Genomic DNA, 121,765 nt, shown 5'->3' on the forward strand with positions numbered 1-121,765 from the left:
CGTCCCTGGCCAACATGAGGCCCCACACAAAGTTATATTTTGCCACACTAATTGCGCATATTTTCGGCTCAGTTGAGGCACCCTCCACAAGATGAGGCCCCCTCCGCAAGGTGAGGCCCCTCGCAGTCTGCATGATCGGCCTGTAGGGAGGGATGGCCCTGGGTGTAAGCAGGGGTAAAGTGCTATTTAGTGGGGGGTGGACCCCTACTAATATTGAAGTTAAAAGCATCAATCTGGTGCACTTTGAGAGCAAAATTAAGAGATCTATGGATACATCTCTCAACACCCATATGAAACAGAACTGTAAACAGATTTACTTTTTCTTTATGGATATTTTACAAATCACTCTCCTTTTAAACTGTATTCCTGTTTTACTGTCATATAGTATTTCATAACTGTTTTTCATTTATTACTCTTATATTACTATCTGACATCACATACATCGTAGCCTTAAAGTTAACAGTTTATTTATAATTTAAAAAATAAAAATAATTATTTTTTAAATTGTTATAAATAAAATAAAACGTGTTTATTGGGGCAGGAATGTCTGGCCCTCCGTGGCCCTCCCACGGCGCTGGGTCTGGGTAAAAGCTGGAGCACACAAGTCAGATCATACGTTTCTGTTATGCAGATCTGCTTTTTATGAACAACTAGTTCATCTAATATTGAATGTTAGAATCTTTAAATATTGCGAGAACTGTTCAGTTGTTTACAGATTTTAGGACTTTTTTTGTTGTTTAATGAAGTGATTACAAAACAAGTGGAGACAAGTACAAGGGAACATAAACAGCCAAAATAACTTAAACAAAGCAAGACAAGGACAAATGACGAAAACAAAGATTCAACTAATCAAAAACTGAGAATTGCAACATTGGTTCAAATTTAGGCAAGGCAAGTTTATTTATATAGCACCTTTCAACACAAGGCAATTCAAAGTGCTTTACAAAAATGGAAGACATTATGAAAATGGCATTTAAAATCAGTCATTAAAAAGAAAAGATAATAAAATAAACATTAAAAGAAAAAATACATGGATAAAAGTTAAAAGTTACAGTGCAGTTTAAGATGTGAATAGTTCAATTAAAAGCAGCGGCAAAAAGAAAAGTCTTCAGCCTGGATTTAAAAGTAGTAAGAGTTGCAGCGGACCTGCAGGTTTCTGGGAGTTTGTTCCAGATATTTGGAGCATAATAACTGAATGCTGCTTTACCATGTTTAGTTCTGACTCTGGGGACAGAAAGCTGGCCAGTCCCTGAAGACCTGAGAGTTCTGGATGGTTCATAATTTAGCAGTAGGTCAGACATGTATTTTGCGCCTAAACCATTCAAAGCTTTATAAACCAGCAACAATATTTTGAAATCTATTCTTTGACACACCGGAAGCCAGTGTAAGGACTTCAGAACAGGAGTGATGTGATCCACTTTCTTAGTGTTAGTGAGGACTCGAGCAGCGGCGTTCTGAATTAGCTGCAGCTTTCTAATAGATTTTTTAGTGAGGCCTGTAAAGACACCATTGCAGTAGTCGAGTCTACTGAAGATAAAAGCATGGACAAGTTTTTCCAAATCCTGCTGTGACATTAGTCTTTTAATCCTAGATATGTTCTTTAGGTGATAGTAGGCTGATTTAGTAACTGTTTTAATGTGACTGTTGAAACTCAGGTCAGAGTCCATGACTACACCTAGATTTCTGGCTTTATCTGTTGTTTTGAACATTGCAGACTGAAGCTCAGCGCTAACATTTATACGTTCTGCCTTGGCTCCAAAAACCATTACCTCCGTTTTATCTTTGTTTAATTGGAGAAAGTTCTGACACATCCAGTCATTGATTTGTTCAATGCACTTACTCAGTGTTTGAATTGGAGCATAATCTCCTGGTGAAATTGTTACGTAAATTTGTGTGTCATCCGCATAGCGATGGTAACTTATTTTGTTGTTTTTCATTATCTGAGCCAGTGGTAGCATGTAGATGTTAAAGAGAAGAGGCCCCAAGATGGAGCCTTGAGGTACCCCACAACTCAGATGTGTATTTACCTATAGAAACAAAGTTTTTTCTGTCCTTTAAGTAGGACTCAAACCAATTTAGAACTGTTGCCGAAAGTCCCACCCAGTTTTCTAGTCGGTCTAGTAATATGTTGTGGTCAACAGTGTCAAACGCAGCACTGAGATCTAATAATACTAACACTGAAGTTCTGCCACTGTCTGTGTTTAAGTGGATGTCATTGAAGACCTTTACAAGAGCAGTCTCAGTGCTGTGGTTTGGACGAAATCCTGACTGGAACACATCCAAACAGTTATTTAAATGCAAGAAGTTACTCAACTGTTGAAATACAACTTTTTCAATGATTTTACCTAGAAATGGCAGGTTTGATATTGGCCTGTAATTGTTCATTACTGAAGCATCTAGATTATTCTTTTTTAAGAGCGGTTTAATGACTACAGTTTTCAGGGCCTCTGGGAAAATACCTGAGTGAAGAGATGTGTTTACTATATGAAGTAGATCTGAGGCCATGCAAGGAAAAACATCTTTGAAAAATCCTGTTGGAATAATATCAAGGCAGCAGGAGGAGGATTTCAGAAGTTGAATAATGTCCTCTAAGTTTTTACCATTAATCTGATGGAATTGTGTCATGGTGTTTGAATTTATATTAGGTGGACATAGGGACAACACATTTGCTGTACCTGATGCAGAGGCACTGACTGCTTGTCTAATTTTCTGAATTTTGTCAGTGAAGAAGGAGGCAAAATCATTGCACGCCCTGGTGGATAGAAATTCAGAGGCTACTGACACTGGGGGGTTTGTTAGTCTGTCAACGGTAGCAAACAAGGCACGTGCGTTGTTTTTGTTTTTGGTAATGATGTCAGAGAAGAAAGACTGTCGTGCGTTTTTCAATTCCAAATTATAAAGGCCAAGTCTCTCTTTATAGATTTCAAAGTGAACCTGGAGATTTGTTTTTCGCCACCTACGTTCAGCTTTTCAACACTCTCTTTTTTTTGTTCTCACGGTCATGGCCTTTCTCCATGGAGATATTTTCTTGCCAATCACTTCCTTTACCTTAGTTGGAGCAATGGTATCTATAACATTTTTAATTTTTGAATTAAAATGATCTACTAGCTCATTTACTGAGATGTTAGCAGGGGCAAGTGTGGATGAAAAATTATGAGTAAACATTTCCCTAGTATTTTCAGTTAAATATCGCTTTGTGGTTACCTCTTTCTGAACATTTTTGTGAACAGAAATAGAGCTCTCAAAGAAAACACAGGAATGATCAGAGAGTGCAACATCAGTCACCACAACCTTTGAGATATTCAGACCCTTTGAGATAATTAAGTCCAGAGTGTGCCCCTTATTGTGCGTGGGCTTCGCCACATGCTGAGTCAGTCCATAGTTATCAAGAACACAAAACAGTTCTTTAGCCCCTCTGTCCTGGGGGTTGTCAACATGGATGTTAAAATCACCAACAATGACTAGATGGTCAAAGTCAATACACACTATAGACAGCAGTTCAGTAAAATCATCAAAAAAGCTTGCACAGTATTTGGGTGGTCTATAGATATTTAGGAACAGAGCTCGAGAGGAGCATTTCAGCTGAAGGGCCACATATTCAAAAGAAGCAAAGTCCCCATAAGATGTCTTCCTGTATTGAATGGAATCATTGAACAAAATAGCAACTCCACCCCCTTTCTTATGCATTCTTTCCTGACTCATAAAACTAAAGTTGGGAGGGGTTGATTCGATAAGAACAGCTGCACTGTTATTTTGTTCAATCCAAGTTTCCGTTAAAAACATAAAATCGAGATTGTGCTCAGTGATAAAATCATTGATTAAAAATGTTTTTCCTGCCAAAGACCTGACATTTAATAAAGCTAGTTTAAGTTTGTTAAATACACTATCAGTAAAAAAAAATTGTGACAAGCTGTGGCTGACATGGAATCACTGCTAAATTTGATAACCTCACACAAACGTTTGATCACTTCCTGTTTCTAAGCTGATTTACCGCTCTTAATCTATTACCTATCAACACAGATATCGGCAAAGCTACTGGCAGGCAGGGCCCCGGCATGTGCTGGAAAGAGTTGAGAGTGCCATATGCCCTTGAGCCTGGACCCAGCACATATCAGTAAGAGTTTGTTGTGTTTTGTACACACACATCCTTATCAGGCTTCGGAGACTGCAGATGCTTTCTTGAAGGGAGGGGAGGTGGTTGACGTAGGCACGGTGATGAAGACGGAGGAGATGGTGCGCGTCTCTGCTTCGGTGATTTTGGTGGGCGTTGTGGAAGGGCGGGGGTAAAGGACATGCTGCCAGGGGGGGTAGGTGGTTGACGTAGGCTTGTCTTCGGTGATTTTGGTGGGCGTTGTTGAGGGGCGGGGGTAAAGGACATGCTGCCAACCCTGCATATCGCCTTCATGCGGTCATCGAACTCCAGGGGGGAGGGCGAGGGTGAAAGGGTGAGCGGAGAGTAGAGAGAGCTGGGGGATGAATGAAGAGTATCCTCAAAGGCGTTGACAGGGGGGGTGACGGGCAGTGGAGACTCCTCCATTTGTGTCATAGGTCTCCCATAATCAGAACATTCCTCAGGCGGGTGCAGTGATACTTCTTCAGGGTTTTCTGCGCGATGTGTTGTGTCTTTCTCCTGTTTTGATTCCTCTTGCCGCTTGTCCTTGGCAGAGGGAACAGATTGCTGACGCAGGCAGTTGAATATGTTAGAGATAAACAATTTCACTCCTGACTTGTTCAGGCAGACTCCATCTGCCTTAAAAAGATGTCTGCGATCCCAGAAAAAGTAAAAAGTGTCAATAAAATGGACAGAATGGTCAGTGCAGGCAGTTGAAAGCCACGTGTTCAATGCAAACAGTCAGAGGGCCACTGATGAACACCTCCGCATTTAGAGAGCTGACAGTTTCCAACAGACATTTAAAGTCTTCTTTCAGCGCTTCTGACTGTTGTTTCACAACATCATTTGTTCCAATATGTAGTACCACATTCTTCACAGTCGGATGTTCAGCCCCAATATGCAGGATCTTCTCAGCCAAGTCGGAGACCATATCCTTGGGAAAACAGAGTACTTTGGTGTTGTTCTTACTACACAGACCTTTTACATCTCTTACAGCAGAGTCACCCACAATCAGAGTTTCATGCCCAGTCGTTAGCTTTCCCTCTAGCCTTTTACTTTTGGAGTAGCTATTGGTCCTTACCCTGCTGTGTGAAGAGGACAGGTTATCCAGGTCATCAGAAAGAGATCTCCGGTTCTCGGTCAGCAGAGCGTATCTGTTCTGGATTGGCACACTTGGTGGTTTAGGAGGATTGTTTGTAGTTCTCCCTTTAGCAGCTGTCCACGGCTGTTTCCTAGTATGAATAGGGGTTGAAGAGGCACTCTTCCTGGGTGATAACAATGCAGGCCAGCCGGTCGCATCACAGATTTCAGAGCGCTGGGCTCTGCCTGTTATTCGTCCTCCCAAATCCCATGGAAATGATTTACTCTTAGGCTTTGCACCCAGAGAGTTCCAGGGAGGACTACCACTTGTAGATTTATTACCCAGTACACAGCCCTCCTGTTCCTTGGAAACCTTGTAGCTGCTAACTAGCTGTGAGTTAGCATACCCTTTTCCATTATTTTGCAACACTGGTAAAGTGGTGTTATTCCCACAACATAGTCCATTCACTTCCACGTTAACTTCCAACCGTTGCATTTTCATTTCCAACACAGCCATCTTATGTAGAAGTTTGTGGAAGTCATCTGTAGAGAACGGAGGCATTTTGCTACCAACTAGCTTAAGCTAAATAGCATGCAGTAGCCTACCAGGCTTTAGCTGTTGCTAGGCCACGCTACTGTAAGACTGAGGTCGTCGTAAAAATGTTGAAATATGGCTGAAACCCTCCGTCTATTTACGATGAATAACTGTCCCAGTGATAAGTTAATGTCCAGGAGCCGCTGCTCGAAGTTTTCAGAGAATAAGAATAGGAAAATCAGCATAAAAAGTAAGCAGAGGCAAGAGCAAGCGGAAAAGCGTCTGCACTGTAAGAAAGATAAGGGAGATTTACATGAATCATCCCCATAAATGATTTTTAGAATAGCATATTTTGATGTAAAGGGTTTGGGTCAAGTGATGTATCATTGTATTTAAAAATGTATGTTCATTTTTTTCTCTCATTTCTGTATGATGAATAAGAAGCCAGAAAGCTGCTAACTTAGCGAAGCGCAAAGACTGCTATCCAGGTTTAGTACAAATATTACACAATCCCCCTACCAGTACCACTAATTCCCACGTTGTAGGTGGTTTATTTAACATTTAAAAAAATAACTTTACGTTACTTTGGAGTTATCTACAGAACTAGTTTTTGAGAGTGTAATTAATCTTCTCAGCTTTCCCGCCCAAAAATGTCAACTATCAAAGATTCTTAATTCTTAATTTGTATTATATTTACTTTAGCATGATGAGCAGTTGAAAGTGCAAAAACTGCAAAACTGTACAAACAACATTTCTCATCACAACTCCAGACACCATTTGTTTCATATTTTCCTCCCTCAATCAGTGCCATATTGGCTTATAATGAAGTAACTCTGCTGCCTGGCCTGATGGTCTTATGGTCAGCTGATGGAAACGGGAAATAGCTAGGCATCTTTCAGTCCAAAAAAACCCACAAAACAATTTACTGGGCTACATTTATACGTTTTGTTGTTTGAAGTATCTTCAGCAGTGAAAACATTTCACTGATTAAACATTTATTGTAATATTTAAGTCACAAGCTGTTTGTGACTCAACTGTTTCCCATATGTCCTGACTCTGGGCGCTGCATACGGTGAATTGCATCAGTACTTATTACTGTCAGTAGCAGCCAGTCATCACACATTACATTCAGCTTCTGCTAAAGAGAAATTGACCCTTAGCTAGACTGGGAAATGTAGCAGCCAGGATTACAGATTGTTCCTGTGTGAGGTTTGTGCTGTGGTCGTTATGAGAAGGAGGTTGAGGAAGAGAGCGGTGACGTTGGCAGGAACTGGTGTGATGTATAGTACACAAGGGTCAGTGCTGATGGAGCTCCCACTTTGTATCCCTCTCGCTTTCTTTCTCTCTCTCCACCACACATGCGCACACGCACACACACACACACACACACACACACACACACACACACACACACACACACACACACACACACACACACACACACACACAGTGGGGCAAAGGAGAGCAGGGAGTGTTGTCCATTAGTGACCCACAGGAGACTGCCCTTGTGCTGAACACATAATGCTTCTGTGGTGAGGGAAAACTCTCTTTAGGATAGTTGGCTGAGAAATAATTCTCCTGCTCTTCACAGATCATTACGTCTCCATCCACGCTCACAGGGTTGCTTTCACTTATTATTTGGGGTTTTGTTGTTATGGTCAGTGGGCTTTTCCCTTTAGGACAGTCATCATCAAGAAGCACTCTCTGGCAGAACACAGTTTTGGAAAATGTTGATATTTGAAGCCCAGGGATGGTTATTGTTGCAAAACATTTAATGCCAGATTAAAGAATAATTCTGGTTAATTGCAGCTTGATTCACATTTTCAAAATGTTTATATAATTTCAAACTTTTCCAAATTTCAATTTCTCATACCTCTTTCTATTGGTTGAGTGCTTCCATTATTGTATATGAATACCTTCATTGTAAAATGAAAATATGTTTTCTTCTGTATCATCAAAATCCAAATGTACTACACTTGACACATACAGTAGGGCACACCTTTTTTTAAATAGGATTTTAGTGTTCTTTAGTTTTATATGAATACTGAAAACAATCGTTTCTTTAAAAAATTTGAAGTCAATTGGTCACATGACATGGAAGCTATTGACAAATAAAAACAAAATTATTTATTCAAATTAAAATATATTTGAAAATAAGTAATCGAAAGGTTGTGCCATTTAACACACATTAATACAAAAAAAATGTTAAGCATAATTTTCACTAAAATGGGCCAGTCAAGCACGGAGGTATTGAAAATAACATAATTCGGCACATGTGTCTAGGATTTGCAGGCTAATAATAATAGATAATTATTTAACAAAAGCCCCTTATATTTATGTATTGTGGATACTCCATCGCCTGCTATGGGCCCGCGCTCTAGATGACATCGTCATAAAGCCATACATTATTCAGAGTCTGTTGATCCACCAGACGAGATAATGTGCCAAGATGGACCCTTTCCACATGTGAATGAAATGGTGAAATGGCTCGGGCTCAGCCTTTCTCCATGGAAACTGTGTTCAATATTGTCATGACAACGCTCAACAGAGGAGGAAAAAAATAAAACAAGGATTGAGGGGAAACAATGAAAGGGAGTGATCACGGCTGATCCTTCTCTCTCTCTCTCTCTCTCTCTCTCTCTCTCTCTCTCTCTCTCTCTCTCTCTCTCTCTCTCTCTCTCTCTCTGCTATCTCTATCTCTCTCTCTTCTCTCTCCTATCTCTCTACCTCTTCTCTCTCTCTCTCTCTCTCTCTCTCTCTCTCTCTCTCTCTCTCTCTCTCTCTCTCTCTCATATATCTCTTTTCATGAATCACATCCTCACAAATCTGTCAATCATCTTTCCATCAGGCCCCCTGAGCACGAGATGCTGCTTCACTAATGGAGTTGTTCAGGTGTGGAAAACTATCAGTTAGGAGCATGATGGCTGCTTTGTGTTGATAGAGTCATCAACATATAGCATTCAACCAAATCAAAGGATCCAGATGGGCAATTATCACCTCTGAGCGGAGAGATGTGCACAAGTTTAAGAAGAGGATTGTTCAGGTGGTATTTCCCTCTGGAGATCACCTGTGTTGTATGATATCTTCAGTGTTGCTGTTGGTGAGGTGGCCTCAGTTCAAACCAGGGGATTGTGATAGTGATGTCTGAGCAGGGAATTCAAATAGCAATAAAACAGAAATGACTTGCATTAGAAAGCAGTTGTTTCGGTTGTAAATCACTTTTACCCTACTTCCACAAGATGGAAATTCAAACTGCAGTAAATATGCCAGTGTTAGTCAGCTGCATAATTAACAACAGCACTTTGGCAATTAGTTCTAACACCAATGAAGCGACAGGTAAAAATACAAGTACAAACATAAGACAATTTCAAAATGAGAGCAAAAGCAAAACACAGATGCAACAATTCAATCACAACATCCATATGTAGCCAAAAACATAAATATCAAAACTGAGAACTGTTTTCCTGCTTCTACCTTAGCAATCACATCTCCGTCAACATTCAGCTTTGGTAAAATACTGGCTCTGCATTTTATTTAAAACACATGGCGTCTGCTTTATATTCATTTACATCTTGCCCCCCTCACCCTGCAACGCCACAGTGCCCTGCACAACACTCTGAGCATCAAAACGTACCCCATGAGCAACAACAGTAATGATGATCATGCTGAGCTGAGCTGAGGTGTGTGTGTGTGTGTGTGTGTGTGTGTGTGTGTGTGTGTGTGTGTGTGTGTGTGTGTGTGTGTGTGTGTGTGTGTGTGTGTGTGTGTGTGTGTGTGTGTGTGTGTGTGTGTGTGTGTGTGTTTTTCTTTGCCTGTGAAAGAAAGGGGGAGGGGGAGATGGAGGCAGCCGAGCAGTAATTAGTGTTGCCTGTCATCCCAATCTCCATGGTGATGTGTTATGTATGCCATCTACACCTTCGGTACATAATCATGGAGGCACAGGAGAGCAGGAGGCATGGCGGTGGGTGTTTCTCAATGTCGAGGACGCTTGCTTGGTAGCACATGTCTTCCGAGTCACTTGCTTCAGAAGCGAGGCAAGAATCCTTCCTAGCCTCGGAAAACGAAGAATTGTGGAACAGGCTAACAGGTGTGCGTCATATGCGAGGCCCTGCCTTAAATGGAGTGCGATTTCCGCCAAAGATTTGGAAATTGGTCCGTGCGCAAAGCATTTTGGGGATTTTAAGACCGCGGAGTCTACACATGTGCAGCATCGAAATTTCCCGCAACGAAGTACGCCGGCCTCGGTAGCATTCCAAGCATCCTGGGGTCCTTCTCAGGTCGACTATTTTCATTTCCTCGGTCCTCTGTATCACCGGAAGTTGATTTGTCTGCGCCATCTTGAGTAGCGTCCCATGACTCTTATTTCTGCCGGAGGACCGAGGATCGAGGAGCGAGGAGCGATAATGGAGGAGCGATAACCGAGGAACCACCAGACCATCCTCCGGTGAAATCCTCAGATACTCTCCCCGCCCCCCTTACTGTGTATCGCTCACTGATTGGACGATGCAGCGCATGCACTGATCTGATGCTTCTTGACATGAGAGCAGTTTCCCAGCGGAGTGAAGAAAATACATGAAACTCACGCGACTCACTCCTCAGTTTATACTGTGTTTTGTTTCAATTAATGCATCATTCAGTTACAAATATGTGATATATCTGAACAACAAAGTGGTCAAAAATTATTTTATTCATTTATTGGAAAGATTTTCATGATCGCTTTTTTCGGTTTACATTTTCATTTATTGTCATTTCCATTCAGTCAGTCATTAAGTGCTATTTAACATGTTAATTTGCTACATATCCACACAAACAAAGTGTGCAATCCAATGCAATGAATGTTAATCTAACTGGGTTTTGATAGATAACATATCTCTTTTTCTTCTCTGAATTATTTTATTTCTATTGTGCACTCTAATCAATATTAATCCAACTATTGTTCGTTTATACATTTTAAGAATGGCGTTTATCTTTTTTGAGAATGAGTTCTTATTTTATTTAATGTATTTGGGTCTACAACAGATGATACAAATGTTTGTGTCAGTAAATGTGTACTAACAGAGGCGGGGGAAAATAACGGGGACAGAGCTGCTGTCAGACGAACAGCTGTGCGGAGTCATCACAAACGGACGTCGCTTCACGTGACGCTCCGGAGGAAAGGACGTCCCATTGCTCTTAAAACTAATTTCCCTGCTTCTCGTGGTTTCCTTGCGTCTCTCCATGCTTCCCTGGTGGGAGGCACTAAACGCAGGGAAACGACGCAAGTGAGGGACGCAAGGATTCCATTTAATCGACCTGAGAAGGACCCCTGGACATTGGAACAGTCCTTCGGCGGGACTCGATGACGTAGCATCCTTGAAATAGTGGCTCTGGAGCAGCTTTCCTCGACATTGAGAAACACCCAGAGACTGCCGTTACAGCACTTTGAGCAAGCACAAGATCAACCACCAGACACTTGTCACTTCTATAAATAGCCGTACAGTAGGTGACACAGCAGCAGCAGCAGAGGAGGCACTAACTGCAACTAAAAGAGAAAAAAAGAAAATGCCATAACGCAAGATGTGATATAATTTAAAATCGAATGTAAGAATAGACAAGAATTTATCCTCAACACTAGAAGGGGGAAAATACTTTATTTCTATTTCTGCATAGAAACATGCCTACATGATACAACATCACGCGCGCACACATAACAATGGACAGGCGGACTGGGTTAAAATCCATCACAATCATCTATACAATCCATGGGAAATATGAAACTGATGTGCTTCTCCATCACATTCGAATATATACAATAGGCAAATGAGGCTGAAAACATGAATTATGAAAATAAAAACATTTCATTATTGTTTAACAAACTTTAACAGATATTTAACAGTGCAAAATCAAGTAGGAGGAGAAAATAGTTAAAGAAATTATCCATAATGTGCTACATACTGTACGTACAACTGTACTTTTACATGATTACCAACCTCTGGGTCAGCGTTTAAACGGAGTCTAGTGAAGATGAAATTAACTTTCCCTTTGTTTGTTAAACATAAGGCCACTATGGTAGACCATAAGGAATATAAGTCACAAGTAAAAGAAAGCACACTCCTTCTCTCTGTGGAAACATGTAACAGAGACTCCACGGATCAGACAGACAGAAGCACACATTGAAGCTCTATTACTCAACATGAGGCACAGGTGGAACTGATGGCATTGCACTGTATGTACTTTGTGATGATGGTACAAAAAATTCTACATGTAATCTAATAGAGTCTATATTTGGTCCTGACTCAACCAGCACTGATGGATCTATTGTATGCAGCTAATGTGATTTGCAGACAATACTGCTCCATTGATTTTTGTTTCTTCTTTTGTTGAACTCTTTTATTGTACAAGGATTTACAAACAATGTGTTGCCTGAGCATCATTCATACCATGCTGTGTCTCGACAAAATATCTGCATGTTGTCCCTGTGGTCAGTGTTAAAAAGCAGTGGCACGACAGAAGGCAGAGACCGGATGATCGACAAAGAAATCCTCTAATCCCAGTTCACAGTAACAGTTTTGCTGTACAAACCCATATTCACAAGTGTTTGGGTGTTCTTACCATATACTGTGTATATATATATATATATATATAAAGGGTTCTTACTGGACAGTTAACAACTTTGATGGATTAAAGGCATTAATCCCAATGACAAAGTTAATTTTATTTAGTTCTAAAAAACTGATTGTACATATTACTTCAAGCAACCGCTTAGCAACATCTCTGTAGCAAAAATGTTGCCATATGGTTAAAACAGACTTTCTTCAGATTTAAACCCATGAAAGTCTTCCTCTGTAATATTACATATTTAAGTATCTTACTTATTAAGTAGCTGTCAATGTTGACCAATAACTAGTAATGACCAACTAAAGTTAGTATTACGACCCAAAACCTCAGCAGATCTGCTTCATCAAGACCCTGTGGTTTGATTTGACCATGTTGGATGACAATGCCCAAACTACCCAGTAACTAGCACTAGACTCAAATGCTCAATCCTGATTAGTTCATAGACATGACATCACACTATCCAACTGAGCCCCGCCCACTTCAGTCTATGTAAGAAAAGCGCAAAGAAATAAACACAGAAATCGGTGATATGAAATAACCAAAATGTTCGAACGATGGCAGTAAATGTTCATGTAGGACCATGTCTGTCATAACAAAAAGATAATTGAGAAAAAGATATGGCTGTGATCAGAATCATCGTTTTACTTTTAGTATGTACTGCAGCTGCCCATACAAATGACCTACAGTTGAATGCAGTTTGCATACAATTGGGACACGGTACTTCATATCATTACACCTTGAACTTCGACCCTTTTGCTCATATGCAGTATCCTGTGTAAAGGATTGTGGGTAAGAATAGCCAGAAAAGTATGCTGGCTTGCATACATTAAAATGTGACTTGATGGAGTATGATATCCATGTATTTTTGGCATAATACATCTGACATACCATATATTGGTACATACAAAATATTTTTTCCTGGCATACTTAATAGTATAGTTGTATAGGTATTTGTCTTCAGGTCCTTTAAGACATGTTCACTAAATGATTGGCATGTTAAAGGTAGTCTGTTTTTAAAGAATAGTTTACAATGGGAGGTCATGCGACACATGCTAAATGCTTTGAGACATGTTAATGAGTGTATGAGTGTAGTATGGTAAATATGCTATCCAACTGATTTTCTACCACAGGATTTAGGATTTATGACGCAGCAAAAATAAAATCGAAGAAATTCTGTTTTGAATCAAAATCCACCAGTTTTTTCATGCACTCTGCGCAGCATGTAGTCCGACGAGAGTTCCTGCTCTTTCTCCTTTTCGTAGTCAATCAGCATCAGGTCAGCGTTGTGACCTCCGGCTGAGCGTAGTTTCCTGTGGCAGCGAGGAGGTCTTTACAGCTCTCTGTAAGGAAACATAAAGGACAGAAAACAATCAAACAGTCACTTATGAGCATGAAAGACCTAGAAAGTGTTTTCTAGGAAGTGTATTTAAACATCACCGCTATATAACAGCTGTTCAGGCTGAACTCGTCTCTATAAACTAATCAATATTCTTATTCTTATTTTATTATATAACAATCCTACAAATGTAATTGTTTAATCTATGAAATGTCATACAATGAAAGTTTCTTTAACATTAGAATACAATTTACATTAATATAATCTTCTCAATTTAAGAAGCAGGAGCTAGCGAATTATCTTTATTTTCTGATAAATGATGTAATAATTGTTCTTTGTAATTTTCCATTTAAAGGTGGGGTAGGTAATTTTGGATAAACCAGCTCGAGTGCGCTAGAATTTGAAAATACACAGCTGGAAAATATCTGCCACTTCCTTACAGAGCCCCTCCTCCAACACACACGAACATGACCAATGAGGGCACGAGATAAGTTTGTGCACAGATGGAAGGCTGACAGGCAGGTAGGCCATCCAGTTATTTTAGCCGGGCCGGCTAGAATGATTGGTCATGCTTTTTACAGTACTACGGCTTCCACAGATGACATTTTTTTATGGATTTTTTGTCAAAGCACTTAAGATATTCATTGCTATCGGGATGTTAAGAGCATTCCATGGAATATAACAAAAAGTGTATCTCGAGCCGGTTTCTCAAACTTACCTACCCCACCTTTAAAGGTCTCCTATTATACTATTTTTAGGCATATATTATAGGTCTCAGATATATACAAATATATTAAAAACCTGTCAATGAATAGTTTTGCTCAAAATACCAAACAGATCACCCATTCTAGCCCTGCCTCATACCCCTCTATTTCAGCCCTGTTAGAGAAGTGCTGGTTCTGGGTCCGTAGCTTTAAAAAAAAAAAAAAAAGCTTATGCAGGAGAATTCTACCGGCAGATACTCAGCTAAATGCTGCCGTGATTAAACACCATATTATGTTCCACAACAAGGATTATTTCTATCAGACGTTTCTGATAGGACCGTTGGCGTAAAGCCAGCCCACATTTAAGATATTACGTCATATCGGCAGCAAATCTGGATCAGCTCCGTTGTACCCCCGTTTTTTTTAGATTTGGGTACGGAGGAAAAGAGAGAGGGTTTTATTTCCTGACACTGTGTGTATTTTGCATGATAGGGGACCTTTAAGGAGCAATTGATAAATTGACTTATATTTTACTTCGACAGAGAGATCCTACAGATCTGAAAGTCAGAGGACAGCAGGACGCTTTTGCTATGACCACCCATGTTGTTAATGGAAACCTATTAGTAGCAATCATCCAGACGAGTCACCTGGGAATATGAAGCCTCCTCCGAGCTAACAAGCCTTTTTTCTGCTTGTCAGAATTTCTGCCTGCCGCTTCCTCTTAGCAGCACACAACAGTTTGCCTCACCATTATGCTCTCATCAGGATAAGAGCTGGCGGTTGTCACATCTCTGAGGCAATGGGCTTTCCACCAGGACAGCGTTTTCATGTATAAATTGTGACAGCGAGTGTTAACACTGTCTGTGATTCCCTGTGACAGTCATAATCACTTCAAACCCACCAGCATTGTGTTCCCACTGCGGGGCGGGCGACCATTTCCTGTCACTGATAATCATCTTAGCATCTTCAGACCTGCTGCATCCATCTGTCCTTCTCTCTGCTTCCTGCCATACTGCTCTGGTGAAATATGATCCATACCTTATATCCTGTAACCCTGAAATTAACCTTACACCGTCCCCTATGGGCATGGCTTCGTAGAGCAGTGCCACTGAGTCATACTCTCTCTCCTGTGAGCAGCTCAAAATGGCTGCAATCACATGTTGCATGTTGTCAAGAAAATATGAGTTCTTGATTTTGAATCACAACTCAGCCACAGTCATTTTCCACACTGATAGCAAACAATGAAAGACCACTTGAGACATTTTTACAGGTAATGTCGACTAAAATGTGTTGTGAATGTGTGATTTTTTACCCTGTTATACAATAGGATATCATTATCCACATCCTCACCAGACACAGGGCTCGGGATTGAATTACCCCCTCCCCTCGCTCTCTCAAAGATTCGTTTTGAGCTGTTCTGGCTTTGCTCAGCCTCCCATTGCTTTTGTCTCTGCCATCAGAAAAAACGTCACTTGGCAATTGCATGAGCTGACCAGATAATTTAGCGTATTATTAGAGAAGTCAGCGTGAAAGGAGACTGGTGATGATTTCTTCGTGTTTGTGTTTTTCCCACTGTGACTGTGATGCTGTCAATTCTACATTGACGTATTATTTCCTACCCTGAGCATAGCAGGTCCACAAATATCCCTTCTCGTGTATCTGAAAGATATAACTGATTTTTCTTTATATGCATGTGACAACATGCTATTAACCGACACCAATCTACAACACTCAACCCATTCAGGGATTCACAAGGCTTTCAACAAACACGTTTAAATAAAATTTGCTTGTAATGGGCTGTCAAAAAAAGTGGGGGGAGTATATAGTCTCGTAGGAGCCAAGCTACAGTGAGTGCCCCCCATTTATGTGTTTTTTTTAGCCTCGACAGTGATGCGCTAATGAGCTTTGGTAGAAAAATGCATCCCGGTAAAGTGCAGTTTTGCAGGAAAACACCTTTAGTGTCGTTGGGCTGTTTGCAGATGAGTCAGGATGTTGACCGGGTGGGATGTGAGCTCAGGATGTCATGAATGAATCCACGACTGCCAAATATAGAGACTCTTTTCCCGAGGGGCTTTTAGGTACTTAGGGAATCTCAGATGTGTGATCCAGCAGCCATTCAAGCAGAGAGCGATAGCAGGCTGACAGCGGATATCAATAAAGAGACCTAAAAAGGGGCTTCTTTGTACCCATGCTACCAGTTTCACACAACTTATCAATAGTCAAATACAGAATATTGGTGTTGAAGGTCAGAAATCTATAAATAATCCCATAGACATAGCATCACAAATACCTACAGTTGAACCTGAGTATAGATAGACCCACACTTGGGTTAGAAAACACTATGCCATTTTTGCAATTTCTTGTTTGTACAAATTGAACAAACAATATATAACAGAAGTTGTAAATCTATATGCTGGTTGGCAATTTATTTTCTTTTTTTACCCTCAGACAAACCAGGCTAGCTGTTTCTTCCTGCTTCAAGTCCTGAGCAATCAGAGATGGGAGTGGTATCAATCTATCATCTCACTAGTACTAGGGCTGCACGATATATCGTGTCGTGACGATAATCGCGATATGCGCATGCACGATATTCACATCGCAGGACGTGCGATTTTTGCGATATTAAGTAGGCAAATTAACTCAAACACGTCATGTTACAATTCTTTTGCTGCTTGCTACAAAAGGAAAACTTGCGCTGCTCTCATGTCAGGGGTACTTGAGTGAGTGACATGCAGGCTCTGCATGCACAGCAAACCACCAATCACAATCAAATCTCCAAAGCAAACGGACCCGGTGATTAAAGGTCAAAACACTGAATAAAGTAGTTTCATGTGTTTCCAGGGCAGTTCGGCGCTGCTAACCGAGCTAGCTCAGCTTGTTGCTCTGATAACTTAAGATCCAGACGTCCGTGACTAAAATCCTTCATCCGGTTAAATAATGTTAAAAAAATACCAATTGTATAGCATTAAAGTTCAAGAAAGGATGGTTTGCGGAAAAAAAAACGGTCTTTTCTTCAATTCCTGTATGTTTTCATATCGCAATATATATCGCAGGGGGGGGAAAAATCGCAATGTCAGTTTTTTCCAATATCGTGCAGCCCTAACTAGTACCCAAAACATTAAAAGTGCCTTAGTACATGTTTTCCCAGAGTGTAGTGGAATTAAACCAGTGCTCAGATCAGATATGTGCTGTAACTTACCAGTATGGGCGTTGGAGTCACCAGCGGTCAGGAGGAAGCAGGTGGCCTCATTTTTAGTCTTATCTCGCCCTCTGGAGCACCGCAGGGTCCACTTTTCACTGGGGGACAGCGGCTGGGTCAGGCTGCAGCCTTCCTCCTCTGAAAGGGCCACATTTGCATCCCCGTTCTGCTTGGAGTCTGACAGGAGGACAAAAACACATAGTGATGTAAATGCCAAAGCTTTTACTGAGAGCCTGAGTGCCCACACAAAGCTAGAGGTTTGTGGCATAAAATCTGTATTTTCTGTGATGAAATTCAATTGTCTGAGATTTTGTAAGGAGTATTTTGATCGTGGTGTGTTAACTGTCTATGTGACAAATCATGGTTCCGCTGTCAGACAGTCTTAAAAGCATTTGGAAATATAAGCATACATAGTCTAATTATGTTACTGTATAACTCACATATTTATAATTGATTAAACAAACAGGAAGACAAAAATAATATTTTGAAATCAAAATCCTGATAAATTCAATAAATAACAACATTATTTTAAAAAGGTCACTTCAATTAAATTACAAATAAATAATGTTCTTACTTTCCTCTCATGATATCTAGCCATGCAGCCATTTGTTTTATTTGCCATTAAAATGTCTGCCAAAGAACAACTAAGGTGAATGCTATAGTGTTTGTGCTGCTAACACTGAAATATACATTTTAAATAATAGTTCAAACATTTCTTTCCAGCAACAATGTTCCCTTTACTCTAGATCCTCCACAGGAAACACAATATAATATGAAACAAAAATATTTATATGAGTGAAAGAACCTCCAATGAAGGCTGTCTGAGTAACCAAACACTGTTTCTATAAGAAGACATTACTGTTTACATTTAAAAAAGGTACATGTAAGCACCACACATTTCTCTAATTAAATCCTGAGCAAATAAAAACAGAACTCTCTGCTTGTCCAGATACCATCGAGAGCATGTTCCTGTCATTTGGGTGAACTGACCCTTTAATATTGTGTGCTGACCTGAGCGGTTCCTGCTGACGTTCTCCTCGGCGGCCAGCGGACACGTGTCGCTCTGAGTGCTGTCTCTGTGTGAGTTTGTTTCCGACTTCACAAACGAGGCAGAGTCAGTCGGAGCGTCTGGGTTCGGGTTGTGCTTCTTCTTCTTTTTCGGAAGCTTCTGTTTGGCCATAGCCAGCGAGTAGTACATCCCAAAGTTATTGACGATGACGGGCACCGGCATGGCGATGGTCAGGACCCCTGCGAGCGCACACAGAGCCCCCACCATCATGCCCAGCCAGGTCTGTGGGTACATGTCTCCGTAGCCCAGCGTTGTCATGGTGACCACCGCCCACCAGAAGCTGATGGGGATGTTCTTAAAGTGTGTGTGGTTGGAACCCGTGGGGTCGTCAGGCTGGGCCCCGATGCGCTCAGCGTAGTATATCATGGTGGCGAAGATAAGTACACCGAGTGCCAAGAAGATGATGAGAAGCAGGAACTCGTTGACGCTGGCCCTCAGCGTGTGGCCCAGCACTCGCAGGCCCACAAAGTGCCGCGTCAGCTTGAAGATACGGAGGATCCGAACAAAGCGCACCACGCGGAGGAAGCCCAGCACGTCATTGGCAGCTTTGGAGGACAGACCCTTCAGGCCCATCTCCAGGTAGAATGGCAGAATGGCCACAAAGTCAATGATGTTGAGTGTGTTCTTGATGAAGACCATCTTGTTTGGGCAGCAGACGATGCGCACCAGGAATTCAAAAGTGAACCAGACCACACAGATGCCCTCCACCACAGTGAGGATGGGCTTGGTCACCATCTCCGGCCTCTCCTCTTTCCGTGTGACGTTTCCCTCGACAATCTGCACCGTCCGGTTCTGCAGCTCGTTGAAGGCTTCATGGGTCTCCAGGCAGAAGGTGGTGATGGACACCAGGATGAAAAATAGAGAGGCAAACGCCACTCCCTAGACAGGACAGATAAAACACTTAGTTTAAGGTAACCTATTGTGAAAAATGCACTTTCTGATGTCTTTTATACATAAATATGTGTCCCCGGTGTGTAAGGAGACTCACAAAGTGTCCGAAAATACAACCCTCTCTCTTTTCTCCTTACCCACATCTCTTAAAACAGGTGTACAACGGAGCTGATCCAGATTTGCTGCGGTCATGACGACATTAGTCAAATGTGGGCTGGCTTTACGCCCACGGCCCTATCAGAAACGTTGCTGTATCAGAAACAATGTGTGACTTGTTTTGGAAGTAATATGGTTTGTGTTTACATTAGCAAGCATCGCTAACACTCAGAGCTAATGCTGTACTGGAGAGAGTATAAGAAAAGGTACTGTAAAAAGCATTTGAGCTCCATACTGTTTTAAAAATAATCCTCATGGTTTGGAACATAATATTGCGTTTAATCACAGCAGCATTCAGCTGAGAATCTGGGTAGAAACCTCTCTTCACAGAGGAGAGCTTATGCCTGCTCCAAAGGGGCGTGGCCAGCAGCAGCAACATTTAAAGCTACAGACCCAGAATCAGCACTTTAATAACAGGGCTGAAATAGAGGGGTATGAGGCATGGCTAGAATGGGTGATCTGTTTGGTATTTTGAGAAAAACATATATATATATATATATATATATATATATATATATATCTGAGACCTATAATATATGCCTAAAAATAGTATAACTCTGCTGCATGGTCCCCTCGTCCCTTGGAAGAGGCGGAGAGGTGGGTGTTTTTCATCTGCTGGTGGACTACCGGAGAGATTTACAGCGCTTGCCTCGGGGAGGGAGAAAAAGAGCCAGAGCGTCCACAGCGGAGAATAAACAGAAGGGCAACCATGGCAACCATGCGCGGGAAGTCTTCTTCGCTGCTTTTGTGGCAGGACTACAGCGCCACTTACAGGCCTGGCATATGTACTACAGCGTCTCCAGCGCTTTCGAGCGGTCTCGTGTGAACGGACACGTTTCTGGTGCCTGTTGCGTGTGGACGGAATACTTTTTTGATAACGATTGCGGTCCGTTTGCGTTATCGTCCTCGTGTGGCCGGGGCTTTAATAACTACACCAACCATAGGGTGCTGTGTGAGGTTTCACATACATGAGTCTCAGGGTTCAATTTTGTTCTGAAAAGGAGTTTTTGTGTTTTGATTCACAAGTGTAGGAGAGGGAAGTGGAGAGAGGAGCAGAGCCCGCTGACACAGAACAGCGAGCGATAAAAGACTCTGGACAACGAACTGAGTCATGAGAGACTTCCTGTCACATTCAGTCCTGCTGTTGAGTTTATCAGCCATGTTTTGGTGAAACAATGCACTCATTGATGCCTCTGATCCAAATGCAACATAATTTAAATCTAGAGCTGCAGTTACTAGTCGACCAATTGATAAGTTAATACAGAAAAAGAAATCGCCACTATTTTGATAATAAATTGATTGTTAATGTTATTTTTCAAGCGGAAAAGGCAGAAAATGTTGTTTTCAGTCAATCAAATATAAAGATTTCAATTTTCCCTTTTTAAATTATATTATACTGAATGTCTTTGGGTTTTGGACTGACATTAAAGTATATTCATATTGTATCGTATAGTTATTTAAAAACATCACCTTGGACTTTGACAAACTGCAGTTCTTAATTTTCTGAAATTTTAAAGACCAAATGAATAATCAATTAATCAAAAGAATAAGCAGCAGTTTCTTTGATAATGAAAAAATGTACAGCCCTAAATAAAATAAATAATCTCTCTAAAAATCTAAATACAATGACGGCTGAGTCAAACCACTTTAAAAACCAATGGGAGGTACATTGAACAATGGTGCTGCATGGCTTCCACCTGATCCAGCACAATTGCCATGCCTGTCTGTGTTTGTGTTAACATTGTGTGCTTACTCATACCCAATCTGTCTTCATTGTTTACTAAAGCCTGGACAAATTGCAAAGCCTCTCAAACCTTTCTCCAATCTTTCAGCTGGATAAATATGTACCTGTGCCATGCATGCACTCAGCTATTTTCCACCTCCGGGGGCCTCTCTAATATCAACCGGCTTTATAGCGTTTGCTTCTTTGATTCGAATAAAACAAATAAACCATGTGATGTTTGACACTAATCCGCTGCGAAACAAATTAAATAAAGTTTTGGTAGACAAACCTTCATCAGGCTATTTTGGAATTAATCAAATGTAATGTGAGGAAGGTCTTTGTACTGAAGCATTGTTATTGAATATCTCTTACTGGAAGTGATGAGGATAGTGTGCGGGAGACTTTAGTGTTGTATTGCCAACCTATTCTCCTACGCACCTGTTGATCTACAGGTGTGCATACGTTCGGCTCTTTACTATGGACAAACAACATAACTAGGATCAGGCGAGGTTATGGGGTTTAGAGAGTTGGGAGAATAGCAGCTCATTTTCAAAACAGCAATACTGCACACATGTAAATATATACGATAATAAATATCTCTGTTGTGCACCCAGATAATGTGCAGGTTATTTACCATAACAACCTTCCTCCGCTTTGTCCCTGCAGAGCTCTGAGGCCCTCGCAGTTCTGATCCCCCGAGAAGATGAGGGCTGAGCCGAAGGACAAGAGGGAAGACGGTGAAGCCTCGACTCTGCCCCAGGAGGAGATCAGAGTCACGTGTCCCTGAACATCACCAAGGACAGCTGAGTCTCAGGGAACATCACAACAAGCCAACCAGTAAAGAGAAACTACCAGAAACAGCAGCACAGAGCTGACTTAGTCATACATACAGCATACTGCCGCAGCTGAAGACAAAGATTGAAAAAAGTAAATGAATGTCACTAAATTTCAATATCAGTATATAAAAATATTTTTTTATTTTTTATATTTAATCTGCTATGCGGTCACTTTAGCTGTCAGGTAAATGAGGTGGGATAAAATAAAAAATTAAAGTTACATTTTCCCTTCTTTTGTGTTGTTGTAGTGTAGTCATCTAAAAGTAGTATATAAGTAAAGTGACTGAAAATTGTACATGAGATATACTTGGTTAGCAATGCTCAGTTGTCTACATTTTTGAAATATTAATTATCAAATCTTGTTGAAGCTTTACACCCTGCATCACTGAGCAGGGGGTCTACTGATGTCTTACTTGCTTTCATCTGAAAATGTGTTTTCAGTAACACTGGATGTTTACAAGCCTTTATTCAATGAAAATGAATCAAGTACTAATTTACATTCACAGTGTCTCCAACACACACTGATTCAAAATCTGTTTTCATTGTGTCCTTTCATCCATGATTTCCCATTGAAAAGCTGTCCAGACAAAAGAGCCAGATATAAAGTCAGCACCAGATAATTAAGGTGGGCTTCACTAAACGAGAGGGATCAGCCTCTGTTGAAACATCTCAGCAGGACCATTTCCAAAGTCAATTAATAAAAACATTGCCCCAGCTTTTCATCAATCCACTCTGGTCTCCACTGCCTCACTGTGGGTTCTTCACTTGTTGCACAATAGACCTGGATAATGAATAGGAGCCCAGTGTCAACAATGGTAGACAAAGTGTTGATGAACTGGCCGGACATGTATTGATTGTAAATCTTATGAAAATAAGGAATTGGACAGATCTGATCCAACAGTGCAAATAACTCTTTTTGGCCAGAACAGAAGGCTTTTTCTTCCCATTTAACAAAAAATAGCTGTCAGTCATTTTGACAGATTAATTGTCTTTTGATCTGCAATCGTTGTCCCTGACACACGGAGCAAGCGGCTCCTTTTTTTTACCTGACGATCAAATGGACAGACAGATAAGAGACTAGCCAGTGACGGGGGACATTTATATTATGCTTTATCCATCTTTTAATCAAAGTTACAGGCAGTCTTGTGGCCATTCAGGCATGACAGGACGAGTGCCGATTTAAGAACTGACGTTAAGATAAGATAGGGCGTTTAGGAATGCTTTAAGACTGATAGTATCTTTGAACCTTAGGTCAAGATAGTTCAAGCAGATAGGATATTTGTAATGTCACTTTCCCACCTGCGAACACAGCAGATTGTGTTTATTGAAATGCATAACTGTAGTTTCAGTTCAGCGAAAGCCTAAAAAAATGTGTCCATTGTGTCAATTTTGTCCGGCTGTTTTATCATCGATCATATTTCTGTTACAGTCTAAAAGATATATTTGTACATTATGAATTTCTTCTGGCTTAAAAAACAAAGCACACAAGGGACTCCTTCAGTAAGACAACAAACCAGCAGCCACCAAAATAGAAAGCGTGAGTCCTGCTGTTGTTCAGATGCTTGTGATGAGCCCAACGGGCCGTGACAGTGTTCAGTTTATTCAAATGCCAAACGGTTTACCCCAGAAGTAAACAGAGCTGGTATCTGCGGCCAGGGGCAGCTCCGCAGGGAAGATGCCGGAGGTCTAGGCACACACACTACGACAATTTTCTCTGCTCATAAAAGGCTCAACAAAAAGGTCTCGCAAAAACACATCACAGCTTGACCTCACACCTGCGTATCTGTCGGTGGCTGCACTGCCACTTCTCTTCCTCCAAGTATTTAGTCTTGTTGTAGTAGTAGTCTTTGTCTGTGGCTATTCTAGTTATTTGCATGTGTCCGTGTATACAAGTTGATTTCAATGAATCTTGCAGCATTTAAATGTGTCTGTAATGTTTATTTAAGGCCTGACACAAAGGGATACCACAACATAATGTTTACAGCTCAATGGTGGAGACTTTAAACACAGTCAGTGTTGGACTGGTTGCCATACTGTTTCTGTTCCACCACAGTGGTTTCCATGTCAGGGTGCTGAGCCTCCTGATGTTATGATCAATGTTCGCACAGAGCTTTCCCTGGGAATGTAAATACAGCCTCTGCAATCTTCCCGAGGGGTTAAAGTGTATACAAGCACTACGTGTGTATGACATTACTTCCTACATCTAACCTCGGTTTGCAGTACATTTCAATTTCACTCCAAGGGATCAATTAAGTCATTTAGAGAGGTTGCTTTGCATGTGCTTTAGAGGTAAATGGACTTCACGATGAGTGTTTCTATTTTATTCTACTCAACTACATTTTCATGGAATATATTTACATTAGCTTTTTTTTACATTTATTCTACCTCACTCCTTTAATAGCTTCAGCTCTTACTTGCCTGAAGATCAGACTGAATGGCCATTAGTCTTCACTGGTTCATTCCTTTTAAAATGCCTTTTTTAGTTTAGTAAGATTTACAATTCTTGACTTGTTGTGGACATGATGTTTTGTCAAACAACACAATTTGGTTTTAATTAAGTAAGTTTGTTACGTTATTTTCAATACTGATGTAGTTTAAAGTTGACATTAATTTGGGTTTCACATGTACCACAAACACCATCGATCCGCGCCATACGCTAAGCTAAGCTTTGCTTAGGAAACAAATTGTGATACTTAAAAAGTTATCCAGGAGACTTGAAGTGTCCCTCAAAGGTAATAGACAATACACTCTCAATGTTTGGGAATGTAAGTGTTGAGACACCAGGCTGAAAACTGAATGATATTTATGGATGATAGCACAGTTGATTTTAAAGTCTCTGAGCACTAAACCTACAGTATCGTAAGAGTCTAAGGATAACGCCAAACACTGCCTGTGCCAAAAAGACATCAGCTCAAGGTCATCAGGTGTCAGCTTGCAGACTGAGACGAGGTTCCCCCGAGGAGACAGCCGCAAGGTCCCAGCTGGGAGACTCAGATCAGTAAGAAGTGAGGCAGGTGGAGCTGCAGGCGGAGCGTCAGTGTGCAGCAGCTGGGGAGTGCCATCACGGCCAACACCTCCAGCTGTTCAGCATCACACTCTGTTACTAACACTGACACACAGGAGCCACAACAACGAGGCTACTGAGCAGTCAGCAGCTGCACAGCCAATAAGAGCAGCAGCTCTGATGATTTCTTAGAATTCATGTCACACTGATCCACCACCCGAGGACGGAGGAGAATTAATGTCCACCACTCAGTCTGCCAGGGAAGCCCCTGGGGATCTGCAATATACCGGTATTGACCAAATTCAAAAAATAATGTTCTCCCTTTCCCAATGCCACAGTGTAAGACTAAAATGCACAATAAAGAAAGCTATTTCTCTATTTATTGCGATCATATTGAAACATGTTTATTTTGTATTGAACCAGAAGGGTATGATCTAAACTGCAATACAAAACAAGACAAGGTTTTGGCGGTAGGGCACATTTCTATGTTTTGACTTCCTCTTATTGAAGGGCTTTGAAGTCATTTTCCACTTTAACCAGCGTCGACCACCGATCAATGAACTGCAGCAAGGACATACATAAAATAAACAACAGCTATCAGTGGAGAGGACCCTAACACAGAGCAGAACACCTCTACAATGAGGAAGAGGATAAAGACAGGGGGAAACGGACACCAATAGGTACGATAAAGTAGATGATGAAATTCCTTCAGATCAGGAAGGGCACTGCTACATCACCGGGGGTTTACCAGACACATGGCAGGGGGTTTAGGCTGAAAAGATGAAAGGTCAATGACCAGGAGTCGGTGGATGTGGAAGATCAGGCCTTCAACGTCCAATGCCAGGGTCCCTTTATGATTAGAGACAGGGGTGCAATACTGTACTTAAAATTAAATAGGGAAAAGAGACAGAAAAATGTATCCAGAGCTGAAACATTCTTCCTTTAAAAAGACCACTGTGTGTATAATAGCTGTGAGGGAGTTGCTGAGTCAAAATAAAGGTGCATGGTGGGGTCAGACTTTTGATATTTTAAGAAGCAAAATGATTCAAAACAGCCACGTTCAGTACAAGTCTCAAGTAAAGGCTGGATGTTTAAACCAGATCTCAGCATGCAGGAAAATAACAATTAACCATTCAGTATTGATCATAAATCAAAGCGGTTCAAATCTATCCTGCCTGTATAAATACTGACTGTATTAACATGTAAATATACTTTCTACAATCGTGCTGAGTTTTAAAGCTGGAGTGTCAACCTTCTTCACTGATTAATAATATGTCATGTGTAGATATGATGAATGTACTACATCAAATTAGTTAGTAAAGGGAAAATCCACTTAAAAATCACATTATTAGTATTTGATTTGCAACTTAATGTCAATTCACTTTACTAATAATTCCTCTTTGCTTGGACAATATTTCTAGTAAGTTATCAGGAAGAAAAGTTGCAACCACTTTGTGATGCATTTACTGATATCACAGCAACACATGAACCAATCTATTTTCAGCAAACGGCTTAGAACAAAGCAGAATAAACAAGCAGCACCATAATCACACAGGATTACTGAGAATTCAGAGTTATAAGAGTCTCATTAACGAGGCTGCGCTGCTTTGATGTGTGAAAAATCAAATCCACTGCTCCACTCACAAAGAGCAGAGAAAGGTGTCAGCGCTGTGAGAGCCGGGCCCAGAGGTTCTGCTCATAACACTTCTTTATTATTTATCAACTAGGTGTCACTCCGAGGCAAAATGTGTCGCGTGAAGTTTAATATTCAGCAATCAGCACCTAATAATTAAATACATATGAATGTCTTTGAACATCTCTCATTTGAAAACAAGGTGACTTTATCTAATGTGGTAAATAAATCTGTATGTAAATGCCAATCCACAATAAATGTGCAAAATCTGAACCAATTTAAAGAAAATTAGTGTTTTATATTGCCAAATAGATTTGGTATTTGTGTGTAGACTCGAGATAACGTGCATCAAACCTCAACAACCCCACATCAATTAATCCCTTGGTCTCACAACAAAGACAAATTGATTTCTTTTTTTCTACGTTGCTCTTTTCTGTGGGAAAAGCACTTTTAATTGCTCACCGCTGATAACAAGTTGTAGCCCATTACCACAGCGGTGATAAATTACAGGCAGGAGCGCCGTGGAATTAATGAAATATTGAATGAGGGAAGATTGAACCAAGTTATCTGGTCTGACTCTGAGCTCAATGTTACTGTCAAGTCTAATTGTTTCATGTAACTAAACTGAGACTACAAAGACTACATCAGTCTTTTAAACTGAAATAGACTGTTTATTAGTAAAAAAATAAAAATAATAATATCCTCTTTATTTCAATGGATCTGTGCTTTGAGTGTTCATATCTACATTTGCTGAACAATGAAAAAAATTGTATACCGTTTAATTTATTCTGAACCCCCCCTTTGTCTATTTAGGTTTTTGTGCTACTTTATGCTTCTTCCAATTTCCGTTAAGGTTACTTTCATGTTTTTCTCTAATAAAAGGAAAGCAATTAACAAAAGTAGAATATAAAAAACTTTGCCCTGATGATGGTGCTACATGAAAAACAAAGTCAGAAAAGTTATTAATTCCTATCTGGCAATTTGTATTCATCACATATTTAATCCAAAACCACAACAGTTCACTTCATGGTGGTGCTAGAGAAAGGGTAGAGAACCCAATGAACTGTTGTTCGCTTAGCATGGACAACGACTACATCTCATACATTGTGTATCTGTTGTGTGGTAAACACTTTCAAATTAGGCTAAGAGACAGGCATTGTGTTATTAAAAATGCAATGTGCTGTAAAGAGCCATTAGAGTACCTCCTGTATTAGCAGCTGTGCATTTAGAACCTCTCTTATCCATGATTTGTGAGTGGTGCCATCATCAGTATAGAGGCTTCATGTGCCGACTTCAAACAGCTACACCTCCAGTCTTGGTTGATAGTGAGGAGGATGTGGCTTTAAATGATGGACTGATTAACTTCCCTCCGGCTTTCAAGAATCACATTACCTGAGACGAGCACGGAGGCTCTGTGAAATAAAAAGGCCATAAAGGTAACGTGAGTCTCTCGAAAAGCACTCGGCATCCTCTCAGAATGCAAAGAGCAAACATATGTACATGAATGGGCTGGAGAGGAAATTGACAAAGAACATTATGACCGGGTCAATATATGTATGCATTCTTAATACATACTTCCAGATTCACATCTATATGCCACGTAGAACTTCACAAATCCTTATTGATTCATTTGCAAATATTGGGTGGTGGGAGACGTGATGAACTGGCAGGCAGAGCATCTTCAGATGGCAGCTGTGACTCAGAGATGTCAGCTGTTCCACAGTGACAGTCTGCAAATACCACCTGGACGAGAAGCTAAAATAAACACTATTTGAATTGTGATTGGCATGCAATAAGAAGACTACACTTCCAATGCGGGAGTCTCTGAATAGACCATTCAAACTCCAAAAGTAGGCAAACAGAAAAGACAGTGAGAATCAGCCTTTCTCTGTCTGGACTAAATTTTTTTTTTTTTTTTTGACCAGTGAAAGCTCCTGGCTCTTTGCCTTGAAAGCTTGTGCTATGGTGACACTCGATACTTTGCTATTACGTTGACTTTATTAGGCACTCAGCTGCTTTTGTTGCTAAGCCATTAGGCATAGGCTTCTTTCTGACGCTTACAAATGGATGATTTCCATTGAGGAACAAATGAGAGCAAAATGATTTTAATTGGAAAGATTGCAAACATACCAAACATAAATGCATCTTTTGCATCATGATAAAATCAGAAACATTTAAATGTATTTTAAGGGAAGTGAATATTAAAATCATAAATACATATCAAACACTTAAGACATGATTTTGAATAATGTATTATTCACTAAAAACAAGCCACTTAAAACAGGGCAGTATGTCTCTCTCAACATGGTAGATTAAGTTTCTGAATGGTGGGATCCATTTATCTTTGCCTGTAAACTTAGTCGGACATCATCTTCTGTTTAATATACAGCATGATTTATTGCACATGGATGTACACAACAGTGGCCTTTCAAACACTCGTGTTTTGAGGACCTCTGAGTGCAAACCTTGAATGAGATGTGTGGGAACACTTCAGTCCTGCAGCACTTCTGTCATGAAACAGCATTTTTATCTTTTTACAGCATTTTGGTACAATTTCACATCATACATTTAGTGAGAACTGAAAAACTGCTGCTCACATGACTGAAAGAAACATCTACAGAGCTGGTGATGCATTCTAAGAAAAATATTGACTTCAACTGGGAGCTGAAAAAATACACTACAATTGTTAAAGCTTGCAAAAAAACAAAGGTGCGGAGTAACAGTTGATTAGCATTATTAGCACAAAGTAATTCTAGATTGACTTTAATGTTCCTTTTGGGGTCTTTGAGAACTAAGGCCCCTCAAAAAACATATTGAATATTGATTTATCAGCCAGATATGTTGTGATTTGTTTCTAATGATCTTGTTCACTAACATATTGTTGTACCCATAACATGTTTCATAAAGGTGTCCAAAGAAACATGGTCAAATCTATTGAATTTTCATATGCTCTTTTTCTGTGAATGGTGTTTACAGTTCTTTTTAACACAGCATTCCTCCTCCCAAACCCTTGTCGTATATCTATTTGGATTTCTGTTGATTTTTTGGGTTCTCTTATAAGGAATCCTAGTAATAGTTGCCCCAAGCATTAGTGAATACATGGGATATACAAATGTAAATGTCTGTCAGAAGAGTTTTTGCCAAGACTAGAAAACAATATATATTTTAATATAATAAATGGTTAATTGCGCACTCATTTTACTGCACATACAGCAGTGGGTTCTTTGGAAGCACAATGACAAAGTAAAACCAAAAATGTAAATCACTGGAGATATGTGATTGTTTAACATCTCTTTCCAAAATTGCAACTATTAATAAGCTGTTTAACCAGTCTCCGCTATTCTGGGAAGGATTTCCCTAATATGTTTGCAACTGGTGTGCAGATCCACACAATAAGAACATTACTTAGGCCTTAATTGGCCTGGCTCAAAGTCTGTGCTCCAGGTCACCACTAATGTGTGGGAAGGGGTTGAGATCAGGGCTCTCTGCACACCTAAACCGGGGAAACGTTTTCTGATGGACCTGGCTATTACCTAAAGTACCATTGTTGTACCTTGTCAGAACCAAAAGAACACAACCCTATGTGGAGAGGGGTCACCACATACTTTTTGCCATTTATATTGAGGATTTAAAATGTGCAAGTCTTTATAGGATGTTCAGATAAGAGCCCTGGTTGATGCATGGGTGAGTTTATAACTGTTCTTGGAAATAGGTGAAATAGACATAAAAATATCAACTGTGACCAGGAAGCAGACAAATAACCACATTAAGGCCCAACAAAACCTCACCAGACTAGGCTGTCATTTCTACACTTGCCTGAACATGTTGAGATGTTAAGTGGGTAGACTTTACAACTTAACAACTTAACAACTGTATTCTTGATATTAAGTAAATCATAGAAATGAAGTTATTGAAATGAAATGGAGCTGCTGACCCTTCACACAACAGGCTAGAAGTTTAACAACAACATGTAAAGCAATCTTACTCTTCAAGGATAAAAAACTGGACGAGAAAAATGTTTACAAAACGCAGATATATGTCACATACAGCAAACATAACACGTTCCCGTGTAAAGGCAGCTCAGGGAAGGCTTGCTAGGGACACCTGTTGATGATCGGAGAACGTTTGAGCTTTCCCTCCCAGTGGTTGTATGGTCTCATGTGCCCATTAGAGCGCACTAAGGAGAAAACTCACCCTGGCTGCTTTGGAGGAGTAAGGGTCGTCAAACAGGGCCCAGACCTTAGGCTGCCAAACTTCGCAGCAGCTCCTCGACCTGTCCGGACAGTCCTCGATGCCGAACCGTCTCGGCATGTCTCTGTCGTCGTCGGTCTCCGGGTCGGGGGGTTCAAACGTCTCCAAGGCTTCCTCCGCGTCCCGGTGTTGCCGGTAAGTCATCCAGCAGCACGGCTCCACGTCGGTCTCGTCAATCCCCCAAAACGCCAGCTCCTCCTCGAAGAGGGGCCCGCACACGTCGGCCGGGCAGTGTAGCTTGCCGGTCCGGTAGTAGTTGAGCACATAGGCGAAGATACCTGGATGTCTGTCGAAGAAGAGCTCGGCGCTCGGGGTCGCAGCTTCCGAGTCAGAGCTGACCTGCGGGTCCGGGTCCGCCAGCCAGGCCAGGCGGGTCCCCGGCAGGGTCCTCAGGGTGCTTTTGTACGTTTCATGTCGAGTGCCACCCACGTTGATGGTAATTTTTTCCGAGTCTTCCCCTCTGAACATCTCCTCCTTCAGACATGTTTTAGACGGAGGTTTGTTGCCTGCCTTGCGCCCCCGGTAAGACGAAACACACACCGAGCTTATCATTTAGAAGCAAGGACCTTCTGGCCTACCTTACAAGATGTTGTCCAATCCGACAAAAATCAAATAAATATTGCCAAAAGAGCCCTCATTTCAGACCCCAGTCCTGATACTGACCTGTGCGTGTCATTTATGCAAAGAAACAACTGTCGATGGAGACAGCGCAAAAGTGAGACGCTCAATAAAAACCACCTGTTACAAAACTCCGCCTGGTGTTGGAACAAAACGCAGGTGTTTTTAAATGTTGTTTGTCGAACAGGTTGCACAATGTTACTTAAATGAATGCTTCAAGGTGTTGCACTTACGATTTTCCGCTCATTTTGCAAAAATAAATGTCAAATTACGCACAGCAGGCTTCGTGCCTCTGAAGTAATGTGTCACTCCTCGCCTCCTTTTAGAAATGTTATCCAAATTCTGCAACGCCAAAATTAACAACTATTCCTGATAACTTTTCTCTTCTCCACAAAAAATGAGCAAGCTTTCCAAACGACCATTTATTCACTCGAGTTGAGCTATTCCTCCAGTTCTTCCCGTTCAGTTCGCATGCCAGATGTGCTGTTGTTTTCCAGCTGGGTATCTGTTGCTTTCTTCATAAGTAGCCTCTCTTGCCTTAGCGACACAGCCCCGGATGGATGGTGCGTTCAACAACAGCCTCGACAGTTTAACTCTTTGGATGCTGGCGGAGGCTGGCACACTGAACCACTCCCTCCAATCTCTCTCTGTGTCTGTGTCTGTGTCTGTGTGTCTGTGTGTGTGTGTGTGTGTGTGTGTGTGTGTGTGTGTGTGTGTGTGTGTGTGTGTGTGTGTGTGTGTCAACCTTCAACTTACTTTATTTGTAGATTGTAATATTGAATAATGTGATTCAAACATTTTAGCAGCAGATAATGATTTTCCTTCAATTTCATTAGTAGCCAAAAATGATGATTATTGTTATTATTATTTCGTTATTATTAGTATCATTATTAGTATTGCTTATTAGTAGTAGTGCTATTATTATTATTATTTGTATTGTTATTATTATTATTATTATTATTATTATTATTATTATTATTATTATTATTATTATTATTTTTGAGCAACAAAGTGTGATCCAACAATGTGATCAGAGAAGTCATGATGTTGCTGAAACAAACTAAGACTGACACCTAGTGGATCCTTCAGTGAACAACATGATCAGTGAGCCGGTTGAATGAATCATTCAGAAATACAGAAATTACATTGATTTGAAGAGATCGTGTTCAGTTGATTTACTAATTGTGTAACCGCAAAACAACATCTGAAAAGTTTAGGTGAAAGTACTGCATTCAGTATTGTACTTAAAGGGGACCTATTATGTAAAATCCACTTTTTCATGTATTTTATACACAAACATGTGTCCCCTCCCTGTGTTAAGAGATTCTGAACATTTCAGGAAAAAAGATTCACTTTCTTTTTGTCCTGATCCATTTATATAAAAACCTGTCTGAAAATGAGCTGATCAGATGTTGGCCACTTTATGATGTCATAACGATTTTTTGGCTTGTGTAACCATTAGCCAGTAACCAACCAAGGTAACACCCGCCTTATCACCTGAATCTCCTCCAATAGTAGTGCTTCTCAAACTTTTTTCAGTATTGTACCCCCTTTGAAACATTTTCTCAGCCAAGTACCCCCTGACCGACCCCGAACATTTTTGATAGAAAAAGCCTATACAAATAATTACAATATAGTGATGTTCCATCAGTGTATGATTTATTAACTCCTTCATGCATGAATTACAACAAACTAAGGATATTTTCATCTTTATGCATGAGACGTTTTTTTTAACAGATTTTTAAGTAATATATGTTTAACAAACCAATAAAAAAAATGATATATTATGCAAAAACTATAAAATACAATACACAAATATTATAATAAAATCCACTGTGGTGCCTGATGTGCAACTATACCATCTGAAACCCCATGAATATACAAGAAAACAGCATTAAATTAGCAGTCTCTATAGTGACCACAATGCATGAAAGGGTTAAAAAACAACAACCTTGTAACTGAAAAAAATTGCAATTATAAACAAACTATGTAATAACACTGCAATGACACTATTTAGGAGTTGTCGGTCGTTAGCGATCGTGTACGGCTTTTTGGCTTTAGCGATGAGAAGAGACACCGCATACGAGGCCTCCAGTCCTAAGCCAGCTTTGGCTTGGGGGCCCCCCTCACTCTAGCGTGTTCTCACTTCACACAACACGGAACCAACTTTTGTCTTATGATGTTAGCATAAGCACACATATTGTATACATAAGCATGTAAACACCCTGTGTTTAATATTGAAGTTAAAAGCATCAATCTGGTGCACTTTGAGAGCAAAATTAAGAGATCTATGGATACATCTCTCAACACCCATATAAAACAGAACTGTAAACAGATTTTTCTTTATGGATATTTTACAAATCACTCCCCTTTTAAACTGTATTCTTGTTTTGTCATACAGTATTTCATAACTGTTTTTCATTTATTCTCTCTGGCTGTCCATCTCATAATGTTCACATAAAGACTAGCTGTCAATAGGAATATCATTCAGAAGAATTATAATTTCATGCAAAAATCTGTCACAAAAAGAGGTTGCACATTTACAATCAGGTGTTGTTATGGCAACGTCAGTGGCCAAACAGCCACATTTACTGCTGCAAATACGTTCAATCATGCTGTCGACACCTAAAGCAGTGGCAACTATGCCACCATTTCAGCTGACTTTTTCTCAGAAATACTGTCACATAACATCCATATATTTCAGTGCTAGGTTGATGCTTAGCTAAGCTAACTATGAAACACTTTAACTGACAGGACTCAGGATCAACTGTGTACTGTAAGGTAGCTTCTAGCTTTATGTCGAACAGTAAGTCAACATTTCCCAGAGAGCTTTCTTTGAAATCACCAGGTAACGCTAAAAAACATTACATTTAGATTGTATGACAAAGTGTTTATTTAATATATCTGGCTAGCTATAGCTACTTGGTTTAGCTTACCCCCGCGATTCAAAGTAACGTCAACGTAGCTGTAATTTCTCCTGGCTCAAGTGCTGGCTCTGGGGTTGTTGTGTGAACCACCACTTGAGAATTGTCGTCTTTTTTAAGAACAAATGTTCTTATGTCCATCTTCAAAAACTTTTGAAAATAATATTATATTTTGGTTTAGGTCAAAATATAATATTTGTAAACCTGAAGAGTCAGTGCCAGTGCCTCACCAGCCATGAACCTCACTGCACGTCACTGCAGAAGCTTATATATAGACATCTAAGTTTTTTGTGCCCCACCACTTTTGTACATATAAAAACGCCACTGGTAATATTACAGTGTTACGTTGATTTGTTTGTCCTTCTCGGACCATGCACTACGCATTTCAGTGGTTTTGTGTTAGAAAAGAAAGCAACCAATCAGATCTTGTTCTGGGTCTCTGGGTAGAATATCCTTCAACCAAGGTATTCTATATCCTTGATAGAATGCCCTGGCCGTTGCACTGAATGAGATTTGTAGCCAAAGGGCGTGTTCTTTCAGAGTTTCCCTCGGTTCCAGGGTACTCTCGAAGGCCCGGTAGTTCACTGGCTCGAGACAGAGGATCTAGAATGAATGCGACGAAGCAATTCATGACGTTTTATTGTTTTTAACGTTGAAATGGCTGTTCAGCTTAGAGAGTCAGTGCATGAGAAGCGAAGCGGAAGTGAGGGACCAAAACAAACGATTAAGAAGGCACACACACAGACGGTTAATCCTTTTCATATTCATCTCACCCGGACGCAAGAGTTTATTTTTTATGTTTACATGTTTTCGATCGACGAGAGAGAGTGAAAATGGAACCCAGACGCTATTTGTTGTTTGTTTATATCACGCAGCCTGTTCTTCTTCTCTCGGTGTATAGTCTGTCTTCCGGTTGTTGCCTCTTTTGAATGACGAATACACACTACCGCTGCCTGCTGGTAAGGACAGTTATTGCCACTCGTCAACTGAAGTCTTTGCGGTGTGTTCGTAGGCGGGCGGCGTAGCCGACGCAGGCGACGTAGCGGACGTAAAAGTCGGGACGCCTTCGGTATGCGTTCTTTGGTCTCAGGTTGGTGTGTAGCAGCCTTAACACGAAATGCCGTGAGACTGGGTTGGTTGTGCAAGACCAGAGATGTAGTTCATTGAGCGGTTTCACACAAAAAAAAGTGTTACTTCACAGTTTTACGGCAACATAATTTTTTTTTTTACTTGCAAAATTATCTTTTAAATTGACGAACATCATATGTGTAATTTGTGGCACAATTCAAACGGGATCGAAAGAAAATTCTCACCATTGACTTCAATACATTATATATATATATATATATATAATATTTATTGTTGCCTCTGTGTTTAGTGTCCTGTCTGTCTGTAACTTTGTGTGGTAGTGTTACCACTGACAGGTCTCTCTTGGAAATGAGACCTTGTGTCTCAATGAGATTTTACACCTGTATAAATAAAGGCTAAATAAAAAATACATAATTTTTCCGAAATAAGGTCCCATGGAGGTCCACCGAAAAGGGAGGGACTTCGGCTCTCTACAGGGCTGCAATAGAGGGGTATGAGCAGTATGAGGCACGGCTACAATGGGTGATCTGTTTGGTATTTTAAGCAAAAAACTTCACAGACATGTTTTATATAGGTATGGCCCTACAATATATTTTTCAAATATAGCATAATAGGTCCACTTTAACAAAGTAAATACATTGAGACATTTTAAGATTTTTGGTAGCAAACAACATACAGCCAAAGGATTTCTATAAACAATAAGCTGAGGTCTGTTGTTTTAGTCCACTTCCTCAATAGTGGGGCCCTTGGAGTTGCCTCCTGCCCCGCTGCCGCAGCTTCCTGACGGTGCTGCTCCCTGGTACAACTTGGTGACAACTGGCTTGAACGCTTTCTCTAGTTCTTTCTGCTGATGCTCGTACTCTTCTTTCTCTGCCATCTGGTTGTTCTCCAGCCAGGAGATTGCCTTGTTGCACTTGTCAATGACCATCTTTTTATCCTCCTCGCTAATCTTTCCTTTCACGTTCTCGTCCTCGACACTGTTCTTCATTTGGTAGGCGTATGACTCTAGTGAGTTCTTTGCTGCAACCCTCTCCCTCTGCATGTCGTCCTCAGCCTTGTACTTTTCTGAGTCTTGTACCATCCGCTCTATGTCCTCTTTGCTGAGGCGACCCTTGTCGTTGGTGATGGTGATTTTGTTTTCTTTCCCGGTGCTTTTGTCAACAGCTGACACATTCAAAATGCCATTTGCATCAATGTCAAAAGTCACCTCCACCTGTGGTACACCTCGTGGAGCGGGGGGGATACCTGTGAGCTCAAATTTGCCCAGGAGGTTGTTGTCCTTTGTCATGGCTCTCTCCCCCTCATACACCTGAATGAGCACACCTGGCTGATTGTCCGAAAAGGTGGAGAAGATCTGGGTCTGTTTGGAGGGGATGGTGGTGTTACGTTTGATGAGAGGCGTCATCACTCCACCCGCCGTCTCAATGCCCAGAGATAGGGGAGCCACGTCAAGCAGCAGCAGATCTTGGACGTTCTCTGATGTGTCGCCCATGAGGATAGCAGCCTGGACCGCTGCGCCGTACGCCACAGCTTCATCTGGGTTGATGCTCTTGTTCAGTTCTCTACCATTGAAAAAGTCTTGCAAGAGCTTCTGGATTTTGGGAATTCTTGTGGAGCCACCAACCAAGACGATTTCATGGATCTTGGACTTATCCAGCTTGGCATCTTGCAGGGCCTTCTCGACTGGGTCCAGTGTTCCCCTGAAGAGCTCAGAGTTAAGCTCCTCAAAGCGAGCCCTTGTGATAGAGGTGTAGAAGTCAATGCCCTCAAACAGAGAGTCGATCTCGATGCTGGCCTGGGTGCTGGAGGACAGGGTTCTCTTTGCCCTCTCACAAGCTGTGCGCAGTCTCCTCACTGCTCTCTTGTTTTGGCTAATGTCCTTCTTATTTTTCCTTTTAAATTCCTCCATAAAGTGGTTGACCATCCGGTTGTCGAAGTCTTCCCCGCCCAGGTGAGTGTCTCCTGCGGTGGATTTAACCTCAAAGATGCCGTCCTCAATGGTCAGGATGGACACGTCAAAGGTGCCTCCACCGAGATCAAAGATGAGGACATTGCGCTCTCCTCTTTTTCCTTTATCCAGACCATAGGCGATGGCTGCTGCTGTGGGCTCGTTGATGATCCTGAGGACATTCAGTCCAGAGATCGCACCGGCGTCCTTGGTGGCCTGCCTCTGAGAGTCGTTGAAATATGCTGGGACTGTGATGACTGCATTTGACACCTTCTGTCCCAGGTAGGCCTCCGAGATTTCCTTCATTTTAACCAGAACCATGGAGGAGATTTCCTCTGGGAAGAAGGACTTGGTCTCCCCTTTATACTCAACCTGGACTTTGGGCTTTCCGTTATCGCTGATCACCTTGAAAGGCCATAATTTCATGTCGGACTGGACAACAGAATCGTTAAACTTTCTCCCAATAAGACGTTTGGCATCAAAGACTGTGTTGACCGGGTTCATGGCAACCTGGTTTTTGGCAGCATCTCCAATGAGCCTCTCTGTGTCTGTAAAGGCCACGTAGCTGGGAGAGGTCCTGTTGCCCTGGTCGTTGGCGATGATCTCCACCTTGCCATGCTGGAACACCCCGACACAAGAATAGGTGGTGCCCAGATCAATGCCAATAGATACTCCCTTAGCTGAGGACATTATGATTCTTGCTTAGAGTTCCTAGGATGAAAAAGGAGAACATTACATTTCATGTTCTAATGTTACACGAGAGCTCTGATTACTGCAACCTAATATTATTCAAAATTACTGGTTCACCAATGTATTTTTGTCTTTCTTGTTATAAGAGAGACCTACAGTATATTAAGCGAACAGTTAAAAATAGAAACTCTGACTAACATTATCATTAGTAATTCAATGCTAAGGGCACCATCCCATGGCACACTTCAAATCTAATCTCTTTGCTCTACAACAGAAGTAACAAATATATATCTTATAAATCGTATATATTAATGGAAAAATCTAATGATTAAAGTATTGCTTAAATATTTTCTAGTTTGAAATTGTCCCAAACCAAACTCAACATCATTACTAATGAGGAAATTGTAAGACATTTTCTAGAATCAACTGTTTCTCTGAACTGGGAAATTAACTTGTATTATACAAGCATTACAAAACACACAATATAGAGCAAAGTTGATGGGTTAGTAAAGCTGAATATGAATACATTATATAATAAGTAATGTACTACAAAAGTTGAAAACCCCCTTAACCATCAGATGGTATAACATTAGATAGACAACAGTGAGGTTACCATTATATTAATTTAACCACATATCATTTGCTACTTACTTTCAGCGATGAGTCTGTCGCGTCTTAAAGATTCTGAAGGATCTCAGCAGTCTCCTTGAAAAGTTCCCTTTGTAGCAACTTTTGCCTCGGTAGTCTTCTTAAACTAATGCCCAAACTGACTCAGGCGCATTGCTTTTATAGTCGAAGCTACGTTTCCAGAAGCTACTAGTCCCCCTCCCTCCTCCTCCTCCAAGTTCAGTGAGTCATCTGGTAATATTAGCAGGTGGTGCAGCTGGCTGGTGCGAGAGAGCCGGTGAATGTTCCAGAGCGGGACAGCAGTGTGACGCTCGGCCAGCATGGCTGACAGCGGGGGAACACAATGTGGAGACTGTAGCAGTAAGGCACATTGAGAGGAGGTATGTGGAAGTGTTAACAGGCATGAATACATCTAATTTATCCTCTAAAATAAATAAAAATAGGTACTATAACTACCCAAACACTCATCTAAAGAGGATTATTCTATTCAGTTTGCTTCGTATAAACACATGACTTGTTTAAAGTTACTTTTTTCTGTTAAAAGAACTTGTTTTATTGCTGATTTAATGCATTCTTTTACATAGTATACACTTGTGCATTTTGATTACATGGAATTTTACGTTAGGTGATCCTGTTCAAATGAAGACAGCAACAATCATATGGCAAACATAAAAGTCTAATATTTTTCTCAACACGGCTTATACATAAGAGTGACAGTTAATACTAGAAGCAGTGGAAGGAAGACATTAAATGCACCACTAGTGGATGTGGTTTTACAAAGAGGAATGTTGATTTAATTAAGGTCAGTGCTGAGATTTAAGTGTTGTAAATGATTTAAAAGGCACATTCATGCCATGGCCATTAAGGTATTATCCAGTCAAAACACTTTAGAACTGACCACGCTGCTGATGATTGAGACAGATCTCAGCTGGACTTTGAGCGAATGGAAACTTAGAAGTAAATGTGGAAAGATAAACTGGGTTAAAAATGTTTTCAACCTTCTCAATACTTCCTTTTTAGGAATACATACTGTTATCTTTATGAAAACATCCTAATCTGTTACATCAAACATCCCTTTGGTTTGAATGTACTGTGTTGGGTTGAGTGCCAACACCAAGAGTCAGGAATTCAAAAAGCACTTAATAAACTCTTATAATAAACCACAAGTGCTATAATTCATCACTGTATTTGTGGCTGTGACTGGATGATACCTTTTAGGGCATGTATGCAGATACCATTCAATGACATTATTAAACACATGTAAAACAAACATTTCTATAATAATGTACATAGGAACACAGAGATTGTTTTGGCTCAGTCCAAATCCTGGTTAGTGGAATGTACTAATAAAATCGTAATGTTATTGATGGACAAAACAAACATGGTATCTGTTGCATTCATACAGCCATCATTTGGCACTGTGCGTAAATAGGGTAAACAAACAAATCAATAATCTAGAAACAGAAGCAGTAGCAACTAAATAAGTACATACACATTAAAGCATGCAAGCAGGCTTTTCCTTTAAACACCTGACAATACATATAAAATGGTAGTTGGTTATACATCGTATGTTTCCTACATGTCTTATTGTTTTAAATGTATTATATTAACACTATTTCTGAAGTGCTATTAATAAGTTACATTCAGCATAATTAAAATAATTCCTCCATTTTGTAGCAATTTAGAAAATAAAATAGATATCTCTGTTTATCCCAGGAGAACTGTGTGTTGAGGGTCACAGCATCGGACACTGTCATTAATACCTGTGAACAAAAAAACAACGTTATAGTTCCTGAGAACACATCATAAATGTTAGCAATCAAATATAGCGTTATATGATTAAACCTACCTGTAGTAATTGGGTTTAAAAGGGCCGTTCTTGTTGAGGCCCATGTACTTGGCCTGCTCATCAGAGAGCTCTGTCAGGTGGGCATCAAAGTTAGGAAGATGCAAACTGGCCACATACTCATCTGAAGGAAACATACACATAGAAATCCACAAGGTCAGGGAAATACTTGTTAATGTGTATATATTTTTTAGCACACACGGTGGTGTCATTTCAAGTCACAAGGTGGCAACAATGAGCAAAAAAGTGGCTGAAGATTTTCTTTAAACTAATGTTCTGAATCAGCTATTCTGGTATGTCTGGTAATCTAGGGGGCTGCAGAGCTACTGCCAAATGGTTAGATTACATTACAAACATTTATTTTAAAATGGAAAATAGGGAAGTTATTTTTATATCGAAATGTTCTTAAGAAAAATTCAAGTGCATACATTCAATGACCAGTTTCATTTGAGTATGGTGAGGAAATATCACAGTGAATTTATTAAACTTGGATTCATAATGGCCGACAGTGATGAAATAGGGCAAGCAGATTATTTACTTTAGTCATTAAAGCCGACAGTGGAAAAACACAGATTTACAGCTCAGTTTATTATTTCTTCTTTTGTTTTTATCGTGTTGACGTTTTTTCCTTATCATTTATTTAGTAAGGTAGGCCTCTTAAGATTTTTGTAACAATATGAAACGGCATTACTGTAGGTTGCAAAAGATAATTTTTTTTAAACCAACTCTTTATGATAATTGTTATACTAAATAAATTGTAAGCAAACATCTAAAGCAAAGCAAATATATATAGCTTACCCATCTTCTTGGGCAGGAGATACACATCCTGTTTGTAACGGCCCTCTGGAGCGTTGAACAACTCAATCAGGGCCAGGGCCTGCACAAAACACAGAGCACAACCGTAAGACTCCCAATGAGTTACAGGGGACTACAAAGGAGTGAGTGAAGGTCTCAACAGAGAGCAAACTACTCGCCTGGGTCGTGGCAGTGATGGACAACACAAACGTAGGCACTGTGGAGCAGCTCAGGTTTAAGAGACGGCCCTGAGAAATAACAAATTACAAACATAAACGGCACTGTAGAAATTGAGTCAAAAGTGACACATTAGGAGATAACATGATAGCATGCTGTATGAACACAGAGCACACAGTATCAATTGGTTTACAGTGAGACACCTGTAGGCCTCTTTATACTTGAATACCCCACAAGGAGAAATTAACCAAGAGGTTTATTTATTATTAAGATTTAACCCTACATGCGAGACAACCATCAGTTTAATGAGAATCTGCACATTAGTATTAAATGACCACAATATTTCACAACAGAAATGCTTCCGAGCTTGGGGTAAATACAACATGTGTTCTGAGTTTTTGGGCGAAGAGTGTGGTTTTAAAAGCCATTAGGTGTGATCAAACTAATCTAAAGATGTGAAGGCACACAGTTTTGTAAGTAGGGCTGCAGAGGGACATTACCTCTGCGAGTAGCACGACCCTCTTCCCATCGGGCCAGATGATGTGGTCAACCTGAGAGCGGACCCTCTCCCAGGTCAGCTCAGGGCTGCGCAGACTCGCCTGGAAGATATGACAGATTGATAAGAATAAAGGTCAAAGAACAATGTGAGAGGATTTTAAGCAACACAAAAGGTGATATTTATTTAATAGAATGTGGAATAACATTTATTTAGAGAAAACCATATGTACCAAACATCAAGATAATTCAAACAAAGCAGAGCAGAACATAAAAGCAAAAGATGGAAACAAAAAAGAAGAAATCTATCCCGTAGCATTGAGTTCAAAATAAAAAGAGGAACTGAGAATGCATGTTCGTCACAGAGAGGGGATATTTAGAGAAGTTGCTCCTTGAAAGGAGGCATGCTGGATCTCTAAATTGGGCATCTTAAGCCCTGGAGAGTTAAAAGAGGAATTGATGCCAGTCTACTACAAATATTTGGTTTCAAAGAACAGGATTTGGAACAGTTGGAGATGAACATAAGGGTTTACTGTGTTAAGATTAACCATAAACATTTGTATACTGTGTTTGGAGAAATGCAGAAATGTGTTTGTTTTGTTGTGTTAATATGCTATTTATATTTTCAGTGATGATCATAATATATACTATTTAATCTATTTACGTTTAATCAGTACTGTATATGAGGCAACCAGAAACAGCATTGATAAAGGAAAGAAAGCCAAAAACGGTTGTGTGACGCGTTGTCATTTTTTGCATTGAAGCTCACACTGAAACTAAATAAACACATTACCACATCAATCTCAGTATTGGAGTGTCCCATATTGCAGACGATGCAGCCATTCTTCATCCGGTCGAGCTGTTCTCTGGTGACCACATTCTTGTTTCCTATTAAAAACAAACAAAGAATAACAATAATGTACTATGTAAACAGAGTCACTGAGACAGAACAAGTGAGATAAAGTCATGTCTGCACAGTTTCAGAGTGCTTCTCTTTCTGTTATAAGAATGGATTTACAGCTGTATGGGAATTGCGATTACAGCCATCTGAAAAATACGCAGATCCGAGTATTTAGCAGTCAGCTGTAAGGTCTGTTTTAGACCGAGAGACCTCTAATGGCATATTGAATATTTGCTGGAAACATTGTGATTATCAAAGCAGAAGTAATGAGTGTCTCTGCATGGGGTACAGTACCAGTGCAGGTTATCACCACGTCCATCTGCCGGATGACTTCACTCAGCTTGACCACTCGGAAGCCGTCCATGCTGTGTGGATACACATATATGGAGGTATTTCATTACTTTAAGCAGCACAGACATAGTTAAAATGACATGAAACCAATAGTTTTTTTCCAGAATCACAACAGTTATCTATTTCACCACATGTAAACACTGGAGCACAACATGGAGCAGTGTTGTTAGTGACTCACCATCCCTGCAGGGCACAGATGGGGTCAATCTCTGTGATGCACACAATGGCTCCGAGGGCCTTTAGAGCGGTGCAGCAGCCTTTTCCAACCTACACACAGGACAGCGCAATAGTTATCTACAATACATTGAACAATTCTGCAGCTGAAATGTAGTCATTCCATGAAAAGTGAATGTTTTAAAGCCTGAAATCAAAGAAAGAATAATTCACCTCTCCATAACCACACACGACAACTTGTTTGCCTCCAAACATTATGTCCGTGGTCCTCTTCAAGCTGGAAAAGAAAAAATGACACACACTTGTATCCATCTGCACGACTCAGAACAGAGATTTTTGTTTTGAAAATTATAGCTGGCTTTCTAAATTATGTAATTCTCCTCACCCGTCCAGGATAGATTCACGGCAGCAGTATAGGTTGTCAAATTTCTGCTTGGTGACAGAGTCGTTCACATTCATGGCAGGGACACACAGCTTTCCGGCCTTAGACAACTGGTACAATCTGATAGGACACATAAGGAGACACATTCAGGCATATGTCCACTCATAAAGTGAGCTGCAGCCCCGTGTGACCTTGTGCTTTCTTCAGTGCCTCAGTAATTGATTCCATTGAGACTCGTACATGCACAGCTGCTGCGACCTGCACTCCACCTCTGTGTGTTCCTTAAATAGGCGGAAGTCAAATCTGGCAAGTAACCTTATCACTCTACAGCATCAGTGTGTATTAATATTACTGACTTATATAATTGCTTGTGAGGCTGTTTGCGCTGACTCCGTATGCATCATTCATCAAGGTGCTTTGGTTGCTTCCAGCTCAGCGCCATCTAGCCGACAAAATGATGCGAAGACCTCACAAAACTGGATTTTTTAAGCAGCTTCATACCTTTAAAATAACAGTGCGTCAACAGTGTTTGTACTGAGTTTGAATATCTTTGCTCATTAAGTAAAAAAAGTAGTCAGTATTTATAACTCCACCAAGGCCAAATCATGTGTGCCCAACGTGAAATGCATCACTTAAAAAAGCTGCTAAATTATGTAGTGAGTAACGTTGTGAGAATTCCTGACAACTGTTTGCAATTACAAGCAGTTACTTTTAATATCACATAGTTGTTCATGAAGTTTTTACATTTGTATTACCACCTTCTTTAGTTTGTTGTAATGGGACACAATATCAATAAGAAATAACTCCCAGGGTTGGATCGATGCTAATAACTTAAAAAATATTGCCACAGTCTTTATTATTTAAAGTCCATTACGGGATGTTATAAGCTAGGCCACAGATGTCAATGTTGTGATTTCTAGCTGGCTAAAAGATAAATGCTTTATATCTCGAAATGTTATGCCATTACTGTATCAATCATTATGCAACGATACACCCATTATGTTACATCAATTAGTCACTTTGTCTCAAATGGTGTCCAAAACGACAAAAAACAGTCATATGGTGTACAAATATATGTTAGATTCCTTCTTTTAAAACCCCAAATTCATTCAATCAAGCCCTATTTTACCTGTGCACTCCAGTGACACTCTCCTCTACGATGCCCCGGACCTTCTTGAAGACGCTGGGATACTTCTTGTAGACCCAGTGGGTTAAGTCTCCGCCATCATCCAAGATCTGAGAAAAATCATAGGAGAGTTAACTGCACGAAAAACAAACACAGCAATCTATAGCACAGTAGCGCACATAGACTGTTATCTTCTATCTGTTCTGATAATTGTTGTTCAAATTTGACATGGGATTGACAGATTGATACCATGTTAGCCTGCCAGCCCTCCGTGTTGACACAGCGATCGATGCACCACCAGAAGTCGTCCTCTGACTCACCCTTCCACGCAAACACAGGTACGCCTGCAGGGAACAAAGCACACACCTAATGGAAAAGACAGCAGAGGAGGGGAGGGCTGGCCCGCTGCATGAGCAACAGCTCCATTAGAGGAACATTACACAGTGACACACACGCACACGGGTTGCTTTACCAGCATTGGGCTTTGTACTTTAAACAAACACTGAAAATAAACGCAGCAAATCTCAATGCATTGTAGACATCACGTAATGTATATATACCTCTAATAACCTAAATTGAAAGCCATCACGTTCATAGTTTTTTGATGTCAGTAATATGTGTTTTATACCTAATGTCTAACCACAAACCATGACTAATCACATTATGTTTGATGGTGTGGTTGTGATAAAGTGTGTATAAGTGTAAAGGCATGGGTGTGTGTGTGTATAGAAAGATGTTTATTTGTATTATGTACAATTGTGTATCGCTACATTTGTAATATTTATATTAACTGTTGTCATAAATGCTGATTTACTCAAACTGAGGATCTTACCTGTTTCAGCGAGAGCAGCGGCCACCTCATTCTGAGTGGAGTAGATGTTGCAGGCAGTCCAGCGGCACTGAGCCCCGAGGGCGATCAGGGTCTCAATCAGGACCTACACAGAGAAAGGGAATAGGCTGTTAGGTAAAGAAGAGAAGGATAGAATAATCACAGTGATCTGCAGCGAACAGAATAAGAGGACATACCGCGGTCTGAGCAGTGATGTGGGTGCAGCCGACTATCTTCGCCCCAGCCAATGGCTTCTCCCCCTGGGCTCGCTTCCTCAAGGAGATAAGGGCAGACATGTCTGGAGAGGAACAGAATGGGCATCAGCTTAGTGGAAGCTGGAAGGATGTAAAGGTCAGGTTTTGTTTTGGGAAAGACAAGAGTGATTTTGAACACAAGAATAAGCCCTTTCTGCAAGGTGGATGTGCAGTAAATGGCTATAAAATGGAGACTGATTAAATGACAATGTCAACAACAGCTGTTTTCGCACTGGCTTAGAGCCTGAAGTTCTCAACAAGCACACACCCCTACGTCACTCACAAGAGCAGAGTAAACAGTTAGAGAGACAGGTTTGCAGACTGAGAATATACAATAAACAAAAACACCAGAGATGGAAGAAGCCGTAAAAGGAGAAAATAAGTAAGAACAAATATAGAAAAGGAAGAAAGAGCTACGATCATATTTCATGAATTATATTGACAGTGTCCTCCGGCCTTAGGTCATACATTTGAAATAAGGAGGAGAGGACGAAATAGTGTCAAAGCAGCAAAACAGATGCCATGTGATACCTATCTGGGAACAACAGGTAGCACAAAGCTCTCTTTGTATAGATGGTAATGTTAGCAAGCATCTTAGCCGACTGTATCACAATTATATCACAAAAAGAAACACTTTCAACATTGATACAGCTTGCACATGAGTAAAAGGAATTCCATAGAAGACCAACAACACCCACCTTCTTTGCTAAAAAGGTTTAAATTAATTTAAAAAAGCATAATCTCTGAAACACGAGTGTGCCTGTACTGTCAGATATACCTTGTTCTGCAATTTCAATTTCACGGCGGCCAAATTCGGCCTGCTTGATGTTCTTCACACAGAAGTCGCTGCTGCCCTGGGTGTTGACCTGGGCCTTGTCCCGGGGGGAGGTCTCATCATCGGAGCTGTCAGTGTAGGACGCAGCTATGAAATGGAGAACACAGAAGGTCACTATTGTGGAAAAGCTTTCAAAAGACCCAATTATGAAATATATACTTCAAACCCATTGTGTGTCCGGTGGTGCTTGTGTGTGTGTTTGTGAGTCTACTGTATGTGTTTATCTAGACTGTAAACTCACAAATAATATGAACAACAACAAGAATTGTAACCAGGATAGATACTAAAAAGATGATTTCACAGTTGTAAAATCAATGCTGTTACCAAATTGGTTTAAACCCTGTTTTGTATTTCTTTATTTGCCCATTTATTTGATTGTATATGTGCTTTTTGGCAAATATGTTGCTTCATTTGTGAATAGGAGTAGATACATCCAGAAGATGATACAAGGACTTTCTTACAAACTATTACTATGATGAGTATTTTGTGAGTAGAGGGGGTACAAAGATCTATCCTCTCAAGAGCCAACATGAATGCCCACTGTCGGTGAAACAACTCAGGGAAATGTAGGGAAACGTTTAGATGTGCAGTACCTGAGCTGTAGCTGTCAGTAGATGACTGAGAGATGGAGCGAGAGAGGGAGCGGCGGCCCGCCTTGGTGGGGTACTTGCTGAACTCTTGCTTGTCCTCAGTGTTTGCAAACTGGATCTGGAGGGAACCAGAAAAGAATGCACAACATAAACATAAAATGCAAACAAAATCGAGACATTACTGACTTTGGGACTTTTATTCTGTCTGTATGCACTGATTAATTGTAAGAGCGAGGAAGAGAAAGTACCATCATCGTCACAAAGAACACAGAATTTTTTGTTAACGCTTAAGGTCATTAGTTCATTCTTTTACTGATGGCCTAATTTTGCGCTCTCAGCCAGTAAAACTGTGCTTTCTGAGGTCATTTAGCTGAGTCTGTTACAGTAAATCACAGGTGGATCGAGAAAAAGGGAGCCGATGTCTATTTTGATATGCTCCCTCCTGCTCTGTGATTTATGCTTTGTTCAGAAACACAGGCCTCATTTGTTGGTGTGGTCCATCGTGTCAAACCAACCCTTCAAAGCGCCCAAGATCAAAGACCTGGAAACACATGAAGTACATCAGCACACAGCTAGCTTTGCTATTCTTCAGCCCTTAACATAAAGTCTTTGTGGGGCTATTTTACCAAGCCACAAAGTTGATAAATGTTTAAAATGTTCTATTATTCACCATTTAAATAAAAACAGCACTTGTGTGCGAGTAATTAAGTTATGTCAGGCTACAATTATACGAATCCACTAAGTCCTTTTAACACCCTGAAACACTAACATGCAGATAGTTGTCAACATTACAAACAGTAGAGACACCTAACCTTCATGTCCTTTAGTAGACTGGGTCACTTAGGACAAAGAAGAGTGAGACTAATCACTAGAGCAATCAAACTACATCCATCTTGACAATAATAACAAATGTAAAGGAGTCACAAACAAACTAATTACAGAAATACTTTATTTACACAGAAGTATAAACCCTGGTGGGCTGTGGATTCTATGTTGCACCTGGAACTGTAAATGAACAGGCCTGGAGGTAAGAGACGTCAAGGGTAGATGAGTTGCTCAGCATTTTACTGAAATAAGAATTATGAAGCAGAGTTTTTGAGCTTTGAACCTCAGAAATGTCCTTTAGTTTTAGACCCTCTGTCTGGCATTGACTTAAATCATTGATCTGTTCCATAAAACCCCATGACATCTGGAAAACACTGTTATCTGAGCAATGCCGGACTTCTGAGCAATGCCGGACTTCCAATAGGCCTTAACAGTTCTTTTTCAATATTTCGGATACATTTTTCTTTTTCCTAATAACTGGAAATATTTTGGCGTAAATTTGAAGAATATGAATATTTTTACATTATTCATATGCTTTTATAAGTTAAAGACTTTAATAGCCACTGAAATTCATCTAAAGTACCCTTTTTTTAATGGATTTCACCAGTGCATGGTTTTAGTCAATGTCTGTGCTTTTCATACCTTTCTACAGAGTTTTGTATATATGTATATGATCAGTAAACTTTGCCATTAAGTTAAAGGGGCTTTGATTGTTTCAAAAAAGTGCCATTGTATCTTCTTGTGATTTGTATCTACATGTATCTTATCCAAAAGACACCTAAAACAAACTCTGTTTGACTTCAGGAAGCTATCAACCCTTTTTTATTTACTTCTACATAACTTTGCCGTCTTCCTTAAACATCCTTTCAAAGATCTTCAGTCATTGAGACACTATGGAGGGATTTCCTTGTTCTCTTATTTGAAATGTCCATAGAATGTGTTTGGACTCAAAACTAACGTGCCAGCCAGCAGAGTTGACACAACACACAGACGATAAATCCAGGAAGACACAAATGCCAGACTAAACAGAGAGTTGGGTAACATTTGAGTGGGATGTGCATATACGGACATCAGCCCACAGCAATCCCCTATAGGTGAGGCCTAGTGTTAATGATAACGACCTTGAAGAGTAATGACTCGAGAGAATGACAGGAATTATTTACACTGTCAGACACATCACACTAAGAGGAGTTTAAACTCACAAATGGGTGAAACATGACTCAGTTTCCTGATTGTCACCAGGAAGCAGAGGCTGATGTGAGGGGTTAATGAGTCCAACAAAAAAAATCACTTGTGATAATTAAAGAAAATACCTCAATCATTATATCGCCTTATAGTCAAAATGGGTATTTTTTCACCTATAATTTGAAAAAAAATGCATGGTTACGGCCGTGCAATTGATTTTAAATAAAGTAACTGTAGCAGAAATAGCTAAAACAGTAGTAACACCATCCACATCTACTGTCAGTATAACGAAACTCAAGAAGCTTGTGAGACAGTGCAAACTGAAGAGGTCTCGACATGTCTGTGTTTTCACAATTGAGAGTTTGCTCTGTCTCACACACTTGCAAAATAGTTCTTTTGTTTGTTTTGCATCAGTTTCTGCACTGTCTTTTAAATGTCGACATGTTCCCCCAAATTGATAGACATCAAAATCAGAGACAGCTTTTCTTATGGTTACAGCACTAATGAAAACAAGAGGTTCATCTGATAAATGATTAAGACAGCATTCTGTTTCTGCTACTCTCCGAGAGTAAACGACACCAGAGGTGAGCTCTTTGAAAATTGTCGGCCTTTTGAGGAGAACACTGAACTTCTCCAGCTCAACATTTTTGTTGCAAGTAAAAGAGAAAACACTTCTGTGTGGTCTGCATTGTTGCATAAGACAAAGATTTGTTTTACATAACTGTAAAAACAGGAAAACTTATTATGACATGGAAAAGTTATTGTGGCACATCTGTGTGTGGGATATTCTGTATCTTTAAGAAGTAAATGTGCTGGATGAGGAGCGACTCACCCTTTCTCTCCCGTGCCCATGTTTGTGTGCCATGGCTGCCAGTACCTCTGCAGTTTTCCAGCCTACTTGCCTGTGCCTGTGTCCTCTGTGTGATGGTACTAGGTGTCCCTGATGCTATTATCCCAGAACACTCCCAGGCAGAGCCAGGGGGAGGTTCCCACCTATTAATGTGATTTCTAATGGCCAACATGGAGAGAGAGAGAGAGAGAGACAGAGAGAGAGACAGAGAGAGGCCTGGAGAGAAGGGGGAGGTTGATTCTCACTGAGCCTCTCTCTCTCTCTCTCTCTCTTTCTCTCTCTGGTTCTGCCCTTGACAACCAGCTGCCAAAGGTTATTTTTTGATTATTTTTCTAAGTGCTTAGACAGCAAAATGTCAGAATATTTAGAACATGTAATACACACAAACAAGAAAAATGCAGAGAAAATAACACACACACACAGATAAAGACACTCCACTGCTGCTGCTTTTACTTTCAGGCTGTGCTACTACATTTGGAACACTAAATGAAATGGGATTGACAGGAGCGATTAAACCCTTTTTCCATTAGCCTCCTGCTGCATCAATAAGCGGCCCATCCACTCCCTCCTGCAGCTAAAAATACCAATTCTCTCTCAGATAGCCGGCCAGGTCACAGACTTAAGCTGTAATGGGACTGTCAGCGGGGGGGTGTAGAGAGTTCAATGTGGGCATGGCATAAGGTGACATTACCTTCTTACCACTTGTGCTCTACACAGCACCATTTAACTGAGAGTCATTGCATTCTAATACTGTACATCTCTGTATACTGACATGTCATTGGTCATGTTCAAAATGAAGACATAAGGCCTTATCTTTAATTGAGTAAAAGGGGTGTGCAGAGAGAAAGGCATTGAAGGTCCTCAGACTGCTCTTCCTTTGGTCTGCAAACGCACCTGTTTAGATGTATGCATCCATGACGGATTACTGTGTTGTGAAAAAAACCTACAGTGCACTAATCCTCCCTCCACAACAATGTGACCTTTAGCAGAAACTATCATGTTGACGTATTATCATGGACCTACAGTACATCTTCAATGAATATGTACAGATGTTTAATATAAACAGGGAAGGGCACCCTATATTCTACAATATCAACGTCATTTTGTTCCTAAAGTTGGTAAAAGAGAAGCCAGAATATTGGTGACAAATACTGTAGTTAAGTTAAAAAGATGCTTTTAAAATACCAAAAAGCACTACTGAGAATACAGTCTGAAAATGGTGGAACTAGTCAGTATGGATGTGTTATATTTCTCAGCTTATGGTGACTTTTCCTTCAATGTTAATGTGGGGTCCCACTCTGGTACAAACACAGTACTTTACTTGTGTGGAAGACTGAGTTGGAAAACTGGAAAGAAAGCGTTGTCAATGTTGTTTTTTAAATAGACTGACTTAAAGGTAGGGTAGGTAAGTTTGAGAAACCGGCTCGAGATCGCTAGAATTTGAAAATACACAACCGGAGAAAATCGGCCACTTCCTTACAGAGCCCCTCCTCCAACACACACGAACGCGCACATGACCAATGAGGGCACGAGATAAGTTTGTGCACAGATGGAAGGCTGACAGGCAGGTAGGCCATCCAGTTACTTTAGCCGGGCCGGCTCAGATGATTGGTCGTGCTTTTTACAGTACTACGGCTATGGATTTTTTGTCAAAGCACTTAAGTTATTCATTGCTATCGGGATGTTAAGAGCATTCCATGGAATATAACAAAAAGTGTATCTCGAGCCGGTTTCTCAAACTTACCTACCCTACCTTTAAAGCGCACTGAGGTTTTTAATCCAAAAGGTGTGAGGCTAAAGTAAGGTGAGTCCATTTATTTTTATAACATAAACTGAACATATCCATATCTATGTTTAAACTGCCGGAGGGAAGGAAAATCTAATTTGACCTTCACGAAACACTGCCATAATGTTGGCAGACAAACAAGATGAGATAGTGGTGGATATGTTTGAGAATGTATGTAAAACAGCCGCCCAGGGATCAGATAGAAATGATGATGATGCATGAACAGATTCACAGAGAATGAGTCCTGATCCCAGGGGGCGTGTTGTGTAAGAGATTCAGAAAGAGTGGAGGAAGAGTAGTGGCGTTTGATTTGCCCACACACACACGCACACACTCATTTCAGCATTGATTGTTTTTGCACCTCTCACTAGATAATGTGACTAGGCACCAGCCTCATAACTTCAACAGACATCTAACTTTTCTTTGTATGTGTGATACTTGCAGGGATTTTAAATAATCTTATCTAGTTTCCCAATCATTTTCAGTATTTGTTTTACATATTCATTTTTTCCATGCAAACAGGTGGCTCGGCTTGACTCTGGGCTCTCACGTTATTCATAACACACTGCTTTGTTTTTCATAAGCGGAGCACACATTCCTACCATCCAATATGTTTTCAATCAGGCTCCCCGAGGTGAGTGCGGTCCACACAGTATTGCCTCGACAGACAGGGGGTCTGAGCTGATATTCTGAAGTCTGTGAGCCCTGCTGCTGGGAAAATAAATTCTTTATTATGCTGATTATTTTGTAAATGTATAAATTTGTTGACATACTTCTACTTTGATTCAATCATTTCACAAAGGCAGCTTTACAAGAAGTATCATTGTGTATAATGTATTCTATGTATTTTAGCAGCTCCTAACTGTATTTTGTCAATGTTCTTACATTTTGTTTTACACTGTGTTGTCAGAATGACAAAGAAATACTCAATTTCATGTTATGTAATGGAAAATAAAGTATGCTTATGTTATTTAATCTATTATCCCTACTGACTGACAAATAAATGGTACATTACTAGTCAAATTCAGATTGGTGAAGCTCATATTTTGTAGTTTTGTTGAGTGTGCGATATTTTCGTATCCATGGTGATTTTTAAGACTTTGTTTGTTAGTATATCTAACAGGAACCAGATAAACGTTGATAGGACAGAAGAACTAGGTCATATAAGAGCAAAGCTGTTTTGCAGGCCCCATGTTTGTTCCTCAAGATTTAACTTAAACATTACTGTCTTAGTCAAAATGGTGCTGTTTGCTTGTGATTCGTTGACTTCCTCTGCCACTGCAGTGTTCCTGTGCTGGCTACGTGTCATCATGAGATTTACCCACTTACCACATTTCATAATTCTGCAATACTTGTTGTGACTAATTTATGCACAAATCCAAACAACAGCTTTTGTTACTCACAGCCAAAAGGTCAATGACTCACGTTAATCCTAACACTAATAAACAATGTATTCAAAAGAGGTGCTAGATCAGTTGTGTCCAACACAAAGCGGCACTGTAAGGAGGACAGGTGTCATAAGGTCACCTTGAAAGTAGAACATTCCTTTTTGACATGGCAAATTTAAGAATGCTACTGCTGAGTATAATGGAGCCTTCACTTATTTGTTCCATGTTTACCCTCTGCCTGTTGCCAGCTGTTACACAGCGTGGTAGATCTGAAAGCAGCACCTCAAGGGAGTCTTTCTTACAGATGATTGTTAGGTGCCGCTGTGTAACAGCCAAGAAATTCAAGGCGATTTCTCATATGCGCACTTTGAGCTGCTAAAACATTTCTATCATGCTGTTCTTATTCCTAACAATGATGATGTCAACATATATTCCTGTGAAAAATCAAGAATGACGACATAAGGATGAGTTCACTAAGTATAGATACCATTTTGTTATTAAAAATGGAATTATCACCACTTGATATTCCTGGAGGATTTAGATTATTCTGAAGGCAAAGCAAACACAGCATTTAATACCACTTGTGTTGCGTGCAGACCCCTGTCTAAGCCTAGGTATGTTAGGGCATTTATGACTTTACTTTGCAGAGGCCTTGGATGAGAGGTTTAAGAGCTCAACTTGGCTTTTAGTTTTTTCCTGCCCACAGGATGTTGGCATGATGCAGACATTCTGATATAAATAAACAGGAAAGCTTTTTTTTCTAATCTAATCTTGATGAAAGCTACTTTAAAAGTATATGGTGTACCCTTAGTACTCAAATACTGAAAGCACCTGAAAAACAGCGAAGCAAAGATTGTGTTTCTGTGCACTAACTTCTTTAGATGCTTAGTAAAATCTGACTGATATAAATGGGAAATGTTTCACTTGTTAGCAGCCTGTCATGGGGTGGAGGGAGCCCTCAGTGTGACACCGCAGCATCGCATGCAACATTTCTGTCTCTTATGAGTGCATAACTCAACAAACGGTACATTTCCTGGCCTTGCTGCACGGTAGTACTTCACTGCAGTGAAATGCGTATCTCCTCACATGTGCCTGCCTACAGTGCTCAGTCTCTTTGCCCAGAGGCACTGATGGCGAGCATCTCGTTTCTTACCTTTTTGACGGATTTCAGAGTGGGCACCGCGGTGAACGCTGCGGAGGGCATCTCCCCGACGTTCATGTTCACATCGCTGCTGTTCTTGCTCACAGTCATGGCTGAATATTTCTCCGCTACGTTTTCGGTCTCTTTGACATATTTCGTGGCTTGTTTCACCTCGGCCTTGCTGTCTACAACGGAGTCGGTCATTGTTGCATGCAGGAGATGTGGAGACTGAGAAATAAACGTGATTCAGTTAGCGCTAGCTTTGTCCGTCGTCTTCTTGCTCTCTCTTCGTTAAGCTTCGTGGCTTAAAATGACCGAACCGCCGCTGAAGCACTTCCACTACACTATCAGTGCAGAGCAATAATTAGCCCACTTTAAACAGAGATTAACCCGTTTCCTACCTTCTCTACAGTCTAAAAGAGCGGAATGAACACTTGTTTCTGTCCTCCAGGTCTGCTGTCATCCACAGACAGCAACATCTCGGAGGGGAGGGGGCGGTGAGGCTGTCACCTGAACCAGAAGCGTGTGGGCGGTGCGGAGCAAAATGGAGAAGTATCGACTGACGCTGGTTTCAAGAGCAGCGCTATCTTGGGTTAATTGGACTGCATTTATTTGTTTCTACTTGTGAGTCGGTGCAAGTGTAAACTAGATGTTCTGTTTCAATAGCTGATATTTTTAAATGACCCTGGCTTTGACAGTGGAGGCTGAGTACAAGTCCCGCCTCCTTCGCTGTGATTGGCTTGCTGTGATACAACGTCTATAATCTACAGCGTCTGATTGGCAGAGCCTGCTCGGGACAGTGGTAAACCTGGGATGTAACAGACCAAAGGATTTCGTCCCATATCGGGAGACACATTTATTTAATTAATTATGTTCAATTGTTATGCCACTTTTAACAGAAATACAAATATTTACAATTTGAATAGTGGTAATAATTTGGTTAAAATCATTGATTTCCTGCAGAAGTGGAGCTCCAGAGTATGTGACTTGCATTGTAAATCGAAAGGGGACTAACTTTGTGAAAAACAGGAGCCATGTCCAAGCTATTTGTACTTTTGAGTTTCGAATACCTAGATTCATAAAAATGCAGTAAGATAAAAAGATCTGGAAAAGAATCATATGTTTTGCCATTTATGTAATAACTTTTTTGGGAAAAAATATCAGTTTGTTTGAATGTGAACAAACAACCGTGGTTACATTACATGCGGTACATTACATGTCACTTGTTAGACGCTTTTATGCAAAGCGACTTACATACATTCAATACTGTGGGCAATCCCCACATGAACAATTTAGGGTGAATGCGGAATGTTGACTGCAGCGGGATTCGAACCAGTGCCCCCGTGATCCCAAGATCAGCGCACTAGCTACTGAGCCACAACCTCCCTAGATTGAGAGTAGAAAACATTTCTGGTTGACAACATTTATGCAGACAGATAAACCAAGTCTATTTTGTAAACAAGATGCTTGTCAAATAATGTTCATTCTCTCTTCAAATTACTTGATAAGATATTTGTTATTCTGGTTACCTTTGTACTACTGTTTTTATTCTATTTTTCTACCATTTGGTGTAGTCTAAATAAATCAGAATATCAATTAAATATTCATCAGTGCTGTACTTAAAACTAGTTTGGAGTACTTGTACTTAACCATTTATATTTTATTTATACTTATTGTAAGTCGCTTTGGATAAAAGCGTCAGCTAAATGCAATGTACTATTTCTGGCTACTTCGTAATTCTAGCACACTCTATTTCTAAAAATGATATATATTATGTTGATTAACTACCCAAAAGCAAAATATTGAACTGCAACTTTTACGGCATGCCAATGGATAGAATTCATAGGATTTCTTAACTAGCCAAAACTGGGATTGAAGAAGTAACCACAAACAACCTTGAGTCACTTAATAACATTTAATGGACATAGGTTTCATGAATCTTTTACCCTTTTTTCCATTATAAAAAGAACAAAACATTGCAGTACTGCATTTGATGGGTAAAAAAAATCTATTATCTACAATGAAAAAAAACAACTGAGAACAATAAGGAAGTAACTACATGGATATTATGTGTAATGTAATTAAACATTTAGTCATTGTGTTTCTACACACTGTCTAACCACAAACTAATTAGTACACCAGATACACACGGAGGGGGGGAAACAAATATCTGTACAATATGTTCACATTAGTTCTCTTTTCATTTTCTGCTCAGTGGACACAGGTTGGACTTATGATGCCGAGTCCGTCCCCCACCGTAAATGGGTTGAAAAAAAGGGAAATGTCAAAATACATGGCATCACATAAAAGGTTAAAGCCATGCTTAATGAGTGTCTCTGAAAAGAAATCTGTACCATTTACAAAAAATATTTAAAAGCAATAATTATTCACTGGTAGCAAATTGGATTTTGTTAACAGGGTCCGACAAGGCTTCACAGAGGTTATTTGAAGTGTGATTAGCCCTAGTTACCCATAACTTCCATTTTCAGTAATCTGAACAAATCCTTATGAAAATGAAAACCTGTTTATAAACACTTAACCAGATAGGCGGAGAAGGAAAGGACCCTCCCTTTCAGAGAAGCAGCCACACAGTCAACTCCCTGGAAGACCAGTGTAGGAAGGGAGAGATATCAGAAGAAATCTAGTGGTGGCGCTGGCGTTTGGCATATGACAATCAGGCAGGAGAGAGTAAAAGTGAGGGAAGAAGGTGCGGCAGATCAGGTTAGCTGGGATGAAGAGTTTCAGGCAGCGCAGAGTTCACAGGTAGAAGTGTTGCGGCGGTGCTATGAGACTCGGATCATCTGAGCCACCGTCTCCTCTCCTGCTGCCTGGGCCGCTTCCTGCTGTTGCTGCAGAGGAGGATAAAGGATCAGTGAGGTCAGCAAGATAATTCATGAGGCGTTGCATGCCCTAATTCCATACAAATTATTCAAAAAAATAAATCTTTCAAGAGAAAGTTTGTCCGTTCTTAGATGAAAATGTATTATTTCTTACCTGTGCCAGAGCCAAAGCCATTTCCTCCTTGTCCTTAGGTGAAAAGAAACGTCCTCCATCGCCTCGCTTGCGCTGCATGGCGTGGCGGTGGCGAGACTCGTGAAGGTATTTTTGCTAGAAAATAAGTAGTACAAGAGCATGACAAATGTTCGGACAAATCCGTTGCAAACACATTGTGACACATATACAACAGTGCTGATCCAAAACACATTTGTGTACTTTCCACCCAGTACATGGTTAACTACCACTAGAGCAGTGCTTCTCAAACTTTTTCATACCAAGGACCACTTAACCAATACAAAAAAAACACTCGCGGACCACCTAACTCCACAAATATTCAAAAACAATAGGCCTGCTTACCACTCCAACAGTTTAAAAATTACAGCCTAATAATGACAGTTTAACCTTCTCTACATCGCCTCGTTCACACATTAAATCAATAATACCAATACAGATTATATAAACATTTTTGTTCAAATGCGATTTAAAATGCTCACAGGTTTTATACCTCTTATAAAATGTAGACTACATTTATTACGGAGTTAATGTCCGAGCCAACAGACTCACAGATCGTTGGCTACTGAGAGATATGCAAAATACACTGCATGTAGTACGACACAAACCTCCGCTGTGGATTTTCAAAACAAAATACAGTAAAACTATGGTCGCAGGCCCAAGTTTAACTCTCTGAGGTCTAAGCCATTTTTTCACATGTTAGGCTCACCTGGGCTTTTTTTGTAAAAATGCTATTAAAACATGAACCTTGGTGACCTGAATGGTCTGCCAACAAAAACAAATAAAAAAACGTTTTTGACAGCCTCTGATTCATCAACAGACTTCATGCAATGCTTCATTGGATGCATATATTAGATAATAATCTCTATCTAACTCCTAAAACATCTAAATCTACTTCCAGCATGAATAAATGTTCATAAAAGACATCCATTGTTTTGGTCCGCGGACCACACTTTGAGAAACACTGCACGAGAGGTAAGGTGTTTATTTTATTGACTGTCTTACGTGCAAGTAAGAAATTACCTTTATTAAATGAGAATGAATTAAAGAGGTGCAATGAAAATATCAATTAATTGTAACTGATCCAAATACTTTTGATTATCATTTTGGCCATGATCAAGCTGCCCTTCTTAAATGTGTTTGCATGTGTGGTGCATGATGACCACTAATTGTCCTTACCCTCCTTTCTTTGGGGATCTTGCCCTCAGCCTCGAGCTTGGCTCTAGCCTGTCTTCTCTTCAGGATGCGGTGGTACTGTTTGGCATTGACGTACAGAGGTTCCTCCTCCAGCATCTCGGCCCCTGGCAGGGGGATACGCTGCATTGTAGGAACTGCACCACCGCCAGGCACCATCTGAGAGAGGGAGAGATACACACAGGGAAACCGTGTTTAATGCCTCTGGCAGAGAAAGGAAACAAATATTTGCTGACACAAAGAAGTAGTTACTTTGCATATACAGGTGATCTCAGTCATTCTAGCTATAGACATCCATAGGGTGACACTGGGAAGACTAATGATTGGAATTGCATGAGGTCAAAATATCTTGAAAAATGTGTATGTTTTTCTGCCCTAACAAGTGTAGGAGAAGTAAGGGAGCTGTCAATCTAACATGTTCTGCAAATGCCTTCAAAGTCCTGAGAAGAGGTTTATTCAGGCAAAATATGAAAACAATGTATGTAGTTGGGGGCTTTGAATAAACATTTGTTGCATGGTTCAACAAAGTTAATTTAAGTTAGATATAATAATTTGTTTTTGAATATATTGGTCAGCTTTTTGATCAAATTCACTGATTCAGACAACAAAGTTAAGTATCACCAAATAATGAATTAATCACATCCAGATTATGATTACTCGCATACAAACTACACCCAATTTCTACAGATTCACAATGGATAGACAAAAAGATGTTATGATTAGCAAAACAATTATAGATTGAAAAATTACATTTGGTGCTCTGAAAAAAAGTGACGTCCACCAAATCACAAGTTTAGATTCAAAAATATAAAAAAACTAAATACAATGGTAAGAAGAGTCTGATACCTCTGCACAGGGTCTTACCATGACCATTCCACCTGAATTGACCATGTTACCGGGCAGGGTTACGGTCACAGTGCCTTGGCCGCTGTTAGTAGTGTTTGTGTTGGCACCGCCTGCCTGCACAATCTGGGCACCGGCCAAACTGGAAGCTGGAATTGTGATCATTCCTGCAAGAGGGGATTATCATCACGGTTCAAAATCACAACTCAGCAGTGCTCCTGTTCGTAAAGTATACACAGGCAAAGGCAGAAAAGTACGAGAAAGTTGAGTTTACCCTGCTGCAGGACAGTGCCATCTGCATTGACAGGCTGATAGACGATGGTCTGTCCGTCGGCCGTCTGTGCCACCTGTTGGCCCTGCACGCTGATCTGCTGCCCCTGAGGGACCACGAGGAAAGAGAGCACATACTCAGTAATCATATTAACGATTTGTTAAATTGATTTGCCACTAAACTGGTCAGAATGTAGTACCTGGTTCTGTCCAGCAATGGTGGCTTGCTGGGGCTGCTGGATGATGATCTGCTGGGGCTGACCCTGCTGGCCCTGCAGCTGGATGGTCTGACCGCCTTGCAGCTGGATCTGACCCGGCTGCACCAGCTGGATCTACACACGGAAAAAGTACCACACACAGATTCAGAAACATCTCAACATTGTGTCTCATTTATATTTAACTGCAGTGACCTAAAACACTCACACAAAGGAACTTAGTGTATCCAATATGTTCCTACATCTGCTTACATAAACTCAGTGTGTTTTTTCCATACATATAATTACTATCCTCTGCTTGTATAATGGTTCCCACGTTTTCCTCAACATGAAATTCAAGGAGACACAGCCATGGCTAACAGGTCAGGCGGGAGTTCAGAGAAGTTCTCAAAAGCAAAGAGACAAGTAAAAACCAGATAAGAGTAGAACTGGTGGATGGAAACTTCACAAAGCTGAGGGGGGAGATAGCAGGTCCTCCAGATACACCATATGAAGGTGGCAGATTTCAGAACCGTATCCTTTCAAGCCACCAAAGGTGCGTTTCATCACTAAGATCTGGCACCCCAATATCAGTTCTGAGTTCTGTGACAGGAGCAATTTGTCAGGACACTTTAAAAGACCAGTGGGTAGCATCTATGACCCTGAGGATGGTGCTGTGGTCTCTACAGGCTGTCCTTGCAGCAGCAGAACACGATGATCCCCAGGATGCAGTCGTAGCAAACCAGTACAAGAAGAACCCAGAAATGTATAAACAGACAGCGAGGCAGTGGTCTTTGCAGGCGCACCTGTCTCGGCTCCAGACTACAACCACCAAATAGATAAACTCTGTTGCAGAATGCAGTAGTAGCAGCCTTGTCTTCAAAATCCTGGGATGTGGAAACGGCGAGAGAGCTGCTCTATAGAAATCTAAAACGTAGCCAGGTGTGAGGATCCCCAACTCCCATTGTCATAACATCAGCTCCCCCCCAGCATCCATTCCACCATTGTCTTTTTGAATTTTAAACAATGTCAAGGAAGTCCTGCATACTGCTCTCACAGTACATCACCATTCGCTCTCCAGCAAATGGTTGGCCCTGGTCTTGCTGTATTACATTTACTGGACTGGATAGTATTCTGCAAAGAGCAATATAATGGATTTTTCCTGAGCAGTTTCTCGGATGCTTTAATTTCCTGCAGAGTTGTTTTTTTTCGATCGGTAAATGTAGGTAAGATCACACAAACATCTGCACAGAAGTTATCTGTAAATAGATGCGTGTACATTTGAAAATACAATGGGATATACTTTTTTTTTTCTTACATGGCATTGTAGAACAAATTATGCCTGGTTTACAACTATATGGAGAGATATCTTTATATGCTTTGTGATTTACGAGAAAGCCCTCTGAATGGCCTGTTTCTTTTCTCTTTACTAAAATTGTTGTTTAGGGATGGCACAACATCCTAGTCCTAGTGGGATAGGACCTGAGAGCCAGCTCAGGGCCCTGGAGGTCATAACATGTCATCTTTTTTTTTCTTTGCATGTTCTCTGCTGCCTTTTATTTTATTTGGCCAAACGATGTGGTGATGTTCAGTGTTCAGTTCAACATAACTTTGTAATCAGTGAAGAAAGACACCTGGAAGCTCGGCAAGCAACTGAAGCACTCCCAGTTATATCCGTAGGGAACCAGTCTTTTCTGTTGAGTGTGTTGGTGGAAAATCTTCTGAACAGTTTTGCACAGCACCAGCAGAAAATAGTGACTCTGGATTTCACAATTGTTTCGAGTTTGCAATGCTGTGTTTTTTGTTCATTTCAGAGCAATCACTTTCAGCCACGTATCAAGGACCTGCTCACCCTCAGTCCTGCTGATGTAGAACATTTAGGGGGGAGCTTTACCGCTCGTCACTGATCCCATCCCGCAGGACTCGCTCAAATACTTTGGCCATATATAGGGCATCTCAGTGACTTATTTTCCTCTTTTGTTTCCTTGAAAGTGAGCATCAGCAGTATAAAAAGCATGGTTATTTATTGTGACAGTGTCATGTTTCTTTGATTAAAAAAAGTGAAAAAAAGTGGGGGAAAAAACAAAACATGAAATTCAAGATCTTTTTAAGGACTATTCCATTTTAGTATCTACATTGAGGTGAGCCCCTAATCCTTGTCCCCTGTGCCTAGCTCAAGTGAATGGACCTATGCAGCAGTCAAACTAGTCAAGTAACGCAAGGCAATCATTTGATTTGCGTTTTGGGTAAATACATTGTTGGGAAAAATAGTTTTTTGGCACTTTAAATTGGGAAAAAACTCACAAGTAAGAATCATTTGTCAACAGTAACTTGTACAGGAACTGATCAATAACTGAAAGCATAGTGTTTAAATCTGCCAATTATATTATAGGAGAACACAATGTCCTTGTACAACATAATGAAATAACTAAGACTCATCTCTTACCTGCTGTAACCCCTGAGCTCCAGACACAGGGACCTGCATTATGGTTTGACCCTGTCCCCCCGACATGGCCTGCACCATTATGGGTTGCCCTGATGATGTGATGAGCTGCCCGCCGCTCACCTGGACCATCAGAGGCTGTCCCTGGACCTACAGAGAGATACAGAAAGCTGTTACAGCACCAATGCCAGTGTTTGTTACCTCAATATCACTGACGTGTGATTAACAAGACAAATGATGTAAAATCAGAAACATCAAGGATACCCCACCATGGATAAATATTTTATGATTTGCTGCTCTGCTATATACAAACATGAAACCATCCAGTTCAATAGTAAATCCAAACTCAATGTACAATTGTGAAATACCTGCCTGTAATCAGTGTTTATTTACTGTAATACTGATGCTGAACCAAATGGTAAATCAAGTTTTTTGTTCACTTGTTTTGCTTAATAAATCGAATTAATTTGAATGCATATATCCAACTTGAAGAATACAGAGGTCCAATCGGCATCAATTATAAAATATAAAATATAAAATGAGTGACCGCAAAAGACAACTGAAAGCCTTTGGCCGCAGTTGTACCACATGGAAAAATACCAGAGTTTAAGGAATTTACTGCCATTATGCCACAACAAGACAATAAGGAAAATATAGCTAGATGAGAAGTGACAGCGAGTAATGACTATGGATCCATGCTGTTCAATGCTGGTCCTGCTAAGTTCAAAACACATCCATGAGGCTTGTGTTTCAGATAGATTTCATCCTCACTGGGTAGAACAACATCTGACTTGCATATCTTGCAAGAGACAAACATAACTCAGACAAAGAGGAGTCATGAGAGCAGGAAACCTGAGGCTGACACACAACAAACTGTGCTGAGGAACATGCAGTTCAGGCAGCTTTAGAACATGCTAGGGAGGGAGGATGAACCAAACAGCACAGAGATGGGTCATGAAACACAGCCCTGGTTGTAGCATGCAAACTGGTAGGCTGTAACACGGTTGTGACTCTGACAGGGCGGCGGCGTTGACACCACTACCTGGAGTGTTTGCACCTGCTGGCCTGAGGCCGTCACCACTGGCGCCTCTGTCTGCAGCTGCACAGCCGTCACTGTGCCCTGTGTCTGCAGGCAAGGCAGGATAATACAGGACAATACAGACTCAGATAATAATAAAATAATTATGAGGAAGAGAGGCTTTGTCTGGGATCCACTGGAACGCTTTAATTGTGGGTGCCTGTTACCTGTGATCTTATAGCATACAGTGCAAGTGTTGTAGACATTTTTTTTTTTATCAAAACCACGTTTTTTCAGAGTAAATCCGGTTACCTGCTGTTGGATCTGTCCATTGGAAGTCTGCACAACTATTTGCTCCCCAGTAGAAGTGGTGGCAGTGGTGTACTGCTCCATGGCTTGTTATTTGTCAAAAACCTCTCTGAAAACCTAAGAAAAACACATACAGTATGAGCTTGAATTAAATCTATGATTCTTAATAATGTATTTTTCATTTGTACATCATATCACAACCTCATATATCACCCAGGGGAAAAAACAAGGGGTTTCCAAACGATATCTAATGTTAGTGCTGCCAACTCATTGTTTGATTAGACAACATTTAAACAGGCACGGCCCTTTATATTTCCACTAATCCTCGTATGTCAAATGTAATGTCTGACATTTAAAGGAGATTGTATTGAACCCGATGTTTGATATCAGCTGCTGGCATGGTTTAACGAGGTGTTGTGCTAGGTGTCGTGGGAGCTAAATGCTAGCGTCAGTCAGCTAGCGAACAGCGTGGTAAACGCTAAAAAGCAAATAAGGGAGGATAGTCAACAGGTAAAAAGCTACCTTTAGGTGCACGTTTAGTATGAGGTTAGCTAAAAAATAATGATCATTTGCCAGGCGACGTCTACTGATGGGAGGACGTTGGCTTTTTCAACCCGCCCTTTGTTTGAGATTCCCTTTAGCTAACGTTAGCTAAGGCTTGTCGACCACCACGAATCATGTTTCCTCACAGCAGCCGAAAACAAGCAGTTATTATCAGTCTAACCGGTCCGGGACACAGCGGTCGAAATAATACTGACATTCGATTTTTTTGCATTTAGCCGGGTTAGTAATTTGGTTGGTCCATGGCAAACCAATCCGTGCTGACAACTACGAATGCCTTCAATCGGGTTTCCCTTACCGTATCTTCACTGTCCGGTTTCCCTCTGATTGGCTCCAGCCTCCAGTACAGCTCGCTAAAGCCCAATCAACAAAGTGAGCGGACAAAATGGCGCAAATGAAACAACTGAGCCTGGGAGGAGGTGCGCAGCTGCGTGACACACGAGTACCCGGGGACAGCGTGCAGGGCCCGGGGCGCCCGGCGGGGGGCGCCACTGGGCTACCAGGGCTGGGTTTTTACAGCTCCCTTGGGCTGCTATGTTGTCACAAAGTAAAAATAGATAGAAAGTTTATAAATAAAATAAAATGACATAAAGAAATAACTACGGTAAGGCGTCTTCACATTCCATCAATTTCACATACTTCAACTGTTTATCATTAAGGAGAGGCTCACTAGTTTCTTTAATAGCAGACTCTTTAAGGCAGAAATAACAGGGATCAACCTCAAATCCAAACATTCTTTTCAGCGTTTCTGAATGTGTTGATAGTTTTCCTATGAAATATGAAAAATTACAATAACAATTACTATATTCATCCCAGCTAACCTTTAAAGAAATGTGCAAATGCTTTATAGTGACAATTGATAAAGAATCTTTGAAATATAGCATATTTAAAATACAAAAAATCATGTTTTATGATAACCAATGATATTAACCCATGAAAAGCAAATAATATATATTTTAGAACAAATAGTACTCCTGTAATTTGTTCCAATGTTATTTGACCAACTGTTAATGCTTTACATGTAAAATACATTTTTAATTTGTATTGAAAACATTCATAATGTTGTGGTTTACTGTAAGGTGCAATATTTTCAATGTTTCTTTTTAAAGTAATCCAAAAGTACTGATATGCAATTACACTTTTTTTTTGTACATTACCTTGCACATTTAGTACATTTCCATGTATCTTGTACTCGGTACCTGGCTGGCCTACTTTCCTAAGTAACACTTACCAACACTGCACCTCCACTCCGGCAGGAGGCAGAACGGCGCCGCCTTCCTGTAGTTACAGTCGTATTTGCGGAAGTCCATGCAAGAGTTTCATGCTGGGATGGTGGCATGACAGTGGAGGAGGTATTCTTGTTGAGTTAACCTTAGTTAACAGAACAAGCAAGTTATCTAATTGTTATAAACATGTGGACAGTTTGACTTCTGGACGTGCGTTATTTGACATTGTCTGAAAAAGGAGCACACAGCGACTGTGAGCATGGCCAGACCTCTGCAGGTCCTCTCCCTCCTCTACAGGCTCGGTGCTCGCTCAGTGATGCCCTCTGTTTCTATTACCAGCTGTCGATTTGCGAGCAAAGCATTGAACAAGGCACAGAGTCATGTGCGCAGAGACAAGGTTCCCAACAGAGCCCAGAGAGACAGCGAGGAGATGTCTGACGAGGAGCTGGAGGATGTGGAGGACAAACTCCAGGTCTTGTTTAAGTAAGAGTCAACATTATTCCACCATGAAATAAACAACATGCTGTGTGGGTTGTCTTTTTATATTGCCTATAACTTTGTATTCCTGCATTTTACTTGCATCAGTATATATCTTCGCACTTTTTTTGTACATATTTGTATGTCCTAGAGTAAGTATATTGTATTGTTGGAGGAGCCTGGGATTATAATGGCCAAAAAATATCTAAAATATAACCATGTCTCCCATGTGTTTCAGTGAGCAGAGACAAAAGCAGAAGACTGTGAAATATCACATACTGAGAAGGCAGATGACTTCACCAGGAGCTCCACAGAGGAAGCTCACCTGGGATGCTATCGCGCAGATCAAGTGAGGGTCTTTCAATACTAATGAACAACTCCCAGTTCATGTAATGGACGCCTGGATATAAGTAAAACTCCTATTTAATTAATGGAACCTGGCAAAAGCCTATAGATATAGCCTACTCCAAATTCTTTTTTTAGCAGGTATGTTTTAAAAGGGTCATGTAATAACTTTAAAAAAAGAAGAAGTTGTTACATGATTTATTTGCTCAAGAAAACTGCCATGATCTTAGAGGTCTTGGTGAGTTGGTATCCAAAAACTCCTTTGTAATCTCAGTTTAACAAATCTCACTAGATGAGTTTCTCTGTCTTCACAGTATTTGTATAAATGATGCTTAAGGTGATACTTTATTTTTCAGATATCTGAAGCAGGAGCAACCAGAGGAGTGGACAGTTAAGCGTCTGGCTGAGGGTTACTCTGTCAGCCCTGATGTCATCCGGAGAGTCCTCCGCAGCAAGTTTCTCCACACTCCTGAAAGAAAGTTCAAACAGGACACCAGAGCATTGTCCGGACTCGGTCAGCAGGTGCTGCCTTCAGGAGCCGCGGCAGGGAAGGACAGGCTGAAACTGTCTGGAAACCGCACAACAGCGCTACTCCAACCTGGAAATGTTGAATCTGCCTTGGTGCCTGTGGCTGACAAGACTGTGATGCTTCGTGGTGAAAGCTCAGGATTAGTGACTAAGAGTCCTGCCCCCTTTTCTCTTGTGCCTGCCAAGTTCAGAGCTGATGTTAGTGAAGACATCCCTGTGACAACATCAATAGAAGAGGACAGCATTTACAACACAAATCCAACAGAGGAAGATGAAGAGGACGAGGAAAGCTGGGATGGACGGCTGTTCACAGAAGAAGAACTTGAAGAGATTATGGAAACGGTAAAGGCTTGCCCTGTGGTGCAAGATGGAAATGAGTTCTTTGATGCAGAGGGAAACTTTCTGTATCGAATCTGATGGCTTCCTGCGTTGGACTTTCCGCTGACCATGTGTTGATGATCAGGTTGTCCTTTTCACATACAGTAATAGATAACTCAGTGACTTGGTAAACGATATTATAACATTGCTATTAAATAAAAATCATGTGACAAAAATAGAGGAACATATGAATTTATTGGCAAACCCAAAGAAAAAAACCTCAAATATACATAAGAGAGACACAAAGATGTAACCTTGTATAGTTACAGAATCATCACAATTAATTATTAATTTATACAGCAGTTTTAAATCGTAAGAAATGCGTTACCTTTTTATGAATGCAATAAACCCATAAAAAAACCTTGCCAAGTGTCTCCCAGTTTGTAGCAGCTACATAATAACCTTGTATGGAATTTAATCTAGTCAAAGTTTCACTCAGAATTATGTATTGTGCCAAGACATGGAGAAAATAACCTATTTATTTTAGGCTATTTTCTTTGCAAATCTCTTTTGATTTAAATATCGAAATGTAACATACCGTTCAGAGGGAGCTGGTATGAAACACACGTCTGTCACTGCTAAAGGATTAATCTTAGACAACAAGAGCTACTTCGGGGTGTCACTGACAAACTTGATATGACTGGTTACACATAAGTTGATACAGATCATTTTCAGTAAATAGATGCTGGCCACACATTAGGAGGGCCTCGCATCTGACACCAGGCACTTGTATAACCACATCCAATTTACTGCACTCTGAACCTGCAAGTCACAAATAAATAAAACCTGCATGAAAGCATTGTATTTCAAATAAGAACAAATGTTAAAAAGTAGGAAAAAAAGAGAATCCCTTTAAGACTTGAAGAGACAGTAGTATGAAGATCATTTAAAAAAACAGCAGTTTTCTGTGAAATGAAACTTTCGATAATAATTCAGTGTATTTGCTCAAACTCGGATGCAAATGCAAATTAAAAAACACCACGTCCGTTAACTCTAATAGGCTACATTGTTAAATATGCTATACAACATTTCTTATTGCTTCTATGCCAAATAATATCAATGTATTCAATCATCGGAATCTGATGTAAAAAATAACTGTAGATATTTACTATCAAACTAGAATTATTTCGTACTCTGGACTTCTTTGATTCACAATTTGTAACAGTTCAAAAGTGTGTTAGTACAAAAACTGCTCAAATTACTATAAACATGATGTGCATGACTACAGTGATTATTACAGACTGATCGTTAATCATTAGGTCACATTTAGGAAAAATGTCAAATTACAAACTCCTAGCATACAAACGACTTTGTGCTTTGGGCAGTTAGAACTGCAGACATACACAAATCCTGTCTTGAAACAGACACACCTTACCCCCCTATACAGTTATGCGTAATGTGTTTCACACAATGACCATTCATCAAAAGGAACAGCTGGATAAATTAGAGATATTGTGCCAATGGGATTATTTCACATGCACGGACAATAAACTGAATCTAAACATTGTTATTGCTATCAAACCTAATGCACAAATGTAAAGCAATTTCCACTCGGGTCTTATTACTTCATCCGTGGTTCTAAATGCCATGGAGTAAAAGTACACTGGCTTTTATTCCAAATATACACTACAACAGGGGATTTCACAAATCTGTGCCAACAGAGGAGAAGGCTCAAAAACCTTACATTTACATACTCCTTGCTGTCAAATACCTTATTTAAAGCAGGGATTAAATTGTTTTGGAGAGTTATTAACCAGCTACAAATAGCAATCGTTATAACACCTAGCAAATTGTCAGAAACAGCAAAGAAGAACAGGTTTATGTACAAGTGCATGAGAAAAAAGTTCTCGGATCTTCAACCAAAATGAGAAGTATTTCCCGGAGCGCTCCCAGGTGATGGGAGAAGCAGGACCCATAATGCAGTGGTGGATTTATACAAGTAGCTTCACTTCAAACCCCATTACTCTGTCAGCAGTTTAAATTACTGCATCAGTACTTCATTCCTTAAAATAAATAAGTTAGAGACTTAAACTCAATCAACAGAATCAATAACTGAAGCACAATACTACAAGACCCCCTTCCTCCCCCACTGTGGAAATAGTCCCAGGAAGCTTCCGTACATTCATCATACTTCATAGATGACAGCAGAGCAACGCAGACTCTCCATCTGATAGCTGAGGCCAAACTTCATACTAGAAGGTGAAAGGAAGAAGTAGCTGGAGACGAAAGAGACAGGAGCAGCGGCCAAAAACTGGAAGCTCAACTGTTGCTCAGTAGCATGTCAGGTTAATCCTGCTATTCCAGCATGTCCTGTACAAAGAGAAGAAAATATCAATGAAGCCTGAAACCAAAGCAAACAAGAACATCCATTATGGTTTTATTTACACATGCGCCCAACTCAGTTACTTAAGGAGCTGTGTTCTAGGTGTAGTTAAGGACATAACTTTGTAGCGATAATTTAAAGTCATTCCCTTTTTTAAGCTACAATGAATTCTCTTACACCGGACCAATTACTGTTGTATTTAAAGATTGTATCATTTTTGAGGAAATGATATGTGAAAAAGGATTTAAAATTGCAGAGTATGACTACGGCTAATGATAGCTTATTTTTTTTCTGGTATCAGCACATACATATGTCGGCAAGACTTAGCAGTACAGAAATTCTAAATATTTATTTAACATCATTTAGTAAGAATAACATTACACTGTTTGTCCACCAGAGGGCCCTGGAAATGTTTTTACCAGTATCCTTTCAAGTGTATTACATTACTTTCTTGCCTTCTTCACCTCCACCACCTATATAAGACACATTTTATGTTACAGCAGGTGGCGGGGATGTAGTTAAAGTAGACGGCAGGACTCAAGATTCAAGTTACTTGTATCCAGCATCAAGTTGTGCTGCAGATCATTTTTTGTCTGGTTTGTTTGTTTTTTCTCTGTGTCACTTCTTTATTTCTCAGAATTTGACATTGCAAGCAGCATGCTTTAAAGAAATACACACATGTTTTGGGTCTCAGCTAACAACAATGGCCCAATCTTAATAGTACACATGTATTTGTTTTGATCTTATCCTGAGTATGAGGGAGTGAAAAGTATCCACACTGTACCTCATCTGAGTCGTCGTGAAACTCTATCTTGCCATTCTGAGTGTGGTCTGTGTCCAGGGGGTCGTCCATCCCTTCAACAGCATTGTCCTCGACATGCTGCTGCAGCACAGAGTACCTGTGAACCAGGAACCTGCAGGGCACAAAATAAATGATCCGGTAAATGTGTATCTGGAAAACACACTTAAAAGACATGATGGACATGAAAATAAATATTGAATTATAAAGATAGAGTCTGCATTCTGAACAATATATATACTATACACTAACCTGCCACCACAGACATATTTCTTGATGAAGACGACTCCGGCTGCAATGCTCAGCACCATGACGATGAGGACTGTTATCACAATGGGTGCAGACTTGGAGGAGGGACCGTCGATCTGTACAAATAATGGCAGAGGCAACTGTTAAAACTTGTGGGAACAGACACACTGAAGGCAAGCATACGACTAAAACCAATCAACATTCGTAACATTTTACAGAAGTAGGCAGAGGTACTGACCAGAAGTTCAGGGCCCACCAGGTCACTCACACACCTCTTACTGAGGTCGATCTCTTTACGCTCAGGCATCTTTCCTCCCTCGCATTTATCTCCGGGGATTTTCCTATAGCTGTGGACCAAAGACACATCAAGAGTATGATAGTTAGTTGCATATTTCCAACTGACACGGATAAACATTCAAATGCAGATCGGTCTATACAGCAGTTAATATCACCTAATGTTAATTTATCATATACATTTAAGTTTAGATCACATCCCAGTCATATTGTAACATACAATTGTGTGTGTCACCCACTAACTTTACACATGTATCATCTATTTAATATTATTTTTTTTTTTTAAAAGAAGAACATGCCCCTTTTTTATATCAAAATGCAATGTTTTTTTTAAGATCCCTCCTGTTACTGTTAACACATAGATATAAAATAATGTATACACCACTAAAGTATTCAATTTCACTGGGGAAAACGTGACAGTACAGAAGTTAAACACCAATTCACTGGGAGTTCCCACAACACACAATGGTCTAACTGGATTTTCAAGTCCAATTTCAAGTTATATAGTCTTATGCACAACATCTAAAGGGATGCAGTCACTGGCAATGAAAATCCTAAAAATCCCTCTGCCCTTGCCAATTAAACATAAATAAAAAAATGAAAGAAGATCTGTGAACCGAAAATGTCATTTTCCTTTACGGGCCGTCTCCACGGCAGCGTTAAAAAAATCTTGAAACGCTTCTGCCCATTCACTTTGAATGGGGTGACGTCACTTTTTTTCGCTTTCGCCGAAATGCATTGTGGGCAGGCGAGCGGAGATTCTCAGGATTTTCAAGATCCAAAGTTGAACAATGTTCAACTTTTGAGGCTGAGGTGGAAGCGTCAGCCAATCAAATCCCGTGTACGCAAATCTGACAGTTCAAGCTCTAGCCAATCAAACGGCGTGTATGCTGGGAGAGACATACCGCAGGTCATTTCCTCATATTCCAAAAAATGGAGGAGAAATTAGCGGTAGCGAATCAATCACCCGGTGCTTTATGACCAGACCTACCGGGATATAAACCGGAGGAGCCAGGCATGGAGGGAGGTGGCAGAGACAGTGGTAGGTTTTCGCCTGTTTTGGGGAGTTTATATCCAGTTTACTTCGGGCTTTTTTGCTTCGTATGTCGCGGGCGGGAGATTCATGTGATTGGTTGCTCGCAAAAAATCCTCAAGCTTCAGATACGCCCACCTCCAAGATTTTTTTAACGCTGCCGTGGAGACGGCCCGTTATGGTCAACATTCACTCTCAAAACATTACACAGCACCATTACAATCCTTCAAATGGAGCCTTCGAGTGTGCAAATCAATTTGTTCTTGTTTTAACTTTATTCAATTTGATCAAGCACCCGTTCAACGTCAGATCAGACTCTGAGATGCGTGTGTCCTTCTTATGATTATTTGTTTTCATTATTCCTCATTGAAAGCATGAGAGTCACTCTCCCCCTCCTCTGCTTCCCCTGACTGATCTCTACTTCCTCTTCCTCATTACTTCTCTACTCAGACAAACACTGACAGCTATCTTCTGTCACTATCTACCATAAAATGTGACAATATACGTTGTTGAATATGTTTGAATATATTGTAAATAGTGAAATGGATAAATACATTATCAAGCAGACTTATCATTATAGACTAGTTTAAGTGAATCATGTAGTGTTAATAAACACAGGAGAGGGTCCACACAGTCACTCACCCACTGGTCTGCAGTTGTTCCTCTTTGCCTTGCAGACAGAACTCCAGCACTTTGCCCTTCAGGTCCGGCTGCTCCACACACTCAGAGCTGTTCTCCTGACGGTAGTAACCAAAGTCACTGCAGAGAGACAAAATATCATGAGTAAGGGTGGAAGAAAAGCCTACATGTTCTCTTGCATCTGTAATTAATTTGATTTACATGAACCTTTTAATTTTCACAGTCATTTCTTTTCTCATAGGAAAAGTACTTTCCCGGATACGTTTACACTGATATTCAATACAAGTTTGACACATTTAATATGGAACGTTTCTCAAGTTACAGTAGTTTATGTTTTAAAGTGCATCCATTTTTGTTTGATTTTTGAGTTAATCACATTTACTTCAAATTAAAAACAATTATCGCCAGTAAGCAGTAATATTAGTATGAATTTGGGGCACATGTCTTACCACAGGAAGTCATCCAGGGTGCACGAACAGGGGGTCGGTGACGTGTTGACCTTGAAATCTCGTCCGTTCCAGCAAACAGAGTCCTTCCTGAGACGCAGGAACTTCTCTTTGTAGCCCAGCATGCAGCCATCTTTGGGGTCACTGATGTCATCAGAGTGAGCCAACCACTGCACATAGTCATCATCACCACCTGCGTTCATCAATGTTTTGTTACATATAACTCAATCAGAACACAAAATATTGACAGTCAGTTTGTTGTATCAGACATATTCTCCTGTCACGCACAGTCTCTGGTGAGCAGATCCCTGAAGTCGATGGTGATGGAGATCCAGTACTGGCTGAGGAGGGCGTCTCTGTAGCCCCAGACACTGACGTTCATGGAGCGAGCTCCCGGCTCCGAGGCCAGCCCAGTAAAGTAGATGGGTTCTTTGGTGAAGACGTAATTACGCCAGCACTGTCCTTCATCAGTAGAAAATCTGTCAAGACATTCATGAAAGTACGAACATTAGCATAACCCCAATAAATATTAAAGGTCACCTATTGTGCAAAATCCACTTGTTCATGTCTTTTATACATACACGTGTCCCCTGTGCGTTAAGAGATTCTGAAAGTTTCAGGAAAAAAGATTCTCTCTCTTTTTGTCCTGATCCGTTTATATAAAAATCTGTCTGAAAATGAGCTGATCAGATTTTGGCCACTTTATGATGTCATAGAAGCTGGGACTCCCAGCAGCTTCTACTGAAGCCTTCCGAGTAAATCGCCAGAACGCCGACACCTCCTCATCACTCCACCGCTCCTATGTTTTTTTTTGTGTTGCCATAAGTTATTCTCTCTCCGTTGGTGCGCGGGGCTAATGCTAATGCTAATAATGCTAATGCCACAAATACAATGGCGGCTTCACAAAACTTTTCAGAGTTTTACGGGGCGTGGTTTGCAATTCGCCCAGCCAATCAGAACTGGGCCACTTTTTCCCCCCAGGATAGTACCACCTCTCTAGCAGGCACTACAAATGGGGGTAAAAGTTCCCGGCACTAAGTACTCTTTTTGGTGTGAACGCAACATAAGGGGTACTAACGGAACTAAAGGGGAAAAGTACGGGGGAAAGTACTCCGGTGTGAATGCGGCTAATGGGTGATCTGTTTGGTATTTCAAGCCAAACACTTCAGAGACATGTTTTGTATATATCTGAGACCTATAATATATTGTTGAAAATCTGTTAAATAGGGGACCTTTAAAGTAAAGCGAAACCATATGTGAGAGAGTTGTACTGCATGCAGTTTAATACATATAAATCAGGTAAAGACAACAAATAGAGACTCAAAGCATCAGCAAACAAACTGATCCATTCCCTAACAGAGACTCACTTGATGGTGTTGATAGGTTTATTGGGGCTTTGCTCCACAGCAACCAGCAGCCCTCCAGAGTCCAGAATAGCATAGTGATGGGGCCCATCCAGGGCCTTTAGCCATGTATACCCCCCATCATCAGACACATACACATCAGGCTTCATCACTGAGATGGCATCCCCAACACTCCCTGGTGAGATAGAAAGTGGTCAGAATGTATTTTTGTATTTTGGAAACATTCTTGGACCATTGTTTAAAAAAATTATAATGGTATAGAAAGCTCTGAACTGAGTTACCGTGAGATATGATGAGGCCCACAGCGTTTGGTTCAGTCAGAGGCAGCATGGGGACGTTCAGCTTCATAGCAGTGCTGTAGGCCGCATGGATGTGGAGAGTGCACTGTAGACACAAACACATCAATCTGAATGTTTACAGTTCAAACACGGTAGAGGTTGAAATAATACATTTAAAAAAAGAAATACTGCCACTTCTAATGTGCTGTGTTTAGCCTTTTTGACACTACAATACAAAAGCTAGTTTATCAATACTTATTTCATCAAAGTACACAGTTTCTATCAAGACTGATCTACTTTCTATCTTTGTTTCTTTTTCCTCTTTTCTCTGTTTACCTTGTCTGGGTCTTTAGCTGTAGCATCGCACTTGCTGTTGGCAGGTTTCCTCAGGGGAACCCACTCCCCTCCCTGATCAAAGGACACCACAGACTGCACAGAGTTATCTGGAACAACAAGACATCATATTCACAGGTAGTCTTCAACATTTAGCTAAACAATATGTTTCATTTCTGTTCAGTGTTCGACATTTTTTGTGGGGCAGTTTAGTAGGAAGTAAAGCACGTTTTATTTAAAGAAGCCATAATAAATGTCAGATATGATATTAAGTACCATTGCATTTGAAATGTGTGTGTGAGTGTGTGAGTGTGTGTGTGTGTGTGTGTGTGTGTTTCTTTCTTCTTTCTTAGATGAAACACACAGTAATAATGTATACATTGGGCGAAACACAGAGTAATAATAGATACATTTGGCAGGATGAAAACGGAAAACTTGGGTTAGAATTTAAGAAAAAGGAACAAGGAGATTTGTAAACAGACCATTTAGAGCGCCGCAGACAAGATGGAGTCAAGCTTTAGCTGGTGATGTGATATTTCTAGTGAAGTGTCAGCCAGCTGCATCAAAAAAAGCAGGACATCTAACACTGAACAGCTAATTAAATATTGATTTAACGCCCTGCCTCTGGTATGTAATGAAGAAGTAATATGTGTATGTCTTTCTAAGGGGAGTTTGAGTACAGGCATGTGTTTGCTATCCGTTTACCAACCACAGGCATATGAATAGAACTACCTTTCGCCAAAACGCTGGTGAAGAATACTCCTCGCAGGGAAGTGACATTAGTGAAGTCGGTATCGCCCCCCGTGGTGGTGTAAAGGTGGCGCTCCAATGACTTGGAGTACACAGTGCCCCGGTCATCTGATACATAAATGGTGCCAAATCCTGTATCTGTGGATGTAGAGAAGAAACAAATGAGTTTACACATACTGGAGAGAAAATCCATGTGCTGGGTTTTATACATTAGGTGATCGTTTGAAATGATATAGTATTGGAGTTTTTTTTTTTTTATCTACATAGCCAAAAGTACATGCTTTACATTCTCTACACGCTGCCTCCTATTCCTAAATGGTGATGCTTTTCACAAGGAAACAGGTGAGTTTTCTGCACAGACTGACCTCCAGGCTCATCGACGTGCATGAAGACCATGTCGTCGTTGGCTGCCAGGATGGAGTAGAACTGCTCGTGCCCAACAGGGGGCAGCTGGGCCATGTTCCACTTGTCACCCTGGTCCACTGACACATGGATCATCCTGAGAGTTCCCTGCAGAGAGACAGGCGAGAAATATTTTGACTCTGGATGCCAGATCATGTTTCCTTATCTGCTGGTTACTAGGACCTGATGTATACTGACCCTGCCTGTCATCACAGAGGCAAAGAGGAAGCGTCCACCCAGACCGAAGGAGTAGATCTTACTAGCGACTGTCTTGACGGTTTTACCATAGTTGCTAGACCTCTTCAGATCCAGCATTCCCCGATCCACTGGAAAAATAAACAATGGACTACTTTGAAATACATTTTACAAGAGTTACTTAATAGTTGCATATAGCATTTAAAAGAAATATGACCCACAATCATGAAAATAAGGATATATTTATAAATATTTAGCTTTTTCATCTGTTAAAGTAATAACATATGCATAAAAAAACATAAGTATTTTTAGGTTTTGCTTTAAAGGTCCCATGTCATGCTTTTCCGGTTATTACTCGTCCCCTTGTGTGTTATGTAGGTTTTTATGCATGTACTGTAAACGGTCTGCAAAGTCACAAACCCTCAAAGTACACCCTGTAGCGAGTAAAACTCTAACACAGAAAATACCTGTCTATGCTGCCCCAGAACGCCTCGTTGGAGATTTCTCTTTTTCTTCCTGGTACTAAGTGACGTAACGACGACTCAAATGGTCCCATTGGTCCAAATGGACCAATCCGTGGAGCCATTACGTTACGTCCGCGGAGCCGTTAGGTTAAGTCCGTGGATTGGTCCAAATTGACCAATCCGCGGACTTCCTCACACACACACACTCAATCTTTTCTCAGCTGCAGTTCCGCCGATTTCTCCTCCCTGAGACGGCGGGACGCGGCGAGGCTGTGAGTCGGTGTGTGAGCACACACACAAACTCCCAGCCAGGCTGCGGGTGTGTGTGTGTGTTCGGGCTGGGTTTCGCTGTGTCTTGCTGTCTCGCAGACGGCCACTGGGCTCATAGGGAGGGGGGGGGCAGGAGCTCCAACAAGCCGTGTAGGACAGAGAGTGAATACACATACTATCCAGAGATGTTGTATGAGAAACCAATGCGATTTTGGAAAATGGCACAATATAAATCTATTTTAGTATACCTCAACAATGGAATTATGATCAGTAGAAATGGCCATGACATGGGACCTTTAAGAAGGGATGACTTACCGCAGGATCCATTCCGGCTGGATGTGAAGAAAATTGTATTTTTCCTTCCCCTGGTATCACAATGAAAAGAAAGAATTTCAGATAAGCAGAAACACCCATTTTAGCCTCCAAAGTCAAGGACATTTAAGCTTACTACAGTAGATGTATAGGGATTTGTTGATGTTAAGTATGTGACAAATGCTCACGTTTCAATAAACAACAAAATCAGCACAGAAGAAATCAGAGGCCTGTACTACGAAGCCGGATTTTCGCTTAGCCGGCTGACTTCAGGGAAAACTCGGGCTTTCCGGTCCTACGACGCTGGTTCTCTTTTTAGCGGGCTAGATCTCCATGGTAACTTATGCTGAGCGGCTAACCTCCTCGGGAGGAGGTTAGGTTGCAGGCTAAGAGATCAACTCAGTGAAAGCACCGCCTGCTGACCAATCAGAGCTCCGTGTGCGGAGTTTAAAGCTATCAAGTCATATTACAGGATAGAGGAAATACAGAAAAACTGCCGTTGCAGGAAAGACGGCCGGCAAAAATCAACTGACTGTGTGAACGTGAACATTAATAGAATATCCCCTCCTATCTTCAGAGCAATCTGACTATTATAACATTAGCGTTAAGAAAGCTTACTTAAATATCTGCCACGACATAAGTAACCGGATCAGAGTAACATTAAGTACAGTCCGCGGCACTGTGAGTGCAGATGTCGATGTGTCCCATTATCATTCATATCACATCACATCATAATGTATCATATATTTCCTTATCTGAGTCAGCTTCTTGAGCCGTATCTGGCCGTGCAACACTCACAGTGTCACATACTGTATGCAGAAGTATTATTTTAAGCAACACATTAAGTTGATGAAACACTCGAGTCAAATGTAATTAAAGTCAGATACACTCGTGTCTTGGACGGGGCAGTGATATCATAAACCTGTTAATGTACGCATTCAAACGCTTTTTCTTTTACCAGCTGTATTCACCTTGCAGGTGCAGCTATGTGGCTTTTATCCTGGATAAAGTGTTTAAGTCATGGATGTTTAAAGTTTAACTTCTTCATATTTGACTAATATTAAAGTTCACTTTTCATTCAGGAAGTATGACGCTGCGCTGTCAGTACGCTTGTCCATGTTTGAGATTGGTCGAATGCTCCAAATACCACCCCTTTCATGTGAACGTGCACCTAACTAGATAGGACACGGCTGGCTTGAGCGATCCACTTGATAACCAACGTCGTAGGACCGTTTAGCGAGAGCGCGTATGTTTTGGATTGGGCCAACCGGCTAACTCAAACATATCCAGGTTAGGAAAATCCGGCTTCGTAGTACAGGCCTCAGGTCTCTCAGGATTCCTAATGCATCCTCTGTTTATTCCTATAATAGGTTTTGCTTCATAGTGAAAATAGACATTGCAGGACATGGATTATCAAATGCAAAGACAGCTCAGTCATGCCCTTACTAAATATTTACAGTTTTTTTAATGTTGTGCTTTGACTTTACAAAGCTCCTGTCCAAGATTAAAATGACCTAACTTCCTCGAGCTTGTTCAAATGAACATCTTTGGGATAGTAATAAAAGTTGATGTTTTATGAACACTGTCATGTACATGCAGTTTTTTTACAGTGACTTTGAAAACACAGCTTCAAAGGTAACAATATACAGTATTTAGAGCTGCAAAGGTTACCAAGCAATACAAACCAGGAAGTAACTCTAAATCAACAAGAGTGCTGCAAGGGCTCGGCCTCAGCTGACCTGGTTTTACAGTCACCGACTGTAATGCAATGCAGTTTTACTGCCTATTTTGGAGCAAAGATACAAGTCTTTGAAGGAAAATTATGAACATGTTGTCATTGAGGTTATTGAGGTAAAAACAAATCAGCATAACTGTCAAAACAACACTCTGCTTTCATCCTACCTGTAATAATTATTATGTTGGAGGAACTAAAACAAAAGAAAAATATGACTAACAGATCCTATCACTTCTTGAATCGTTGCCAGTTGACAGACCAATAAGAATGCCGTCTTTCAACTACTCCCTAATCTCACTGAATAGAAATGTTTACCTGAGACACATTTGGGGATTTTGAGTTACACTGCTGTTTGTTCACTGAGCACCTGACAAAGGTGCTTATATCCTCAGTTTGCCTCGTCTCTTACCATTTAACAAGACACACTGTGTCTTGGATCTTTTTCCAGTTGCTGCCAAAATCTTCAGACAGCCACAGTTCATTCTGAAGACAGAAAAAATAGATTTATTAAGTAATTCAATATTGGTTCAACTGCACTGTTGACTCAGCTCACACAGAACTTGGTACAGAACATGAGTTGCCCATAAATAACCTTGACATGTTAATACAATTATTGACCATTGTTTTTATTCTTTCTATGAGGGAGTGAGGTTAAGGCCATTGCTTAAGGGTTTTAAACCAGGTCACGCAAAAGGTTGTTTACTCTCTCAAATTAATGACAGATCTCTTATAACTATGAGATACACACATACTGTAAAGCTTTTAAGGTTTATATGGACAAACTTACTTAAATCCCATATTGTAAGTTCCAAACAAAAGCTATTTTTAATGGATAGGATAGATAGATAGGATAGATAGTTTCAATGCTTTTTTTTTTTACTGGTTTTCAAAAACCGTCGATTTAATAGGAGACAATAAAGAGAGCATATAACCCCTTTATTTGTACATTTTTATACACACCATTGGCTCTAAGTATCAATAGACTTTATGGTACTTTTTACTTGTTTACTGTCTGTTGATTGTCACATATTATCATATGTTTGCCCTTGTTTAAATGTTTAATTTGTAGATGTATGAAATGTGCTCTATAAACAAAGTTATAAATAGCTTCTAACTCTTACACTGTTGCTGAGGACCAGAAGCACATTGGAATTGTCAGGGTTGTATGTGATCTGCGACAGGGGGATGAAGGGCAGGTCGCGGTGGATGAAACTCTTTCCAAAGTCTTCAGAGACAAAGACCCTGGACCCAAGACCTCCAGAAACTTCTCCTGTCAGGATCACCTACGAGCCAGAGATCAAAATGTAGACTGATGAAACCAAACAAAGGCTAAAGGTATTTTACAGCTCGGCACGTCAGAGAAGTACAACATTTGATGATGAGGACATGACTTACTTTCCCACTGTTCCCGATAGCAATGCCGAACTCTGACCTGATGAAGGTGTTGTTGATGAGGGACGTCACATCTTCGAACGACTTCCCGTAGTTTTCACTAGCACATAAAGGGTTGCGGTTGATGTAAATGCAAATCAAATGCAAAGCATGAGTTTTTTTTTTCCAGCAGGACTTACCTTCGATAGAGTTTTGACTGCCCGAGTCTAATCATGAAGAAGGGCACCTGAAAGGTCGTCAAAGCCAGAATGACCTGCCAAGAAAAGAAGGTTTAGCTTTAAGAAAGTGGAGCCTGGATCTTTTATTTAGGTAGATCAGACCCTTATGTGAGGGGACTCATTATGAAATCAACAAGGTTCTTTGCAAGCAGACTTCACTGTCACTTTCATGCAGTTCACTCAATATTCAAGCAAAGTGTAGTCTGCTCCCGTCACAGAGAAACAACACTGCAAGAGAGACAGGTTTGTGCAAAAAAACTGAAGAAAATAACACTCACCCCAGTGCCATCTCCAACCCAGGCCAGCGACACTGACCCACTCAGGTCATTGAAGGTATACTGAAGAAAGATTGAAAATAAACATATTACAAATCACAGCACTAGTTGAGCAGTATGTCTATATCTGTAGAAATACTTAAGGTTTACTTTAAGTTGAAAAGAAGGTATAAACCTACTAGGGCTGTCCTAGACTGCAGAAATAACACATTGTTGTGTACATTTGTTGCTGAATTTAGCATTCCATTGTTCTGAATGAGAGATAAAACTCTTACATTTCTAACTATAGTTTAAAAACAGTAGCTAATATCGGTAAAATGTCAACGCGTGCAGCATCTCAGGACCCCGACGAGCGTCTGAAGTGTGCTTTTTGTGTACCTTCGGGTCAATAATGTGGCATTTTTGGCAGATTTACTAAAGGTGTGCAGCTGCTGCTCTGAGGACAGATCAGGCTGAATTTACAATGGGCCTTAATGGAGACATGTTGAAAGTCTTTGTCACTTCATGCCCTCAAGAGGCATTTTGTTTAATTTTTTTGCTTAATTATTTTTTATTTTTCAAGCTAAGAGATGTTTTCCTACAATTCAAGCATACAATTATGTCCCAGGAGTGTAGGGTTTGGGAATTAAGGCAGTTTAAAAAAAGAAATGTAAGGCGAATGTCAAGCTGTCCTCCACTCTAGCTTTGATATCACGCACCCTGATGTGCTGTTTACACGAGAACGCAAACGGCTGTATCCGCTACTTTTCTCTTTCGTATAGCCCGTTCGTTCACACGAGGCCGTAACGGAAACGCGGAAACGGACCCCGCAAACGATAACGGGTCCCAAGGTGGATAGATCTGCAAACGGAACGCTCTGGGGGGCCAAACGGCTCTGTGTGTACGCCCTATACGATCATTTCCTGATAACGATGAAGCCATAGCCCCACCTCTCCCCACCTCTGCTGCTCACTGCTGTAGCATGGTCAGTAGCTACTGTCAGTAGCTACTGCTAGTGCTACTGCTACTGACCATGCTACAGATGTTAGTGCAAAATCTACAGCTCCTCTACCACAACCATCAGCAACAAGTGGACATGGAGAATTACATGAACTACATGTTGCTAAATCCACTGCGGGGCATAAACAGAAGGGTAACCATGGCAACCATGCTTGGGGGTCTTCTTCGCTGCTTTTGGTGTATTTTGTGGCGAAAGTACAGCGCCACTTACAGGCCCGGCATATGTACTACAGCGTCTCCAGCGCTCCCGAGCGGTCTCGTGTGAACGGAATACTTTTTTGATATCGTATTCGGTTCGTTTGCGTTTCGTATGCGTTTGCGTGTAAATGGGGTCTAAGCCTTAACGAGCTGCGCAATACACACTACTGTTAAAATCTGAAGAAAGCCTCTTTACCAAGCTCCAAACTAAGTTAAATATCTCAAAAAGTGTAAAATATATGAAAAATCTGAAGAACAAGTGTTATAGCTGAAGGTCTTGTGATCATTTTAAAGTTGGAATGAAGTCTCTAGCTGAAAGTATGTGGAAGGAGTAGCAGTTGGCGCACGGTGTAGGTAAAAGAGGATTTGAAGGTTCCTCCCATTGAGTTACATGTTAAAAAAAGAGTTTAAAAAGCTGAATATTTCAAAACGTATAACATATTTTGAAAAAGTTGAAAGTTTCCTATCATGTGCTGAAAAGGCTGAACATTTTGATATTTGAATGGTTTCTGTAGCTGAAAGTAGGCTGAAGTTAATCGACGGCAAAATATTGGTTGAAAGAAGAAGAAGAAGAAGAAGAAGAAGAAGAAGAAGAACTATAGTGGAATGCTGTAAACAGCATTCACACTAATTAGTCTACTAACACTTTTACGATTTTGCCAGCAAATTGATTTGTTTAATGGATCCACAGACATGTTTCTTCCACAAAGACTCATGCTAAAGTAACACGAGATGTGCTTATTCTTGGAAATAAATCATTCTGCAGATAAAAATGGTGAATGGACTCAAGAAATCTTAGACGACAAAGACCAAAACAACAAATTAGGCAACTGATCAACTTAAGAGTTAACAGTCCTAGCACTGACCACACAACTACAAACTGAAGTCAAATTGTGCATTTTACAATTTGTTTTGCTCTGACTGCTACCGTGCTTCCTTCCACTGATGACAAAGTAGAAACTGAAGCACCTCTTATCAGACCACACAAGCATTTCAACAGGCGGAAAGCTCCAGTCAAACTGCTTTCAGGAAAGACCTTTGAACATAGCTAATGAATACCACATTAAGACCTGAGGACAAGAAACAGACTTTGCTTCTGTTGATTGTTTTGTGCAAATCAAGTCAATTTAGCAGTAGGGCTCAAACTAAAATACTTGACCAACTGCCTAATTAAAAATTGTATTTGTGAAACTTTTTTCCCATGTTCTTCAACCATGTGAACACTCACTAAGTGTTTCAGGCAGGTCTCTACCAGCAGTTCATGCTGTAAGCAGCTCCAGTACCAGTGGGACCTGCAACATTAACTCGTGGGGAATGACGAAGCTGAGCCTCCAGGAATTCTGTCGACTTTAGATTACCAGGGCAAGTATACAAAAACTGCGATGCAAAGTTGATCACATGGCAATGAGGAACTAGGCAAATACACTGGACTCTGCTGAGGTCAGCCTCCTGTTTAGGAAAAGCATAGTTGCGTAGATACTTTATAAGCTGCATTAATTTCACTTTCTGTGGAAAGCACTTAAACCATTACACATCTGTTGAGACCAAATGTAGCCTTCTCCCCTATTCAGGATTTAAGAGATAAAAACTAAATGCTGTAGTCTCTTGGTATCCAGCAGACTTCCTGCTTGCTAACTCCTTACACCACCACACAAACACAGCTTTTAATTACAAAATAACTACCACACAGCCAGTCACATGGATCCCACTGGGCCAATTTCCCAGTCAACATTAAGGCAGATTCACTGTCAGTGAAGCAAAGAAAAGTGGGATCCACAAATACAGAATACAGCTGCATCCTTAACAAGAATAAGATATAGGGCATGGCAATCATTGGAGCATTTGAAAGGTAAACCTGTCTGGTAGTGCTTCAGTGCAGCCTACGTAGGTCTTTAAGCATGAGGAAAATAGGCGTTGTTACTGTTTCACCACACTGTATTCCACTGCACCAAATGCTAAAGAGAAATCATGATGTAAGGGAAGATGGTTCCAAGCAAGTCATTTCCAGGTTCTTTAAAAAAAAAATAAAAAAAAAACAGAAACACAGTGCAATATCTTCGGGGTTAAGTCTACAGTTGAATGGAAACAGGCCGCCAGGTTTCTAAAAGGCACATGATAGCTGATTAGGCCTATTATTGTTGCACCTGGTTAGCACCTGCGCATCCTCTGCGTTACGCTCATTTAATTATCAGTAACAGGACCTCAGTTGGTAACTTACACTGTGGGTGTTTTCTGCTAACTTGGTGTCAGCTCCTTTAATTGCTTTGCAGGAGTCGCCCTGCTCGGTGCTTCTTCGTTGTATCTTGTGGATTGGTGATGCAGCCAGCCATGCAGGCAGAGCTCTCTTTACGATGTTCGCTGCTTGTGCTTTAATGTTTGAATGCCTCGCAAAAAGCGACTGTCCGAAAGGGTTGGATTCCAGCCTAGAATCTAGACCGGCTGCGAAAGTGAAAACGGATAACAGCAGGGCACCGCGCAGCAAAAGTCCCATCCTCGCTGCTGGTGTCAACGGCAAACAAAACAAAACAAAGACGAAAAAACACCCCAAAACAAGTCTTTGTTTATCCTGGTCTTGTCTGGAAATTGAAGGTCGCTACAGCTCTGCCGCGGATGACATCAACAATACAGTAGTCTCCTCCTGACAGCGATTATTTCGGGCTTTCAAAACACGGAGCGCCCTCAAAGCTCCGTCTATTTCCCCGCGCAGCAGCAGAAACTATGTCAAAAAACGAAATTTTGTACCGGAGTATTAACAGCGAATATCCGCGCAGCACTCCTTAGCCACGATCAAGCAAATTGTGTCTGCAGGTTGTGGTTGTAACCATGTAATGCTATATGCAGAGAGACGACTCTGTGATTGGCTGTTCTTCTGTTCCGGTCCACCAATCCGCTTTTGAGGTTTTGAGGAGGCGGGACCTAACAGAGGAGCGCGATTACAGTAGCTGTCAAAGCCTGTCAAGATAGGTTGAGCATTACTATCATGTAACTCCATCCATCCAGAAATCAATTCAAATGTGATTTTTTTTTACAATTGGTTACATTTTGGGAGACAATAAACGTGTTATTTAAATACAGGTGGGCTAATCTAAAAGGGGGAGAATACAGAGTAAGTGCTGCTTTATAATTCATTGGCTCCGCCCACCTGGCTCTATCACTCAAAAGTAATAAAACGAATAGTTTGTTTTAAAGAAAAATATATGCTTTGTGTGTGATTTGTTAAATTCCCAGTGTTGTTGAATATGTTGTACTTTAACAATCTGAAAAGCCTTTCCCCAAGCATTGTTTCTCCTGCCATATAATAATTGTAAATGACAACGAAGTAAAAGGAATAACGCAATTAATTTGATAGTTAAATTCGATAAATAAATACTTTATTTCATGTTATATTATAATCGTTAAATATGGCATGCTTTAATACAGTTTGTTTTATATGTTAAACCAATATGCGTAGGCCTATGTGTTGTTTCTTGTGCCTACACTGTAAGAAACGTACCGTGAAATTCACAGTATTTAACTGGCAGCAATTGACAAGTTACTTACTGTAAAATGAATTACAGTAAGTAACTTGTCAATTGTTGCCAGTTAAATACTGTAAAATGAATTACCGTCAAATAGAAACTTTAATGCTATAATTTTAAGTTACAGTATCAGTATTGTAACTGTAAAAGAATTTATTATAGTATACATTTGACACAATTTTAAAGCTCACCAATAACTGCAGGGAGACTGCAAACAATACATTTTAACAATGTATTCTTAATTGTTGAACGGTATCAAGAACATGTATTTTCTTGTGCTAAATGATAAATATTTTCATCCATAAAACAATCGATATGAATATCCAAAAACATGGAGATTGGATTTTTAAAACAGTGGCGATAACAAATTAACACAAAAAATATGAAGCCATTTCTTCTGCCAAGCCATTTTAGAGACGTGCTGTAGTTGAAAAGGTGTCACAACCTCGACACAAACTGGAGAACCCAAATGCACGACCCAGAGACACAGTCTTGAATGTAACAAAAATTGTCTTTTTAATGTCATTGAACAGAAAATCCCTCTTAACGGAGTAAGTACTGGAATAACAAAAAAAACGCTCACAAGGAGGAAAAAACTAAGCATAACAAAAAGAGAACTTAAAGGGGACCTATCATGCAAAATGCACTTTTGTACGTCTTTTATACATGAATACGTGTCCCCGGTGTTCCAGGGAACTCACCAAGTGTCAGAAAACACAACCCTCTCCATTTTCGTCCATACCCAAATCTCTAAAAAAGGGGCTGCAACGGATCTGATAAAAACTGATCCAGATTTGAACACTGTCCTGACGTCAGGCCAGTGGCGCTATGGCTATTGGGCCAACTCCACCAATCAGGAGGAGAAAGCCACGGCCATTGCCGTTCGAAAGCGCTGGAGACGCTGTAGTACATATGCCAGGCCAGTAGATGGTGCTGTTCTCACTGAATCTGCCCTTGCAAATCCAGAGCTAAAAAATGTCAAATTGAGCAAAATGAGGCATGGCTAAAATGCATGATCTGTTTGGTATTTTGAAAAAAAAAAAAAGTATAAATATGCCTTATATAGGTATGGTCCTACACTATATTATTCAAATATAGCATGATAGGTCCACTTTAAGATAAACTTAAACTAACAAAACAACAAAACCTAACAAGACTGGAAACGATCCTCTCTTTGCTGAGGCCTGGCACGACCACACGTGGGAACAAACACGAACTGACACAGGACAGGGGGAGACAGGACTATTTAAACATGAGGTGAGTGGGAACAGGTGGAAACAATCAGGGGCGGGGCAGACGCTGACGATGGCGGGAAAACTCACAAAGGGAGGAAGTAACAGGGCCTGAAATGAGAGACAAGAGGTAAGTACAAAATGAAACAGGAAATGGAAAACGAGACACGACATGAAACACGGGGACTTAACTAGAGATGAATGACATAAATAGACAGACCTGACATGAGGTGAATAAACATGAAAACCTGACTAAACATGAAATGACAGACATAATACATAAACATAACTAACACATTTGACGAGACACAACAAAAGGCACTGTTTGGCAAATACATTATCACTATTCTTAGATAATACACAATATTTGAAAACACTTTGAATACAAACAACCAAATGCATGCAGGAATGGACCCTGTACTGAACTTACAAACCTTACACGTGCAAGACATTTTGATAAGCTTGCCGAGTACAGTTAGCTTAACTTGCTTTTTCACTAAGCGGCCTGACGTCGGACTGTCAAACTTTGGCGACGGTTACATAAATTAACTGACAAAATTGTTTGTATTAGTTACTTTCTTTGTCTCTTGAGTTACCATGTCCATTGGGGGAGGTTACTTCCTGGTTCAGCAAAGGGCGTGGCCGAGCGCTGAGGACTCATAAATACTGCAAGGAGCCAATTGGGACAGATTGGGACAAACCACTTGCTTCCAAGTTAAAGGGGGGATTTGGGTTTTGTCAGTGTCCTTTGTGTTTTCTTTTACTATTAATTATCCCTTGGTTTCAACTTGGTTTGGCCAAGTCACTGTTTTTCATTGTAGCACGTCAGTTTGTTGAGTTAACACCTGTTAAGTTGATGCCATGTTTCTTTGAGGTACTTTCTGTTGACCTCTTTTATAGGCCTAGTTATTAGAAATTATTGATTTATTATGTTTTCTGTGGACTTTTGGGTAAATAAAAAAACCCAGTTTATTTAAACCACTCCTGTGTCCTGTTGTTCATACCCCTCACTGTTTATTCATCATTCAATTCATTCTATATTTTATTCTGTAGATTGTGTACATTACTTTTCACTTTACTGCTTTTTGTACTCCTGGTTAGAAGCTAAACTGCATTTCGTTATCTCAGTACCTGTAATCTTTGCAATAACAATAAAGTTGAATCTAATCTTGAGCAGGAACCAATTTATTTACTTAGTCCATATCTGACATTAACGATTAAACACATTTGTGCATTCTTTATAAATGCAAACTGGTCAAGACCACTGACGGAAGTAGTTTTGAAAAGTAGTGGTTCTGTCTTTTACATGTAGGATTCAACCCCCCTTGTATTGATTTGTTTTAAAATGAACAGACACTTGAGTCATTCATTTGTAGTGATATAATAATTGTGGGATTTCTATTGCATCCACTTCATCTGCAACGAAGAACGCCAACGCAATTTCCCGCCATTGCAAACCGAGTCAAGCCGACTCCAGGCTGAGAGGCTGAGAGGCTGAGAGGCTGAGGCTGAGAGAGAGAGAGAAGAGAGAGAGAGAGAAAGAGAGAGAGAGAGAGAGAGAGAGAGAGAGAGAGAGATAGAGAGAGATAGAGAGAGAGAGAGAGATAGAGATAGACTATATGATAGATAGATAGAGAGAGCTCTATACGCTATATCTAGCCTCGAGATCTCTCTCTCGCTCTCTCTCCTCTCTCTCTACTCTATCTCTCTCTATCTCTCTCTCTCCTCTCTCTCCTCTACTCTCTCTTCTCTCTCTCTCTCTCTCTCTCTCTCCTCTCTCTCTCTCTTCTCTCTCTCTCTCTCTCTATCGAGAGAGAATCGTGTTCCATTACACAGGTGTTTTATAGTTGAGCTAACGAGCTATGAAGAGATCAAAGATTTGCTTGTTCTGAATGACAGATAAACCTCTTACATGTGAACGTTTTGTGGAAGAACGATAACAGATATCTGTGAAATTTCAAAACGTGAAGCATGTCAAGGTAGTTGAGTATCTGAAGTGTAATTTTTGTGTACTTTCGGGTTAATAATGTGGCCTTTTTGGCAGTTTAACTAAAGGTGTGCGGCTGCTGCTGTGAGGAAATATCAGCCTGAAATTACAATGGGTTTTAATGGAGACATGTTGCGCAATGTTAAAGTTCAAATGTAAAAAATCTGATGAATTATGGGATGTATCTCTGGAATTATGAAAGTTATGAATGATAAAAGTAATAGCGCTCGACCGAGCTGAACGTTTTGATGTTTGAACGGAGTTTCTGCGATGTTGAATGTGGGAGGAGAAGACGGACAAAATAACTGGACGGAATAATAAGAATTTTGTCCGTAGCATAACATATAGTTGGAATGCTGTATCAGCATTCCCACTAAATAAAGCTTTGTATCATATGATTTTATGATCTTAACTCCTGCAAAGAGACGTTTTTGATGTGGCTTGCTGCATTGGTAAAATTATATTTCATTTTGTTGGTTGGAATGAGTCATGTTGGGTTCTTGATTAAATGTGTGCATGTGATGGGACAGTGCAGGTCATAACAAACCCATGACTACTGTCATGTGATGCAGGGGGAAAATCCTGTACCCGTATCCGCCATGGAACTGATTGAACATATTTATACTGCAGAACACAAACTCTAATCCCAACACTGCAATATGCAGTTAAAAGGTTCCCTTGAAGTTGCCAGTTCATCTACTCCATAACCTTTCGGTTGGGCAAGAGGATTTTGTTGCCTTGTCACAGCAGGACAATTGGTAAAACGTGGAAGGTTCTGGATAAAATAGTCATGCTGAGTATTTCCTTATGCTCATCTCTAGCCTATCGAGTGGCACAACCTGTTTGACAAGTTTGTAAGCTTGCAGCAACAACATAAAGGTGTCATCTCATGACATCTTAAAACGAAAAGCTGTTGAACAAGTGATCAACAATCATCATCAACAAATGATCCTGAAACCTAAGACCAGCTCTGTTGTTGTTTTGGAGCATCAGGACTATTCTTATATAATTTCTTGCCTGTGTGTTTCATGATTCCCAGATTCACTCAGAAAGCCAAACAATCTGATCTGTAGAGCAGCATTCCTCCACAAAGAGACTGTACAATGCAGTTCCAGCCCCTCCCCCATGGCAGCCCAGTCAACTATTAAAAGGTGGAGAACAAAGCCACTCTTATTCCTTGGAGATGTACTCTGTTATAATAAGAGACATGCTTTTTCACGAGGATCCAGATTTTCCTTGTTGGTTGCATCCTGTTTGTCATGTAGGGTGACAGTAGGCAAATAAGAGATGAAACTACATTTCCCTGTCCACAAGAGTTCAACCCAAATAGAGAGGAATTACACGTCATTTTTATTAAATGTTTTACATCACACAAAAAGTCCCCAAATGTCACATGGACAGCATTTGTGTGAATGAGTTTGGCCTACACTGATTAGAGTCATGGGAAACACATGGCCTGCTCTGTATAAAAGGGGTTAGTTAAGTAATGTTATATAAGGAAATGGTGACCTCTATTGAAAAGAGATCCTTGTTTCTTCTAAGTATCTTTATCTAATTTCATACTTTCAATCATTCTATTATAAACATATAAACACACCTTGTGTAAGGATAAGGTATAAATCAAGTAAAGTATAAGAAACTTCAAAGTGTAATGAAGTAAAGCACTTGAGCAAATGTAGCCTATGGATGACTCAGTAACATGCCACCACCACCACTTGTAATAATGCAACTATCTGTTAATCCATACTCTGGTATAAAATGACATATTTCATTAAAGTATTTTAATGAAATATTAAGTATTCAATATTACTGTAAAATGTGGGTTTACAAATAAAATATATTTAAAAAAGGATTTAAAGCAATTATAAAGAAACACAGCATTAAGAAATATGGGTTTAAATTATATTTATTATGCTTTAATACACTGTTGCCCATAAAGTTGGAATAATGTTGCTTTCAGACACATTCCTCTTTTTACACACACAATCATTTCATGAGAATAAGTAAAACATATTTTATTCCAACTTTATGGGCCACAGTGTGTATAACAACAATTAATAAGGGAACATTGATATAAGGAAATGCTGAATTGTACCATTTACACTATTAAATTAAGTAGGCCTATTATTGCCAGGATAGACCATGAGTATTGCATGTGTTATGGCAGCATGTTTTATTTTTGCAATGGTGGAGGAAGTACTAAAAAATGTTTACTTAAGTAAAAGTAGATGGTAATACAGTTAAAAAATATTCAGTTACAAGTAAAAGTCCTGCATTCAAAATCTTACTTGTAAAAGTACAAGTGTCTCCATTAATATATACTTAACTTACCTAAAGTAAAAGTAGTCGTTATGTGTAGAGGCCCATTTTAGAATCATATTTAATTACTGGATTATGATTATGAATAATATCTCGTATTAGCTAATAATCTAACTCTAATAATAGTTACTAATGCGGTGAAAAAAAATGTAGTGGAGTAAAAAGTAGCATAAACTGAAAATACTCAGGTAAAATACAAATACTTCAAAACAGTACAATACTTGTGTAAATCTAGTTTGTTACTATCCACCACTGTATTTTGTGATCAACAGTTTAGTGAATAGTCTAAAGTCAGTGGTGACCATTTACTCAAACTGTGCTTACGTTTTGAGAGACTTGTACTCAATATTCAATGTTTTGCTTCTTTGTACTTCTACCCCACTACAATTCAGAGGAAAATTGTGTACGTTTACTATAATACATTTATTTCATATCTTTAGTTACTTTGCAGATTTTGATCAATAATGTGAAATATAAACAACACTTAAATAAGACTTTATAGTTATACCTGGAGTTACATTCACAAGCTACCCTGCAGCATACAAAGTAATTATAACTAGATGCACCTTTACCAGCTTTAATAAACACATGACTGAATCAATAACTATAATCATACATTATAATATATTATTCTGGAATGGGCCAATCTGCATAATGAGTACTTTCACTTTTGGTACTTTAAGTAGGCTATTTGTGATGCTAATATTTTTGTACTTTTACTTGAGAAACATTTTGATAGCAGGATTTTTTCTGGCAACAGAGTATTCCTAAACTGTGGTAGTTCTACTTTTACTTAAGATCTGAGTACTTCTCCCACCTCTGGTCTGCAGTCTTTAGACTCAAACATAGCACTCTGCTGCTGACTCGGTCACAGTGGCTGCTCAGTAGTAGCAGCGCCCCTGTCGACGCCTCACCGTCAGTGGTCACGTGTTACACACTTCAACTTGCTGAAGTTGGAGAAAAGTTTGACAAGCCCGAAGATCTGAGAGCGAAGGCGAGCAGCTAGACCAAACAGAGACTTCCTCGATACACACGGTCCTTTATCTGCACACACACGATGGAAACCGTTGCCCAGGTAACAACACTCACAGGAAGAGTGAAAACGGTTGATGGCGCACACTTTCATTTTTTAGCTAACACACCTACTTCTTCCGCAGACGTACCTCTCTCTCATTTTGTGTTTATTTCTCCTCAGAAAGTGATGTCTTCGGGTTTCACTCTAGACCTGGGACCTCTGAAAGAGCCTTTGGCTTTTATTCGTTTGCTACAATGGGTACGTTTTTCCAAATCTCTTTTACCATATGGCATATAATGTGTTAAACATACGCTGTCCATCCCTGGTCGCAGCAATTGATTATGCTGTTTGTCTTGTGACCACTGCATGCCTTGCGAAGCTATGCCAGCCATGATTTGAGTTGTAACACCGTTTCAAATATGGTATGTAAGCTAGATCAGGCGGTGTCTATCAGTCAACACCATCTGTAACCCACAAGCTATGTGGCACACTGGCAGCTAATGTGTGTACGCATGTTTAATGTAGCACATGTAGCTAATGATATTATAATGTAGAAATGTACTTTATGTTGTAACTGCTACAGTTGATGACGTCTCTAATCAAATAATGGTAGGCCTACATTGGGCAAGCCAGGGGTGGAAAAAGTACTTGTACTTAAATAAAAGTACCAGAGTGTAGGAATACTCTGTTTCAAGTAAAAGTCCTGCAATCAAAATAGGAAAGTGCTCATTATGCAGATCGGCCCATTTCAGAATAATATATCATATGTTTTGCTTATATTATATGTTTTGATTATAATTATGGATGCATTCATGTGCTGGTAAAGGTGCAGCTAGTTTTAACTACTTTGTATGCTGCAGGGTATCTTGTGAATTGTACTGCAGGTTCAACTAAACGTCTTTCAGTGATCCAAATCTGCAAAGTAACTAAAAGTATTAAATAAATATAGTGGAGTAAAAGTACAAAGTAGCAACAAATTAAAATACTCAAGTAAAGTAGAAGTACCTCAAAATTGTACTTGAGTACAGTACTTGAGTAAATACACTTAGTTACTGTACATCACTGACGCTACAAATTAGTAGGTCTATATAACTATAGTCTATCGGTATTACATTGAAGGACATGTTTTTTGTGAACTCTGCACAACATTTTGTAATGATGGCATCCGCTGATTAAGACGATTTCCTGTCAAAAGTGTGTTGCACAATAAAAAAAGGAAGTGTGTGTGACTGTAACAGTGTGATCAGTACTAGTATGACAACGTGTCCCTCCCTATCTTGTGTCTACGGCTGCAGGTGTTTGCCATATTTGCCTTTGCTACGACTGGAGGGTACAGCGGCTCATCCAGCATCAACGTCCAATGCAAAGGGAGTGCCAGTCTAGAAATACAGGCAGACTTTAACTACCCATTCAGGTGTGTGTGAACCAACCATTCTAACACTCCTTCAAAGTGAGCAACCAGCTTAATGTAATGAGTGTTTAATCTTAGGAGTGTCATAATTAACAATACATGTACGTGTTTACACAGGTTGATGCAGCATCCGTATAATGTCCCTGTCTGCAAAGCCAACCAAACCACCACCACCACTCCGAACTTCCTGACAGGAGACCACACCTCCTCTGCACAGTTTTATGTCTGCATTGGAGTGTTGGCATTTCTCTACACCACAGCCACACTCGTTCTCTACTTGGGCTTCCAGCATGTGTATAGAGCATCTAGTCGTGGCCCCACTGTGGTATGTTTTTCTGCATTCTCCTTTTTAACCATTGTTTTTGGTGAAATGCTTGTGCCCAGCTAGGTCCTCCTCTCCACGTGCAGCAAGAAAGTGTTGCATGTGTTTTCTTTGAGCTGCTGTATACATGTAGTAGTAACAACCATTATTTAATTTAATCTTACTGTACAATATTTAATTTTACATTCTGTTCTTGTATATCATATTCTAAATACATGTACATAGACTTCTTGCACTGTTTTTTATTTTTATTTTGTATTTTATTATATAACTATGTTGCATTGTTGGAGGAGCTCGGGTCATAAGATTTTCATTGCCATTTCTACACTTTAGCTTATGTGACATTAAAACCTTTGAATCTTGAATCTAGTGACACCACAGAAATGTATTTTTACGGAAATGAATGTAATCTTATCTAGGCAGGCAATTGAGAATTTTATATTGCTTTTTGTGTAAAAACGTTGCATCAGACTTTAGCTGCTGGATTTCACTGAGTCCTCCTTATCCTGGAATCCAACTAGAGGTCAGAGAAGGTACATTTAACAGGGTGGTGTAAATGAAACAGGGAAGGGTGTCATTCCCAAGCAACAAGAAACACACAGCAGCACTAGGTACTTGAACCATGAAAGCTGCTTTAGTGCAGCTACCACTGTGTCGGTTAAATAGTTTTGACTCATCACTCTTCTTCTCTAAGGACCTGTTGGTGACTGCAGCCTTTGCCTTTTTGTGGTTGGCCTCATCTTCTGCTTGGGCTAAAGGCTTGTCTGATGTGAAGTTGGCCACCAGTCCTTCACACATTGTGAGCGTTTCTGATGTTTGCAGTGATGTTGCAAACAAGTGTACCTCAGGCGCTACCCCTCACATGGGCCGACTAAACGCCTCTGTGGTAAGTTGTACTCAAAGTCGTTTTTCCAGAAATACATAAACTTGTGTGCCACAGTGTAGGATATTTGACTTATGTCTTATTCTTTGGCAGATCTTTGGTTTTCTTAACCTAATCCTGTGGTGTGGCAGCTGCTGGTTCATTTTCAAGGAAACACCTTTCCACAAATCAGCCAACCAGCCTGCTGATGTGGAGGGGGGAGTCGGCCCGTCGTAACTGCACAGCTTACTCATTTCAAAATGGTCTAACATGTAGTTGTATTACTGATACTAATTGTTAAGATTTCCAAACCTAACTGCTATTAATTTTATATTAAAGGCTTTCTTTTACAAAAAACATTAAAAAACGTTAACTTGAGTTGTCCAAAGTTTAACAAATACAGCAAATTGTAAAAGTCAAAAACGTTATTCTCATTGATTCTCAGATTTCATGTTTTAGTATATATATACTCAGGTATCCACATCAAAGGGCCCCTTATCTTAAATGGAGCTGTAGATGTAAACTGTGCAGCCTTGTGATAATCATAATGTAGCATCACTTTGCCAAACTTCAATCCATAAATCATTTCTGCCATCAGCATTTTTTACAAAAGAAACTCAGGGCTGTTGAGTGTTTGCATTTCAAAATAGCTATAAATATTAAATACTTGAAGTGAAATAATTATTAGAACAAGTCTGGCCAAAATCTAGTTTTAGTCCATTCCTTATAATCCAGTTGCCTTTCATGAGATTATTCATAATAGGTGAAAGCAAATAGTTTGTGTTGTGTTGCATGCACTTCATCACCTCACTATATAAGGATAAAGTCTGTATTTTAGAATAACATGTTAGCTGTAGAGGATTTATCCGTTTCAACCTTCGCTCTGAATTTAAATTTAAAACTGCCTTTACTACAAAGAATTTCCAATCTTTTGCCTTGATGTTTATGATGTTTCATTTTTCTTAATTACTCCAGCAAGATCCTAACTTATTTCGAAGCCAATGTACTATAAAGTGTACTGCCTTAACTGGTGGTTAGAAACAATTGAATAATCTCTAACCTGTTACTAATTAACAGTTTGTATTGCTTTTGCTTTCTACCTCCACTTTGTTATAAGATGAGCTTTCGTTTTTATTTCCTACTTTGATAAAGCCTAGATGAGACTGGAGATTTGTTACTCCAGGAAAATACTGTGTGGACATGAAATGCCGTGCATCATTAAAACAAGAACTGCCCTTGTTGTAACGTGTCTGATTTTACGCCTGGTGGTTGCACCGGTGAAAGCACACACATAGATCACATAATGTTTGGGAATCAGTCAGGTAAATAATATATTTTTCCTATCCTGCAATGAGCCTAAGATTCACAACTCGGGACTGTAACTAGGAATGCCTCACTTTCTTCTTTCATCCTTCTTCATATTTTCACTAATAATGCATTCAGCAAACAAAGCTCGGTAGCATGCAATACAGTTTGATATTCACTAGATGGCAGACATGCTGCTTCTATCATCATCAGCTGACACCAGAAACATCCTCACACACACAAAACGAAGGCCCAATCCCAAACCACGCCCTAAACCCTACCCCTCCGATCGCGCGGAGGGTCCGCCACATTTGCTGTTCCAAACCAACGAGTGTGGAGCGGGTTATCAAGCCATCAAACAGCGAGTCTGCATCGGTACTGACTGGAGACCGGTCTCTACCTGACCGGTCTCAACGCTGTGTGTCCGTCAGGAAACACGCTGTTTACAAACAGTTCCAGCAAACATCCACTGATAAATTGCGATGTTAACCACCTCATGATAACCTCATTTTTTGTTTAAACTTAGGATCATACCTGTGTTTAGGTAAATGTGTGCATTTTATTATAAAGTTGTGTATATTTACAGACTGTTGCAAAAACTAAGAAGCTTATAAAAATCAGGTTTTAACACAGATGTTTGGAGTTTTATTTTAGTTATTCATTTTAATGTTTTGTCTAAGAGATGCTGATTTGAAACCGTTGTTACATACAGTTACGGCATTTCCTGTTTCTGCCGGAGAGAGGGGAGTTTGTCCCAAAGCTTGCCGCTGTATTTACTCCCTCCATCTGACAGGAGGGAGCCTCGTTGAGCTGCGAGTGTCACTCCACGGAGTTCACTCCGTCACGGAGGGGTGTAGGGCGTGGTTTGGGATTGGGCCACACTCTTTCAAATGAACCCCCTGACCCATCAGTCCAGTCAAGTGATAATTTTCTCAGGCAGATGTGAAAACATCAGGGCCTGATACATGTATGAGTCAGTCAACCTTGCCTTAACACAACTAAGTGCTCCTATTTTGGTGGGAATACTTTTTTTTCTAAATAAGATTACCACCAATATTAATATTTTCCATCCAATCTATACAATTAGAGGATATAGTGAGGTAAAGGAATAAGGTCACTTACAGAATTGAAAACAGTGTAGTGGTTTAGTAGTGGTATTTGTTTATGATCAAGAAAGAAAGAAACATTTGATTAAACTGTCAGTTTATCATTATTAAATCATGCATTGAATATAGTCCTGAAAACTGAAGTATATGTGGAAAACATTCTAAAATAATGTACTACCCTAATGATCCTAAAGTATCAATTTCATCCAAAATTGTGTATAAAATAATGTTACACTTTGATATTAAAAAACACTTTTTAACAATGATACTTTTTCACGAAAATGCAATTTAATACCCTTTATAATTAATATATTTTATGGAAGTGACAAAGCAACACAGATGTGGACCTTTTGCAACATATGGTTTCAAATTCCAAACACTCCTTTGTTATCCATGTTTGCATAATATTACTACTGAGAAAGCTGGGACGAGCTTTGTGACGCGGATGTGCTGCGCGTGAACTGACAGTATCACCTCGTGAACGCGCCAGAGCAGCAATGGCCGCTTTGGATCGGCGAAATCCTAATCTCGACGATTTTGTCGGATTAAACTGGAGTTGTTGGGTAGTTAAAGCGAATATTTTGCCATCTGACGGTGAGTCGCATCCCCTGTCCCGGACCTGGTTTCCATCATGTCTCAGTGCCCAAATCCTGTGATTTATTTGTTGTTACCACATACACATAGAGCGGCATAAAGCGCGACCCAAACAAAAGACCCGCTAGGTCCTAGTGCAGGGGGAGTTTGCTAGGAATGTTAACTTGCAACAAGCAAACAAAACGAATTAAAATCATTGTTTCTAAGGCATTTTGTAATGTATTCATAAAACACTAGCTGGTTAATACAATGCAAGCTTCTATCCTGTGGACAGGTGATGTCACCGTTAGCGTTAGCCTGCCAGCTACTGTCACACCAAACAACAACAATGACGTTTCTAAGTAGGATTTAACCAGTTTGCTAATAGCAACATTTTTGCGACTCGACCACATAACAAGAGGATGTTGGCAGTGGGTGTATCGAAGGAGAGTTTTAAAGACTCACATTTTATTTAGAAAACTTTAAAAATGATGAGATAAAATACCGCGAAACACCAAATCTGAAGCACGTACTGATGTGAATGACTTGTTCCGGATTTTACTCAGCAAAGCTATCCGGATATCAATAAACCTGTTTCTTAGAAGATGCTACAGCTATGCCCCATCCCAAAATGTCATGCTGAATGTTTTTGCTTTTAATACAGCTGGGTCTAATGTTGAAGACAGCAGCAAGAATGGGAGGAACCGCTGTGAGACCATGGCCCTCAGGAGAGAAGGTGAGACTCAATCCCTTTTATTGAAACCCTCACGCTTAGATGTTTCCCTCTAATTCTATTTAGCTTTCTCCTCCATAGACATGCACACATTTGGCCACTGCCCGTCACATGATGAGATGTACCTGGTGGTGTGCAGTCACTGTGGCCAGGTGGTGAAGCCTCAGGCCTTCGAGAAGCACTGTGAGAGGCGGCATGGTCCTCTCACTAAAGTGTGTGGACAGTCTCCGGCACCACAGCCGAGACCCCGCTCTGTTCGTCCCTCTACAAATAATCCCTGCTCCAGAGAGAGGCAGAAAGGTGGCAGATGTCATGAAGCCATCGCCCCCTCCTCAGCAGCACCACCTGCACACCAGCACATGCCTAGCACGGCCCAGAAGGAGGCAGTGAGGTACCTTTTAGGATTGTTTACTTCCAGTGTTGGGGAGAAACATGCAACAGTGTTACGTCATGAAATCACAAATTAAATCATAATCAATGACAGACCACTGAGAAACATATCATTAAGTTTCACTTCCCAATCAAAATGTTGGTGATTACAGAGAGGTTACATCTGAATATATAATTTTTTTTGAACACGTTTATATGTGCAATATAGATTTGATGATGTTGCCTTGTTTCAATATGTATTTAAGTTATAGTAACAAAGGTTAAATACACAATTGACAGTTATCAGTGTTGAGTACTCGTGTGAAGTTTACACTGCTTGGTTTAAGTTTATGTGTGTTTTTTTTGTTTTTTTTCAGTTTTATTGCCTTGAATTTGGTCTCCTGCTGTAACTACATTTCAATCCTGAATTGCATACATCTCATGAGCTAATTTTTAAGTTATCTTCTCACTCTACCCCTGCAGCTTTCCTTCAGTGGAGAAGTTCCCCCAGGAGAACGTCCCCCTTCCTCACTCCTCCCCCTCATCCACGCCTCGCCCCAGGGTTCCTGCTTGGCACTCGGGACCTCTGCCCCCTGGCCACTGTTCCTCCTCCACTTCTCCCTCAGAGAGACCCTCGCCGCAGAAGACCACAGCTGGGCAGTCCAGTGAGGCCCTCAGTCCTCAGCGGGGAACAAGAACCTACAGCCGGATTTACAAAAACATCAGCAGTAAGTCTGCTGTTTATACATCTGGTGTGTATCCTGCTGCTGATTTCTACCATTTACCATTTAAAAACGAGATCATGCTGACTGTGGCTGTTGCTCACTGACTTCTGTGTTATCTTTATTTCCCATAGAGAAAGAATGTGATCTGGACAAACAGAGCAGAGTTCTGGACCCAGAGAGGAAGAAGCTGTGCAGCCGGGAGCTTATATGCAATGTAAACGCTCAGTGTTTTGTCCAATATTGATACCAGTATCTTCATTGTTGTTCATTATTCATAGAAATATACTTTTCTTTGTAATGCCTGTCTTTCGGCGCTGTTCTCTCCACACAGACTGATTCCATCCACCAGCAGCAGAAAGCATTGGGAAGGAGTAACACACTTGCCCAGTTGGCAGAGGAGCAGAAACCAGCCTCCATAGGTCATGCTCTGGATCAGCTTCTTGTTAATTCAAAAGACAAAGAGCAACATCTGGAAGCTTTTGAAGATACAAAAACAACTCAGACCAGTAAAACATTTAACAGCAACTTTCACATTCCCAGGTATAATATATATTTATATATTATACAATTACCAAGTTAATTTTATTTTACAAAGTACATAAATTATCACTGCAGAAGATGTTTTAATTCTCTCAAACATTGTCTGAGATGGTTAGCTACGAGGGCACTACGATCTACTTAAACCTGTTTTTATCACGACATGTTTCATTATTAGTTGACAGAACACAGTAAAAGTAGCAAAATGACAAGCATACAAGACAAACAATGATTGTGTTGATCAGTCAAAACATTACATTTGAAAAATATATTTTGTGTATGGTAATGTTATCCAGACGGTACCATGTTGAGTATTTTTGTGTTGCCTGATTGTGTGGAATTAATTGTTCTCATTTGTTTGGTTTTCTTGCTTTCAAAGCAGGTCTGAGGACCCATCAGAAAATGTTCCAGAGGAGGAATGTGACAGCGCTGTGGAAGTGGAGGCCCCGCCTCAACGTGCCTTCAACCAGAGCCAGCTGTCGGCCGAGGAGAGTGAAGACGATGAGAAGGATGAAGACACAGACCTGCCTGCCACACCCTTGCACCCCAAACCTCTCGGGGTGAGTGCAGAAGTAGCAGTGCAGTGCAAAAGTATCTAGGTTTTTTGGGGGGAAGAGACATTTTTAGCAGTTTCGATAATCCTGGATAGTGAAAAACACTGAGCATTTATTTTTCTTTTTTCTTTTTCAATTTTTCTTTCCCTTTTTTCAATTTCAAAGTCAACTTTATCGTCAATCTTCCAGTTTGTGTGTACAGACAGAGAGATCGAAATACCGTTTCCCACAATCCTGAATATAAAAACAAATGTATATAAAAATATTTGTTCATTGATTTGTGAATCTCACTGTTTACACCTCTGAAAAGGACATGAGTTTGTTTGTATTTATAAAATGGTTTCTCGTCTCCAGCTATGCACTTTTGGATGCCGCACATTGGGCTGCAGCATCTTCACCTTCAACCGGCGTTTACATCACCTGCGGTTCGCCGTCAGTGCCATGTTGGAGCACCATGTCAGCACACATTTGTGGAAGTGAGTGTCACTACTTTACCTTATAGATATTTCACCTGTTTGGATAAATAAAATAGTTCCTCAAAGTTTACCCCAATAACAACATTAATATACTCTTATGAATAACGTGGGTACTCCCCTCTGGCTCCCCCTTTCAACACTGTACCTATCAATAGACGCACCGTGGTCAAAAGATATCTTTAAAAAAAAAAAAGTTAGGGTATTAGCCTGCTTCAAGAGTATTGATGGAGTCAGATTTCAGAACTCAAGCAGGCAGTGCAGAAACAATATTTAAGGATCAGCCAATGGATATTCGGTCTCATAACAAAATGAGGCTGCAAGTGATCCACCAGAACCACATCGGGGTAAGTGAGAATATCTTGATTTGATTTAGGTTAATTTATTATGTTCTCTTTTAGCCAAACTGGGCTACTCTTACAGGAGTCCTAAAACATGTACAAACCCACGATTAGCCCTATACAGCACAAACAATATTGTTTAAACATCAAACCTACATAGAAAAAAACATTGATTGCACTTTACACAGCAGGTAGACCACCTGGGGGGTCACATGCACATCTCTAGCTGCCTTATTATGGGCCTTTTGGAGCCTTACAATCTTACTAATAGCTGACCTGACTGCCAATTAAGGCTGTCTTGGATCTTCTGCCTGGAGGTTTTGCTTTATGCTTTTAATTATGTTTAAAAAAAAAAGACATCCCTATGAGCTTAATTTTTCCTTTGAACCTACAGGAAAATGCCTCAAGTCTCATCAGGTCTCAGGTCATGTCAGGTCTCGTCTCCAGCTGTAGGATCAGCTGTCAGGACTGAGGCCCGATCCTCCAAATCCACTGGCTCCCTCAGCCTCGATTATACCTCACTGGGTCAACTGGAAACCAAACCCAGTCTGCACAAATCTCCCAGTTTCAAATCGCCTTCTTCCCCCGCAACGGCGACACTTGGGCCTGGCCGACGGCGCAACCCTGCCGGCAAGGCCCGGCTGCGGGAGGAGGAGCTTATGCAAGATGCGAGCGCACTACAGAAAGCTGCCATGCTGTCAAACGGCGGTGAGGGCAAATCCTCCAAATGCATCAGGGACCCCCCCCTCAATGAGAAGGGACAGCCACATGTCCCCTCCTCTCAAGGAGCAGTTAATGATACCTTTTCAAACGTGAATAAGCCATGCCCTCCGCTTCAACGCTCCCCCCGCAGCAAAGCAAGGGCTCCAGGGATTCAGCAGCAGGGGGCGGGCTGCAACAACAGGGCTCTTGCTGAAAAGCGCAAAGGCAGCGATGAGTCAACGTCTCTCAGCTCCTCACTGTCCAGAACCTCCAAGTGTCAACGCTTGTCCTCCCCTTCCCGCTAGAGCAGACAGAATGGAAAGCATATCAGGGATCTGCGTGTGGGGGTTTGGAGAACAGATCCAACTCCTAAAGAGTGAGTAAACAAGCCAGCTATGACACAACATACTGTAGGTCGCATACACCAATGTTTTTTATGATGTGGATCCATCACTTTAAGCCTAAAATTACACAACTATCACTGAAGATGTTCTTGATCTGAACCTGATTGTAGGGTGTCTGGTTCGAACAACTGTGAACACATTTGAAGGTGACAATTTATCTTTTATCTTCTCAGCCAAAAAAGAGGCCAGCCTTAAAAAGACCATTTGGGGAAGAGGCCTGCTGCAGGTGTGTTTGTGTGCACGTGTGACTGCGTACATGCGTGGTTTTGTGTATATTTATGTCTTTACATTTTTACGCACAGATATCAGGAATAAATATTGGTCTGCATGTTGTTTATTTTTGCTAAATATCTATTTTTCTATGTGACTAAATGTCTCAGTTTGTTACCTGTGTAAGAATGTATAAATACCTCAATCTACTCGTGCTGCTGAAGTTAAAAGTCATCTCATGGCAAAACAATAAAACATTCTTGAATCCTTTATGGCTCTGCATCTCCTGTCATTTAACTTTGGATCTGTGCTAACGGCACATTAAAGGTGGTAAACTGAATGTTGGTGAGTGTAGTTTACTCATGGTAACTCTTTTACTGAAATTATGAAAATTGACATGGGCATTTCTCTCTAATTATCCCAATTGCTCTTTTGATATTTAATTTGTTCTAACTTCAGATTGTGGCATCTGGGTATAGAAAATCCTTAAAGTTGAACAGTTTTCTCCACATTGACACTTTTTAACTTGAAAATCTTATAAAAGGGAAATAACTTTCTTATTTAATCATCTAATCACAACACTATATAATAATAACTTGTTATGTAATGTGGTGCTACCTATTTATTTATATATACGGTATATGTAGCTTATATATGAACTGCTGTAATGCTTGTGAAATACTTGTTCATATCCCAGATGAAAATTGTGTAGACTGAAAAATCATTAATAACAGTCGGAGACGCAATGCGTCTTACCTTGAGTTGTGCTGTTGTGCCGCATCTGTCATACATTCAGGTTATTCCCATTTAACTATTATATTACAATTTGAAAATGTATTGTATTAGTACGTTTAATGCTTTTAAGTTAATCTACGTCAAATATAGTTGTATTGACATTTTAAATTGCATTACCAATTATATATACACTTGCATAAAACAAAGGCTAGAAAATATGTCTCAGCTCTTGTCTTGTAGTGCACTAACTACTTTTACCACTAGATGGTGTTAGGCCATACATTTAGCTCCCCAGAAAAAGCATCATGATGAAACTTTAGCCTTGTTTGCCAAATTAAAATAGTAAACATTGTTCATAAACCTACTTGGTCTTTCATATTGTGGTCATGTGACAAGTAATTTAAAACAAACCATTTGTTCATGATAAACGGTTATTACTTGCTCGGAGTTTATGCACACTTAATTTATTTATCTATAGCAATATCTAGCCACTCCACCTATGGCATAGTAATTTGGGCAAAATGTCACAGCTTTACCCTCAAACTTCACAAAGATTTCGAAGCAAACAATTAAAGGAACATTTCTTGAAAAGCAATAAAAATGGACTCCACAAAAAGTGTAGATCTTTTTATTAGGTCAAATGATCAGTATTCTTTATCTTTGATGCCTACTAGGTTGCACCTATCCTGCAGTCAGAGAAGCTCTTAAGCAAACCATGCAAAGCCGTTCCACTTTAGCTGCGAGACCTTTCCGATATTATGGCAGTGACCCACCAGCTCACCTTTGAAGCAGTGGTCAATAAACTCAATGCTTTCAATGCTGTTAAAAGCTCCATCCATTTCCTGTGGACTGTTGTAGTTGCACACTTTTAAGGCAGAACACGATTCACCCCCACAACCTCAAGAATGTTTCCGTAATTGCTGCTACAGTCAGATGAACAGAGATAGATGTTTTACGGGCAGAGACCACTCCTTTCTCTAATTCTCTAATGTATGATAAGTGATCAGGGAACAGTTAATGTGCCATGACTGCAAAAAGCAAAGGGCCTGTGAACTGTACAACTCTCAAGATGTTGTTCTATTGATGCTGCAAATGTGAAAACATTCATGCATCATATTACATTAGAACTTAAAACAGAAACGGTCCTGAGAAGATTTATTCACCCTTTGTCTTCATATCCATTCAAAACCCATTGTGTTTGAAGATTGGTGTATTTGAATGGATTTCTTTATTTGCTTCTACATTGGTGGCTTTTATAAAAAATATGTTTTGCCTCTTCTTAAAGACAGAAAAGCTGTTGCTGTAATTGTTGGAAAGTACCCCGTTGAGAACTAACCCTACAACTCTTTACATCACCTGACACAGCCACCAATCTAAAGCACTGCTTTCTCTTTGAATTCCTCATGGCTCTATGATGCTGACTGGAAATAACTGGCGGCTACTCACTGCCCATTCAGATGTATCAACAAATTCAAAACTGGCACTCCTATAGTTTTTGATACATGTTCAATATATATTTTCTGTTTAACTATATTGTTAAGCAGAGTTAAGTGTAAAATACATCCTATGTCATTAAAAAAAATTAAAACCCACCCCGCTTATAAAATAAACACTTATGGTCCAGACTTGAATGTTGAAACAATTAACAGCAGCACGGTGGCGGACGAAATGCAAAATGATCAACAACATCAGAATGTACAAGAATACAGTCAGTACACTGGTAGAACATAGCAGTACACAACTAATCAATACTGAACACAGAAAAGTGAGTCTTAATACATATTTATATACTGTATATATAGATATTTATAGGAAGGCAGATTAGCTTTGGAGAGAACAAAGCCACTCTATTCCTCTAAGACCTTACCAATAGCACTTAGTTTTTCTGTGTACACAAACGCGACTAGTACTCTGAGTGACATTGGCTACAACAGATTTAACTAGATTTGCCTTTTTTTTCTGGGCAAACACATTTTTTTATGAAATGGTCTGCCAGTTCAATGTGGGCTATTCAACAGCCATCTCTGTATCATTTTAGATTCTGTGACATTTAGTAGATCCTCATGCTGCCTTGAGTGGCCAGGGATTTAATTCCTAGATGTATTATATTGGCCCCATGATGAGAAAGAAGGGAACAGAACAATTGAATATAGAGGGCAATACTCCGGTGTTCGATCCTTAAAAGCGAGCACGATTCTTTGCCAATTTCAGCCAGCCAGCAGAAGGGCTAAATGTGGCTTCCTTTTAATGCGTCTGATGGTATATTTGATATTTTTCCACCTGGTGTGCGAGAGTGGCATGATTCACGCACCACCTCTCTGATAAGTGTGACTTCCTTTTCTCACCCACTCACGGAAGATGCTGAGTTGCACACTGCAGCCGTGAATATAACATTAATTTTGCGTAAAAACCTATTACGCTCAAGACATTTTACCATTTGATAGCTATTTTGCAATATGTATGTGAATTTACATACCAATCTGTTATTATTTGTGCTGTGGTGTTAAAGTGGAAAACTAAAACGCACTGAGAAATGATTTCAAAAATGACTATTTCCAAGTTCTAATATTATATTTTCCAATCATATGACTCAGTGGTGGAGAACATGTTTAATGAAAGCTCCAAGCGTTCCCCTCATAACCAAATTAGAGACTACTTAAAGGGTATCCCATTCATTGCCTGTTTGAATGATTGCTTTTGAACTTCAGCGAGGGCAGCCTTGTAATGACAGAGGTTCACAAACAAAGCTAACACATTCTGAGCTGAATGGAGGCTGTCAGTGAACAGGGAGCCACCGAGAATGGCTTTGTGTTGCTGTGGCTCATGATAACACACCTATCCCCTCCTGCTCACAGAGACAAAGACATGGGTAGCAGAGGGAAGCCGCATCACATCAAACGATGCAATTAGCTTTTACGCCGGGCTAGCATTGTATTACGACACAAACGCCGCACAGTTGAATTAAATCCCACTTTCTTGTTGCCTGTTTAAAACCTAGTTATTGTAATATGCACAGCATATGAGGTGTCTTGCTTAGAAAATTCACTCTTCTATAGATTAAGTTATTTTCTGAAGGATCATGTGCGTCCTGTTTTACAAGAGTTTGTTTCCAGTAGCTTCAAACTCATCTCTCTCGTGTAACATCTTCATTACTCAAAGTCTCCTGTAGGTTTTATTATTTGGCATCTTTACCTGTTAATACAACATACAGATTTTTCTACCTACCACAAGAAAAAAAACACTTGTAATCTTGCAGGTTTGCAAAATTGAATATTTAAATCTACTACATAATTTATGATATGAATACTCCCAGTGTTTTCCTAATTTCTTTTTTAAGCAATGTACATTATAATATTCAGGATTTTGAGTAAGGTGCACATTTTACATTCAGAAGGAAAAACCAATTTAACCTAGAAGCATTTTAGCTTGGCATTTCACTTCCTGCCAGTGTAATGGAGAGAAAGAAAGGCTATAACTTGGCCAATAGATAAGGTCAAACTCTTAATTCTCTGCATCTAATGAGTGTCTGCTTTAGGCGTTTTTCATTCTGTACGTTTTTTTTTGGTTAGGACAACTAGTTTGATACACAATTTTCTCATAAGCATTGATCCGCCTCGAGCTGTCTAACTAGTTTATACCATACCTCTATGTAAATGTACCCCTCCAAATTGCTTTCGATGCAATTAGCAATTATGCAATTTCCCCTACATCGCTACACATAAGACTATACATCAAATCAAAATAAAGATCTGTCTGAAAAACTATATCTTAGTACATTGCAGGTATCAGCTATGAAGTACAGTGAAATTACCTTCTTAATTTAATGTTTGTGCTACTGCTTTTTCTTTATACAAATGACTAAACTTCCAATTAATACGTTTTCTTCCCCTACTTATACAGATCAGTTAGAGACCTGTAATGTGGGTTTATGGCATGCAGTTCCTCTATAGATGACTCAAGGTTATAGATAGATCACAGCCTGGTGACGGTGGCCTTTCTGAGTCTCTGTCCCTGTGTTAACAGAAGAGTGGTATAAAGTGGTCTATGCTCTAATGTTTAGGTAAGATGCAATCTATTCTAGTCTTTGTAATAATAATTATTATGAGCCAGCCATGGGTTCACTGTATACTTCCAATCAAATTTCAACCTGTGCATCGAATCATATGTATTCTCCACACGCAGTTTAATGGATCACTTCCTGAGAGCTTATATTGACAATACATCATCTACATTTCACTCTCATAAGACTTCAGTAGTTTCCAATGTTCATGTACACTGCCATTCCTTCACAGTATGAATATTAAGTGCTACAGATTAAAATGCTGGAAAAGTCCTGCTTCTTGTACTTGTTGACAAGACAGTTTTTTTTTTTAAAACTCCCTTTAAAATCCTTATTTCCACGTGCCAGCAACTACAGATGAACAGCCTTCTTTTGTTTTCTCCGCCAAGGTCACAGTTACAGTTTATATTAACTAAAACATGGCTAATGTTGTACCATATACACCCAGTCATGTGGCATTCATCGTCATTGCCGGTCACACCTCAGACCACCATGGGAGTGTCTGAGAAGACGGAGCTGATGGACTCTGCTACTGACTTCTTCCTCTTGCCCTTCATAAGAGAACCAGCCTCTGCATCCATATCATCATCATCCTCATCCTCATCCTCATCCCCATCCCCATTGGGGTTTAGCTTGCCGTTTTGGCCCTGCAAGTCCTTGGAGTCTATGAATGCCACGTGCCTGTTCAAATCGGCCTTCAGCGTTGGTTCCTCATGGGTCGGTGTCACACTGAGCATGGACGAGTGGATGCTGTCCTCACCCCGCGTCTTTCCTTTGTTGGGGCAACAGAAGCAGCGACACGGCGTCAGGTAAAGATACATAAGCACCAGAACCACACTGGACAGACAGCCCACTAAGGTTGTGTAAGCTGTGTTCAGGGAGTCCCCAATCCCGTCCATTGTAAAGTTGTGGACCTTCAGCACCACATAGATCGTTTCATTGAAGGCCTCGCTTGTCGCAAAGCAAGTGTACGTCCCAGAATCCTCGTTCCTCACTGAAGTAATCTGCAGCTTACCATCTTGCACGACTTTGGCGGTTTGGTTGCTTCCAGGCATCACCACGACATTACCAGGCATTATCCAGGTCTTTACCATGTTCTTGTGTTTGGTGTCACAGCCAAGGATCAGCCTCTGCTCCAGAAATGCCTCTTCATCTGCCTCCTTGAATGTGCTGCAGTTCATGTGATAACCGCTGAGTTCAAAAACACCCACTTTGGTTTTTTGAGGGCCAGGCAGGATACACGTGTATTCATCTTTAAAATCCACCGCAGAGTTGAGCTTTCGAATATACCAATGGGCGAGGAGTGTGTAGAGATCACAGTGACACAGCAGAGGGTTATTGTGAAAGTAGAGGCCATTTCTAATCCAGGCAGGCAGTTCCTGGAGTTCATCAATGAGTAGCATCTTGATTTTGTTGGAGGACACATCCAGCAGACTAAGGTTCTCTAGGCGGGACTTTTCCTTGACCAGCTCCGCGGGAAAGCGGGAGATTTGGTTTTGACTAAGGTAGAGCTTCTGAAGTTTGACCACGGTGATAAAGGCTGCGCGGTTAATCTGGGAAATTTGGTTATTATACAGCAAGAGGACCTCCAGGTTGACCAAAGGTTCAAAGATGAACTCGTCCAGCAATTCCAAGTTGTTTGAGGACAGGTCCAAGTAACGTAGGTGCTTCACATTTACGAACGCCTCTGAAGACAGGAAGTTGAGACCATTATGGCTGAGGAGGAGGTTATGGAGCTTCGGGAGCTTGGCCAGGGTCCAGTCAGCTCGCAGCCTATCTATCTCATTGTAGCTGATATCCAGCACAGCAGTGTAAAGTGGTATACCTCTCGGGACGTAGGTCAGATTCATCTTGGAGCAGCTCACTATGTTTGAGGCGCAGATGCATGTCTTGTGGCAGTTTAGGATCGATGCCGTCGCCCCTGGAAGCCAGAGGAGAGCCATGCAAAGGGTCAAGGAGAGAACCCATCTCGGACGCTTTCTCCAATGAGGTAATGTTTCCAACAGGAAGTCACCTGTTCTGGTGGAAGGCTGCAACATGCTAGCAGTTGAACTAAATCCCAGAGAGGTTTACTAGGATCCCATTCTCAGAGAACAACAGGGAGGAGCAGTTGGACGATTCCCAGGCATTGCTGACTGAAGGCTGAAAAAAGCAAAAACAAAAGCCGAAAACGGATATTATTAATAGACGGGAGTGCATATTGTGCTTTGTATAAGAATATTATTATAACCTAAACACATGGAAAACACGTATGAACATTTATGCAGCCAAGGAAAAAATATTCAAATTCCAACACCACAATGGTATAGTGAGATAATCTGAGATACAAATTAATGAAAATGTAAACCTGCTGTCACTCCTACAATGACAAGTCTTTTAATACAGAGACACACACTAAATAAGTGATGCTGTTGCTGATGTTTCAAAAGCTTTAAACTGTTTGTTAGTAATGTCTGTAATGATAGGTAAAAAACATGTCACTTTCAATTATGATCCCATTAGTCATCCATATGCAACATTCCAATAAACACACCTTGCATGGTCATGAACAAACACAAAGAAGCATTTATTTATTTAATGTATTCAGTAATTAGATTCATTGAGAAGAATAGTTCCTTTCAACCAGTATTTTAATGTAGTGGCAATCAATACAATTGCTTTATAAAGCTGTGGAGTAGTTCGTTTTTTAAATGTTCTGTTGTTTTGCAAGTAAAAGTTTAAATCACAAGAAAGTAGTGTGCAGCCTGGAATCATGGCACCAGCATCCACTGAGTGAATTAGCTACATCTCAAATGTCATCCAAGAGTAAAATATTAAAGTAAAGTAGGCCTTTGCATTGTGCTTACTGCACAGTACTTAAGTACATGTCTTAAGTTACTTCTCACATCTGTGTTCCTTTTGGACATGCATTATGACATATAAGGATCCACTCTCTCTCGAGCCTACTCACGCATATTGTATACAATGCAAACTCCCTCCTGCTGCTTCCGCTATAACAAATGTGCCAGCTCACACCAGATACTCAGCTAAACCATGTGCATTCACACTCTGGAAAGATCATGCATTGATTTTCTTCCTCTTCTTATTTTTCTCTTTCTCTCTCCCCCCCCCCCCCCCCCCCCCCCCCCCCCCCCCCCCCCCACTCTCACTCTCTGTCTCTAGTCTTTCTCAGACAGAACAAGACAATTCCACACTAAAACGCAGAAATCAAATAATAAAACACATACAAATGTGAAATCATGCAAATATAAGCCTACGTTATGTCATTTTTCTGAAATGCCCTTATCAATTTGAAGAAGAGCTGTGCAAACGTTGCATTGCACCATTCTGCTCGAAAACAAACGCGCACAACATGGAAACGTGAGCCGAGAGATGGAGAAAGAGACCGAGCAGACACCTACCTTCAACCTATGATGGAGCGATGTTGTATTTGATGAAAACGGCTCCTCGCCTGTTTACAATGGTGCTCCAGACAAAAAGTCCCAGTCTGTGAGTCCGTGTGTCTGCTGTTGAGGACAACAGCGGATGTGGGGAGGAGGGGAGAGCACTAGAGATCTCCTCTGCAAAAATAATCCTGGTCCACGCGGCATCAATGTACCATGTGCATAATTGGGGGGAAAACGATTACGTAAAGAGAAGACTTTCTTAACTGCTGACAACAACCGATGAGCGTGTGTTAATCAGCTGGACGTATTGCTCTATAAACACACGAACGCACACCCGAGTTGGCGCATTTCGGGCAGGTTCGACTCCTGTCGGCTCTCATCAGCAGCCATGGAGATAATGAGCAGTCTGCGTCTCACCAGCTTCCTGTGGCTCCTCGCAGGCCTGCTGCTGCAGTGATTGACGTGTTTTCGACAGAGGTGGTGCTCTCAAACCCAGAAGGCACTGTTTACCCAAGGTGGCCGCACGGAAGATGCGCAGCCAAGACGCAACAATTGTGAAAACCAGAGAGAGCTGAAATGAAGTCCAACGGGATTAGAAGAAAGCTATTATAATGGCTGTACAGCTGTTGGAAACAGTTAATGATGGTTTTACATCTTCATCAATATCACACTCAGTCTAATATGATCAATAAGGAGATCTATACAGTAATTGACTCAATATTCAATATCTTCTTTGTGACCCTTTGATCTTTCCCCTCATTATAATGTCCTGTTGACCTTTTGGTCCAATTTAGAGACATCACATTGCAGTGTCATTGTCAACCAAAAGTGATACAGCTATAACACTTTTTGTGATGTTTACTTTTTGGCCATGGGGAAACAAACACCCAGGTGGCTGGATGTTCTTGTATGTCTTATCTAAATTAGACATATATGTCACCAACATGTAGCTGAATGTGGCCCTACTGAGCACTTGGCTTTTCCCCATGCAGTCCATCTTCACTCTACCATCTGACAACTGAATAGTTTAGCAATCACTACATGTTTTGACTGCCACTTTTTTTTTTTTTATGTTGTCACCATACAGGTACCCATTCATAAACTGAACAATCTTTGGTTGATTAATTCTTCTAGGGCTTTGAATGAGTAATACTCTGTATTGGTTGTCAATTCGTGAATCAATGGTGATTCAGCAGCATTGAAGTCTTTGTGTTTTTTGACCTTGTAGCTGAAACATAGAAAACAAGCAGCACATTTGATTCCAGTCTTTGAGGGCTTTAAAATGTGATGATATACTCCTCAAATTAGGGCATTTCTGTGGGTGTTCAGCTGTTGATTAGCCTGGTAACAAACTGGTTTAACTGTTTACATCAGAACATTACTTGATGGCTAAGCTATGTCTTTTCAGCCTTTTCATGTTTCCTAATTTTGCGCATTTAATTGTTACTTAATGTGCAGACTCTGTATATGTATTTGATTAAGTCTGTTTATGAGCGCTGACTGAGCGGGGAAAACCTTGTCATTTTTTACTCAAGTGTATCCGCCTACATGCCTTTTGGGATTTTTTTTCTCGGGTTTTCCTGAATTCATAGATCTGCCTCAGCTAGCCTGGCAAAGCTTTAAGAGCCTGAGTATGTGCCAATAAGCTGCTACACCAATGTGGCCGCCTACTCAAAATGCCACCAGAAATCATTTTATAAATTAATATTAACATGGACACAGAATATTTTAATGTCATATGAAATATATTCTCTTCTAAATATCAGGATGACAGACCAGGTGATCAGCACTATCGGTCAGCCTTGAAGTCCATTCACTCAGTCATTTTCATCTGCGACAATCATTTTGCTTTGAATTAAAGTCGTTTGACTAAGAGCGGAGTCAGCAGTAGAGGAAAGCAGGCTACATAATATCAACTGACCTCTTTTCCTTGCTGTGCTTTTAATACGACTTGCATTTCAGCTGTTTTGCAGACATTGTTATCAGGATTTCTGTCTTGGTGCAAGACTGGATCCCCGCCCTTGTGAGGCAGACGAGCATGGCAGGGTAGATGTGATTTCAGAAACTCTGTTGGAGCTGGACTTGCCTTGAAAAGCTGTGCTTTGGCAGGTAATACAAACATATTTGAAGCAGACTGAAATTCAGGCAGACATCCCTCATGCTTTGTTTTTTAAGAAAATGTATTGCCAAATAAATTCTCCAGGCACACCATAAATGATTGGAAACAGATTTAACTTATCTCCCTGCAAAACAAAGTGTTTACACAGTTGACACATAAAGAGAGACACAAATGGACTGATGTAATAATATTTCTCAGAAATGCAGTTTTTCCTTTAATCACTTCCTAAAGACATCTCATTCCTGCTAGAAAATCTGGTAATACAGGTATAAACCAGTGTGCCTGAACACAGAGAAACCTCTGTGACCAGAGCACTGTAGCGCTGACTCTCGTGAGATGGTGCTGAAAGTGATTAATGTTCGACTCCACTTCCTGCTGTGCTAGGGATAGTGTTGCCTGGCAACTGCCTGCGGCCTTTCGTTGACTGTTTTGGCTTGGTGGCAAATCTGAGGTGGCCTTGCCTTCTCGTGTTTATCTCTGTGCACCTGCTCAGATGGGATTTCTAGCACAGATCGATTGCAGGATGTGGGTAAGAAAAAAACCTGCAGTTTCTCTCCATGAACCCAGGGACACACATCTGCTCCTACAGTAGATTTACTTTCCTACTTCATAATTTATCAGCATATACTGCTATGTTTAACATGGGACCGAACCTCTTTCTTTATCTGCAAAGCTGTCAGTCAGCGCAGGCAGAAATCCCTGACTCCACATCTTATAAATCATTAAGTAGTGGCAGTGTTGTTGAGTGATTATGGCTCTTGTAACGGCTCAGCCATTTCTTTGTCTGAGATGCCCGATCACAAATGGTAACGCATGGAGAGAGTCTTTCTGAAAGCTAGTCACCTCATTAAACGACTGTGAGGATTATCAGCAAGATCTCACGGTCACAGCGATGTAAATGATGTTTACATACAGCAGGCTCTGAGCTCCACCTGCCTCTCTGCTGACATAGTAAACACACACGCTTGTCCCTGAGCTGACTGGTTTACGCAACATAGTCCACACAACTGGATGCAACCAGACTCCATGCTGGCTGAGTTAGACCAGCTACTATGTCCACAACATGGCACAACATACCAATGTTGTGATAACTCTTATTGTCATATTATTGTTTATACACCTGCAATAACAACAACATTTGCATATCATCCCTTCACAGGGTAGTATGGTACACATGTTTGCTAACAGTTGCATCTAGTAGATACAAAGCAACACTATCACTCATTTGGAGTTGAGTTTCTGACCACCTGGCACATAGTTCCAATATTCACTTCACTCTTCTCATTAGCTCTGTTTTTGCTCCCTACCCATTTCTGTGCTGCAACTGAAAGCAATGTGCCGTGAGAGTAAAACCCATCCACAGTAGTTACAGGACGGCTACAAAATAAGAGGAAACTTGCTAGAAATCTCATTAATGGTGCTGAATATTCACTGGAAGCAAACAAATTGTAGGCCTTAGACACTACTGCTGTGGGAATACATGCAAATACTAAGGTAGCCTGCTTCTTTGCAAAAATGATGTGAAAAACCATCAACGATGTATGTGACTTTGTTAATCCAATGGATGTAAGGGACAAAACAAAAGATGGATCTTGGGAACAATGATCTTCCATAGACATGTATACACGGCAAGCAAACACTAAACCCCAACCAACTTTCCAGGCAAATCCTCCCCTTCATTTTCTTTTCAGTGATTCGTCAACAAGATTATTAAAAAACTTTTGGAGCAATTTTCATGAAATGGGGAGATTAGCCTTCGAGCTAGTTCAGGCAGTCAACTCGAGAACCAATGATACATTTACACGTGACGCGCCTCGTCCCTCTTACAACCAACCAAACACATTCTCCTAAACTTGCCGCTCTATTTAAGCTGCCAGGTCAGCATGCCTCTGCCTCGCTAATGCTGCTGCTGCTGCTGCTTCCACGTTGCTGCTGCTCGCCTGCCCCACCACCCCAGCTTCTACTCCAGCATCCACCTGTATGCTCGGGGGAATAGTTATTTAATCATCACTCAATGTTCGATGTAAATCTGTGGAGTGATGATGCCCGAGGCTAGACGCCAATCTCTTGCTATATGCTGCTTCTAATGAACATATCAAAGACACACTGACTGAAATAGGTAAAAGGGTGAAGCATGGGCCAATGCACTGACCTAAATAACTGGCTAAATACACACATTATTTTCACCTTGGGGGAATTCAAGTCCATCTTAAAGGACAAGAGAACAAGAAACCATTGGTAGATGTGTGTGTTCGTATATCCCAAAATTGAAGTCGTTTTACATTTTGCCAGTTTTTAATGATTTTTAATAGTTTCTTTTATTTTGCATATTGACCGGCTAATGTGCCATTTTACTTGTGTTTTACAGCTGTATTTGTCTACCTGTATTGTCTGTGTTTTATCTGTTGTAACTTTTTTCATGCTGCCCTTCTTGGCCAGGTCGCTCTTGGAAAAGAGATTTTAATCTCAATGAGTCTTTACCTGGTTAAATAAAGGATATATATATTTTATGGCCTTGGTGGAGGTCAGTGCCTTTCTTGTTTGATATTAGTAATTATTTGTAATTATATGCAAACTAAGCTTTTCCCCTGATTTGTCAGTAACGTGTCACCTAAGCCCTGTGGAGCAACTTACTTGCATCCTAAAGTTCAGTGGGTCATAACTGTACATTTCTATTAACAACTAGTTTATGTTGATGAAATGAAGATTAATGTCAGGTTAATTTATTCCCATGTACATATTAGTTCACTTCTCTCTTGATGGTTATACCTGGCTCTAATACTTTATTGCAGGAGACACAAGAACAGCATGCACCAAAGACAAAGTAAATAATGTATAATAATTATAAATAAACCAGTGGAACGGTTGTGTGTCTGACGCAGGAAGCTGTGCTTAGGGAGGCGTTTAGATCATCAGAGCTCAGTATCACTTCCCTGTGGCTTGTAAACAGACCTCAGACATGTGGATGCAGGAATAGCCTTGAGAAACAAAAGCAATAAAAAAAAGCACAAATGTAACCGTAATCTTTGTTTATCCTACGTCTGGACTGGTCTTGGTTTCCATGGCAACACTTTCGGTTTTGATCAGATGAGCAGGGATGAAACAAGGTCACTCAACAATCATATCTCAGAGAAAAAGCCCACATGGACACACATGCTTCCATAAAGCAGAGCCGTTTGTAATCTTGGTCTTCTCCCATTGCTTAGCAACAGGCCGAACATCAGCCATGTAGACGTTAGACCCCTACTCCAAATCTGAAGAAAGGGCTGCAGGTGTCAGCCGACACTGAGCATTAACAATGGCTGCAATCACGAGGCAGGGCTCACACTGTTTTCACTCGCTAATTAAAGCTGTCGCTGATGCAGTTACGAGCTTTGCAGTTATAACTGAGCATAATTACCTCTGTCAGGTGAAACTGTCAAGCCAAGGACCAATTACATATCTATTTAAAGCTTGGGAAATATTAAATCTTCAATCAAGTGAATTGTAGAGACAGAAAAACAGATATCATTTATGTATGTTGACATTCTGATTAGAGAGAGAATTAGAAAGATATTGGCGGACGAGGCATTTCCCAGTCTGTAGCCTACCTCTAATAGCTGTTCATCCCTTCCTCAGGGCACAGATAAAAGAGTTGATGCATGCTATCTGTTCCCAAAGGAAACGGATCATTCTCTACTAATTAACTATGGGGGAAAACAACGTTGATCCCCTGTCTTTGCGATAAGTGCCCCTGAACTCGGCCAATAAAATGAGGCCCCCTGGAGAAACCAGGAAGACTCTAAATAGTCTTTGACTCCCTGCCTATTTGTTTCATAATCAGGAATTTCAGAAAAAATGCCGATCGAATCATGGAGGTACGTGCTGCTGGTTTTCACACGCACTTAATCCTGAATGCAGCACTCAGCTCTACAGCGTTTTCTCCACTTGCTTGAGTTTTTCACTCAGCGTCTCTTATAACAAGCCACTTAGACTCGTCTCTTATAACTCTGCTCTTGAGCCATTTTAAGATGGTGTCAGAAAGGTGCAGCAGCAGCAGTCACCGCAGCTCATTACTTGGCAGAGAGGTCTTCCTATCTCTCGCAAAGGACAACACACGACCATGATGTTGTCTTAGCTCAGAGCCCATCAAGTGATCAGCTTAACATGCTGTTCTGCTGGTCTTGTGTGCTGAGTCTCTGTTGGCTTTTGGTTTTTACTTTTTTCATTTCTCATTGCCTGTGGCCAATACATCAAGCCTGGGCCAAGAGGTCTTCTCTACAGTCTCCAGTCAAACGGCAATGATTGTGCTCCAGGGGAGGCAGAAAATTGCATCTGCGTTTTGGAGTGGAGTGCTGAGAGAAAAGCATGCAAGGAAGTAACAGGGAGCAGTACTGAATCTCTTTCAAACAGGAGATGGTGGTGCTATGTGTAGATTCAAATGTTTAGACAAGAAGCTGAGTGATTAACAACAGTAACATCAATACAGTTTTAAATTATGAAAGCATAATGGAACAACACTTGTTTTTACAACTTGCACACATTAAATCGTACTTAAAGGTGGGGTAGGTAATTTTGGAGAAACCAGCTCGAGTGCGCAAGAATTTGAAAATACACAGCCGGAGAAAATCTGCCACTTCCTTACAGAGCCCCTCCTCCAACACACACGAACGCGCACATGACCAATGAGGGCACGAGATAAGTTTGTGCACAGATGGAAGGCTGACAGGCAGGTAGGCCATCCAGTGCTTTTTACAGTACTACGGCTTCCACAGATGACATTTTTTTATGGATTTTTTGTCAAAGCACTTAAGATATTCATTGCTATCGGGATGTTAAGAGCATTCCATGGAATATAACAAAAAGTGTACCTCGAGCCGGTTTCTCAAACTTACCTACCCCACCTTTAATTGCAGATCCTTTTTTTTCAAAAACTATCTGAGCTAAATATGCAAACATTACATTATGATGGGTAGAGTCATGTGTCACGAGTCATGTGCCACATGATACAGGAATAGAGTGTAATTAAGAGGCTGAGAGGTTTTACCTCTAAAGTCATAGGAGATTAACGAGCCTGAAAACACAAATCTGCTGCACTTTGTATGAAATGCTGATCAAATGTCCCCCAAACAAAGGCAGTGGCAGGGCAGAGGGAAGCGTTAGAGGCCTTGATGGAGCACGAGAGGACACACAGGGCTGAAAGGGGAGATGGTTGATGGGAGGAGGGATGTTGGCAGAGCGAAAAGGAGTTGGGATGTCCTTTGGCTTTTTTTAAAACGGGTGTCCTGTTGCATCATTAGAGCCAGCAGAGGTGTTTACTGTGTGCCTTTATTCATTGGGCTGTAAATAAAAAAGCACACTGAGCAGGTTCCTTGACAGCAGAGGTCAAGACACAGCCAGCCAATCAATTCTCTATTTTTGTTTTTGAGAATGTCAGACGACTCGATGTGTGTTTGGAAATGTAATTGAGTGTACTCCTCATCAATTAGTGAACACGTCGTGGCTCTATGCTGCTACTAAATTTAGTCATCACCCTCAAAGCGCTCAGGCACGCACCTTCTCGGTTCTCATCATTAGCTTGTTGACTATTTTCTGCGATGAGCTTGACCTCCTCTTATTCCCCCTGAACTCTGGCATTCACAGCGCCGGCTAAAACAAAACCAGACACACACTCCTCTCGCATGAATCCACTTCAGTGACTCCATTTTATAATCAGATTTTAAACTTTCAACAACCTCTCATTCATGGCTCTATCCTGCCAGCGTTGTTTGTTTAATCCCATGATGCAGTAGTGGGAAGTCAGCCCAAAAAAGCCAATTCAGCAGCAAGCGCTCCAGACAGTCAGACCCTGTTAAGCTGCAGATGGCCTTTGCAGTTGTTATATAATGGCTACTGATGCTGAGGGCCCTTTACTGTACGTTGAGGAAGTTACCTTAGTGAAGAAGGATGTATCCATTATTCAGGTACAGGTTCACCCTCGGTTGCTATCCCATGGGTCCAACTTCCAGTAAGACTGCACACTCAGCTGTGACAAGTATTGGGGCGAAAAGACTCACTGTCTCATACAATACACCGATCTGAAATGTATTTGAGTATAGTTGATTCTCATCTGGCAATTTCTGTAGGTTTTTTATAGTTTTTAAAAAAGCTGGATACACAATTCCTGCATCCATTGAGAGTGTGTTTTCTTGTTGTGGTTCTTAGAGACTTCAATAAAGCCTTATGTATTATATATGCATTTTCACCATGCACTGTGCTGCCAAGTAACTATTGTAAGTACTTACTCAATTACTGTTCCTATGTACACCCTACTACTAAAATACATTTACAATAGGAGGAAACCATTATACACAATCTTTTTTTGACAGCTGGACTTACCCACTACCTTCCAGATGAGTAATGTAAAAACAAACCCTTTGATCAGTATGTAGTTGACATCTAGTAGCTCCATCTCATACATCTGCAACATTGTATTTCTGTTTTTAGGTTTAGGCGTTGCTACCATAGACTGTATATATAAAGGTTGCTACATGTAGTTATACAATAATGATGAGTTTTTATGAGTCAATAACACATGAATTGACTTAAATCTGCATCAACGTAGATTTTTGCCACTTGGGGGCAACAGAAACAAGCTGACAACACATATTATCCTTACCTTTTAAGTTGATATGCTAAACGTGCTAGCACACATTCAGCAGCTATGGGCCAACATTATTATTCATTTTCAGTTGTGATGAATGTCCAACATTTCATTCTCCTTTTAGCTCAGTTTTAATCTCCACAAACCTCTGAGAGTGTTATTTTGATCTTAAACTTCTAAATGCTCGCCTGGTTTTAGTCACTAACTGTGTCTGTCGACCATTTAGTGCCCAGCAGGTTTTGTAAAGGAGGGTTTGAGAACTTTTTGTTGAAAACACTGTCTTGAAAACACAGAAACTACCGAGTGGGTTGAGAATCATCTGCATGTTTGCCACTACGAGCCACACCTTTCTAATCACATAGATATTTGATCCATTATTGATTGCTTGTAACATGTTATTTTGACACCATGGTATTTCACATTTTACCTGTTCTTTTTCTTCCAATCTTTTTTACTTTCCTATGTCATGGTATTTCGTTTTTTTTGGCTTTCAGAAGCATCAGATGACTAATTCGAAAATCTACAACTGCGTCACACTTGGTGTCATAACAATAGCTATCTATTGTCCAGGGGCGCCACAATCAAGAGAAACATCCCATTGCTCTGGGGATCAAAAAGTGATCATGCCCTCCTGTAAATTAAACAGATTATTTTCTTTGTGTCAGTCTGCAATAATCTTTAGCTTTAAAAACAGTCCTGTAGCGAGCTTTAAGGGATTTAAGAGGCTATACTTCTCTTGCCTCTATTAATCACAGCCCTCAGCTCTCGGCTGCGGGCATTTTCTGGGAAACAGGGTTTAATGCAGGGTCATTATTACAATTCCATCCTGTTTGTGCTGTCATTACCGCAGAGCACGGTCCTCAATAAATAGCACAACAAAAGCTCCTTCTCTTCCATAAACACACAGTCAAATCAATGTGATTTCTCAGAAGATACAGTATGCTGCCCTTCGGCACTTCACTGTACTCTCTGTAACCTAGTTAATGGATGTACATTTCTGAGTTTAGTTTTACATCTGATTTGGCTGTAAAACATAAAAACAGATTTATTAATTTGCTTCGATTATCAGCGACAGAAATTGCTATGTTTAAAAGAGAATCTTTTTGTGTTCATGCACATGCAAATCAAAACAACCTAAATGTTTATTTTCCAGTCACTGCTATCATTATTTTGTAATTTATGCTAAGGCATACTTGAAGGGCTTTAACCTTCTATTTTTTAAAACATCAATCCAATAAGAAGGAATCATATATATCAATAAACTTATAATGATACAAAGAATGATTACAGCATTAAAACAAATATATTTTAGCATTAATGATTGATCACATAATAACAACACACTATGAGTCAAAGCTCAGTCACAACATTTGACAGTAATGGATAATGTCATTGATCATGAGCAATACAAGACAAAGGGCCAGAAGGAAG

At 40.4% G+C, this 121,765-nt stretch overlaps 9 protein-coding genes and 1 pseudogene across 20 annotated transcripts; 4 read left to right on the forward strand and 6 right to left on the reverse strand.

Annotated features, from left to right (window-relative positions):
- Positions 1-11,349: 11,349 nt before the first annotated feature.
- On the reverse strand, positions 11,350-32,281 carry kcnc4 (potassium voltage-gated channel, Shaw-related subfamily, member 4). Of its 2 annotated transcripts, none has more exons than XM_034144581.1 (4): positions 31,069-32,281; positions 18,574-19,510; positions 17,563-17,739; positions 11,350-13,663 (listed from the first exon to the last, which is right to left on the reverse strand). In XM_034144581.1, exons 1-4 carry the CDS (start codon positions 31,675-31,677, stop codon positions 13,596-13,598), a joined length of 1,791 nt encoding a protein of 596 aa, XP_034000472.1. In that variant the 5' UTR covers positions 31,678-32,281; the 3' UTR covers positions 11,350-13,595. The 2 variants fall into 2 exon arrangements, with proteins under 2 accessions (XP_034000472.1, XP_034000471.1); XM_034144580.1 differs by having other exon boundaries at positions 18,553-19,510.
- A 3,963-nt stretch (positions 32,282-36,244) lies between these two features.
- On the reverse strand, positions 36,245-39,207 carry hspa1b (heat shock protein family A (Hsp70) member 1B). Its single transcript, XM_034145401.1, has 2 exons — positions 39,046-39,207; positions 36,245-38,415 (listed from the first exon to the last, which is right to left on the reverse strand). Exon 2 carries the CDS (start codon positions 38,392-38,394, stop codon positions 36,475-36,477), a length of 1,920 nt encoding a protein of 639 aa, XP_034001292.1. The 5' UTR covers positions 38,395-38,415; positions 39,046-39,207; the 3' UTR covers positions 36,245-36,474.
- Positions 39,208-39,538: 331 nt separating this feature from the next.
- Positions 39,539-55,443, reverse strand: ahcyl1 (adenosylhomocysteinase-like 1). 3 transcript variants are annotated; one of them, XM_034144900.1, is made up of 17 exons: positions 54,964-55,443; positions 47,780-47,894; positions 47,130-47,273; positions 46,295-46,395; positions 46,101-46,203; positions 45,518-45,612; positions 45,272-45,378; positions 44,146-44,262; positions 43,974-44,037; positions 43,765-43,853; positions 43,530-43,600; positions 43,128-43,222; positions 42,340-42,438; positions 41,842-41,910; positions 41,666-41,744; positions 40,871-40,991; positions 39,539-40,784 (listed from the first exon to the last, which is right to left on the reverse strand). In XM_034144900.1, the coding sequence occupies exons 1-17, from the start codon at positions 55,153-55,155 to the stop codon at positions 40,778-40,780; spliced, it is 1,668 nt and encodes a 555-aa protein (XP_034000791.1). In that variant the 5' UTR covers positions 55,156-55,443; the 3' UTR covers positions 39,539-40,777. The 3 variants fall into 3 exon arrangements, with proteins under 3 accessions (XP_034000791.1, XP_034000793.1, XP_034000792.1); XM_034144902.1 differs by lacking the exon at positions 54,964-55,443 and adding an exon at positions 50,619-50,725; XM_034144901.1 differs by lacking the exon at positions 39,539-40,784 and having other exon boundaries at positions 40,867-40,991.
- A 1,404-nt stretch (positions 55,444-56,847) lies between these two features.
- Positions 56,848-65,210, reverse strand: nfyal (nuclear transcription factor Y, alpha, like). Of its 5 annotated transcripts, none has more exons than XM_034144907.1 (9): positions 65,091-65,210; positions 64,235-64,348; positions 62,908-63,054; positions 60,468-60,599; positions 60,272-60,374; positions 60,019-60,164; positions 59,140-59,313; positions 57,946-58,059; positions 56,848-57,800 (listed from the first exon to the last, which is right to left on the reverse strand). In XM_034144907.1, exons 2-9 carry the CDS (start codon positions 64,313-64,315, stop codon positions 57,735-57,737), a joined length of 963 nt encoding a protein of 320 aa, XP_034000798.1. In that variant the 5' UTR covers positions 64,316-64,348; positions 65,091-65,210; the 3' UTR covers positions 56,848-57,734. The 5 variants fall into 5 exon arrangements, with proteins under 5 accessions (XP_034000798.1, XP_034000794.1, XP_034000795.1 ...); XM_034144903.1 differs by having other exon boundaries at positions 60,001-60,164; XM_034144904.1 differs by lacking the exon at positions 65,091-65,210 and adding an exon at positions 64,990-65,077 and having other exon boundaries at positions 60,001-60,164.
- Positions 60,611-62,899, forward strand: LOC117494163 (annotated as a pseudogene).
- Positions 65,211-66,049: 839 nt separating the features above from the next.
- ngrn (neugrin, neurite outgrowth associated) lies at positions 66,050-67,924 on the forward strand. Its single transcript, XM_034144910.1, has 3 exons — positions 66,050-66,501; positions 66,734-66,844; positions 67,197-67,924. The coding sequence occupies exons 1-3, from the start codon at positions 66,278-66,280 to the stop codon at positions 67,783-67,785; spliced, it is 924 nt and encodes a 307-aa protein (XP_034000801.1). The 5' UTR covers positions 66,050-66,277; the 3' UTR covers positions 67,786-67,924.
- On the reverse strand, positions 67,923-85,524 carry sort1b (sortilin 1b). The gene is made up of 20 exons (XM_034144909.1): positions 84,933-85,524; positions 81,521-81,580; positions 81,204-81,277; positions 81,028-81,124; positions 80,754-80,915; positions 80,042-80,115; positions 77,901-77,950; positions 76,855-76,982; positions 76,620-76,764; positions 76,237-76,392; positions 75,508-75,614; positions 75,175-75,277; positions 74,897-75,068; positions 73,818-74,008; positions 73,533-73,722; positions 73,087-73,203; positions 71,356-71,464; positions 71,121-71,233; positions 70,854-70,983; positions 67,923-70,056 (listed from the first exon to the last, which is right to left on the reverse strand). The coding sequence occupies exons 1-20, from the start codon at positions 85,203-85,205 to the stop codon at positions 70,042-70,044; spliced, it is 2,466 nt and encodes an 821-aa protein (XP_034000800.1). The 5' UTR covers positions 85,206-85,524; the 3' UTR covers positions 67,923-70,041.
- A 7,157-nt stretch (positions 85,525-92,681) lies between these two features.
- Positions 92,682-96,619, forward strand: sypl2b (synaptophysin-like 2b). Its single transcript, XM_034144915.1, has 6 exons — positions 92,682-92,845; positions 92,966-93,043; positions 94,081-94,199; positions 94,314-94,521; positions 95,213-95,404; positions 95,495-96,619. The coding sequence occupies exons 1-6, from the start codon at positions 92,828-92,830 to the stop codon at positions 95,615-95,617; spliced, it is 738 nt and encodes a 245-aa protein (XP_034000806.1). The 5' UTR covers positions 92,682-92,827; the 3' UTR covers positions 95,618-96,619.
- Positions 96,620-98,237: 1,618 nt separating this feature from the next.
- On the forward strand, positions 98,238-103,682 carry atxn7l2b (ataxin 7-like 2b). 5 transcript variants are annotated; one of them, XR_004557055.1, is made up of 10 exons: positions 98,238-98,385; positions 99,029-99,100; positions 99,179-99,488; positions 99,950-100,218; positions 100,323-100,405; positions 100,523-100,731; positions 101,108-101,288; positions 101,637-101,758; positions 102,491-103,174; positions 103,376-103,682. XR_004557055.1 is itself a non-coding variant. In XM_034144911.1 (9 exons), exons 1-9 carry the CDS (start codon positions 98,289-98,291, stop codon positions 103,101-103,103), a joined length of 1,956 nt encoding a protein of 651 aa, XP_034000802.1. In that variant the 5' UTR covers positions 98,238-98,288; the 3' UTR covers positions 103,104-103,682. The 5 variants fall into 5 exon arrangements, 4 of the variants coding, with proteins under 4 accessions (XP_034000802.1, XP_034000803.1, XP_034000804.1 ...); XM_034144911.1 differs by having other exon boundaries at positions 102,491-103,682; XM_034144912.1 differs by having other exon boundaries at positions 101,111-101,288; positions 102,491-103,682.
- Positions 103,683-105,639: 1,957 nt separating this feature from the next.
- On the reverse strand, positions 105,640-112,004 carry amigo1 (adhesion molecule with Ig-like domain 1). Its single transcript, XM_034144582.1, has 2 exons — positions 111,609-112,004; positions 105,640-110,349 (listed from the first exon to the last, which is right to left on the reverse strand). The coding sequence occupies exon 2, from the start codon at positions 110,244-110,246 to the stop codon at positions 108,690-108,692; it is 1,557 nt and encodes a 518-aa protein (XP_034000473.1). The 5' UTR covers positions 110,247-110,349; positions 111,609-112,004; the 3' UTR covers positions 105,640-108,689.
- Positions 112,005-121,765: the final 9,761 nt, after the last annotated feature.

This window comes from Trematomus bernacchii, unplaced genomic scaffold, assembly GCF_902827165.1.
Source record: "Trematomus bernacchii unplaced genomic scaffold, fTreBer1.1, whole genome shotgun sequence".
NCBI lineage: Eukaryota > Metazoa > Chordata > Actinopteri > Perciformes > Nototheniidae > Trematomus > Trematomus bernacchii.

Bases quoted from the DNA above. Each gene is read 5' to 3' on its own strand.
- sort1b (XM_034144909.1), bottom strand. From the start codon at position 85,205: ATGGGACTTTTGCTGCGCGGTGCCCTGCTGTTATCCGTTTTCACTTTC. The intron at 76,983-77,900 runs GTAAGTCATCCC...TTATTTTTCCAG, and splicing joins CAGCCGGAATGGATCCTGCG to TGGATCGGGGAATGCTGGAT. The intron at 75,069-75,174 runs GTAACTCAGTTC...CTATCTCACCAG, and splicing joins GGGCCTCATCATATCTCACG to GGAGTGTTGGGGATGCCATC.
- sypl2b (XM_034144915.1), top strand. The intron at 94,200-94,313 runs GTGTGTGTGAAC...GTGTTTACACAG, and splicing joins GACTTTAACTACCCATTCAG to GTTGATGCAGCATCCGTATA. The intron at 95,405-95,494 runs GTAAGTTGTACT...ATTCTTTGGCAG, and splicing joins GCCGACTAAACGCCTCTGTG to ATCTTTGGTTTTCTTAACCT.
- amigo1 (XM_034144582.1), bottom strand. From the start codon at position 110,246: ATGTTGCAGCCTTCCACCAGAACAGGTGACTTCCTGTTGGAAACATTA.
- ngrn (XM_034144910.1), top strand. From the start codon at position 66,278: ATGGCCAGACCTCTGCAGGTCCTCTCCCTCCTCTACAGGCTCGGTGCT. The intron at 66,502-66,733 runs GTAAGAGTCAAC...CATGTGTTTCAG, and splicing joins AAACTCCAGGTCTTGTTTAA to TGAGCAGAGACAAAAGCAGA. The intron at 66,845-67,196 runs GTGAGGGTCTTT...TTTATTTTTCAG, and splicing joins GATGCTATCGCGCAGATCAA to ATATCTGAAGCAGGAGCAAC.
- ahcyl1 (XM_034144900.1), bottom strand. From the start codon at position 55,155: ATGACCGACTCCGTTGTAGACAGCAAGGCCGAGGTGAAACAAGCCACG. The intron at 46,204-46,294 runs GTATGTCCTCTT...TTCTCTGTGTAG, and splicing joins ACATCACTGCTCAGACCGCG to GTCCTGATTGAGACCCTGAT. The intron at 44,263-45,271 runs GTAAAATAGGGC...GTGTCCTATCAG, and splicing joins AGTGTCACTGGAGTGCACAG to ATTGTACCAGTTGTCTAAGG.
- nfyal (XM_034144903.1), bottom strand. From the start codon at position 64,315: ATGGAGCAGTACACCACTGCCACCACTTCTACTGGGGAGCAAATAGTT. The intron at 60,600-62,907 runs GTAAGAGATGAG...TTCCGTGTGTAG, and splicing joins GAGCTCAGGGGTTACAGCAG to ATCCAGCTGGTGCAGCCGGG. The intron at 60,165-60,271 runs GTAAACTCAACT...CCCCTCTTGCAG, and splicing joins TGGCACTGTCCTGCAGCAGG to GAATGATCACAATTCCAGCT.
- hspa1b (XM_034145401.1), bottom strand. From the start codon at position 38,394: ATGTCCTCAGCTAAGGGAGTATCTATTGGCATTGATCTGGGCACCACC.
- atxn7l2b (XM_034144911.1), top strand. From the start codon at position 98,289: ATGGCCGCTTTGGATCGGCGAAATCCTAATCTCGACGATTTTGTCGGA. The intron at 100,406-100,522 runs GTAAACGCTCAG...CTCTCCACACAG, and splicing joins GCCGGGAGCTTATATGCAAT to ACTGATTCCATCCACCAGCA. The intron at 101,289-101,636 runs GTGAGTGCAGAA...TCTCGTCTCCAG, and splicing joins TGCACCCCAAACCTCTCGGG to CTATGCACTTTTGGATGCCG.
- kcnc4 (XM_034144580.1), bottom strand. From the start codon at position 31,677: ATGATAAGCTCGGTGTGTGTTTCGTCTTACCGGGGGCGCAAGGCAGGC. The intron at 19,511-31,068 runs GTGAGTTTTCTC...TGTCCTGTCTAG, and splicing joins ACTCCTCCAAAGCAGCCAGG to GGAGTGGCGTTTGCCTCTCT. The intron at 17,740-18,552 runs GTCAGTTCACCC...TCCTCCTGTCAG, and splicing joins TCAGCACACAATATTAAAGG to ACTCCAAGCAGAACGGGGAT.